At 37.5% G+C, this 144,179-nt stretch overlaps 6 protein-coding genes, 2 long non-coding RNA genes and 3 pseudogenes across 13 annotated transcripts; 6 read left to right on the top strand and 5 right to left on the bottom strand.

The window, feature by feature from the left end:
* Positions 1-5,937: 5,937 nt before the first annotated feature.
* LOC125187580 (uncharacterized) lies at positions 5,938-7,675 on the top strand. Its single transcript, XR_007170627.2, has 3 exons — positions 5,938-7,190; positions 7,293-7,368; positions 7,451-7,675. It is a non-coding gene; the product is annotated as an uncharacterized LOC125187580 (long non-coding RNA).
* An 8,102-nt stretch (positions 7,676-15,777) lies between these two features.
* LOC148926581 (uncharacterized) lies at positions 15,778-17,596 on the top strand. Its single transcript, XR_016130487.1, has 3 exons — positions 15,778-17,111; positions 17,214-17,289; positions 17,372-17,596. It is a non-coding gene; the product is annotated as an uncharacterized LOC148926581 (long non-coding RNA).
* Positions 17,597-50,654: 33,058 nt separating this feature from the next.
* On the top strand, positions 50,655-51,296 carry LOC148926580 (secreted RxLR effector protein 161 pseudogene; annotated as a pseudogene).
* Positions 51,297-68,289: 16,993 nt separating this feature from the next.
* Positions 68,290-71,172, bottom strand: LOC125187175 (protein NOI4-like). The gene is made up of 3 exons (XM_048083704.2): positions 71,021-71,172; positions 69,171-69,356; positions 68,290-68,612 (listed from the first exon to the last, which is right to left on the bottom strand). Exons 1-3 carry the CDS (start codon positions 71,024-71,026, stop codon positions 68,568-68,570), a joined length of 237 nt encoding a protein of 78 aa, XP_047939661.1. The 5' UTR covers positions 71,027-71,172; the 3' UTR covers positions 68,290-68,567.
* A 2,178-nt stretch (positions 71,173-73,350) lies between these two features.
* Positions 73,351-74,847, bottom strand: LOC148926579 (uncharacterized). The gene is made up of 4 exons (XM_089059178.1): positions 74,595-74,847; positions 74,373-74,518; positions 73,797-74,306; positions 73,351-73,683 (listed from the first exon to the last, which is right to left on the bottom strand). The coding sequence occupies exons 1-4, from the start codon at positions 74,845-74,847 to the stop codon at positions 73,351-73,353; spliced, it is 1,242 nt and encodes a 413-aa protein (XP_088915304.1).
* Positions 74,848-87,570: 12,723 nt separating this feature from the next.
* On the top strand, positions 87,571-93,430 carry LOC125186823 (NOL1/NOP2/sun family protein / antitermination NusB domain-containing protein). Of its 4 annotated transcripts, none has more exons than XM_089058127.1 (19): positions 87,572-87,835; positions 87,951-87,977; positions 88,055-88,099; positions 88,422-88,576; positions 88,666-88,779; positions 88,868-88,933; positions 89,337-89,420; positions 89,503-89,613; positions 89,925-90,016; positions 90,101-90,161; positions 90,571-90,630; positions 90,743-90,803; positions 91,144-91,251; positions 91,415-91,530; positions 91,611-91,682; positions 92,168-92,253; positions 92,620-92,716; positions 92,834-92,972; positions 93,050-93,430. In XM_089058127.1, exons 1-18 carry the CDS (start codon positions 87,652-87,654, stop codon positions 92,963-92,965), a joined length of 1,671 nt encoding a protein of 556 aa, XP_088914253.1. In that variant the 5' UTR covers positions 87,572-87,651; the 3' UTR covers positions 92,966-92,972; positions 93,050-93,430. The 4 variants fall into 4 exon arrangements, with proteins under 4 accessions (XP_088914254.1, XP_088914253.1, XP_047939232.1 ...); XM_048083274.2 differs by having other exon boundaries at positions 87,573-87,835; positions 89,503-89,589; XM_089058128.1 differs by lacking the exon at positions 89,337-89,420 and having other exon boundaries at positions 87,571-87,835.
* Positions 93,431-97,349: 3,919 nt separating this feature from the next.
* SRT1 (sirtuin 1) lies at positions 97,350-105,370 on the bottom strand. The gene is made up of 14 exons (XM_089057989.1): positions 105,172-105,370; positions 104,460-104,489; positions 104,290-104,382; positions 103,093-103,212; positions 102,203-102,303; positions 101,952-102,060; positions 101,426-101,505; positions 100,749-100,827; positions 100,434-100,487; positions 99,970-100,066; positions 99,435-99,517; positions 98,950-99,017; positions 98,568-98,673; positions 97,350-97,866 (listed from the first exon to the last, which is right to left on the bottom strand). Exons 1-14 carry the CDS (start codon positions 105,268-105,270, stop codon positions 97,567-97,569), a joined length of 1,419 nt encoding a protein of 472 aa, XP_088914115.1. The 5' UTR covers positions 105,271-105,370; the 3' UTR covers positions 97,350-97,566.
* A 5,111-nt stretch (positions 105,371-110,481) lies between these two features.
* LOC125189572 (protein FAR1-RELATED SEQUENCE 5-like) lies at positions 110,482-112,671 on the bottom strand. The gene has a single exon (XM_048086836.2). It carries the CDS (start codon positions 112,669-112,671, stop codon positions 110,482-110,484), a length of 2,190 nt encoding a protein of 729 aa, XP_047942793.2.
* A 1,428-nt stretch (positions 112,672-114,099) lies between these two features.
* Positions 114,100-119,953, top strand: LOC125191055 (ABC transporter C family member 3-like). The gene is made up of 10 exons (XM_048088517.2): positions 114,100-116,747; positions 116,890-116,976; positions 117,057-117,671; positions 117,806-117,967; positions 118,172-118,466; positions 118,574-118,788; positions 118,884-119,189; positions 119,264-119,327; positions 119,413-119,652; positions 119,743-119,953. The coding sequence occupies exons 1-10, from the start codon at positions 114,354-114,356 to the stop codon at positions 119,868-119,870; spliced, it is 4,506 nt and encodes a 1,501-aa protein (XP_047944474.1). The 5' UTR covers positions 114,100-114,353; the 3' UTR covers positions 119,871-119,953.
* Positions 119,954-120,424: 471 nt separating this feature from the next.
* Positions 120,425-132,576, bottom strand: LOC125191057 (dehydrogenase FPY6-like; annotated as a pseudogene). The gene is made up of 12 exons (XR_016130971.1): positions 131,793-132,576; positions 131,516-131,656; positions 130,699-130,747; positions 130,512-130,529; positions 129,963-130,064; positions 129,769-129,884; positions 129,452-129,502; positions 128,952-129,040; positions 128,776-128,836; positions 128,609-128,686; positions 127,012-127,122; positions 120,425-120,696 (listed from the first exon to the last, which is right to left on the bottom strand). The product of XR_016130971.1 is annotated as a dehydrogenase FPY6-like (transcript).
* Positions 132,577-135,602: 3,026 nt separating this feature from the next.
* On the top strand, positions 135,603-142,670 carry LOC125191056 (putative DUF21 domain-containing protein At3g13070, chloroplastic; annotated as a pseudogene). Its single transcript, XR_016130186.1, has 14 exons — positions 135,603-136,350; positions 136,963-137,060; positions 137,150-137,243; positions 137,871-137,948; positions 138,099-138,202; positions 138,606-138,687; positions 138,958-139,097; positions 139,168-139,246; positions 139,340-139,403; positions 139,958-140,049; positions 140,168-140,233; positions 140,577-140,693; positions 141,138-141,317; positions 141,712-142,670. The product of XR_016130186.1 is annotated as a putative DUF21 domain-containing protein At3g13070, chloroplastic (transcript).
* The last annotated feature ends 1,509 nt before the right edge of the window (positions 142,671-144,179 follow it).

The raw sequence follows: 144,179 nt of genomic DNA, 5'->3' as shown, positions 1-144,179 counted from the left end.
TTTTGTTTTTCTTTCTGTATCTTTTCCTATTTCTTCAACGTTTTTCCTCTCATATGCGCAAAATTCCTTGCAAAACCTATCAAAATTTCTCTCAGCACATCTGCCTCTTTACAAAATTAAAAAATTCTCTCTACCTCTCTTCCATGTTTCTTGTGGTGAGTTCTAAATATTTTATTGCAGTCCAAAGTACTAGTGCATTTGTCTTAGTTGTTGAGAAGAAATAATCCAAGAATGCTAATTTGAAATTAGACATTTTCCTAAACGAGTTGGGTGGCATCCTCAGCAGGCAAGAGTTTGCTTCCCCCTTTAGTGCGGGGGGAGGGTTGCACGTAGCTTATAATCTTCTTCATTGGATCCAGCTGGTCTCCTCTGGATTCCACAGAGTTTGCAGAATTCGTGCAGAAACTCATATGGGTACTCAATCTTCCGCCCATAAAAATGAGGCATCACAGCCAACACATTTGTCTTGATGTCGATCGCTAATTGCTCTGGGGTTATAACTGTTGGAAATAAATCAAAAAGATATGCAAAGATTAGGGAATTGATTTGTAATTGATTGTAATTATTCATTTCTTGATTTGCAGCTAGGGTAAATCTTACCATATGTAATTAACCATAAGCCTATTTAGGTGTGTAGTCCCCTTCACAATCAAACAAGTTGAATGAATATATGATCCCAAAATTCAACATGGCATCAGAGCTAAGGCTCAAAAAATATTCATCGTAGCCCGGAAATACCTTGTCTCGACAACAACCACCACTGAACCTGCAAGATATCAGGAGAAGAGGATATTAAACCAAACGATACCAAACTCAAAACAAGCAAGAATGTTACATTAGCATTCAAGCTTAATGGAAAAAATTACCCATTGTGGGCTCGGCTAATGTGCGTAGCCATCGAAAGCAGAAGGGCGTTGAGGCACATTGATGCACTTTTTATTAGCACTAAATAAACCTGCTATACAGAGTATATATAGTATAGCTAAAGGTCAGTACCGAATATCGAACACGGGAAAGGCAAATACAAAGTGTCTATCCTCTACTAGGACTCAATTACTATCTGGAAAAGCAAATAGGTTTTGAAAAACTTTTGAAAACTAGAAACAATAAAAAGCATACAACAACTAAATGGAAATAAAACACGGAGATAAGCGATAGAGATAAGGGAATCCCAGGGATGTGCGTTCACAGTTATGGTTATACAAATTCCAACTACAATACCGTAGCACAGTTTATACTTTGAAAGGACGAGTCACCTAGCTTATGCTCATGCGATACAAACGTTGATTACAAAATTAGGGTTGTCAATCCTAACACGTAACTCCAAAAAGCTCCTAAGACCCTTGAAAAGTCCTCACTCTCAATTAACAGTGTCGTTTTAAGGGAAGCTAACTGTAGCGTCTACTAAGTGAATCTAACTCGCTAGAACTCTGCCACAGTTATGAAGCAAGCTATATTAAATCATACACGATTGTGTCACTCAATCATGCAGCATCAGAACTACTTAGAGAACAAACAAAGTAATAACAAAACGGATATTAAATAGAAAAAGGAATTTGTATAACCAAAGTCGTTACTAAAACATCCCTAAAATCCTATGAGTTTAGTTACACATGATGAAATAAGCTAAACACATAGATTGAAGGGAAGACAATTTGAACATAAAACTAAGGCAAATAAAACCCGTAGGTTGAATCCTTGTCGTTCTTGATGTTCTTGAAATCCTTCTCCAACTCCTTGCACAATTGAAGTACTCTAGCTCTTGATCTCTATGAATTATTTTGCAAGTAGAAGCTCTCTCTTTTGATGAAGCTTGAGGTCTTATTTATAGGGGAAAGCCAATCCTTGTTGTAGAAGGAAAAGATCTCCAAAATATGGTAAATCTGGGAGCAAATCTAGGGCATCTCGGATTCGCCGCCTTTCTCCGGTGGGCCGCCGCACCTTGGCCGGCGGTCCGCCGCGTTGGACTCCAGAGAGTCTGTTCCCTCGGCGGCGGACCGCCGCACAACTTCCGGCGGTCGCCGGATGAGACTTCTCTTCCAAGCGTATTTTTTCGAGGCGGACCGCTGCATTGATCTGCTCGCCGGACACCGGCGGTCGCCGCACACATCCGCGGCGGTCGTCGGTCGCCGTCTGACTCCAGATTTCCAGACTTTGCGTTTTGGCTCCCTTTTTCAGGTCAATTATGCACGTTTCTCACAAAACACGTCAAAATACCAAAATAGACAAAATATGCAAATAATGGATGTGTAGAGTGACTTTGATATAAAAAACGGACCAAATAATGGCATTAAAATAGTGCAAAATTCGAGCGTATCACACATCACTGGAGTGTCAGCGCCACCACAACCATTAGTTAAGGAATATATCGAGGGGGTGAAACGGGAGGCCGCAGGGCTCAAGATTATGCCGTCGCGAACCCCGATTCAACAGGCGCTATGAACAATCCATCGTCGGGTGGGGTAGGGTCCGGCTTCGGAGCCTGAAACGCATGGTCTCCATCCCGGTCAGCGCTGCCACGCCATGTACAGCAACCACCGCACCCTGCTGCCGCCAACAACCGCCGCGAAGGAACCAATGCCCGAGGAAGGGGGACTGGCGATGAGACACCCCACGGCGGCGGTGACAGGCAAGGAGAGGAAGTAGGAGCCGCTGCATTCGCCGGACGAGTTGGAGGAAGAAACGGCGCTGCAATGGAGGGAGGTAATGGGCTAAGGTGTGTAAAACCCAGCCCAAACTCTAATTTGCTGCCTAGTTCTTCAATTTTTCAAAGAATGCAACATTTACCCCATGCCTCACATTCTACTCCCCATACTTTAAGTAATACGAATTCTGAACCCAATGTTTCTAGTAGTATGTTTGTCAGCCCCAATAGTTTTGATATTTTGCACAAGTTGCCTATTGCATGTACGGTACAACATAAGTCTAGTGAAAAGGATAGAGGGTGGATTTTTGACTGTGGGGCGACTGATACGATGACACATAATAAAAGTGTATTTATAAATTTTAGTGGGGCTATGAAAAGTCGGATACAGACTGCAGATGGAGAATTAACATCAGTGGAGGGTAGTGGAACTATTGAGATCTCACCAACTCAGAAACTATCTAATTGCCTCTACGTTCCAAAATTATCACATAAATTGATGTCAATTAGCCACGTGAAGAAGGAATTAAATTGTACACTATTAATGCATCCTAATTTCTGTGTATTACAGATATCAGGACAAGGAGGATAATTGGGCGTGGCACTGAGCGTCAAGGTCTCTACTATGTTGATGAGATGGCTCACCAAGGCAGTGCCGCGATGCTAGCTCACGAATCTGCGACTCGAGAAGCTTGGTTGTGGCATAGGCGATATGGTCACCCATCTCATGGTTATTTTAAGTTACTCTTTCCTCATTTTTCTCATCTTAAGGATATTGCTTGCGAATCTTGTGTTTTGGCGAAAAGCCATAGACAATCTTTTAAGTCTAATGAAACTCGTGTTAAGAGTCTTTTTTCTTTGGTGCATGCTAATGTTTGGGGCCCTGCACCCGTTATTGGTGATCATGGTTTTAAATATTTCTTACTTTTTGTGGATGAATGTTCAAGGATGACATGTCTTGTTTATGAAAAATAAATCCGAAGTTTATGAAAAACTTGTCTTGTTTTACAAATTAATCCAAACTCAATTTCAGACACAAATCAAGGTGCTTAGGTCTGACAATGGGAGGGAGTTTGTCAATCGAGAAATGTCAAATTTTTTCAAAGATAAAGGGTTAGTTCATCAAACCTCTTGTCCTTATACCCCCGAACAAAATGGAGTTGCTGATAGAAAAAATAGGATCATTCTAGAAATCACTCGTGCCTTATTTTTTGACTCAAAAGTCCCAAAATTTTTATGGCTTGAGGCAGTTGCTACATCGGTTTATTTGGTGAATCGGCTCCCTACAAAAATATTGAGTATGAAAACTCCGCTCCAACTTTTATCTTCTCTAGCCAAAGTACCTGAACCTCTTACACTACCACTTATGGTCTTTGGGTGTTCTGTGCATGTTCATGTTCCTAAACACGAAAAAATAAAATTTTCCGCTTGCGCTATAAAATGTGTTTTTTTGGGGTATGGAATCAACCAAAAGGGTTATCGGTGCTTTGATCCCTCATCTAGAAAGATAATAACTACTATGAGTGTGAATATTATTACACCAGCCTTAGTGGTCAGGGGAAGAGCAGAACTGTCGATAGGTCGAGTGGACCCCTAAGCTGGTTTATGCCACTACCAAGAAACTGTTGGGACTACCGCAGCGGAGGACACGGAAAACAAACAGGTCCTTAACGGATCTATTTAGGTGATTATGCATCCGACTCCAATTTCATGCAATAAACATAGATCTATAGATATAACATCAAAATAAACACATAATCATGCATATTCGATGTAGATTCGATTGATACCTCTTCTTGATCCATCATTGTCACGACCACAACTCCCTAGTGCTAGTGAGCGTAGCTATTTCGCGACTAAACAATTCTCAATAATCAAGGGACAACATAAAAAGGATGAAATCACTTAAATCAATAGTATCAAAGGCATATTGGTACATAGTCAAAACGTGTTCAGAGTATCAAGATTTAGTTCATAGCTTTCTAGCACATAACTCTAGATTTGCAGCGGAAGAGTCCAAGACAAAATAGCACGTATAAAGACATGCTACTTTGGGCTACCTAACTACTTATTTAAAATGCTTGTCCCAACACCTTCGCCTGCTCGTCCACGTTCAACCTGCACATTTGAAAATAACACGCAGGGCTGAGTATTTGATATACTCAGTGGGCACATTGCCAAAAATAGTTCTATCTTTAATTGTCAATGCCACAGTTGAGTGATCACGGGGTTTTACTTAAAAGACCCGAGTCACTAAAATACTTTTCCTTTAGTAAAGATTTGATTGCGCAATCACATAACATAGATATACCATATCTGAAACTGATGTGAACCGGGAATGTGGCCACATTCCACGACGGTCACTGGACCGGCCAACTCCTTTGTTAGCTCACGATCCCCTTATGTGTACACTAGTCCGAGTAGGGTTTGCGGCCCTACTGGGACCCGAATTCGATTTAACTTAAATTGGCATAGCCAAGCAGATAGGTAATCATAAAACAAAACATGGCATGACAACATACTTGAGCAAAGATTCACATTTTCATACTGAAATCACGTTTTGAAAGAATGCCCACCTCAAAAGCTAAAGCTCCTTCCGAAATTTCCTTAACTTGGTCTTAGATGACGTTCGAAGACGTCCCTTTAGGAAATAAAATGATACTTAATTAGATTTTTGAAATATCCATTAAGCTTAAACATGAATGCATCCTAAGTGCGTGACCGTTTTATTCCTTTTCCTTAATTCATGAGAAGTCCTTGAGCACTAAATAAATCTTGCGATTTAGTTTGGTGTGGAGGTCTACCAATTATTCGTTTAACGAAAGAGCGTTACCTCCTATATATTTTGTTCAAGCACTAAAATAGGCTCGAGGTCTATTCATCGTTTAGCGCATAAAATTCTGAAACGAAAAGTATTTATTCGTGCTCTTAAATTGAGGTCCGGAAATTTAACTTAGCTTCGTGGAAATATTTAGCGGACCAATAATTAATTAATCAACGACATAGGAGAGCCCATGATTTAATTAAATTCTTAGCCTATGCTTTTATTTTAGTTGGTGGCCCAACTCCATAATTAACTTCTAAAAACAAGGCAGCCCATTTCTAATATTTCCTAAGTCCATATTTATTTTTAATAGAGAGGCCCAACAAGTTTCTCATATCCATCGGTCTTCTTCTTCTATATTCATTTCTCAAAACAAAATTCCCCCAAATCAAAATCCTTAACTTCGGAAGAGAAAAAGCGGCGCCTCTCCCTCACGCCTCTCTTTTCTCCGGCGAAATCGTCGTTTCTCTGCATCGCCGGAGCATCACCGGTCCCGTCCTCTCTCTCCGTTTCACACAACTTTTCCAATTTTCCCTAATTTCACATTCTTAAATCCCTAATTTAGAAAACACAGCAACGACTTCTTCCCTCTTCTTATCTCGGCGATTCGCCGGCTTCGTCTCCTCCATCTCAACTCTCGGTCACCGCACTGATATCTTCTCTTTCGTGGTGGAGTCACGGCGGAGCGAATTCACCGGTGGGGCTGAGGCGTCGCCTCGAAGCTCGCGGTCTAGCGGCCTCGTCCCGCTGCGTCGATCGGTCAGCTGGTCCTCAAGGCGGAGCCGCCGTGCAGGGGTGCACGTGGCTGTCACGCCGCTTCGTTCTTTCCGTCGAGTTCTCCGGTGAGCAGCGACTCTGGCCCACTCTCGACGTCCCTTCGACGGCGTCAACGCCATCGCCATTTCACGCTGCTGCTCCGGCAGCGCCTCCTCCGTAATCGACTTTCCGGAGCTCCGTCGTTGCCGAACAGCCCTTCGGCCTAAGCTAAGTTCTAATTCTTTTATTCCAATCTATTTCTCCTCATTTACTCGTTCGATTCCGAGCTTATTTGGTGATGTTTTGATGGCTGGAAAGGGAAAATCTTATTTGTGTTCGTTGCTGGGGTATTTGCATTTGATAAACATATGTTCTTGTCCTAGATTTCTTTCATCTTTTAGCATATTATTAGTGAAAAGGCTTAGGCAGCAGCTTGTGAGATTTTAAGTTCTTGAAATTGTTTGTCCCGGTGGAGTCCCGCATAATAGCTACTGATTTTGGCCTTATGAGGCAGACTATGGTTTTCCTTACACTACTTGTTATGATTCTGGATTTAGTGTAGTTAACACTTGTGCTACTAAGTTCTTGAACTATTTTGTGATTGTTCTAAACATGATGCAAGATAAGGTGTTGGGGTGTTGAGGTGTTTACCTTGGTTTGGTGATTTCCTTTTTGCTTGTTGGCTGCCCTCCTTGCTGTTGTTGGAAGGAGATTCCTAAACCTTAAGCTCACAATAGCCTTTCTTGCTCCTTCTCACTCTCAACTTACCACTCTAATGCTAGAGAATTTCGAAATATGAGGAAAGAGTAGTGTTGTGGTATGTGGTGTGGCTTATATAGGCAGAGATGTGTACTCGTGTAGCCTTAATTGGGGCTGTTGTAATTCTTTGTTATTTTCCTGCATCAAATCTCCCTTTTCTTTGATTCTTGCAGTAGCTTTAACAGAATTTGGTGGTATACTAAGGAGGTAAGGACTATGCATTTATGTTATTTGTAGTACTGGTACTTGGCTGTTTACTTCATCTTGTTCTCATATGGCCACCTAGTGACCGGTACATAAACATTTCAGGTGCTGCCATATGGTGTGAAGGATTAAAGAATTTGACTTGCCCTCTTTGGTGAATTTTTGGTCTCCTATTATCAAAGTAGGGTTGTTTCTTTTCTCCTAATAGTAGCTCCTTAGTTTCCCTTGTTTCTTTGCAATTAACACTTGTTTTTATCTTGTAGGAGGAAGAAACAATTTTGGCTGCCACTTAGTTGCCTCGGAGAGTGGGCTCGCTGCCCTGGGCCCGGTGGCCGATCAGATACGGGCCGCGACTTTCGGCCCGGAAGAAGAGGCCCGATGCCATTTGTTCCATGCATATTTTATTTTTTTTAGTTGTTCATTTTATTGCCTATGTAACGCTATTCGAAAATTCATGATATTCTACAATGTAAATTTCCAATTTCTTAGTTCAATTGATTACTTAGCTTTTACTTGTAACTAAAAGTTTTTAAAAAAATTCACAACAAAAGCTCGAGTTTCATTAATTCTTCATGAACGGGGAACTTCACATCCTTAGTTCGATATTAAAATGGCGAGGGAAAAGAAAAGTAAGGGTGCGGGTATTACATTCTACCCTCCTTAACGAAAATTTCGTCCCGAAATTTTGCAGTTCTGGGTACTTTTCTTTCATCTTGTCTTCCAGTTCCTACGTAGCTTCCTCGTGACCATGGTGCTTCCATAGAACTTTCACTGTTACAATAGATTTGTTTCTCAATTCCTTGACCTTCCTATCCAAGATTGCCTCTGGCTTCTCTTCGTAGCTTAAGTCCGGATCCAAAATCATTTCCTCCTGGTGAACTATGTGGTTTGGGTCGAACACATATTTCCTCAATTGTGACACATGAAAAACGTTGTGCACATTCTCGAAACTCGGTGGAAGTGCCAATCTGTACGCCACAGGACCCACTTCTTCTAGAATTTCGTAGGGTCCGATGAATCGTGGTCTTAGCTTGCCCTTGATGCCGAATCTCGAAATTCCTTTAGACGGGGACACTTTCAGAAAAACTTTGTCTCCCGCCTTGAACTGCAGGTCGGTTCGGCGAGCATCTGCGTAAGACTTTTGTCTATCTTAAGCTTCCTTGATTCTTCCACGGATCTGTCGGACAATTTCTATCATCTCCTCTACAGAATCCAGTCCAAGCATCTTTCTCTCACTGACCTCGTCCCAATAGGGTGGTGATCTACATTTCTTTTCGTATGATGCTTCATATAGAACCATGTTTATGGTTGACTGATAACTGTTGTTGTAGGCAAACTCTATGAGCGGTAATGCTGGCTCCCAGCTTCCTCCACGGTCGAGCACTACGGATCTCAACATATCTTTCAGTGTCCGGATCGTCCTTTCAGACTGTCCATTCGTCTGCACATGGAACGCAGTACTGAAATTCTATCGGGGTGTCCAGGTCTTGCTGCAGGCTTATCCAAAATCTAGAAGTGAATTTTAAATCTCGGTCTGAAGTGATTGTCACTGGTATTCCATGTAAGCGTATGATCTCTTGTACCTAGATCTGAGCTAACTTGTCTAATCCGTAAGTGATACGAACTGGTACGAAGTGAGCGCTTTTGGTGAGGCGATCTATAATCACCCAAATAGAAGTATTTCCTCGTTGTGACTTTGGCAATTCTGTTACGAAGTCCATCGTGATGTGCTCCCATTTCCACTCGGGAATATCTAGGGGTTGCAGTTTCCATAGGGTCGTTGGTGTAGAGCCTTCACTTGTTGACATGCTAGGCATGTTTCTACTAACGACGCTATACTCCTCTTCATGCCATCCTACCAAAACTGTTTCTTCATATCTTGATACATTTTCGTACTTCCTGGGTGGGCAGTATAGGGTGTTTCGTGAGCTTCGCTCATGATCTCATTCCTGAGAGTCTCGTCATTGGGCACACATAATCTCCCTTCAAACGTGAGGGCGTTATCTGCTTCTTCGCGGTAACTCACCTCTTTTCCCGTCCTCACTTTAAGACGAATTTTCTCTAATGCTTCATCACTCCTTTGAGCCTCAACAATTCTGGTCCTTAAGTCTGGCTCAATCACTAGAGTGGCGATTCTACTTTCCACCGTCTCTGGTGCTCTTACTACCTCCAATCGCATCTTAGCGAATTCCCGTATAAGTTCCTCATTCTGTGTGAGGAAAGTGGCCACTTGGGGTGTGGTTTTCCTGCTCAAGGCATCTGCCACTACATTCGCTTTGCCTGGGTGGTAATTTATACCATAGTCATAATCCTTGACTAATTCGAGCCATCTACGTTGTCGCATATTCAAATCCTTCTGCTCGAAAAAGTACTTAAGGCTCTTGTGATCCGTGAAGATCTCACATCGAACTCCGTAGAGGTGATGTCTCCAAATCTTCAGGGCATGTACTACTGCTGCTAGTTCCAGATCATGAGTGGGGTAATTTAGCTCGTGTAGCCTGAGTTGGCGTGACGCGTATGCGATCACCTTGCCATTCTGCATCAGTACGCATCCAAGTCCGATCTTTGACGCATCGGTGTACACTACATAGCCTGCTTCTGGTGCTGGTACGGCTAGGACTAGTGCGGTGGTCAACTTTTCTTTTAATAGTTGGAAACTTGCTTCGCACTCCGGCGTCCAATTGACCTTAGCTCCTTTCTTGAGATGTTGAGTCAGTGGTCGAGCTATTTTTGAAAATCCTTCAATAAACCTCCGATAATAACCAGCCAAACCTAAGAAACTTCGAATCTCACTAGGTGTTGTTGGTGACTGCCAACGTTGTACTGCTTCCACTTTTGCAGGGTCCACTCGGATCCCTTCTGCCGTTACTATGTGCCCTAGGAAGTTCACCTCGTTGAGCCAAAACTCGCATTTCCCAAACTTAGCATAGAGTTTCTCGGCTCTCAACGTCTCTAAAGTGGTTCTCAGATGTTCTTCGTGTTCCTTCTCGTTCTTCGAGTAGATAAGTACATCATCTATAAAGACTAGCACGAACTTGTCCAAGTACGGGTGGAACACGCGGTTCATTAGGTCCATGAACACTGCCGGGGCATTTGTAAGCCCAAAAGGCATTACGGTGAACTCGTAATGGCCATATCTAGTGCAGAACGCCGTCTTGGGTACATCGTCATGTCGGACTTTCAGTTGGTGATAGCCTGATCTCAAGTCCATTTTCGAGAATACACCAGCCCCTCGAAGTTGGTCAAAAAGGTCATCAATCCTCGGTAGAGGATACTTGTTCTTGAGCGTCAGCTTGTTCAACTCTCGGTAGTCGATACACATTCTCAGTGTTCCTTCCTTCTTCTTCACGAAGAGCACTGGTGTGCCCCATGGTGACACATTGGGTCGGATGAAGCCTAGGTCTAGTAGTTCCTGTAACTGTATCTTGAGTTCTTCTAACTCTTTAGGCGCCATTCCGTATGGTGCCTTCGATACTGGGGCAGATCCTGGTTCGAGATCGATTGTGAATTCCAATTGCCTGTCTGGCGGCAATCCTGGTAGTGCGTCAGGAAAGACATCTGGAAATTCTCGTACCACTGCTACATCCTATATCTTTCGGTCCTCTTTCTGTTCTCCATTCAGATAGACGTGGTATGCAGGGCATCCTTTCCTTATCATAGTGGTCGCTTGTAGTGCAGAAATTATGGACTTTCGTCGCCTCATGGAGATTCCGTGAAAGATTGTGGGTTCCTTCCCTGGGTATTGCAGAGAGATCTGTCTTTCCTTACAAAGAATGGTAGCGTAGTTTTCGGCTAGCCAATCCATTCCCAATATGATGTCGACGCTCCACATCAACATCACATGCAAATTGTGAGCCACTAACTTAAGGTTTCCCATAGTGAATTCTACGTTTGAGCAAGTCCGTGTGATATCTATAAGGCCTCCTACGGGTGAGGACACCCTCATCTTATGTTCGATTGCATCAGTAGGTAGTTCTAAAGTATCCACGCAAGGTGCTGATATGAACGAGTGTGATGCACCAGTATCAAACAAAACGGCAATAGGTATGTTGAGGAGAGTTCCAGATTGCCCTGCTCCTGGTTCCCTGGCTCCGTCTTAGGCTGCCTCTGTCTCAGTGCAAAGCTCTGGCCTGAGTGGGAAGCCTCTGCCGTAACTGCCGCTGGTGTTGTGGAGCTTGGTGTAGGGGGGGGGCTGCATTTCCTCTTGGCTTAGCCTGAATTGCCCGCAGTTGCGGATGCTGCCCCTGATGGTCATATCTTCCTCTCGCCCCAGTATTCTTGTTCAAGCATCCCCTGGAAAAATGTGCTTCTGCCATGATTAAAGCACCTATATGTCCTAACTCTGTACTCCCCGTGGTGGTTTATTGACCAATTAGCACAGGGAGCGGCCTTAGGTCGGTACTCAACCCTCTTATTGAGATCGGTTTGTCTACCCCATTCTGCGGTGGTTTTGGGGCAAGCTATTGCTTCTTACTCTCATTTGGAGTTCGTTTTCCATTTTCTCGATCGTTCCTTCCTTTCGTTGATTTTATTTCGCCACACTTCGGACGATTTTCCTCTTGTCGAAGACATCCGTTCACTAAAATGTAATCTATGACAGTGCTCGTATTTTGACTAGATTTCGTTTCCTAACGATGATCTTGATCTCCATTTCTTGTGTCTCTCTTAGTTCACTTCGTTATTTGCCCGCCAATCACTGAATTGCTTAGTTAAATAAGTCTTGCGCGACGAAGAGTCATTAGGTCTATACGTATATAAGACTCATTTACAGTTCTCTTTTTGTGTCCTATTACCTGCGTAACTAGCGTAACATTCCATCCCTTAGTAGCTCGTTACAGGTGGCACACAGGTGCGAATAGTCAACTTTTCATGTTGTTATTTATACCGTCGCTTCTGGTTGGCGTATTGCTTCTGCATGTATGTCGGTCATCTGTATCTATACGAAATTTAGGTTATGCCTTCCATGAGAGTCTTGTATTAAGAACTCGACGATTTATCGATCAGTCTTAACTTGGATAGGATCTGAAATTGCGTAGAAGAAGCATGGTTGAAAATTTCTTTAATCAAGCTGCGACAATTTATTTTGAAGGCAAACACTGAGGTCAATTGAACTTATCATGACCAATCAAAGAACTACGTGGTTCGAATGGTCTTAGGTAAACCCATGAGATTGTGAACTCACTTCTGATGGAAGCTTGGAATAACATGAGATGGATCATGAAAATAGGATGAAGTTGAATTATCTCTCAATTTCAATAGTGGGCTACCATATAGGATATTTCAATTTTCGGCTCAAATTGAAAAGATCTGAACATTAAGGATGATGGTTTCAACATGTCAAAGCCCGAGTTTATCAGTCATGGAAGAGTTTAGAAATACAGGCAATTGCCACGAATCAATGTTTATCATGGTTTAACGACATCATAATGTGATATTATGGAATCAAGTCAATGGGTTCGCAAGTTTGGTTAGAGGCAACCAAGGTGAAAGAAACTTTTTGGAACGATCAAATAGGTCCAATACATCAAGGGATATGCAATACACTAGCCTTAACTTAGTGTTACAGAATAAATTACGAGCTAGAAACAATATGTGTGATGGAACTGAGCTAGAAAGAGTTCCATCCCTCAAAGAAAGATGCCACCACAAACATAGTTGCAAAATAGAGAGGTGAACAAAAGTCCCCACATAATATGCCATCATAAAAAAAATGTTTGAGCGGCATAAATCTTTTGGAGGTCAAGTAAGCAACTTAACAATGAAGGTTTATTACCTGAGTTAAAGAATTTAAGAGTTTTTGTTCTTATACATTGTAAGTCATAGAAGACAACAACCAATAAAGGTGTTTGAGAAAATAGGAGTAATCCGCTTTCGGGAACTGAAATTTAATCATCACTATTGTGGGATAGATGATAGTGTCGTATTACTTGCAAAAATGTGAGTCAATCAAAAGTCTTAAATAGATGGGAGGACATCATTTTCAAGGGGGTTCGGAGGATGTCCGAAGAGTGAGATTATTCTGAAGGTCATGATTGTAAGCAACTTTTAGAAATGAGAGGTATAAGGTTGGTGCTTACAAGTCATAGCATTACTCTTTATGAACGATGTCAAAGGACTACAGTCGAAAACTTGAAGTGAGTCACAACTTTCATAGAAAATAAGAATTGGGATGCGTTACTCGTAAAGATGAAAGTCAATCCAAAGTCTGATATAGACAACAAGCACTGCTGTTAAGGAGGTTCAGAATCCAAGTAATTACTGTTGATTAAAATCGTCCATTCCAACTTCGGAGATGGCACTCCCTTGTTCATCTTTCGAGAGTTGGAACATTATAAGATCGTCCTAGGAAATCCCAAGTTCCAAGTAGAGATTCATCACTTTATTACGACTAATAATTATAGTTGAGGATCAAATCTTTCATAGTTTTCTTAGCAAGTTCATAACGATCTTCTTTGCAAAAACTCAAAGCTCTCGCGTGTCCTTGACGTGTAATAGTGAGGCGTTCCTATGACGTGTCGCCACTGGTGACTCCAAATGAGAGATCGGAATATTTCGTTAGATCGCAGGTACGATCTATTATTTTTTTGCAGGGACACACCACTTAGCATATCTTCTTGTAGAAGATTTCAAATCGTATACCACTTCTATTATATTCTCCGTGTTCTTATCGTTCAGGGGAAACGATAGGAAATTGTAAGCATCAATCTAAGTTCGAGTTTGAACCAAAATTTTCGTTTGTCCTATCACTCAAGAAAGTGATGTTACAGTTATCCACTTACAACTATGTTCAAAGTGCTAGTGTAACATACCTCCTAGGCACTCTATGTTTGCATGCATTAGTCATGGTCTCACACTTTAAGATTTTGAGCATGCACAACATCATGACACGTTGGCATCTGATGCAAATAATCAAATTTTGCATAGCAAATTTAGTATCTATGTAAATGAAAGAGATACAATATTTCCCCTTGAAATTCGAAATAATTTTTGAAAATTCTTATAACTGAAACATTTTGGAAGAGGTACGACTTTACCTCATTGTTGCGGTTGAACGTGACGAGTCGAGGTGTTGGGTCCTTTAACTTTCCATTTAAGTCATGTTCTAGCCTAGTGCTATCATTCTAGACTAAGGCTTGAAAGAAGGTTCTTGGGTCCAGAGCGAAAGAACGGTGCTCTGATACCACTCTGTCACGACCACAACTCCCTAGTGCTAGTGAGCGTAGCTATTTCGCGACTAAACAATTCTCAATAATCAAGGGACAACATAAAAAGGATGAAATCACTTAAATCAATAGTATCAAAGGCATATGGGTACATAGTCAAAACGTGTTCAGAGTATCAAGATTTAGTTCATAGCTTTCTAGCACATAACTCTAGATTTGCAGCGGAAGAGTCCAAGACAAAATAGCACGTATGAAGACATGCTACTTTGGGCTACCTAACTACTTATTTAAAATGCTTGTCCCAACACCTTCGCCTGCTCGTCCACGTTCAACCTGCACATTTGAAAATAACACGCAGGGCTGAGTATTTGATATACTCAGTGGGCACATTGCCAAAAATAGTTCTATCTTTAATTGTCAATGCCACAGTTGAGTGATCACGGGGTTTTACTTAAAAGACCCGAGTCACTAAAATACTTTTCCTTTAGTAAAGATTTGATTGCGCAATCACATAACATAGATATACCATATCTGAAACTGATGTGAACCGGGAATGTGGCCACATTCCACGACGGTCACTGGACCGGCCAACTCCTTTGTTAGCTCACGATCCCCTTATGTGTACACTAGTCCGAGTAGGGTTTGCGGCCCTACTGGGACCCGAATTCGATTTAACTTAAATTGGCATAGCCAAGCAGATAGGTAATCATAAAACAAAACATGGCATGACAACATACTTGAGCAAAGATTCACATTTTCATACTGAAATCACGTTTTGAAAGAATGCCCACCTCAAAAGCTAAAGCTCCTTCCGAAATTTCCTTAACTTGGTCTTAGATGACGTTCGAAGACGTCCCTTTAGGAAATAAAATGATACTTAATTAGATTTTTGAAATATCCATTTAGCTTAAACATGAATGCATCCTAAGTGCGTGACCGTTTTATTCCTTTTCCTTAATTCATGAGAAGTCCTTGAGCACTAAATAAATCTTGCGATTTAGTTTGGTGTGGAGGTCTACCAATTATTCGTTTAACGAAAGAGCGTTACCTCCTATATATTTTGTTCAAGCACTAAAATAGGCTCGAGGTCTATTCATCGTTTAGCGCATAAAATTCTGAAACGAAAAGTATTTATTCGTGCTCTTAAATTGAGGTCCGAAAATTTAACTTAGCTTCGTGGAAATATTTAGCGGACCAATAATTAATTAATCAACGACATAGGAGAGCCCATGATTTAATTAAATTCTTAGCCTATGCTTTTATTTTAGTTGGTGGCCCAACTCCATAATTAACTTCTAAAAACAAGGCAGCCCATTTCTAATATTTCCTAAGTCCATATTTATTTTTAATAGAGAGGCCCAACAAGTTTCTCATATCCATCGGTCTTCTTCTTCTATATTCATTTCTCAAAACAAAATTCCCCCAAATCAAAATCCTTAACTTCGGAAGAGAAAAAGCGGCGCCTCTCCCTCACGCCTCTCTTTTCTCCGGCGAAATCGCCGTTTCTCTGCATCGCCGGAGCATCACCGGTCCCGTCCTCTCTCTCCGTTTCACACAACTTTTCCAATTTTCCCTAATTTCACATTCTTAAATCCCTAATTTAGAAAACACAGCAACGACTTCTTCCCTCTTCTTATCTCGGCGATTCGCCGGCTTCGTCTCCTCCATCTCAACTCTCGGTCACCGCACTGATATCTTCTCTTTCGTGGTGGAGTCACGGCGGAGCGAATTCACCGGTGGGGCTGAGGCGTCGCCTCGAAGCTCGCGGTCTAGCGGCCTCGTCCCGCTGCGTCGATCGGTCAGCTGGTCCTCAAGGCGGAGCCGCCGTGCAGGGGTGCACGTGGCTGTCACGCCGCTTCGTTCTTTCCGTCGAGTTCTCCGGTGAGCAGCGACTCTGGCCCACTCTCGACGTCCCTTCGACGGCGTCAACGCCATCGCCATTTCACGCTGCTGCTCCGGCAGCGCCTCCTCCGTAATCGACTTTCCGGAGCTCCGTCGTTGCCGAACAGCCCTTCGGCCTAAGCTAAGTTCTAATTCTTTTATTCCAATCTATTTCTCCTCATTTACTCGTTCGATTCCGAGCTTATTTGGTGATGTTTTGATGGCTGGAAAGGGAAAATCTTATTTGTGTTCGTTGCTGGGGTATTTGCATTTGATAAACATATGTTCTTGTCCTAGATTTCTTTCATCTTTTAGCATATTATTAGTGAAAAGGCTTAGGCAGCAGCTTGTGAGATTTTAAGTTCTTGAAATTGTTTGTCCCGGTGGAGTCCCGCATAATAGCTACTGATTTTGGCCTTATGAGGCAGACTATGGTTTTCCTTACACTACTTGTTATGATTCTGGATTTAGTGTAGTTAACACTTGTGCTACTAAGTTCTTGAACTATTTTGTGATTGTTCTAAACATGATGCAAGATAAGGTGTTGGGGTGTTGAGGTGTTTACCTTGGTTTGGTGATTTCCTTTTTGCTTGTTGGCTGCCCTCCTTGCTGTTGTTGGAAGGAGATTCCTAAACCTTAAGCTCACAATAGCCTTTCTTGCTCCTTCTCACTCTCAACTTACCACTCTAATGCTAGAGAATTTCGAAATATGAGGAAAGAGTAGTGTTGTGGTATGTGGTGTGGCTTATATAGGCAGAGATGTGTACTCGTGTAGCCTTAATTGGGGCTGTTGTAATTCTTTGTTATTTTCCTGCATCAAATCTCCCTTTTCTTTGATTCTTGCAGTAGCTTTAACAGAATTTGGTGGTATACTAAGGAGGTAAGGACTATGCATTTATGTTATTTGTAGTACTGGTACTTGGCTGTTTACTTCATCTTGTTCTCATATGGCCACCTAGTGACCGGTACATAAACATTTCAGGTGCTGCCATATGGTGTGAAGGATTAAAGAATTTGACTTGCCCTCTTTGGTGAATTTTTGGTCTCCTATTATCAAAGTAGGGTTGTTTCTTTTCTCCTAATAGTAGCTCCTTAGTTTCCCTTGTTTCTTTGCAATTAACACTTGTTTTTATCTTGTAGGAGGAAGAAACAATTTTGGCTGCCACTTAGTTGCCTCGGAGAGTGGGCTCGCTGCCCTGGGCCCGGTGGCCGATCAGATACGGGCCGCGACTTTCGGCCCGGAAGAAGAGGCCCGATGCCATTTGTTCCATGCATATTTTATTTTTTTTAGTTGTTCATTTTATTGCCTATGTAACGCTATTCGAAAATTCATGATATTCTACAATGTAAATTTCCAATTTCTTAGTTCAATTGATTACTTAGCTTTTACTTGTAACTAAAAGTTTTTAAAAAAATTCACAACAAAAGCTCGAGTTTCATTAATTCTTCATGAACGGGGAACTTCACATCCTTAGTTCGATATTAAAATGGCGAGGGAAAAGAAAAGTAAGGGTGCGGGTATTACAATCATAGGATCGAAGTTGCTAGGTGCACCACCCGGAGATCCTTGGTTTATCGACCGTGAATCTTCCAACCTATTCCCTTGTCCTTGGTTATTCATCCGTGTGGGCGGATCTTGAACAACCAAAATAGTCTTGATGAGATCTAGGAGGAACACTACACCAAACTATCTATCTCGATTCAATTCTATGGATTAGAATGAACAAGACAAGATCAAACCAAAAACCCTAGCTCCCTATTTCTTGGAGGCTCGAAAATCGAGCCAAATGAGGGAGAGAGAGGCCACGCTAGTGGCGGCTAGGGTTGGGGTTGAGAGGTGTGACTTGTGGTGTATGGTGTGCTAGGGTTTCCACATCTCATCACTATTTATAATGGATTTGTTGGGCTAGGATGGGGATCCATGGAATGACTTAAGTTTTGGGCTCACCCATTAGATAAATTACTAATTAAATCAAATGACCCATGATTTAATATATTATCAATGAAATATTATTTTGTTCCACTAAAGAATAATATTGCACTCCCACTTAAATCACCAAATTACAAATAATTTGGGTCCATTTTATTTTATAATATTTCCCGCGTTTAAGATTATCTTGATCCGTCAATTTAATTCTTTTGTCTGCTATGTGACTAGAATTAAATTAATTCTCCAAAGAGTTTTTCTAGTTTGAAACTTTATTTATTATTCGTGGAATAAATTCCAACTGCGCAGTTTTCTGAATAAAAAATTCCTTTTTCAAACACCTCTTGGGGATCACCCCTTAGGGATTTAATCATACCACACTGGGCACGCGAATTCTATGAAATAATATTCCAATACCTTCATGTTATTCAATTACTACCACCCAAGATATCATGAACTTGAGTTACGTACAAACTCTCACATATTGATAAGTCAAAGTGGCGTTTGATTGAATAAACAATATTGATATTAATATCATAGACTAGAAAATACTAAACTTTCTGAAATATATTCTTTCAGAAGATAGCAATAAAGAATACATTTCGCATTAGATCCTTTCAGTGCTTTACCAAACCGGTGTTACTAATCTCGTCTTAGGTAAGAGAGAATTATCACAAACACCGCAACCGTACCAATAGGTAGCCAAAGCCTATCTAGGTTGTGAATACGTTTTTCTTCTTACTAGATCTGGCCAAGTCCCCTACTGGAAAACTCATGAGGAGATTCATCGAATTTCCCTACTTGACCTTCTTAGTAAAAAGCCTTAGACTTGTTTATCATATTTCAATAATAAACCATTATATTAAATTATTTATTCTCATAATTAGGTAAACAAGTGGACGTGGCGTTTCTCGTATACATGCACAAGCTGACTGTACAAAGGCATGTATGCTCGAAGCATCTTTTAGTATACAAACCCCAACAGAAACTCTGCCGTGGAATCAACAGAGACAGTAAGTACTGCCGCCGAGCCTGTCTTGGCGGCAGCAGAGCCTACTCAATCGTCTTCGCCTTATAGTCCTCTTCCAGTGATATCTGAGGTAATTCCTGAAACCACCAGCATCAATAGTACAGTTATTCCTAATGACTCTGCCACAGAACCGGAGGAGAGTGCTGCGATTGACGGGGATACTGGGCAATGTATACTCCCAAATCGGATCACGAGGGGTATTCCACCAAAGAGATACAGTCCAGAGCGTGTCTCGAAGAGGAGTAGATATTCAGTGGCAAATCTGGCTAAAGCTAATTTGACAGAGATGGCGAGGGCATTCTCTGCTGCCCTATATGATGAAGAAGAGCTTCCCAGAACTGCCGAGGAAGCAATGAGAATTCCACATTGGAGGGAGGCGATGATTGTAGAGATGGAGGCACTAATGAAAAACAAGACATGGGAAGTATGTATGAGACCCGAGGGAAATAAGTCAGTTGAGGAAGAATCTTTTTACCGAGTTTGAAATGAAAGACTTGGGTCTCCTAAAGTATTTTCTGGGAATTGAAGTAATGCGGTCCAAGAAGGGGATATTTATAAGTCAGAGGAAGTATGTTTTGGATCTATTGGCGGAAACTGGAATGCTTGACTGTAAGCCTGCAGAGACCCCAATGGTGCAGAATCACAGCCTTCGATTGACAGAAGGAGCTGAACTAACACACCAGACTAGATACCAACAGCTTGTGGGTAAGCTTATCTACCTTTCTCATACTAGGCCAGACATTGCTTATGCCGTGGGGGTAGTTAGTCAATTCATGCATAAGCCTCAAGTCGATCACTGGGAAGCGGCCTTGAGAATTGTGCGGTATCTAAAGGGGACTCCCGGGCATGGAGTTTTGTTCAAGAATCATGGGAACTTGGAGGTGCATGAGTTCACTCATGCAGATTGGGCTGGAAATCCAAATGATCGGAAGTCAACTGCAGGATATTTCACCTTTGTGGGAGGAAATCTTGTAACTTGGCTGAGTAAGAAACAAAAGGTGGTAGCTCTGTCAAGTGCCGAAGCGGAGTTTCGTGGAATTAAGAGTGCATTGACTGAAATCCTCTGGCTGAAGAGGTTGATGACAGAACTTGGATTGATGTCTAAGGAGCCGTGCAGATTCTTTTGTGACAACAAGATGGCGATCAGTATATCTAAAAATCCAGTGCAACACGATCGAACAAAGAATGTTGAAGTAGACCGCCACCTCATCAAGGAAAACATAGAAGCAAAAGTGATAGATCTTCCACAGTTAACAGATATCCTCACTAAAGCAGTGGATTCAAGAAGTTTCCATGGAGTATTGAGCAAGTTAAAATGGGTGATCCCATTGTTTAACTTGAGGGGGTGTTGGAAATAAATCAAGAAGATATGCAAAGATTAGGGAATTGATTTGTAATTGATTGTAATTATTCTTTTCTTGATTTGCAGCTAGGGTAAATCTTACCATATGTAATTAACCTTAAGCCTATTTAGGCGTGTAGTCCCCTTCACAATCAAACAAGTTGAATGAATATATGATCCCAAAATTCAACAACAACTATGGCTTGGGATGGTTCCCCATTCAAGTGTGCATTCAATGATCCTATCTCAGGATTATGATCAAGTGCAGCAGCCATGGCGATTGCTTCTCCCTCCTCGGGATCTGAAAACAACAAGAGTTCACGCTTGATCGGTGAGATTTGACTCGATTTATTTTAAACACGAGAAATACCCGCAAGTGTACGGGGCTAATGTAGCAATAAACAAGTATGAGTATCGTATCCACGAAGACAAATTGTGCAGCTCAAGTACCACGAACCAATTTTGACTACTATCTAGAAAATCCGGGAGAGTTGGTTTTGATTTTTGAAAAACAAATGAACATAAACAAGACACAAGTATGCAACAAAAGACGAGTTTCAAATAATAGAACGAGATAGAGTCTTGGATCCAACTACAACGAACACGATGTGAACAACTCAACAACTTCGATTACCCAATTGAAGTCTCTAGGATTACTAGGAAAGCCGCTAGTCTAGGCTAAGCCCTCTCTCGAGTGCACTTAACCAGTTGATTAATTATTAATATTGAAGTCTCCTTCTAATACGTCACAATTAACTCCTTAAAACAAAGGGCTCAAGCCCTCACTCTAGAATTCCTTCTCTCGAATGCAAATTATCTAGGTGTTGTTCATTCTTTTAACAATCCTAATTGGGTATCTCTCGATTACTCAAACTAGGACAACAAACCCAATTGGTAGCTAAGCAATTGAATTGAAAAGGCACAAGAACGAAACAAAGAAATCACAAGAGCAAAGGTAATCAGAAGTCCTTGAATTAATCCAAAGCATTCATTGTAGTCTTCACCAAAACTCTACAAATGATTTAGCTACTCATATCCAAAGCAAATTCACAAGAGAAATCCATAGAAAGAGATTTGAACATAGTAAACTAATAAAGATACTCCCAAGGGTGAATTGAATGGGCAAATGGTCTTCGTCTTCAAACTTGTTGATGAATCGGACTCTTTGACGCTTCAATCTGCTCTCAAAAGGTGGAAACTGCTTCTGGGGCGTGTGGAATATGTCCTGGAGTCGAACCCTAGGTCATATTTATACCCGGGGCGAAAAATAGAAATTCAGCTGCAGACGAGCAACAAAACGCCCGACCGGGCGTTCTTCTTGAAGCGAGAAGTTGCGCAAAACGCCCGGCCCGGGCGTTTTCAGAGGGAAAAACGCCCGGGGACAGTGGATTCGCCCGGTCTGAGAGGCAAAACGCCCGGCCCGGGGACAGAGAATTCGCCCAGAGAATTTCAGAGGGAAAAACGCCCGGGGACAGAGAATTCGCCCGGCCTGGGTGGCAAAACGCCCGGCTAGTTGTGTGAAAACGCCCGGCTTGATCTTTTGGCTGTCATTTCGTCCGTTTCCACCTGTTTTGACTACAAAAACTCGACAAACTTATCAGAGCACTCTAACTAAGGGATCACGGATGAAAACTCAAGTAATGTGCTACAATATACTCAAGTAAGCACTGTAAACCATCCAAAACACTTGCTAAACTATGAGTTTATCAAGATTAGCTCTTCCTCACTGCCTGAACTCAAATCAACAGGGTTTGATGTAGTTAACCCTGATCTAATGGTGACAAGGTTATCACTTCTCTAGTTCACGTTAGACTCAGTATCCCTCCGAATAAGCGGGTTTTTCCAATGCCCAAACTTCGAGCTCCTGTTCATAAACTGAAAAAGAAAACATGAAAATAAATTAATCAAAAACTATGTACGTCAAAATATCTTAAACACGTGTAAATTAACGCCATCCATCCCTGGCAGTGACGCCATTTGAAAGCTATGAGATAACGAATGTGAGCGTGCTTAAAATAATATCGCAGACTGATCATGTAGACCGGGCTAAACCAATCCACATCCCTGCATGTGCATGGAAAATACGTGAAGCAGACTCTCTAAACCTATCTACGTTTCGTCGGACACGCAATCCGAGGCTATACTCAAGACCTTAACCCACAAGATACTAAAATTTAGCAAAGAGAAGTAAGGATCAAATCCCACAAGGATGGAGGTATAAAAACATGTGTCAGGGAGGACATTCTGGGAGGGTTGGCTACTGCCACGCAACTAAAGTGGGTTAAGAATTATCTACTTGACTGGAAAGATTGAACAGGGGATTCTACCTAGACTGATCAACTAGACTGAAAATGTAAGGAAGCATGATTAAACGACACAAGTATGAAATAGTGAACCGACATTCAAATCTGATCTAAAACAACTATAGCAAATGTAGCTAGTAGATCATACTGTAAACTTCCTAAAATGGGTGGGACAAAGAGAAAGAGTAAATGGGGACCGTCTAAGTGGGCAGAAAAAGCTGAAAAAGCAAAAAGCATAAAACAACCTTTGGATCTGATCTCCTAACCGATTCCCTACTTCATCTTCTCCAAGTAACCAAGCAAAACAGAGCATTTGATGAACAAACTTTAAGAAAGCAGAGCATGCTTCATATGAAATGTAAATGAGACTTTTAAGCTAGAAACTATTGGATCTACGCTAATTGTCTAACTAGACAGAATGAGCCATAATCATGCATTCAACACAAAATAAAACTAGATCTAAGAGATTCTAAACAACTAACAATTGTGTAAAGCATCCAATAAAACAGAAACGAAACTGAACATCACAAAATCCAACAAAAACTTCCAGAGTCTCAAAATAGAACAAGATCCAAACATCAAATGACAATATCCAAATCAAACAACAAAATAGCAAAGAGATTCTCAAGCTAGGATGTTCAAAACACTAAAAACACTTGAGAAGCAAACTAAAGCGATGCATAATAGAAATTAAACGATTGTATCTTCACTCCGTAGAGTGGTGGAATATCAACTGAATGGTTAAAACAGCAGGAACTAAGGTGTTCATCCCCTCGGAGCTAGGAGGCAAAGAGCATTTCTAGATTGTGGAGTATACTTGCAGCTGTGAGTGTGTGTGGAGAGGCTCTCTCCAAAAAGGGGCTCTCTTTATGCCTTCAATGTTGATTCCTTTATATAGGACGACTCCAAGCTCCAATCCCTAGGTATATCCTCCATGATTTGACATTTTTACCCTTACAGCAAAGGGTATTTTCTAATTCTATCCCCTCTCCCCTACTCCTTGCATTACCTGCTCCTTATGATACTCCTCTTGATTAATTGGGCGGCATTTTTGCATTTTCACTCCATTTTGCTTCATCTGCATCTGCTCGGCTAGTTTGCACTGTCTAACTGATCCAGTAGCCATCCTGCACACTTAAACTCAGGATTTGTGCATTATCTCCACCAAAAGCATGTAAAATCACCCAAAAGTCAACGCATGAAAAGTTGTAATTGCAATTTATTTTTTTACGTCATTTTTGATTTGGGATTTTGACTCTTTTCCTCCTCATATCATTAATTGAAAAAAGTTGTAGTGTAATTTAATTTTTTATGCTATTTTATTTTGAGATATTGGCTTTTTCATCCTCGTATCATTAATTGTAAATAATTTGTATATATAATTTAATTTTCATGCCCTTTTTTATCTTGGGGATTTTGGCTCTTTCTTCCACTTAATTGTACACCAATCTATGTATGAGTATGTGCGTTAGGGTGACACCAGTCTTAAAGTGACAACTTGACAACAACGTAGCATGCAATATGCGATTCATAGGTAAACAACTCGACATATAGTTCCAAGCAATCTGCGATACGAAATCATAGCACTATGCTGATACCATAATTAAAATGACAATCTAGGCAAGCAATTTGCTACATATAAGCAAGCAATCTGTGATACACAAGCAAGCAACTCGGCATATGGTTCCAAGCAATTTGCGATACAAAATTATAAATAACCAAGCAATCCGTGATACATAAGCAAACAAACCTTCCACGTGGCAGACTAAGATTGAATCTGCTCCTAAATCTAAGGATCCTCGTTGGTGGTTTGTTGTCATTTTAATACAATCCTGCGAGTATATCTTCACATTAGATAAGAACTAATTCATTTTACACAAAGAACTTAATGCATGTTGATTCATCTCTACTAAAGTATTATTTTTTTTCCAATGAAAATATGAAATCGCTAAGTGCAGACAAAAAAAATATGACACTTTGCCTATTATAAGAAAGGAAATATTAAGGAAGTGATAAATAAATAATTTATTAGTAGGGGTTTCAAATTACATGGAGAAAAAGAAATTAAATAAATTGGACTTAATTAGTCATTTTTACAATTTTGGAAATGAAAAGAAATTAAAATAGAATCAATTGAGATTAATTTATTTTGTTCAATTTCAGACAATCCTAAACTAATTAGTATTATATTAATTTAGAGTTACATATCTCGCATGTTGTAGATGATTAAAATACTATAAAGTATTAATTTATAAAAAAAGATAGGGTGATAATTATTCTGAAGTGATAAACTAATTTTTATGGATGTATCAAAATGGAAAAATTATATAATTTTTTGGAAATAGATGGAGTATTGATTTTATAAGATAGCTGTGACAACTATATATTGTATACTGACTACATGTTTTTTCGTTTTTTAAAAGAATCAATAATAATTTTTCATTTATCACTATGATGACTAAAATCTCCAATTTACTGGAAGGGGGAAAAAACATCTTAACAACTAGTATATAATAAGTTATTTAAATAAGTTTTACCATAAAGAAGGTTATTTTAACATTATATTATAGTTACACTTTTATCAAATAATAAAGATTGTTATGACAATAATTGTTCAACACCAACACATGACAAAATTATTTGACTTTAACGACAAATAATAAATGCAAATTGTGAATTAACAACAATGATCATTGTTACATACAATATTGTTCAAAAGCCAATTGACGATAAAGAATCGATGTAAGTCACAGTATATGTTATTACCAGTACTAAATTTCACATTTAATTTCAACGATAGAAGATGACAGATATAATTATTTTGCAACAAAAGAAAGACAACAAATATAATTGTAAATAACAAAAATAAGAGTTTTACCATAAAAATACAAGCTTAGTTTAATTTAAATCGTTATTATTATTTTACTGAGTAACGAATATAGCATAAGATTAGTACTTTATTTTTAACGATAAACTAACGTCAAAGGTCGTTGTCACATACAATGCAACAGTCGACATACGACAAAGAATGTTGTAAGCTACATAGTAAGTGTTTCACCATTAAAAAATGGCCTAGTATAAACACAAGTCATAATTAATTTCTCTCTCGCCAAATAATAAATTTAACATTAAATTTTAAAACCTAGGATAAAAAATGAGATCTCAACCTCTCTATGCAAAGAGAATCATTTGACTTTACTTATGAGAGAGTAAAGTCAAATGGAAGCAAAGTCAAATGGCCTAGTATAAATACAGGTCATAATTAACTTATCTCTCACCAAATAATAAATTTAACATTAAATTTCAAAACCTTGGATAAAAAATGAAATCTCTTCCTCTCTATGCAAAGAGAATCATTTTTGTGATGACTCAAACCCCCAATTTACTAGATGGGGGAAAAATATCTTACCAACTACTCCCTTCGTCCAACATTAGGAGTCCCGGTCATTTTTGTGCACTCGCTTTATAGATATTATAATAAATAGTAAAAGTGGAGAAATGGTAAAATAAGAGAGAGAATAATGTTAAGAAGACTCTTCTCAACATTATTCTCTCTCTTACTTTACCATTTCTCCACTTTAACTATTTATTATCATTTTTACAAAACGAGTGTGTAAAAGTGACCGGGACTTCTAATGGCGGATGGAGAGAGTATATAATAAGTTATTTGAATAAGTTTTACCATAAAAAAAAGGTTATTTTAACATTATATTATAGTTACACTTTTATCAAATAATAAAGATTGTTGTGACAATTATTGTTCGACACCAACTAACGACCAAAATATTTGAATTTAACGACAAATAATAAATGCAATTGTCAACTAACAACAACGATCATTGTTACGTATAATATTGTTCAACAACCAATAGACGATAAAGAATCGATGTAAGTCACAGAATTATTCTATTACCAGTAATAAATTTCACATTTAATTTCAACGACAGAAAGACGACAAATATAGTTATTGTGCAACGACAGAAAGACGACAAATATAGTTTTAAATTGCGAAAATAAGAGTTTTACCATAAAAATACAAGCTTTGTATAATTTAAATGAGTATTATTATTTTACTAAGTAATCAATATAACATAAGATTAGCGGTTACCGATAAACTAACATCAATGGTTGTTGTGACATACAATGCAACAGCCGACATACGACAAAGAATGTTGTAAGCTGCATAATAAGTGTTTCACCATTAAAAAATGGCCTAGTATAAACACAGATCATAATTAATTTTTGTCTCACCAAATAATAAATTTAACATTAAATTTCAAAACCTTGGATAAAAAATGAGATCTTTGACTCTCTATGCAAAGAGAATCATTTGACTTTACTTATGAGAGAGTAAAGTCAAATGGCCTAGTATAATCACATGATGCAGTTATAGAATACAAGACTTGGAGGCTAAGAAAAATATATTTTGAGTTTTATTTATTTCCTAGTTAGTAAAATTAGTAGATGGAAAAATATTAATTGTTTTTTACTTCTACAAATTAGGTTTTCATTTTTTCTTATTTTCCTTATAGTTATTTTTGCTTATTATCTCTTTAGTTATTTTCTTTCCATAAGTTATTTGATATTGAGTTTTTATACTCCGAAGTTCTCAATAAGTTTGAGTTCTTTATCTACCAGTTTAATCAATCTCATATGTTCCTGCCTCACCAAATAATAAATCTACCAGTTTATCTAACACAGGACATATCTAATTTCTCTCTCACCAAATAATAAATTTAACATTAAATTCAAAACCTTGGATAAAAATGAGATATCTACCTATCTATGCAAAGAAAATTATATGACTTTACTTATGAGAGAGTAAAGTCAAATGGCCATGTATAAACACATGTCATAATTAATTTCTCTCTCACCAAATAATAAATTTAACATTAAATTTCAAAACCTTGGATGAAAAAGGAGATCTCTACCTCTTTATGCAAAGAGAACTATTTGACTTTACTCATGAGAGAGTAAAGTCAAATGGCCTAGTATAAACAAAGGTTATAATTAATTTCTCTCTCACCAAATAATAAATTTAACATTAAATTTCAAAACCTTGGATAAAAAATGAGATCTCTACCTCTCTATGCAAAGAGAATCATTTGACTTTACATATTTGAGAGTAATGTCAAATGGCCTAGTATGTATACAGGTCATAATTAATTTCTCTCTCACCAAATAATAAATTTAACATTAAATTTCAAAACCTTGGATAAAAAATGAGATCTCTGCCTCTCCATGCAAAGAGAATCATTTGCCTTTACTTATGAGAGAGAATGATTTTTATCATACGAACATCCAAACCATGGTTTTGAGTAACAAATAAAATGAAAAGAAACAATAATTTTAATTTTAATTATGAGGCCCGCCGCGAAATCGTCACCCCCCTAAAATACCACAGTGCTGCCATGAAACCATCGGAAATCCAGCTGTGCAGCCTCGATTCTTTGAGAATCAACGCTTCCAATCCTTCAATGCAAACCGAACAGAAGAGAAACACAGGTAAAAAGCGCTTAACACATGTTACTTGCATGAAGAAATATTTTAATTTTGCCAAGATCGCAATGTGCTTTATACAGTTGATGTGCCTAATGCCCACTATATATATTGAGACAAGTGTGTACAATTTTGCTCAATGTCACGCCTGTTGAAAGGCATTTCATGTGGAAAGGCATTTATCATAGCCAAGTCAAGGCTTCATATAATCGTGTTCTGCATCTTCATTTATAAAGTTACAATTTGATTCTCATAAAAATTGAAATACCAATACATATGTGAGAGGAATCTTTTTGGAACAGGTTCACACTAATGAACTGACCACAATTTCTATGTCTTTTGCAGGCAATTTCTACATGGTTTGCAGAAGTTCGGCAATGGTGATTGGAAGAACATTTCGAAATTTAGTGCGAACTAGATCAAGTAGCCAAGTAGCAAGTCATGCTCAAAACTACTTCAGAAGGCTGAGTTCGACTAAAAAAGAGGGTAAACGGCTCAGTATTAGTTATATCACAATTCTGAAACCCAAGAAATTGTTAGCCTTCGAGAAGGAGACGACAAGCTTCATGCCCAAATGCTGCAAGGGAGATTCTTCGAGAATTGCTTCCTTGAAATCTCTCAAGAGCAGCAGCACACGCTGGTACCCAACTGCTGTCCGGATGCGCCATGTTAGCTTCAGGTAGTGCTTTCGGGAAGCGTGGGAGCCCTAAGAAAGCTTCGAGTACTGATGAAAACAAGCTGGGGGAAAGGTATCCCAGGAAAAAGAAAGCTCTTGCATGTAACGAGGGCCAATTGTTGCCCGGGTTACCTGAGAGAGTTCCAACAGACACGAGGAACCAATTGCTGCTTGGGGCAAAGAAAGCTCCATCTGATGCCGGGAGGCAGTACCCCCACGAAGCTCCAAAGGATATTGGGTACCAACTGCTGTCTGGATACCCTAATCAACATTGCGCCCCATCTGGTTCACTACCAATCACAGGCCACCCAACTCCCTCGTATGGGACGGTTGGGTATCGCACGCGATCAAGATCAGTCTTTGTTCCCTTATTTTCTGGATTGAAATGGTTGTGAGGAAGTTAATCAATTTTCCTTTTAGAAAAGCATACTTTTTATGAGATGGATTGTAATGGAAGCTCATTTTTCATGGCTAATGTCTGCAATTTTTTTTTCTTTTTTTTAATACATGTGTTTTGTAATTAATGTTAAATTTATTATTTGGTGAGAGAGAAATTAATTATGACGTGGGTTTATACTCAGAATATTTTTTTTATGGTGAAACTCTTATTATGTAGCTTATAACCTTCTTTGTCATATGTCAATTGTTGCACTGTAGCTGTCACGACAATCTTCGTCGCTAGTTTATTGTGAAATACAGACGGTTAATCTTATGCTATATTCATTATTTGGTAAAATAATAATACTGATTTAAATAAACTAAGCTCGTATTTTTATGGTAAAACTATTATTTATGTAATTGACAACTATATTTGTCGTCTATCTGTCGTTGGAAAACATTTCTATAATATTTTGAAAAGATCGTTGTTGTTTGTTGGCCGTTGAACAACATTGTATGTGATAATGATCTTTGTCGTTAGTGGTAATTGTATTTATTATTTTTCATTAAACGGCAACACTTTTTATCATTAGTTGGCGTTGAACGATTATTGTAACAACGATCTTTGGCGTGTCGCCAGTGTAACTTTGATATGATATTAAAATACTTTATGGTAGTATTCTCAATACTTTATAAATTAATAGTATTTTCAATCATCTATGTCACGCGAGACATTTATATCTAAATGATTATAAAAAGTAATTAGTTTATGAGTGTCTAAAATTGAAAACAGAAGTTGACTCGGTAAAAAATGAACACTAAAATAAGTAAAGCTCTATGATATTATAATTTTCTTGAAATTAAATAAAAATTACTTATTAAAACTTAATTCTAAAAAAATATATATAATTTAAAATTTCATATGCTACTCGATTCTTTAGATAATATATATAATTTCATTAAAGATAGTAATATTTTATTGTATTCTCATTATTTCCGCAAAATTTCCTATCTCACACTCATATAATTAATTACAAAAAGTTGTAACTGCAATTTAATTTTACCCTGCTATTTTTATTTTGGGATATCGGTTATTTTCTTCCTCATCATTAATTGCAATAAAGTTGTAAATGCAATTTAATTTTTTATGTTATTTTTATTTTGGAATTTTGGATCTTTTCGACCTCATATCATTAATTATATCATTAATTGAATAAAATTGTCACTGTAATTTAGTTTTTTCAGCTATTTTATTTTGATATATTGGCTTTTTCTTTCTCGTATTTTAATTGCATAAAAGTTGTAATTATAATTTAATTTTTCATGCCATTTTTATTTTGGGATTTTGCCTCTTTTCTTCCTCCTATCATAAATTGCAAAATGTTGTAACTTTAATTTTATTTTCCATGCTATTTTTATCTTGAGATTTTGGCTCTTTCTTCCACTTTATTGTACACCAATCTGTATATGAGTATATCTTCACATTAGATAAGAACTAAATAAAGAACTTAATTAAGGTTGATTCATCTATACAATTATTTTTTAGAATGAAAATATGAAATCGCTAATCGCAGACAAAAAGATTTATGACTCTTTGCCTATGGTAAGAAAGGAAATATTAAGTGATGAATGAATAATTTGTTCAGTAGGGGTTATAAATTAGATGTAGAAAAAGAAATTAAATAAATTGCACTTAATTTGTCATATTTACAATTTAGAAAATGAAAAGAAATTAAAATAGTATCAATTGCGCTTAATTTATTTTGTTCAATTTCAGACAATCCTAAACTAATTAGTTTTTATATTAATTTAGAGTTACATGTATCGCATGTTGTAGATTATTAAAATACCATAAAGTATTAATTTACAAATTAAGATAGTTGTGACAACTATTGTGAAGTGATAAACTAATTTTGATGGATAGAGCATAAATGGAAAAATTATGAGCGTTACATTATTAGTCGAGCTACATTATTTGACTACACAATCTACATTATTAGATGACACGTGGCATTAATCTAACGGTTACATCACAGGATCCAATGGCTGAGATTTGCTTTGATTTTTGACAGAATTTCACTTATGGACCTGATCACATCCCTATATATATATATATATATATATATATATATATATATATATATATATATATATATTTAAATGGATGGAGTATTAATTTTATTATATAACTGTGACAATTTTATATTGTGTACTGATTACATGTTTTTCGTTTTTTCAAAGAGAATCAATAATAATTTTCCATTTACCATTGTGATGACTCAAACTCCCGATTCACTAAATGGGGGAAAATGTCTTACCAACTAATATAATAAGTTATTTAAATAAGTTTTACCATAAAAAAAATAATTATTTTAACATTATATTTAGTTACACTTTTATCAAATAATAAAGATTGTTGTGACAATAATTGTTCGACACCAACCAACGAACAAAATATTTGACTTGAACGACAAATAATAAATGCAATTGTCAACTAACAACAACGATCATTGTTACGTATAATATTGTTAAGCAGCCAATAGACGATGAAGAATCGATGTAAGTTACAGAATTATTCCATTACCAGTAATAAATTTCACATTTAATTTCAGCGACAGAAAGACGACAAATATAATTATTGTGCAGCGACAGAAAGAAAACAAATATAATTGTAAATTGCGAAAATAAGAGTTCTACCATAAAAATACAAGCTTTGTTTAATTTAAATGAGTATTATTATATTACTCATAATGAATATGACATAAGATTAACAGTTTACCGATAAACTAACGTCAAAGGTTGTTGTGACATACAATAATACAACAGCCGACATACGACAAAGAATGTTGTAAGCTGCATTTAAAAAATGGTCTAGTATAAACACCGGTCATAATTAATTTTTCTCTCACCAAAAAATAAATTTAACATTAAATTTTAAAATCTTGGATAAAAAATGAGATCTCTGTCTCTCCATGCAAAGAGAATCGTTTGACTTTACTTATGAGAGAGTATAGTCAAATGGCTTAGTATAAACAGAAGGTCATAATTAATTTCTCTCTCACCAAATAATATATTTAACATTAATTTTCATAACCTTGGATAAAAAATGAGATCTCTACCTCTTTATGCAATGAGAATCATTTGACTTTACTTGGGAGAGAGTAAAGTCAAATGGCCTAGTATAAATACGGGTCATAATTAATTTCTCTCTCACCAAATAATAAATTTAACATTAAATTTCTAAACCTTGGATAAAAAATGAGATCTCCGCCTCTCTATGCAAAGAGAATCATTTTATTTTACTTATATAAACACATGTCATAATTAATATCCCTCTCACCAAATAATAAATTTAAAATTAAATTTCAAAACCTTGGATAAAAAATGAGTTCTCTACCTCTCTATGCAACGAGAATCATTTGACTTTACTTATGAGAGAGTAAAGTCAAATCATAATTAATTTCTCTTTCACCAAATAATAAATTTAACATTAAATTATAATCCTTGGATAAATATGAGATCTCTGCCTCTCCATGCAAACCTCTCCATGCAAAGAGAATCATTTGACTTTACTTATGAGAGAGAATGGTTTTTATCATAAGAACATCCAAACCATGGTTTTGAGTAACAAATAAAATGAAAAGAAACAATAATTTTTTTTTGCCTGACAAGTAAATTGATAAGAAACAATAATTTTTTTGCCTCATTTTGAATATTAATTCCAAAAAAGATTCTGAGGGTTGCAAATGCCTCTATAAATACAGTGTGAAACAACACATTTCACTCATCTCTTTCTTTCTCTCTCACAGTTCTCTTTGTTCAAGCAAATGGCATCTGAAAATGTATGCATCTCTCTCTCTCAGATTGTGTATTTTGGTATTTCATTTTTATGTGTGTTCTGATGTGTAATCTTAAGTCCTTTTAGAAAAATCAAAGCGGCTAAGGTCTCTTTTTGTGCTTAGAGATCTGAAAATCGAGCTTCTTTCCTAAAAAAGGGACTTGGAATTTGATGTGTTCCACTTTTTGTGTCTCATTTTCAATCCCAACTCTTAATTCTTTTATTTTATTGTTTTCTGTAAATTTTAATTGCTTGTGTGTAGAGTTTCACTAGAATTTGAATTTATTTAGCCATTTCAGCTATTAATTAATTGATATGAATAATTAATCTTGAGTTAGTATATAATATTATTATATAATATTATTTTTAATAAATTTGTATGAATGGTTATTTAGACCATTATAATACTCGATCCGTTCAATAGAAAAAGTCTATGTCTATTTTTGTCAACATTTTTCTTCTTCTCTTTTACTTTATCGTTTATGAGCTCAACCATTCACTACACAAATTTTCAATTACGCTTTCCCTTTCTTTCTTACTTTATTATTTGTATTTATTATTTATCATTAAACGGCAACACTTTTTATCATTAGTTGGCGTTGAACGATTATTGTAACAACGATCTTTGTCGCCAGTGTAACTTTGATATAATATTAAAATACTTTATGGTAGTATTCTCAATACTTTATAAATTAATAGTATTTTCAATCATCTATGGCACGCGAGACATTTATATCTAAATGATTATAAAAAGTAATTAGTTTATGAGTGTCTAAAATTAAAAACAGAAGTTGACTCGGTAAAAAATGAACACTAAAATAAGTAAAGCTCTATGATATTATAATTTTCTTGAAATTAAATAAAAATTACTTATTAAAACTTAATTCTAAAAAATATATATAATTTAAAATTTCATATGCTACACGATTCTTTAGATAATATATATTTTCATTAAAGATAGTAAGTTTCTATTGTATTGTCATTATTTCCGAAAAATTTCCTATCTCACACTCGTATAATTAATTACAAAAAGTTGTAACTGCAATTTAATTTTACCCTGCCATTTTTATTTTGGGATATCGGTTATTTTCTTCCTCATCATTAATTGCAATAAAGTTGTAAATGCAATTTAATTTTTTATGTTATTTTTATTTTGGAATTTTGGATCTTTTCGACCTCATATCATTAATTGAATAAAATTGTCATTGTAATTTAGTTTTTTCAGCTATTTTATTTTGATATATTGGCTTTTTCTTTCTCGTATCGTTAATTGGATAAGAGCACTTCCAATGGCACTCCCTTATTTCTCCCTTATTTCTCCCTAACTCCTGCCACATCAGCGCCACATCAGCATCACATTTTATCCCCAGTTTTTAGCCAACTGCTACATTGGTTTCTCCTTTATTTCTCCCTTATTTCTCCCTAACTCAACATTTCATTTTTACATCATTATTTTTTATATTATTTAATTTTCCCTACAAATGTATTTAATAAATAGACTAATAATGAACAATTCATCGTTGTATTAATCATTGGAAAATATAATACAACGAGAAAAAAAAAAACTACAAATAAAAACCGCAAATAAACAAAGATTTAAAAAAAAAAAAAAACTAAGACGGAGGGGCCGGAGGGGCGTCGGGCTCGAGGCTCATCTTAATCTGCAGGCCTTGGATGCATTTCCAGAGGGCCGCCTTTTCTTCAGGGGTCCCGCCGCCGGTGAAGTACAGCGTGTACATCTGCGTCAGATTGGCGACATTGTTCGAATAAGTGGCTTTTTCTAAGTCGATGTGGGGTTCCGAACCGACTTCCGACGTTGTGCCCTTCCCCTTCCGCCTCCCCTTCGCCTTCTTCGCTCCCTCCGGGCGCTCGTGCGGACCATCCCCACTCAAGTCGATGTGGGTCGCGCTCCCCTCGCTCTCCGAAACGCTAAGTCGCGAGCGCACCGATTTCCCGTGCAGCGCGGCGTGCATCCCCGTCCGGAATTTGGGGAGATCCTTCAGCTTATCGTAGATGTTCCAATACTTGAACCCCTTCGACAAGTACTTGCCACAATACCTCTGCATGGCCTCATCTCGGACCATATGCTCGTTCTGGCCACTGGGCATGTCCGTCAACAAGTTAGAATAACTACCGTTGAAGTGGCCGCAGTCCCTCATGAGGCGCTCCCAATGCCGACGGATCGCCTCGCTGCCATGGTCCTTCATTGAGGCAGTCTTGTGGCTCCTGTACTTCGCGGCAACCCGCTCCCAGAATATGATCTTAGTCTGGTAGTTGCTGCGCTCCGCGTTCTGTGACGTGTCCGCCCAGCAGGTGGCTATCAGCTCGGACTCTTGCAGAGTGTAAGTAGTCCTTACCCGCTTCGGCCTCTCATCGGAACCCGTATCAGTCGCAGGCGGCTCGGTGGGCGTTTCTTCCACCTCGAAGTCCTCCGCGCTCAGTGTCGCGGCCTGAGATTCTTGGTCGCCTGGGGTTGATCCGGGGGTATCGAACTGGGGCCGATACACATTGTCGGCTGGAGAGGGCATTCTGCCGGCATAGTTGAAGTACGGAGAAAGTCTCCGCGCCGGAGGAGTCTGCAAAGGAGACGGACCCGCGTATGGAAGTTGGCCGGGAGGAGAACCCATCGCCAACAACGAGTGCATCCACTGCTCGTTTGCTTCATCCATGTTGGGAATTTGTGAACTCGACTCTTTCCCCTTACCCTTACCCTTACCCGAGCGGGAATTTTTCTTCCAAAAGCTCATAATTTGATGAAGATTGAAGATTGGGAGAAGAGATTGAAAATGGAGAGAATGAAGATTGTGGGTGATGAATGGAGGAAGTGGAGGAAATATTTATAGGGGTGGGATGTAAAAATAGCCGTTGGGCCGAAAAAAAAAAAAATTTTAATATCGCCGATTTATCGCCGAGCGTCGCCCACAATGGCCGGCGATCGCTCGGCGATAATCCGGCGATAAAACGCCGGTTGGCGAAAAAACGGTAACATTATCGCCGAATTATCGCCGTTTTCACCACAACGGCCGGCGATAATCCGGCGATGTTCGGCGATTTATCGCCGGATTTTCGCCACCCCCATTGGGAGTGCTCTAAAAGTTGTAATTATAATTTAATTTTTCATGCCATTTTTATTTTGGGATTTTGCCTCTTTTCTTCCTCCTATCATAAATTGCAAAATGTTGTAACTTTAATTTTATTTTCCATGCTATTTTTATCTTGGGATTTTGGCTCTTTCTTCCACTTTATTGTACACCAATCTGTATATGAGTATATATTCACATTAGATAAGAACTAAATCTCTTTTACTTTTTTCCCTTCTCTCTTACTTTATCAATTCAATATTTAAACCTGTGCCATTCACAAAGTGCCCTATTTTTCCTAGACGGAGGGAGTATATCTCTTTGTAAATAGATGGAGCATTAATTTTATAAGATAGTTGTGACAACTTTATATTGTGTACTGAGTACATGTTTTTCGTTTTTTAAAGAGAATCAATAATAATTTTCCATTTACCATTGTGATGACACAAACCCCCAATTTCCTGGATGGGGGAAAAATATCTTACCAACTATTCCCTCCGTCCCAATGAAGATGACCCCTTTCTTGGGCGGCACGAGATTTTATGCAAATTTAATTTGTGTGTTGAGAGAAGAGAGTATAGTAAGAGAGAGAGAATAAAGTAGAGATAAAAGTATTTCCATTTTAAGTAATGGGTCATCTTAGTTGGGACAAACTAAAAAGGAAAATGGGTCATCTTCAATGCGACGGAAGGAGTATATAATAAGTTATTTAAATAAGTTTTACCATAAAAAAAAGGTTATTTTAACATTATATTGTAGTTACACTTTTATCAAATAATAAAGATTGTTGTGACAATAATTGTTCGACACCAACCAACGACAAATAATAAATGCAATTGTCAATTAACAACAACGATCATTGTTATGTATAACATTGTTCAACGGCCAATAGACGATAAAGAATCGATGTAAGTCACATAATTATTCTATTACTAGTAATAAATTTCACATTTAATTTCACGACAAAAAAGCAACAAATATAATTATTGTGCAACGACAAAAAGACGACGAATATAATTGTAAATTACGAAAATAAGAGTTTTACCATAAAAATACAAGCTTAGTTTAATTTAAATCAGTATTATTATTTTACTAAGTAATGAATGTAACATAAGATTTACTGTTTGTTTTTAACGATAAACTAATATCAAAGGTCATTGTGACATAGTACAATGCAACGGCCGACATACTGTAACAACCGAGTTTTCGAGCACTAGTTTTAGAGTATAAAAAAAAAATTGACAAAGGGATGACTGAAAGTAAAGTGCAAGAAATTTTAAATTGATGTGTTACAATAGTTAGAACAAGTAGAGAAAATATATCTACTTCACAAAAGAAAGTTTACTAGGGAGCTAAAAGAAGTAAAGAAACAAAAGTGAGGATTTGCAAGATCTTTTTGGAAGGTCCTCCACATCATCCTCGGTCACCACTCCATGAGATGTCAATTGGTAGCATCTAGGGACAGCTCCTCTACAATTAGATCCCTCAATATTTCTCCTAAACCTGCAAAAAGAGATGCAATTACCAAGAGTAGTATGTTTTGATCCAAACAAATAAAATGGAATAAGCTTTTAACATGATTATGGTAGTAGTCACAAGCAGCCAAGTGCTCTCCTCAAGATTTTCACCAAAATGGTATACAAAGCATAAACATCAAGCTCGAAAGATAGCAAGCTAGCAGCCGAAAATAGTAAGGCTTTGTCTCCAAGATTGTCCACAAAATGCCAAAACTCCTCTCCTATAAAAACAGCCCCTTCCCCACATCCTTCCACACACCATCTCGATCCCAAACTTCACCACAAAGTATGATGAGGCTAGCATGAGGAGCAAGGAGTAACAAGAAGCTTAGGATCAGCCACAATCATCAAGGATTCACCCAAGTCAAGGTAAAACTCTAGCACACCCTTTGCATCTTAGAACATCATGCTTAGAATCAAGAACTTAGAAAGAACAACATAACAGTGGCCTCAACAATTAAGAAATGCCCAAAGTATTCCATAAACTGCCTCTGAGACTTAATAACAGTAGCAGTTAAGTCCCAAAAATAATAAAAACAAGGAAACCAAGTTCAAGGGAAAAGGGCATGGGACATAGCTCAGCATACGGGGCTGTCCGATGAGGGTCGAGTGACGACGGAGCTCGGAGAGCCGCCGGAACAGCGGCGCTGCTGGAGCAGCAGCGCAAGGTAGGCGGCGCCGAGGGAAGATAGAGAGATGGGCGATGGTGTCGTTGCCTTCCGGGAAGAGAGCTCGACGAAGTGAGAGAGAAGGGGAGATAGGAGGTGATGACGGTACCGAGACGCCGTGGAGAACGAGGGAGGTAAATGGCGACGCTGGAGAGATAACCGGCGGCCTTGGACGCTAACCGGAGTGAGGATCGGCGGAGAGCGAAGGGAGTGAGAAAGAAGAGTGGAGGCGCTACTGCTTCACTCCCAATTAAGGGATCTCGATTGGATTTGGGCGACGGGGTAGTGCCGCCGTAGAGCCGGTAGGAGAATGACATCGGCGGTGGAGTCGCCGCCGTGGAGTGAGAAGGAGAAGGGAGGCACCCTGTTTTCAATTGGGTTTCATTTTTGGGGATTTCAGATTGTGATGAGAGGAAAATGGAGTTGTGCCTATTGGATGGAGTAGGTAGCATTATTTTGTTTTGGGCCAAGGATTTAATTTAAGTTGGGCCTGAGGAATTTAAGAGTAAGAGTAAGAGGGGCTGATAGATTACTTGATTTGGGCCTAGAGAAGAGAATAAATGGGAAGAGTATATTGGGCCGGACGAAATTAATTTACGAAGGAGTTTGGGCTGAAATTTATTTGGTCTTATGCTAGAATTCTAATTAAGTTCTTGGGCCAATGAGTAATTAGGGGCATGCATTCTAATTAAAAGTATAAGAATTTTCTTAAGTCTTGTTAGTAAGTTGTGTTGTTTTTAAAAAGGTTATCTCCGCGAGTTAAGGATGGAGTCAAGCTACATAATAAGTGTTTCCCCACTAAAAATGGCATAGTATAAACACAGGTCATAGTTAATTTCTCTCTCACCAAATAATAAATTTAACATTAAATTTTAAAACGTTGGATAAGAAAAAAGAGATCTCTGCCTCTCTATGCAATGAGAATCATTTGACTTTACTTATGAGAGGGGATGGTTTTTATCATACGAACATCCAAACCATGGTTTTGAGTCACAAGTAAAATGTTAAGAAACAATAAATTTTTTTCCGCCAGATTTTGAGTATTAGTTGCAAAAAAGATTCTGAGGGCTACAAATGCCTCTATAAATAAAGGGTGAAACAACACATTTCACTCATCTCCCTCTCTCACACAGTTCTCTTTTATCAAGCAAATGGCATCTGAAAATGTTGCATCTCTCTCTCAAATTGTGTATTTTGGGATTTCATTTTTATGTGTGTCATGATGTGTAATCCTAAGTCATTTTAGAAAAATCGAAGCGGTTAAGGTTTCTTTTTGTAAGCATAGAGATCTGAAAATCGAGCTTCTTTTCGAAAAAGGGACTTGGAATTTGACGTGTTCCACTTTTTGTGTCTCATTTTCAATCCCAACTCTTAATTTTTTGATTTTATTGTTTTCCGTAAATTTTAATTTCTTGTGTGTAGAGTTTCACTAGAAAATTTGAATATTTTTATCCTTTTCAGCTATTAATTAATAGATATGAATAATTAATCTTAAGTTAGTATATACTCCATTCGTCCGTGAATAGGAGTCCCGATTCACTTTTATTATAAATGGTAATACGGACCCTCCTTCCATTAACTCATTTCACTCACATTTCATTTAAAACTAATATAAAAAAATGGGACCTCTATTCCACTAACTTTTCTCCACCCATTTTTCATAACATTTCTTAGAACTCATGCCACCAACAAATGGGACTCCTATTGGTGGACGGATGGAGTATATTATTACTCCCTCCGTCCCAGATAATTTGACCCATTATTCCATTTTGGATCGTCCCACATAATTTGTCTCATTTCACTTTTACCATTTTTGATAGTGGACCACATATTCCACTAACTTATTCCTACTCACATTTATTATAAAACTAATACTTTTAAAGTAGGACCCACATACCACCAACTTTTTCAACTCACTTTCCATTAGATTTCTTAAAACTCGTGTTGGATCAAAATGTCCCAAATTATATGGGACGGAGGGAGTATTATATAAATTATTTTTAATAAATTTGTATGAATGGTTATTTAGACCATTAAAATACTGGATCTATCCCATAAAAAAAGTCTATGTCCATTTATGTCAACTTTTTTCTTCTTTTCTTTTACTTTATCATTTATAAGCTCAACCATCCACTACACAAATTTTCAATTAGTTTTTCCCTTTCTTTCTTACTCTACTAGTTACTCATTAAAATCCGTGTCAACCATAAATAATCTATTTTTATGGGATGGAGAGAGTAAGTATTTTGTAAAAACGATCCATGCGCCATTATAAATTTCAAGTCACATACCTATCTTTACAAATTACAATAATAATGTTTGTACTTGAAATGGCAAATTCAGATCTGGTTATTTAGTAATTATCACATAAACATTTTATTCAATTAAATTTCATCTTTTTGGAAATGTTTAGCTTCTATGTAAACAAAGTTGAATATATTTTTTCTATTACAGGAGGATGAAGATGTTGTAAGAAGGGCAAGAAATCTGAGGAAGGCCACAAGGGAGGAAGTGTTCTCGAACATCGACAATCGAAGCAACCTTACAATCACACAACGATCACAAGGCATTTGGCTAATCCAACTTCGCGAGCGTAATGAATCGCAGGAGATGGGGAAGGTAAGGATTTCATCTTATAATTATATCTCTATATACTAGTGTGAGATATTAATTAAAAAAGATTACACTCTCACCATATTTAATTACACTCTCAACAATGATTATAGCTATCCATAGTCAAGAGGGAGATCATGAAGCGAGCGAACTCAAAGTGCATTATACAGTTGATGTGGCTAATGTCCACTATATATACTGAGACAAGTGTGTACAATTTTGCTCTACGTCACGCCTGTTGAAAGACATTGCATGTTGAGAGGCATTTAACATAGCCAAGTCATTGCTTCATATAATCATGTTCTGCATCTTCATTTATAAAGTTACAATTTGATTCTGATAAAAATAGAAATACCAATACATATGTGAGAAGAATCTTTTTGGAACTGGTTCTCGCTAATGAACTGACCACAAATTCTCTCTCTGTTGCAGGCAATTTCTACATGGTTTGCAGAAGTTCAGTAAGGGTGATTGGAAGAACATTTCGAAATATAGTGTGCGAACTAGATCAAGTAGCAAGTCATGCTCAAAAGTACTTAAGAAGGCTGAGCTCGACTAAAAAAAGAGGGTAAACGGCTCAGTATTAGTGATATCACAATTCTGAAACCCAAGAAATTGTTAGCCTTCGAGAAGGAAACGATAAGCTTCATGCCCAAATGCTGCAAGGGAGAGTCTTCTAGGTACCGAAGAATTGCTTCCTGGAAATTGAGAGAGAGAGCAGCAGCCGCACACGCTGGAACCCAACTGCTGTCCGGATGCGCCATGTTAGCTTCAGGTAGTGCTTTCGGGAAGTGGGGGCCCTAAGAAAGCTTCGAGTACTGATGAAAACAAGCTGATGACGGGGAAAGGTATCCCAGGAAAAATAAAGCTCTTGCATGTAACGAGGGCCAATTGTTGCCCGGGACGAGGAACCAATTGCTGCTTGGGGCAAAGAAAGCTCCATCTGATGTCGGGAGGCAGTACTCCCACGAAGCTCCAAAGGATATCGGGTACCAACTGTAGATCAACTAGAACTAATTTTCCGCCTCGGAATCACTCCAAATGGGGTCCCACATAGTCTTCCCATGTGTGCCGTAAAAGATCTCATCGACGATAGGAGATAGCTGCACCTCGGGGATCACGTGCTCAACTATGGGCTTTGGGGGCTCGGGCATCGCCATGTAATAAGTAAGCCATGCCAGGCTACGCCCTGTACCCCCATGGATATGGTGTAATCAACATAATAAAATGGACCACTCGGCGGAAGGGGTGGAAGGTACTCGTACGCGGCCTCATATGGGGGAGGTGGAATCATAGGTGGTGACTCGAGTGGAGGTGGGGGAATAAACTTGGCCTCCTCTACCCTCGAGGTCTCGGTGTAAAGCCCTTTCTCGAGATCCTCCTCATCCTGTGGTCCCCTCCTTTATCATCGCCTTCCCCTTCCCAATATCCTCCGCGTGCTCTAACTCCTTGTCGGCGTCCATCTCGTAATCATCAGACTCCTCCTCCTCGGAGTCATAGCGGTCTCGATCCTCGGTGCGGACCCTCTTGGCCATCGATGATCGGGAGGACTTGCCCTCCTCTCACCCAGGAAGAGTCCAAAGAGGTAGATCCAACCGTTTGGTGGGTGGCTCCACCGTAGAAGCAGGTGCATGCGGTCTCTCAGGATGGTCCACCAATACATCAGACATCGCCTTCACGAACCCATGCATATCTCCATCCAACGCAACTGATGGTGGGTTGCATCTGAAAAATAGTTTGGCCGTAGCCTAGGCCCACTCTCTCCACTCCTTGGGCAGGGCGCCCACCAGTAGCACAATGCCGTCGTATCCTCTCACTCCGTAGGGATGAGCACGACGCCAACAAGACCAAAAACGTGCCACAAACTCAACTATGTCCTCTCCCACCATCCTTTGACATTCATATAACCTATCAATATGCCGACGCCTTGTCTCTATCGCTATGGTACTCTTACGAGGAGTATAAGCGGTATGAGCCATCTACAGAAAAAGAATATTGTCTCTCAATAACGCTCAAGAATATATAGAATATACTCCCTCCGTCCCCTATTAGGAGTCACTCTTTGACCGGGCACGGGTTTTAAGAAATGTAAAGAAAAGTTGGTTGAAAAAGTTAGTGGAATGTGGGACCCATTTTTTTATATTGGTTTTATAATAAAATGTGAGTGAATTGAGTTAGTGGAATGTGGGACCTACTTACTATTTATGGTAAAAATGAAGTGTGACTTTTAATTGGGAACGGACCGAAATGGAAAAGTGTGACTCTTAATGGGGGACGGAGGGAGTAAAGAAAAGAATGCAATATGTGATATTTGTGAAATAATGTATGAAAAGATGCGAAAAAATGTGTAAAGTGATAGAAAAGTTCTGTCATCATTTTCACCATCTATGGATAGATCGGTTCAATTTCATTATATGATTTAATTTTATGTCAAAAAATAAAGCATCTTAGTTTTGTCGAATTTTCATAACTAGAGCACATTGTGATATTTTATTTTTATTTTTATATTTTATATTATACAATAATTCATTTAATGTATAAATAGATTTTTATATTCGTTAGAGTTTAGTATACTGGAAAAGCATCTTTCGTATGCTTGTATATGTAATAACTCTTCTATCCATTTTTACCATTTAATGAGAAAGAATATTTTGTTACAATGTGTTTTGTTTATGTGTTACTTATGTATTTATGAGATGTTGAAATATGTTTTCTATTTAAATACATAGTTTAAGCAAAATGAGTCTAAGTCTTCTGCACAGTAGACGAGTTGTGAGCGGCGTTCACAGTAGGTAACTTGTCGGTTCTTGCAGTAAGAAAAATGTTTCACAACCTAGATAGACTTTGACTACCTATCGTGAAAGGTTGCGACGTCAGTCCGAAAATTTTCTTACCTAAGGAAATGAACGACGTCGGTGTGGTATAGCACTGAAAGGATCAAACAGTGAGATAAGTCTTTCTTGGCTATTTACTGAAAGACGAGGTCTCGGTGATTGTCATTTCTTAATCATTGTTGACATAACATTGAGCATACGATATTAATTGAAAACGACTTTGACTTATCAAATGGTGAGGGTATTTCGTTGCCCAAGAATCCTGATAGATTGGGTAGTGATCATTAATGTCTAAGTGGTGCTAGTATTGTTATTGCAATGAATCGTGTGCTGGGAGAGGCCAGTCTGATAATATCCTTAAGAGGTGTTTAGAAAAAAAGGTTTTATTATTCAGAAAACTGGCCAGTTGGAATTTATTCCATGAATAATAAATAATGTTTCCAAACTAGACCACTCTTGGAAAAAGAAATTAATTAATAAAAGTCAGATAGCAGAGTTGATATTAATTAATGGATATTTATATCTTTAACACGGGAAATGATTTAATTAAAGAGGAAGTCCCGGAATTGGACGGGCAGTCAATATTATATCTATAGTGGATGATAATAATATTTAAGTTTGGGCTTGAATTAAATTAGTTTTAATTTAATTAGTGAAAGCCTGAATTGTAGCCCAATCCAATCCTCCATAGATCCCTGGTCTGGCCCAAAATAATTAACTTAATATAAAAGGGAGAAGAAGATAAGACAGAATTAATTCTACCGATATTTTTAGTTCTCTGCAATCTGTGAAAGAAATATCGATTTCTAGGGTTCTTCTTCCTTAGAGATTTCTGTCTCCAATTCTTCTCCGGCGTTTGAGGATTTGACAAGCTTTGCCCACACAAAGGTCAATTCCAAGTTAAAGGGAACAGATCAGAAGATCCGTGGTAGAGATCGATTGAAGAAGGAGTTCGAATTCAATTGCTTGAATTCATACGGTAAATCGTTCAATTTAATTGCATATATATTCAGTATGATCTTAATTATATGCTTATGAACATGTTTCTAGTTTACAATCAGATAAAAGCATGTTTAGATGTAAATCTTTCAATCAAACTAAATAGATTTCCGCTGCAAAACCAACAATTGGTATCAGAGCCTGTTTTTAGGCTCTGATTGTTTGATTTACTACGTGCTTTGATTGTATGAATAGCATGTTTATAGTTTTCGATGCATGTTTTAGTGTTCAATTTTTTTTTATTTGTTGAATCTAGAACTTTCGAAAACAGTTCTTGATATATGCGTGTTTATTTGTTGCATTCAATTTTAATCGCGACAAGTTTTGATATATGCATCAAAACGTGCCTATCAAGTTAAAGGGGTTGCTGGCCGTTCAAGGCTGAGAGCAGCCCCATGTCACGACTCGATTAAGTGGGAGCTGTCGGTTGGAAGCCGAGGACAGCTCCGGATCACTCGCGATTAGTCGACGAGAAGGCGAGATCGATGGTTGCCGTAGAGCGTTGCTGGCTGAACTTCAGGCCGAGAGCAACGTCGGAAATTTCGGTAATCTGAAACTGACCGGCGATCAGTTTCGAGGCAACTGCTGGACGTGTTTTACACGACCGAGAGCGGTGCTACATCGGCGAGAATGACTCCCAGAAAATCTGCTACTTCGTGGTGGATCGGGGACGTCAAGTTTTCTCTGCTGAATCGCCGGAGTAGAAAGCTAGGGTTACTGCTGGCTGTTCCGGTCAGTGGGAGTAACGAGCTGCTCTTCCTCGACGTTATGTCGTGCAAAGAAATGTGCTGCTGGCCACGACGTCGTGACCGAGAGCAGTGCCGATTTTCTTTGAAATCGTTGAAACTGATTTAGTTTCGTGCTGCGTGAATTGTGGAAAGAGTCTTCTACAAATTTTGAATCTGATTACGTGGCTTGTGATGGTTTTGAATATGTGACTCCTTATTATATCATTATTTGATTAATATGTTTTCATGCATATTGTTACGAAACCGTGTCTCATGTGAACTAATGCATGCTTTGTTAATTTAGTATGCGTGCACTATGTTTTGGGACTGATCCTAATTTTTAGGAACCAACTACGTGATCTATGAGATATGTCTGTGCATAATATACTTGAGAACTCCATGCCTTGTAGCAGTAGGAAATTAGTTTTGGTATTTTTAGTTAGCATTGATTATATATTGTAATCTATCAAATGCTATGTAACTAAAATCAAAATTAATTTTTACATGAAATATCATTAAATTAATTTATTATGATTTAATGTAGGTTTGAACTTTAATCTATATCTTAGGGATTTTGATAGATGGTATTTATCTATCTAGATATATCCTAGATAGATTAGATTTAGTTGTTCAAATAAATCCTATTAAATCTAGGATTCCATTTTTATGGAATAAATAAATTGGAATTTAATGTAGATTATTTCTATAATGTATACTTATCATGATATAGTTAGGTTTGAATTATAATCCTTATCTATAAGATATTGATAAGTTTTATTTATCTAGAATATATCTTAAGATGATTTGGATAAGTATTTTTCAACTAAATCCTATTATATCTAGATTTTCTAAACCTAATGGAAAAAGATAAGTATTATAATTAATATTATTATTATTATTATTATTATTTAATAATAATCGATTAATATTAATTAAATAAAATATTTGATTAATTATTTATAATTAATTAATTATTAATTAATCAAATTATTTAATTATCTTAGTTTAATTTCATGGATTTAATAGAACTATCTATTAATTTGAAATTAATATAAGTGAACTTTCTGCCTAATTCACTTAAGTGATAATTAAAAGAAAAACCATATCTTAAAATAACTAAGCGATAATTACGATCTCTATCGTATATGGTCTCCAAAGAATTGGTCTATGTATGAAGCAGTTTCCAATATTAACGCGACTCACCTTAGTGGGAGCCTTAATCCTAAGAAACAGCAAGTTCATTGGTTAGACTTCTCAAAATTAAGTTCAATTTTATCTAGACGTGATTTCCAATATTATCGCGACCCACCATAGTGGGAGCTTTAATCCTAAGAAATTGCAAAGTTCAGAAGATTGAATTGATTTGTGAGATAACTGCAGAATTTTGTTTGTGGCGTGCGAACTTCCTTAGAAGGAGTATCAATACGGAAATGAAATTCTTGGTGTGAATATTCAATGGTACAAGCTTAGGCAATGTTTGGCGGCCATGCCACCTTAGTGGTCTCTGGACTATTCGTCGATGTTGTGACCAGAATTTTGTTAAATATGAATTTTTTACCTGACCTCCCTAGAGGCGTACTTAATTCTATTTGACTGTTGTGAGAATCTAAACGGTTTTAATGGTTTTTACTCTTTAGAATCTTACATAGTTTGTAACAATAAGCTATTCTTTTTCTCAGCTAAATCCAAACAAGATGTCGTTCAATCCTCTTTCCGCTATTCTTAAAGAACACAAACTCGAAGGTCATAACTATATTGCATGGAAACAAAACTTGGATATCGTTCTCACTGCCGAAGAGTACAAATATGTGCTCACTACTGAATGTCCACCCGTACCTGCTGCAAATGCTTCTGCAGCAGTGAAAGAAACATACAGGAAGTGGTGTAAAGCCAATGAGATGGCGAAGTGCTACATGTTGGCTTCTATGTCAACAGTACTTCAACATCAGCACCAAGGCATGAACACTGCTACTGAGATTTTGAACAATCTTAATAACCTTTTTGGTACTCAGAATCGAGCGGCTAAGTCTTTAGCCTTTCGGAGCATCATGACCAAGGTTATGAAGGAGGGCACACCTGTGAGGGACCATGTCCTCGAGATGATGAGCCACCTCAATCAAATTGAGGTTTTGGGAGGGACCATTGACCCCGAGTCCCAAGTAACTATAATCCTTCAGAGTTTGCCAGCTAGCTATCAGCAGTTCAAGCTCAATTTCGAGATGAACAAGAGGGCTTACACCCTAGCTGAACTGTTGACTGAGTTGCAGTCAGCGGAGGATCTTATGGTCCAGACAAAGGCTGCTATGATGAGTTCTAGGCCGTCTTCCTCAGGCTCTAAGCCAGGTAAGGGGAAGAAGAAAGCCCAGAATGTTGTAGCACCTAAGATAGCTAAGGGCAAAAAGAAACGGGTGAACACGAACAAGAAGCAAAGCGGCAAGTGCTTCAAATGCGGCGAAAAGGGGCATTGGAAGCCGGATTGTCCTAAAAAGGGCAATGGCTCAAGTATGCGCCAAGCTTTCGTCGTAGAATCATGTTTAGCAGTTGTATCTACTCAGCAATGGGTGGTTGATACTGGAGCTACTGATCATGTTTGCTTTGATCCTGATATTATGCAGGTAACAAGGCAGTTGAATGAAGCAGAGATCGAAATCCAGCTGGGCAATGCTACGAGAGTGGCAGCTGTTGCAGTGGGAGACGTTTATTTACGTTTTTCTAGTGATAGAATTTTAGTGTTAAACAATGTTTTGTTGATACCTTCGTTTAGAAGAAATTTAATTTCAGTTTCTAAACTTGTTTATGATGGATATTCGATTTCATTTGATGATTCATGTATTATCAAGAAATGTGGTTCTTATATCTGTCGTGGTATCATGGAAAACAACCTCTACACTATAATGTCTACACAGTATATGCAACATAAAACTGAATCTAACTCAACATCGAAAATTTCTCGAAAAAGAAAAGCTCCTTCTGTTTCAATGAACGACACGTACTTATGGCACCTTAGACTTGGTCATGCTAACCCTACTAGGATTCAAGCGTTGATAGACCAAGGTCTACTTAAGGATCTAGAAATAGAACCTTATACAACTTGTGAATCATGTTTGGAAGGCAAGATGACTAAGAGACCATTTAAGGTCAAGGGTAATAGGGCCAAGGAAGTACTTGAGCTCGTTCATTCTGATGTGTGTGGACCAATGACTACTCAAGCTAGAGGCGGCTTTCAGTATTTCATCACCTTCATTGATGACTACTCGAAAGTTGGATATGTCTATTTGATGCGTCACAAGTCAGAATCTTTTGAAAAGTTCAAAGAATTCAGGGCACTTGTGGAGACGCGACATGGTAAGACAATCAAGTCTCTACGGTCTGACCGTGGAGGCGAGTACCTCAGTAGTGAGTTCTTGGACTACTTATCAGAGGCGGGAATTGAATCCCAATTGACTGCGCCTGGAACACCCCAGCAGAACGGCGTAGCTGAACGAAGGAATAGAACCCTCTTAGAAATGGTTCGATCGATGATGAGTTATGCTAAGTTACCTATTTCGTTCTGGGGACACGCGTTGCTCGCAGCAAGCTATACCTTGAACAACTTACCATCCAAATCAGTACCTACAACACCACATGAGTTGTGGACTGGACGAAAATCTAGTCTAAGACATCTCAGAGTGTGGGGTTGTCCAGCACACGTGTTGGAGAAAGATCCAACAAAGTTGGAGTCTCGTACTGAGGTATGTTTGTTTGTAGGGTATCCCAGTGGAACGAAAGGCTATGAATTCTATAGTCTACGAGATAAGAAGGTATTTGTTAGCACAAATGCTAAGTTCTTAGAAGAAGACTATGTGATGAATCATAAGCCCAGCAGTGAAGTAGCTCTTGAGGAACTAAGAGATACTTCAGTTTCCACAAGCAAAGATCCAATAACACAAGTACAATCTATACCTGAGATATCAACTTCTGTACCACAAATTGTAGAGCCTCGTCGTAGTGGGAGGGTTCCTCGTGAACCAGAAAGGTACATTGGTTTGGGTGAGTCATCTGACTTAGACCCGGACGGCAATGTATTAGACCCATGGAACTTCAAAGAGGCGATGGCAGATTCAGATAGTCATTCCTGGAAAGAAGGAATGGATTCTGAACTACAATCAATGATAGACAAAGACGTTTATGATTTGTTAGTCCTACCTGAAGGTTGTACTGCCATTGGGAGCAAATGGATTTACAAACGTAAACGAGGACCTGACGGACGAGTTAAAGTCTTCAAAGCAAGACTAGTAGCTAAGGGTTATACCCAGAGAGAAGGTATCGATTACGATGAGACCTTTTCGCCAGTAGCTATGCTCAAGTCAATCCGAATTCTTTTGTCTATCGCAGCCTACATGGATTGGGAAGTATGGCAGATGGACGTCAAGACAGCTTTCCTAAATGGAAGTCTTGAGGAGACCATCTACATGGAACAACCCGAGGGATATGTAGTCAAGGGCAAAGAACACATGGTGTGGAAGCTTAAGAAGGCCATTTATGGCCTCAAGCAAGCATCTCGATCATGGAACATGTGTTTCGACCAAACTGTGAAGTCTTTTAGCTTTGAGCAGTGCCCAGATGAGAGCTGCGTGTACAAGAAAGTTGAAGGTAAGAATGTAGTGTTTATGGTACTCTACGTAGATGACATACTGTTGATTGGAAACAGTAAGAAAATGTTGTCAGACGTGAGAGATTGGCTATCAAGTCAATTTGAGATGAAAGATATGGGAGAAGCTGGACACATCCTAGGCATTAAAGTTCTAAGGAACCGCCAGAAAAGGATGTTGTGCCTATCTCAAGAATCTTACATTGATACGATAGTTAAGCGTTTTAGCATGCAAGATTCCAAGAAAGGTTTTCTACCTTTTAGCCATGGAATCACTCTGTCTCAGGATATGTGTCCCAAAACACCTATTGAGATAGAAGCTATGAGACGGATCCCTTATGCATCAGCGGTTGGGAGTCTCATGTATGCTATGTTATCCACAAGGCCCGATATTTGCTTTGCCGTTGGCATGGTAGCAAGGTATCAGTCTAACCCTGGTCAAGGACACTGGATTGCGGTAAAGAAAATACTCAAGTATCTGAGAAGAACTAAGGAGTATTCTCTAGTTTACCAGGCATCCGAGATGTATCCTTTAGGTTACACTGATTCGGACTTTCAATCTGATCGGGATTCGAGGAAATCAACCTCTGGATATGTGTTTACTTTAGGAGGTGGAGCCGTAATTTGGAAGAGTGTGAAGCAGAAATGCATCGCGGACTCTACCATGGAAGCTGAATATGTGGCAGCATCAGAAGCCGCAAAGGAAGCAGTATGGTTCAGAAACTTTCTTATTGATTTGAATGTGATTCCGAGTATGCCCAAGAGCATCACTGTTTATTGTGACAACTCTGGTGCTGTGGCAAACTCAAGGGAACCACGTGCCCACAAGGCAAGCAAACACATAGAGAGGAAATATCACATCATTCGTGATATAGTGCGGAGAGGAGACATTGAAGTGGTCAAGATCGCATCAGAAAACAACATGGCAGATCCATTCACAAAGGCACTTCCAGCCAGGACGTTTGAACGTCATGTGAAAGGATTAGGTGTTCGATTGACCTAGACCCGCTTTCAGTATAAGTGGGAGGATTTTGCAGTTTTGGTATACTCGAAAGCTGTTTTTGAGTATAAGTGGGAGATTGTTAGAGTTTAGTATACTGGAAAAGCATCTTTCGTATGCTTGTATATGTAATAACTCTTCTATCCATTTTTACCATTTAATGAGAAAGAATATTTTGTTACAATGTGTTTTGCTTATGGGTTACTTATGTATTTATGAGATGTTGAAATATGTTTTCTATTTAAATACATAGTTTAAGTAAAATGAGTCTAAGTCTTCTGCACAGTAGACGAGTTGTGAGCGGCGTTCACAGTAGGTAACTTGTCGGTTCTTGCAGTAAGAAATATGTTTCACAACCTAGATAGACTTTGACTACCTATCGTGAAAGGTTGCAACGTCAGTCTGAAAATTTTCTTACCTAAGGAAATGAACGACGTCGGTTTGGTATAGCACTGAAAGGATCAAACAGTGAGATAAGTCTTTCTTGGCTATTTACTGAAAGACGAGGTCTCGGTGATTGTCATTTCTTAATCATTGTTGACATAACATTGAGCATACGAGATTAATTGAAAATGACTTTGACTTATCAAATGGTGAGGGTATTTCGTTGCCCAAGAATCCTGATAGATTGGGTAGTGATCATTAATGTCTAAGTGGTGCTAGTATTGTTATTGCAATGAATCGTGTGCTGGGAGAGGCTAGTCTGATAATATCCTCAAGAGGTGTTTAGAAAAAGGTTTTATTATTCAGAAAACTGGCCAGTTGGAATTTATTCCATGAATAATAAATAATGTTTCTAAACTAGACAACTCTTGGAAAAAGAAATTAATTAATAAAAGTCAGATAGCAGACTTGATATTAATTAATGGATATTTATATCTTTAACACGAGAAATGATTTAATTAAAGAGGAAGTCCCGGAATTGGACGGGCAGTCAATATTATATCTATAGTGGATGATAATAATATTTAAGTTTGGGCTTGAATTAAATTAGTTTTAATTTAATTAGTGAAAGCCTGAATTGTGGCCCAATCCAATCCTCCATAGATCCCTGGTCTGGCCCAAAATAATTAACTTAATATAAAAGGGAGAAGAAGATAAGACAAAATTAATTCTACCGATATTTTTAGTTCTCTGCAATCTGTGAGAGAAATATCGATTTCTAGGGTTCTTCTTCCTTAGAGATTTCTGTCTCCAATTCTTCTCCAACTTTTGAGGATCTGACAAGCTTTGCCCACACAAAGGTCAATTCCAAGTTAAACGGAACAGATCAGAAGATCCGTGGTAGAGATCGATTGAAGAAGGAGTTCGAATTCAATTGCTTGAATTCATACGGTAAATCGTTCTATTTAATTGCATATATATTCAGTATGATCTTGATTATATGCTTATGAACATGTTTCTAGTTTACAATCAGATAAAAGCATGTTTAGATGTAAATCTTTCAATCAAACTAAATAGATTTCCGCTGCAAAACCAACAATATTGTAGTCAGATCCAAGATTTTATTCTTACTCAATCTTTCTCGTCTATCATATCCTTAAACCATCTTAACACTTTATATATTACATATAAAGGAATCTAACTATCTATCAATATATAAAAGGCGAGTTTTGAGCTTATTTTGAATATTTAAGAGTTATGAAAATAAATTTTAATATTTATAAATTTTAAATATGAATTTGAATATTTATAAATAACTCTCGTGAATATTTATTTAGATATTTTAAATGTGCACTTTGACTATTTAATAGCACTACAATGAGGAACCTGTAACAAATTTTTACATGGGATAAGTAGCATTTAACAAATTCTTTAGACCATTATACTATAATTCAAAATATAAATCACATATAATGCATCTAATACTAAATATTATACTCCCTCTATTCCAAGATATTTGATTGACTTCTTTTTTACACTCATTTTAAAAAAATTGCAATAAATATTTAGAGTGGATAAATAGTAACGTAAAAGCGAGAATAATGTAAAGAAGCATCTTATCTATACATTATTATCGCTTTTATGTTACTATTTATCCACTCTAACTATTTATTGCAATTTTTTCAATACGAGTGCAAAAAGAATTCAATCAAATATCTAGGAACGGAGGGAATAGTATATTCGTTGTTAAATATATGTATAGGTATGAATCTTACAATGACCATCTAAAGTTCTAAATGTGTATGACATGTTATATTAATATCTTCTATTCATCGTAATCGATTACAATTTATACATATATAAAAGGGCGAGTTTTGAAAATAATAAAAAAATTGTTTATAGATTTTTAAAGAAATTAGCAAAATGAAATATTTTAGATATTTAATGAGCATTTTGACTGATTCTTAAAGCACTACAATGAAAAATTACTAATCTTTAAATAGGATAATGGGCATTTAACAAATTTTGTAACCTCTATTTCTTAATTAATAATTTATGATGTTTTAATTTCATGATCTCTCATATCCCAATTTTGAACCAATAAAAGGCAAAGACATAGCGTTGTAGATGAATTACACACCAACAAAGCACTCTCCATTCACTCTCAAACTCTCAACATTTATTGTGGAGTACATTTTAGGACATTGTATTCTCGATTTTTGAAGCCCCTATCAAGTTCATCGGTGTCTAGCGGGTTTGAGATTTTTTACACGTTAGGAGGAAGTTGTTTCATCTTTGGGGATAATACGACAATCCAAGAGCACTAACCATGATGTAATTTGTCTTGCGGAAAGATAATTAATTTCTCGACTAGACTTTTAGTTTGGTTTATTTTATAATTTTTATTGTAATTTCCATTTGATTTATTGTGTTTTTTTCCATTTGATTGCAATAGTTAGAGCACCGCGTGTATATGGTTCGAGAATTTTATCCCAATATTTCTTACAATTCTTAGAGAGTGAAGAATTGTAACATCTTTAACTCGAAACTTGTAGTTCCTGATTCTCGAATATAGTTTTTTTGTTAAAAGTGTGATTCATTATTTTTAGTAGAGAGATATGGAGGATTGTTTTAAATATATTTTTCAAAAGTGTGATGTACTATCTTCGCTATCCAAATAATTGTGTTTTGGCTTGATTCCATTTTAAATATGTTTAATTTTATTCTTTAGGCGTAAAATAAATTGAGAAGTATATATATTTATTAAATTTTTATTATATAGTACTCCATCTGTCCCTTAAATATTGTCACAGTTTGACTGACACGGATTTTAAGAAATGTAATAGAAAGTGAGTTGAAAAAGTTGGTAGAATTTGGCTCCTACTTTTAAAGTATTAGTTTTATAATAGAATGTGAGTGAGAATAAGTTAGTGGAATGTGGGGTCCACTACCAAAAATGGTAAAAAGTGAAATGTGACAAATTTTGTGGGATGGATGGAAGTGGAAAAATATGACAAAATTTCAGGGACGACTGAGGGAGTAGTACATTTTTTTAAAAAATCTTATGTAGTTATATTGTTTCTCATTTTAATTAATCAATTAACAATTCAAAATTGTATGACAGAAAAATATTCAGTCATGTATCGCATGTAGGTTAATACTAGTATGAATAAAATACAACACAATGTTAGTGCACATACAAATAAATGTAATAATAAAATTTAGTTTCATGAACAATAAAATAGTAGTAAAAATGTTTTAAAAAATACACAAATTAGAACAAATATTTTTATTAATGCAACAACTATTTTTTATTAGCGCAAATGGCAAAACTAAGAGGAAATGAAAAAAAAATGTGATAATGAATCTTATCAGACAATATTGATGCATGTAGAAATAAGTTTAATAAAAAAATAAAGAAATTTTGTAGTTTTGTGCACGTCACCTACCGTTGTGCACAAAGCTGCACAGCAAAAGATCTTTTCCTTCCCACAAACCTTAGAGCATCTCCATCCGTGCTCTTAGCTAAGAGCATGGAAGTGGGCCCGAACCCACTTTTACTCCTTGTCCTTAGCTAAGAGCACAACACCCACATCCGTGCTCTTAGCTAAAGACAAGCTCAAGGGTCTCACCATTCTATTATTCAATTTAAATACTCCAATTATTAAAAACATTTCTACATTATAAAAATACATTAAAAAATAAAAATTACATAATTAAAATCCTAAAAAATAAAAATTACATAATTAAAATACTAAAAAATAAAAATACATAATTAAAATCCTAGAAAATAAAAATTACACACGTGGAAGACTAGTCCTCTAACCCCAATTGCCTCTTGAGACCCCGGATCATTTGCTCATGTGTTGCAAGTTGATCCGGAGTCATCTTAGACGTATCATTCAAATAGAGTTGACCCAAGAGGGTCCACAACGTGTTGTTCGGGGGTGGAGGACACAAAGGGAGCGAGGACGGATGGAGTCGAGGCGCGGCGACGGGTGGTCGTCGTCTTCTTCTTTCCTTGCGGCCGGCGGGAACTGCTCGGGCCAGCGTCGTGGCTACCCAAGTTAGCTCCGGCAGCCACATCATCGGAGGCGCCGTCGGATAGGGCTACCAACCTCGACCGTTTGGAGGAGCTAGAGGAGGATGCTGCTATGCCGCCCCTATACTTTGGATGTTGGTGCCCCCTCCTGCCAACAATCGAGGTACTTGAACGGTGTGAACTCCGTGCGTTGGTAGGTCGCCAAGGCGGCAGTGATGATGTCGAGCTCGCTCGTGCCGCTCCCCACCGACCGCTCTTCCTGGAGGTAAATCCCCTGGAACTTACTGATTGCCTCGTTGCATCTGAAGATGCAATTGCACACCATACTATCATTGCGATAGATGGTTTCCTCCGGTCGGGTTTCATTGTAAAGACGAGTGATGCGCTACCAATACATTTCCCCGTTCTGGTTCGTGCCAACTTCCGGATCTTCGGAGACTGCCAAGTAGGCTTTGAACATTGCCATCATCTCATCGGAGTACGGGGTGTGGGTGCCACGAACAGGAGGAGTAGGAGTAGGAACAGAAGTAGGAGTAGGAGTAGAGCTGCTGCTCCCTCCCGATCCGGGTTCGGGTGCCCACCCGAACCCGGAGGCGTTTAGGTCGTGCACCTGGTAAGGACGGTAGCCACCCGGAGCTTGCGAACCTTGGGTTTGAGGAGGGGCCGTAAATTATGTTTCCGGACTAGGGAATTCGCCGAAGTCGAACCAATCGTGGTTCCAACCACGATTGCCGGAGGGGTGATCGCCGGAGTCGGACATTGTGTAGTGTGGTGGGAATTTAGATGAGAGAGTATGAGGAAAAAAGATGAGAGAATGTAGATGATGATAGAATAGATGAGAATGTGTTTTTTTTGTGTTGAAGTGGGGGTATTTATAGATGAAAATGTGAATTTTGGGGGAAAAAATTGAAAAATAAATTAAAAGTGGGAAGAAAACGGATATATTTTTTTTGGGAAGTGGGAAAATATTTTTTTTTATTTAAAAATATTTTTTTCAATTAATTTCGTATTTTTAAAAAATAAATAAATAAATAAGCCAACGGCTATGCCGTTGGCGAATGAGGCGTCGCTACGTGTGCTGCTCAGCGGCACGGACGTGCTCTTTGCTAAGAGCAGCGCCGTGCCGCTGGCACGGACGGACGAGCATCATCGGCGTGCGGACGGCACCGTGCTCAGCGGCACGGACGGATGAGCACCGCAGCCTTCACCGCTGCGGATGCTCTTATTAAAAGAGCTTTGGGATAATATGAATGACATCTCCACATTAACAAACCTCGTTAAAAAACAAATAGGATAATGAGTATCTATAGATTACATTTACACTATCATGCTCACATTTATTTCAACAATTTCTACGCAAACAAAAATAAAAAAGAAGATGAAGATAGGAAAGAAGTTATAACTACACACATGAACATTATTAAAGAAAATGAAATATTGTAGACATTAGCCATGAAAATAGTAGAATATGATGGGACAAAGAGAGATCCAGATCATCCATAATTTTGGTGCTAGAACCGATATCATATTGGCCATCAGCAAGCACGTCAATATCTTACATTGTTGCACATGTTCTGTTCCCAATTGTCCCGTGTGAAGGAGTCAGGTGGCTGCTGAGTGAACCAGATGGGGGCCCAGTTGATTAGGGTATCTAGACAGCAGTTCGTATCCGATATCCTTTGGAGCTTCGTTATGGTACCCATACAGCAGTAATTTCTCGGCATCAGATGGAAGCTTTCTTTGCCCCAGCCCCCAAGCAACAATTGGTTCCTCGTGTCAGTTGGAACTCTCTCAGGGAACCCGGGCAGCAATTAGCCCTAGTTACATGTAAGTGCTTTATTTTAACAGTGCAGTTTTGTGCACAACACAGGATGACTCTACAGTAGGGGATCATTTCCTGAGGTGGAATAGTGTAGATGTAATGTATGGAAAACATTCATTATCCCATTAGTCTAATTAAGTTTTAATGAGGTTTGTTGAAATAAAGCATCTTTATCTTCATTTTCAACACAAATGGGATAATGTATTCCAATGTCATATTTTTCCTTCTGTTACAACTCTCTCGTTCCCTCTCTAAATGCCCTTTTCCTCTTTATCTTTTTTTATAAGTAAAATTTTAAGTTGGATGTGAACGAAATAATGTAAATGTTATGTGTTTTTAATTGTTATTTATTTTTGAAGAATAATTGCAATATAAGAGTCATTTAAGAGTACTTTCTGAGACATTATTTATTTAATTTATTGATATTGGAAGCTCGATCAGTTGTCCATGGTGATGATGTAGCGGATCAACTTGCCTCGGAGTAGAGATGTCAAATGGGCCGGGCCGACCCAGCCCAGCCCGGCCCAGGCCCGGCCCACCAGTGTAACGAAGCGGGCATGGGCTGGGCTCATTAGGTGAAATGGGCTCCAATTGGGCTGTTTAATAAACCCAGGACCGGCCCAGGCCCAGGACCGGCCCAGGCCCGACAGAAGCTAACTTATGTACTTGGTTTTATACTATAATATGTTTTTAATTCTTTCAATAGTCTTATTTATGCATAACATAAGTAAAATACAAATAACATATTCATATCTCCTAGTATTAATTTATTGTTATACACATGGTTATATTATGTTGTATATTTTGAAGATACGTTATTAATAACATTATGCAACAAATATTCAATCAATTTAACTATTACTTAACTTAAATTAAAACTTATACTAATAAATTTGATTTTCATAATTAAAGAGATTAGTTATTGACTTTTTTTTTCAAAAATAGAGGATTTGAAGATACGTTATTAATAACATTATGCAACAAATATTCAATCAATTTAACTATTACTTAACTTAAATTAAAACTTATACTAATAAATTTGATTTTCATAATTAAAGAGATTAGTTATTGACTTTTTTTTTCAAAAATAGAGGATCCTAGAATTGATTGTGCTATAATAATTTTGATTTGTATAATTGTAAAGATTGGTTGTTAATAATTTATCTCTACTAAATACAATCCATAAATATAGGAGTAATTGATTAGTTTTCCATATGTATGCAAAATGTAATATGTATATATAATATATTCCCTTACGTGTGTATAAATATATACTCCCTCCGTCCGCGAATAGGAGTCCCGGTTGGCCATTTTCATCCGTCCGCCATTAGGAGTCCCGGTTAGACATTTTATCTTGGGAGTATAAAAAATGACCCTACTTTTCCCTTAATTTAGAAGCTGCAATTAATTTTAATCCACTTTGATTGCAAATAATAATATAAATGGGTCCCACATTCCACTATCACACACTTAAATTATTACACTCAAACTTTTCTTAAAACACGCACCCAACTCAACTGGGACTCCTATTCGCTTACGGAGGGAGTATATATAGACTATGAAGTTTGGATATTTTTTTCATGCATATCCATTTTATTAATATATTATTAGATGCATGATTATTTTATATTTGTATGTTTTCAAAATAATTCTAAATTTTATTAATGATATTACTAAAAAATAATTAATAATTCAATTGCTCAACCTAAATCATTTGATTTCCATTATTACATTTAATTTGCATAATTATAGATATTAGTTAGTTAATTGATTTATCTCAGTTGAAAATAGCTCTATAATTAGTATACTATAATTCCTAATTTTGTGGGATTGTATAACATATGCGTGTATGTGTAATACACAAATCAATTATTACATATTCCTATATAAAACTCATGTCTACAAAATCTTACCTTATTTAGTGGTAATATATATCCAGATTAATTAATAGTTATAGCACAGTAAAAATTTTGAACTTGGCCCAGCACAGAACCGGCTCAGCCCGGCCCAGCCCGGCCCACATATCAACTGGGCCCGGGCCTGGGCCAGGCTGGGCTGATATTTCGCTGGGCATCACCGGGCCTGGGCCGGGCTGGGCCGGCCCGGCCCACTTGACACCTCTACCTCGGAGTATGTAGTCGAAGGCCTTGTTGATATGTGAGAAGGAAACATCTTACCAACTAACACGTGTTTCATCACTAACGTCTAAATTTTACTTTGTTCATATAAAGTTCAGCGACTACCGGAATATCCATCCGGGGCTTGTAATTGATAAAAATGTCCCTTTCATAGTTCTCTCATTCAGCAAATTCATAGGGTGTGTTTTGAACGCGCCGTCTTTGTTCAGAACTCCGACCAGTACGGCTACGTAGAGGGTGAAAAGTTTCTGAATTTGGGGTTCACTCAGTTGAAATGAACCCAAATTTTTTTTTAAGTGTGACACTGATACGATCATATCTCCTAATTATTTAGTATCTTTTATTTCATCATATCTTTTCAATATCTTTGTTTTCTTATTCAATAAGTTAGGGTAGAAGTCTAGTATTATAAATAGGAGAGCTTGTTATCATATTTAATCATCCAACAATGAATCAATGAATATATAATTTTGGCCAAATGCCTTGCGAAATGCTCTGAATCCATAGTTTCCTACGCTACCTGCTGACTGACAGAAGGTCTCCGCGCACAGCCGGAACGTATATCTGATCTGGAGTCGTTGCCCGGCGGGTTGGAACCCGCGCACAGCCGCCCAGATCCTTATCTCCGCCGACCCTCACACGCGTCGGATTATCTTTATCTTGTTATTGTCCGATTTAATGGATCGTTAGGGATTTAGGTCCTTAACAATTGGTGCTTTCATCTGTGTACTCATGAGACGATACAACAACAACAGTAGGCAAGGTTGGGGCGCAAACCGACCCACCTACTTTCCGAATAGCTCGTCGCGCCGTGATAACGTGATTGGCCATCGAGACAACTTCGGTCAGCAGACCGACGAGGGGGACCGTAAGGGTCGCCCAACGGAGGATGCAAACCACGATGATTCTGTGGGTTATAAATTGGATCGCTTGATGGATAGACTCGACAAATTGGATTCTTGGAGAGAAGATACAGACCGTAGGTTCAAAAATTTAGAACCAGAGTGGCCTTGCGGCAATGATCAACCGTATGACGACGCATATATAGATGATTTGGGGTTTGATGATCAACGTCAACGGAGAACAGGGGATAATTTTGGGGCGCGAGACAGCCCGCAGAGAGATCGATATCGTCGCGAAGGGAGAAATTGCAGAGGTTCATGTTGGGACCCACTAGGATATCAACAACATCGTCACCAAATAGGCGGGTATGATCAACAGTTTAATCGGCCAACCACGTGTTACGACCCACCATAGTCGCGACAACCCTCTTGTTGGGAACCACCGTCTCGTCGTGCATCGCGAGAATATTCGGATTATGATCAGCAACCACGTCCGCCTAGTCGTTGGGATCCGCTCGACTATCCCTGCCCGCAGACCTTGCAGCCTACGCAGTTTAACCGACCCTCACCGCACAGCTCCTTGCCCAGCCCAACTAGCTGCAGTAAGTGATTACAACAAGAAATTGCGTGTTTATAGATTGGAGCAAACAGCCCTTTTCGCCGAGTTGAATGCGGGGTTTGAGGAGAATAGTGATGACGAAAATCTAGTTGAGAATGTTCCCAACAACGCTGCTCACAATGGGGGCGCTAATCTTGATGTTGATGTTCCAATCAATGAGTCCCTGGAAGAGATCATCAAAACCGTCAATATGCCGCTGCAAGTGCTCATTGGGGTATATGATGAGAAGATTGGTGATCTTATTGTGCTAACACATCGAGAAGTGGCGTTGTTAGATGATGTAGAGAAGGACAATTCCACTGATGAAATGAAGATGATCGTCGCCGCACTCAATGACGTTCAAGTGTCATCCAAAACTGTTGTTGGAAATTGTTAGGGCAAGAAAGAAGATGGTGCTTACACCGGTTTGCTGATGCACTATTTTTTAGCACTAAATAAACCTGCAAGAAATGAAGATGATCGTCGCCGCACTCAATGACGTTCAAGTGTCATCCAAAAATGTTGTTGGAAATTGTTGGGGCAAGAAAGAAGATGGTGCTTACACTGGTTTGCTGATGCACTATTTTTTAGCACTAAATAAACCTACAAGTATACAGAGTATATATAGTATAGCTAAAGGTCAGTACCGGATATCGAACACGGGGAAGGCAAACACAGACTGTCTATCTTCTATTAAGACTCAATTACTATTTGGAGAAACAAGAGAATTTTGAAAACTTTTGAAAACTTAAAATATTTGAAAGCAAATAACAACTGATTGCAATTAAAACACGGAGATAAAATATAGAGATAAGGGAATTCCAGGGATGTGCGTTCACAGTTATGGTTATACAAATTCCAAACTACAATACCCTAGCACAATTATTACTTTAATAGGACGAGCCACCTAGCTTATGCTCATGCGATGCAAACGTTGATTACAAGATTAGGGTTGTCAAACTAAAACGTAACTCCAAAAACCTCATAAGACCCTTGAAAAGTCCCCACTCTCAATTAACAGTGTCGTTTTAAGGGAAGCTAACTGTAGCGTCTACTAAGTGGATCTAACTCGCTAGCACTCTCTCACAGTTATGAAGCAAGTTATATTAAATCATACAAGATTGTGTTACTCAATCATGTAGCATCAAGATTACTTATGGAAGAAACAAAGTAAAAACAAAACGAATATTAAATAGAAAACTTGAATTGTATAACCAAAATCGTTACTAACACATCCCTAGAATCCTATGAGTTTAGTTACACATAGTGAAATAAGTTAAACACATAGATTGAAGGGAAGACAATTTGAACATAAAACTAAAGCAAATAAAACATGTAGGTTGAATCCTTATCGTTCTTGATGTTCTTGAAATCCTTCTTCAACTCCTTGCGCAATTGAAGTACTCTAGCTCTTGATCTCTATGAATTATTTTGCAAAAAGAAGCTCTCTGTTTGATGAAGCTTGAGGTCCTATTTATAGGGGAAAGTCAATCCTCATTGTAGAAGGAAAAGATCTTCAAAATATGGTAAATCTTGGAGCAGATCTAGCGCTAATCGGGTTCGCCGCCTTTCTCCGGCGGGCCGCCACACCTTGGCAGGCGGTCGCCGCGTTGGAGTCCAGTCTCTGTTCCTTCGGCGGCGGTCCGCCGCATGACTTCCGGCGGTCGCAGGGCGAGACTCTTTTCCAAGTGTAAATTTCCGAGGCGGGCCGCTGCATATCTTTGGCCGCCAGGCGCCGGCGGTCGCCGTACAACTTCGCGGCGGTCGGCGGTCGCCGTCTGAACTCCAGAATTCCAGACTTTGCGTTCTTGACTCCCTTTTTCGGCTCAATTATGCACATTTCTCACAAAACACGTCAAAATACCAAAATAGATGAAATATGCAAATAATGGACGTGTAGAGTGACTTTGACATAAAAAATGGACCAAATAATGGCCTTAAAGCAGTGCAAAATCCGAGCATATCATTTGCCCATAATTGCTTGTGTTTATGTGGGTTTGAATGTTGGTGATGTTCCAATTATGAATCATCGATCAACATCGCTCGACACCGATGCAAGGTTGATCCCTCCGCGCAATGACACGCCATGTTTGAGCATTCTTGGAGGTGTGAACATGTTTTTCATTTTGGCACGGAATTCTGTCGGCCACATTAGTTCTCCTTGGTTGATTTTTTATGGGGGTGATCGAGGGATACATTCAGCTGTTCGGTGTGTGTTCGATCCAGGAGGAGACACATCGCCAAAGCTTTTGCTTTCGACTATCGTCGTTGGTTTGTGGTTTCCACCTTGAGGACAAGGCGGATTTTAACCATGGAAGAGTTGATACGATCATATCTCCTAATTATTTAGTATCTTTTATTTCACCATATATTTTCCATATCTTTGTTTTCTTATTCAATAAGTTAGGGTAGAAGTCTAGTATTATAAATAGGAGAGCTTGTTATCATATTTACTCATCCAACAATGAATCAATGAATATATTATTTTGGCCAAATGCCTTGCGAAATGCTTTGAATTCATAGTTTCCTACGGTACCTGCAGCCCGACGGAAGGTCTCCGCGCACAGCCGGAACGTATATCTGATCTGTAGTCGTTGACCGACGGGTTGGAACCCGCGCACAGCCGCCCAGATCCTTATCTCCGCCGACCCTCACGGGTGCCGGATTATCTTTATCTTGTTATTGTCCGATTTATCGGATCGTTAGGGATTTAGGTCCTTAACAGACACCCCCATTAGGCCGACACCTGATTGTACGCCTCATCAAGCCTCTACCAAAAAACATTCGCATTATGATTGTTTCCGATGATCAGATCCTCCGGAGTATTGATGTACACTTTAAAGATCATCATTTCCTCATGGAAGCATGAAACACGGGTGTCAAATCTGTTGTCAAAAAATTGAATTTTGCTCAACGACTGCATGGGGATGTGAGACATGCCTCCCATATCACGAAAGTAGATACCTTGGGGTACGACGGTTATGGCATCCAAGCAAGGACGGAACTAGAATTTTAAGAAAGCCGGTGTTAAATTTAAAAATAATATTAAAATATTTAATTTTATTTTTATTTATAATATTTTATAGTTTTTAGGAGAGGCTAAATTACGTAATTGTATTAGACGGATCATCATGACTTTAAACTATAAATAATAGTTTTATCATTAAAAAAAATATTATTTCACTGATATTTGAATCACTAGAATACTCTATATACTCTTCTAATATACTCCCTCCATCCACAAAAAATAGATCACTTTGTGTATGACACGAGTTTTAATGTAGAATTGGTAAAGTAAGAGAGAGGAGGAGAAAAAGTAGGTAAAGTAAGAGAGATAGGGAGAAAAAGTGAGTAAAGTATGAGAGGGGGAAGAAAAAGTGGGAAAAGTATGAGAGATAAACTTTCCATTTTAAGAGCATCTCCAATGGTCGGCTAGCGACCGGCTAGCCGATTCGCGGCGCTGGCCGATCGGCTAGCCGAACCATTAGAGGCGGCCAGCGCGAAATCGGCGAGCCGATCGGCGTGGGCTGGCCGATGCGCTAGCCGCCATTGTGGCGGCCCGATCGGCCAGCAATCGGCCAGCGCCGAATTTTGTTTTTTTTTTAATTCTTTTTTTTTAATTTTTTTTAATTCTTTTTAAAAAAAAAATTTATTCTTTTTTTTAATTTTTGAAAAACTATATAAACGCGATTATCTCTATCTCTAAATTTCTGTACAAGAGCAACATCTAGCGATGGACAACAACAACTAGCCCAATACAAAATTAAGACCTAAAACAGCGAGACCCCCGTTCGGCTAGCGGCAAACTATAACAGATTCAAGGTGGCTCGTGTGTGGAAGCCCGAATTTTTTTTTTTATTATGTTATTTTTATGATTTTTAGTTAATGTACTTTTTTTTATTTAAATAAAATTAATGAATTTTCCCGTATATGTCTCGTAAATTTAATTCCGTAAATGTAATATATTTTGAATTATTTTTATTGTGGCTGGCCTATGGCTGGCCTAAATCTGATGTGGCAGGTGGATTTTTTAGTATTGCTGACGTGGCATGGGAGAGAATGACTAGCCTATTGCTGGCCTATTGCTGGCCTATGTACCATTGCGGATGCTCTAAGAAAGTAATCTATTTTTTATGGACGTCCTAAAATAGCAAAAGTGATCTATTGTTTGTGGACGGAGGAAGTAGAACATAGGAGAGAGAGGATGTCTTTAAAAAGTACTACATAAATATTCATAATATTGAAAAAATAGAGAATATAAAAAAGATACCTAAAAAATTATCCAAAATAAGTATACATAAGTCTACAATATTAAGAAAAAGATCACAAAAATATTAAACTAAAAATGGTGCGTGGAAATTTGAAATATGATAGAATATTTAATATTGCATCTTCTTTATAATGTGAAGTTGTATAAATTAGATTCAATATACTCCCTCTGTCCCATTAAAAATACACCTTTTTCCTTTTTTGGTTGTCACATTAAAAATAAAATGTTTCATAAAATGGAAACAACTCTATCTCTACTTTTTCATCTCTCTTACTTTATTCTCTCTTCATTAACTCATAAAAAAACACTATATAAAATCTCATGCCGATTTTCAAATGTTGCATTTTAAGTGGGACGGAGAAAGTACTGATTAATTAGATACTTAGGAATTTGGGCTTCCATTCCATTCACTAAACACTAATGACCCAAGCCCAACATACCAAGCCCAACATACATATTGGCTTTTCAAACGAACAACTGCAGAGCGCGACAATGGCGGCTAGGGATTGTGCAGAGCGCGGCGATGGCGACCAGGGCGGGGATATTAGGTCCGGCACCGGCCAAGCCCCCGCTGGACCGGCGGCCTGGCCAGTGCTATCTCCGTCCCTGCATCCAAGATTCGGCAGAAATGAGATATTGGCTTTTATTGCAAGAATATGATATAAAAAAAAATGCAAGAGAAATTATTTTAGTTGAAAGAGACTTTCTCCAATGGGTATAGAAGTATACTCCCTCCGTCCCTCACTAAATGAGCCATTTTTTCGCCACGAGATTTAAGAAAAAGAGATTTATTAGTTAAGTGGAGGGGAATAAAGTTAGAGAAAATAAAGTAGAGAGAAAAAAATAAGAGAAGAATGTCAAAAAATAAAATGACTCACTTAACTTAGGACATCCCAAAACTGGATATTTATCACTTTGGGATATCCCAAAATCGGATATGCATTATTTAGCAAGGGACATATGGATTACTTGAATTGGTAAAAATTCACTAGGCAGTGGATATGTTGGAGTGGAGTATTTTAATTATAAGATCAATTTATACAATTGAAAATATGAAAACAGTCCTCACACCGCAACACCATTGGACAAGAGGCGAAGTGCGCGTGCTGGGACATCGCGCCACCCCATCCCATCCAATCCACCCCCTCCAATATGCCCCTGACAGCACTGGCGGATCTAGGGGGCGGTCGCTCCCTCCCGGCCGTTCGGAAAGTCTAAACTTTCCCTTGAATCGAGCCGAAAATAGCATATCCGCCCCCTCCGTGGAGTATAGAAATATATTTGTTTCCAAAAAAGTCTAATTAAATTTTGTAGTCCAATGGTTTGGATGTTAGATTTTTAACTAAGAGGTCTAGGGTTCAAGCTTCAACAAGAGCATATTTTTTACATTTTTATTTTATCAATACATATTTCTTTTTATTATCAAAATAATACCTTTAAATACTTTATGAAATCTAAACTTTTACTAATTTGAAAATATTATGTTGTTATATTTATTCTTTAGTTAAAATCATTTTTAATCATGTGTTAATCTTTTTTTTTTCCTAAAGTACTTATAATTTGTGATCCATGCATCTTAATTATTCTCTACGTAACAAAATAAACTTTTAAATATTTTTGAAATCTGAATATTTACTGCTCTACTTATATCACTTTGGTATATAATAACATTTATGATGATTTTGAATGTATATAATATTTACAATAATTTTATATTTTTTACATGAATAATACATATTTTCAAGCTAATGCATGTGTATACTTTATTAACGAAGTTAGTGCATATTAATATAATACTTATTATTTATTTTATTATTAAAAATAATATTAAATTAAATATTTAATATTTAAATATTAAATTCCGCCCCGCCATTTTCGGGGACTGGATCCACCACTGCCTGCCACTAATTCGTCCCCTCGTAACGCGATCTCAACCTTGCGTTGCGGATACTCAAAATACGGTTAGGACGAGCTTTTGGGGGTGGTATCTTTCGTGACACCCAAGGAGGCTGGCGATATGGTTTCGTGGCTAGCATTGGGAACTGCTCTGTTCTGATTACAGAGGTTTGGTGCTTATTCTAAGGGCTACAATTGGCCAATGAGAGGATATCACAAACTGGAGGTAGAGAGTGATAGTTTTGTTGATGTGTCAATGATTATGAGTCATTTTGATAGCTCAATCAACTTCGACCTGTAATACGAAAGGTGTGCGACATGCTCAAAGATTTTGATTATGATGTAATTCGACATGTGCACAAAGAAGATAATTTTGCTGCTGATTTTTTTTCGCATTTTGCTTATAATTTTCCCAGAGGATTCCATGTTCTAGAGGCTCCGTCGAGTTGTTTGAGTAATTGGTTGCTTCTTGATAGAATATGTGTTTTTTTACTTTTGTTAGTTTCTGCTTTCTTCCTCAGGCATAGCCCACTATGTTACCAAAAAAAAAGATCGAGCACTTGATAAGGTATCTATGTCTAGCCCATCCAAAAGAGCAAAACCATTTTCATATGTCACAGATATGCTACTCCGTGCCATTAATCGTCTCAATATGAAATGTTTGTCCATCGTGAATGATTCTCTTTTTTTTTTTTACTTCAGGTAATGGACTGCACATTCGACATATTTATCCCACTCACATTTTATTATAAAACTAATTTATAAGACTAAAATTCACCATCAACAAACTTTTTCTATCTCCTTTGAATTACTTTTTTTAAAACTCAAGGCAAGTCAAAATGAGTCTCTTATTGACGGATGGCGGCGGAGAAGGTAGTATCATTATGTGTATTTATTTATCTATAATTTTGAACACTATCCCAAAAGGCAGTCTGGCTTGTTAAAAATTAGAGTTCTGAGTTCACAATAATGCATCGAACAACGTTGAGAGAGACAAAGAGAGATGGGTGGCAAATGAATAAGCGTCGAGACTCGCAAATAATTTACACGTCAAAAATAGCAAAACTAACAAGCCTCTAATGGAAGATGATCCACAAGAACACACATAGCAGTATAGGGTTTAAAGAAGTTTGGGAAATGATTGGGCACAACACGAACACGAACACGAAAACGAACACGAACGCAGTTTTACAACACACGGAATAGAATGCACCTGCACATCCCATTCTCCCGCGTTCTTCATAAAATATGCTCTACATTTTTCTTCTACACATACACATGGTCAAGATTCTGCACTTGGGCTCTGCATGCAGCAAAACCATTTTTTCTGCAAACACCATGATTCACTATATAAGTTTGGATGGATGATGTGCATGAAACTTGTTCAACCGCTCGAAAACAACTACAGTACATAACACGTGAAAACCGTAACATAATCATAAGGAAAGTTACACTATTCAGAGATGCAGCTTAATTGAGTCGAAAGCAACTCTGCCTGCTACATCCACAAAATACATACTCCTCCGTCCCATAAAAATATGTGCAACTTCCATTTCCATCCGTCCCATAAAAATATGCGCATTTTCATTTATGGAAAGTTATCACAATTTATTAACCCTACACATCAAGGTATTTACAACTTATACCACCATCAAAACACTAATGATAACATGGGTCCCCCCACTATCCACTAACACTACTTTAATTACCCTTCTCCTCCTTTCTTTTACTTTACCAATTTTATCTTAATTCCCGTGCCATATCATATGCCCATATTTTTATAGGGCGGATGGAGTATATAGACAAGGGGATGGTACAAATCATGCTAGCTTCAATCATATGTCAAACAAATCAGCAAAACTAAATAAATCGAAGAACGACTTACACCCTTAGGTTTTATAGGTTCTGCTCCTCCATAATTTGTATTTGTATCCACCTTCGAAGGAGAATCTGGTTTCCCACCTGTCTTTTTCTCATCACGGGCCTTATTAAATATTACAGTAAACCCCTCAGCTGAAGTAGGATCATTAACATCCCAATCACCAAACTTCGGCAATGGGCGACCCTTCTCCTGGACAAGCAAAGGGAAAAGAAAACAGAAATAGTTAGAAATTAAATTGCTAAGATCTCAAGAACAATTAGTAACTTGGCAACTAATTTGATGCAGAATGTCAAGTACACAACAAAGTTGAAGAATGGAAATCAAGACCGGTACAATGATACTGCAATACAAGATCACTTAGAAGAGGGAAGATGTATGAGCATGTCAGAGTAAATTGATAAGCATTCATTCAAATAACTAAAAAATCAGTCAGTTTATGCACAAAATTAGCAATAATGCCCTGGAATGATAAGGTGAACTTTACAAGCAGCGGAAAGCTTCCCTTCTTGTTGTGATCCTACTACAATTCTGCTACTAACTTCAGAAGACAAAATTACTCAGAGATAAAAAGGGGTAAGCAACGCAACACATATGCAAACTGAACAGGATATCCCATTAGATAACGGTAAGCCAATCATTCACCCACAAGCACTTCCATCACTAAAAGGAGGGGAACAGAACACCCCTCCCCACCAATATACTAATTCTCCAATCCTATTTCACAACCATACACATGCCCCTTTTAATTCCCTTGAATTGCCAAGCACACGAAAAATGAAACTCTAAGCCTGAAAGAACTACTTGCCACCATCAGCAACGTCGTTCTAATGTGAATCACATCGAAAGACATGTGAGCAGACAGGGAGATACTTAATGATACATCATAAGCATATGTATGGCAAAGGATGATAATATGTGATCAATAACTCCAAATGAAACAACCAATTGCACTCGTACAGAAAAGGACATAAGAAACCACTATTAAGTACAACTGGTAGCAATATCACTGACCACATGCCTTTATTACACTATTGACCATTAAACGAATACGCAACTCAAATAAGCAGGTAGACTGGCTGATCAGAAAAAAATGAAGAAAAGTATGCAAATCCGAAAGTTGGGAGGAAAGAGCTGCTACTAAACAAAAATTCACATAATATAATACTCCTTTTATTCCATAGTAGTGGAGTCATTTTGCCATTTTGGTACGTAAATAGTAGTGGAGTCATTTTCCTTTTCAGTAAAATAATACATTTCTTCTCACTTACTTTACTCTTTCTTACTTTATTCTCTCTTCTTCTCTCTAACCTTTTCATTTCCTACTTTATTCTTCATTTACTTAACTCACTTAACACAATTTTTCTTAAACCCGAAAAAAAAATGCATCAACTACTACGGAATGGAGGGAGCATACGATAGTACTTAAAGAACGTTTAATTCTTTTAGTGCAAATGTTATAGGATTACGAAAACAGAATCTAGACAACTGAAATAGAATAATTATATCAAATTGAATCCACAAAATCCAATTTTGAATATGTTGTGGATAAGGTAAAAATTAATAGAGAAGAGTTCCTTAGATTAATAGGCACATCAAAATTCAACGATAGAAAAGCTAGCAACCAATCGCAACAGTTAAGAAGCAAAAATAAAACAAATAAACAATCGAATACGCCCAAGCCTGACTGAAACTGAAAGCATACCCAAAAGCAAGCCAAGCGATCGACAACAAAAATGAAAAGTTTGGCCGATGAAAATAACGGGGGAAAGGAGTAAGGACCATTATCGACTCAAATCCAATCAGTATAAGATCGAATAATGAATAACACCCATGTAAGAATTTGGATTGCATACCGACATGGCTCTTCAGCGAGAAATATCCAAAGCAGAAAAAATGGAGTTGAGCAGTGATTTTGTGAGAGAAAGAGAGATGGAATGAATGGGACAGAGATAGATGGGTTTAGTCGTCAATATAGACTACTATCAATATCAAACTAATTTCTAATTATAAGTGTACATTTAAATCATAGGGTATCAGGGTATGTATACATATGGAAAGATATACGACACACTTTATACGAGTACCACATCGACGCACATTTAATGTTGTTAATTTTATTTTATATATTTCCTCCGTCTCAACTAAGATAACATGTTTTTCCTTATAGTTTTCCTAACTAATACTCTCTCCATTCCATAGTAATAGAGGTGTTTTTTTATTTCCATCCGTTTTCATAATAATAGAGTCATTTCCCTTTTTAGTAAAAGTCAACACATTTTTCCACACCTACTTTACTCTCTCTTACTTTTTCCATCTTCATCTCTCTACCTTTTTTATTTTCCACTTTATTCTCTCTTTACTTAACTCACCTAACACAATTTTTCTTAATCTCCGTGTCGAAAAGTTTTGCCTCCATTACTATGGAACGGAGGGAGTATGATATATTTCTAATTTTAGTAATTTTCTCTCTCTAGATAATGCACTCAACCACTTTTTATAATCTTCAATTAAAGATTCAGCTCTCTTTCTATTTTTATTTAATTCTTATATCCACCCTTTCTTTCTCCATGAGTATAATCCTCTTTTGGTCCTTTACATATGGCCGATTTATTATTTTGGTCCAGAACATTCACTTTTCAAAAAGTAAGTCCGAAACAAATGAAAAACGATATCGTTTGCGTCCTTTTTTGACGGCACCGTTAATTCTCGACGGTCAACTGTCAATTAGCGAAAATTTGACTGGATTAGCTTATTTTAATTACTGTAGCTAATTTTATATATATATTTTTTTATTTTCGGCTTTTACATTTTTAAACCCTAAATTAAAATTAATGAAAATACTATAATAATAAACACAAAATCCAAAACTCATTTCATTAAAATTTCTCCCCCCCTTTTAAACCATAATTCTTTTTCTCCATCTCTGCAACAACCAAACACCTTCGAACATGGCCCGTTCAACGTGTAGCCGGAACTCTGTCTCCGTCGACCGCGACCGCGTCCGTGACTTCGGAGACTTTCGATTTAGCTACGTTTTCTGTTATTGTAAGAAGATGGCGGCACTTCGTATTGTCATCGGACAAGGCAAACCGTCGAGGGGGAAGCTTTACTTCACATGTGAGACGAAGGAATGCGGTTTCTTCAAGTGGTGTGAGCTGAATCGTGATGTCGAAATTACGAGCCAAATTGGACCAAATCGGGCCTCTTCTTCGTCATCCTCGGTCGGTGGTGCCGTTTTTGACGAGCTGGCTTTGAATTTGACCGAAATTATGAAAAATATCCTGAAATTAATCAATGTTTTGAGCTTTGTTGTTCTTTGTTTTGTTGTTGCTGCAACACTTATGTGTATATTCAAGTAATTTGATGTAGTATTTGTGAATCCTCTTTGAATGTTGAAGTAGATTTGAATTTGTTGTTGTGTTGCTCGTATTTGAATTCTGTAGTGATGTTCTAAATCGCCAGAAAGCCCTAATTGGAGAATCCTAAAGTATAAGTCAAAGTAGTCCTTCCTATAAATTTTTTACTTCCATTTGGTCCTGAACATTTAAGCACACCAAATTCAGAGTTACATGTACAAAATTTGTGAGTGATGTTGGTTTCATACGCATCAAACAACAGATCACAAAATAAGCTGTTTAAACCAGGTAATGTCATAAGCCATTTACACCTTGATACATGCTAAAAAACAACTACAGTTACTTGTTACATCCACAAAAAAATATTGTCATAAGGCAATGTATCAACCTTAACACCATCAACCCCCAAAAAACATCAAATCCACAAAACCATCAACACCTAATATTTATTGTATTTGTTACACAACACGACACAATTTTTAAAGTCAAACGCCAACATCAAACACCCTTCTCCTTGCTGGGTGGTTTCTTCTTCGCGGGAACAGAGGCAACAACATTTGAGGAGCCAGGTTCTTCAAACATATCCGCAACCGCACTTGAACAACTTGCCCTATTGTGGCCGGGTTGGTTGCACAATGTACAAGTCTATTGTTCTTGATCACGATTACGCCCCCTCCTAACCGTCGACCCTACAAATAGTTTAGAAAAGAAGTGTCATTGATTATTGTTTACATTTGAAAGAAAATAGTTCAAAAAAAAGTTATACCTTTCGATTTGCCCAGTTGAATGCCTTGGGGACATCTCCTTTTGTTGTGTCCTTTTTCACCTCAAAACCGACACTTGTACTCTGGCATCAGTCCTTTCCTCGACATTTTCTGGTGTCCATCCTCTCCATCTCGGACTGTGACAACTTGATGGGCTATCCTTGCTGCTTTTGCTTTGATCTTGCTTCTTGCATCTAGCTCTTCAGCCGTCTTTTGCCTTGCTCCCTTCGGACGCCCGGGCAATCGGGTAAGGTCTGGTGGAACGATATCGGGATGAGGAGTCCTTGGCCACATATCTGGTCCGTGTACCGGGTAGATGATGGGCGCATACACCAATTGCAACGTCTTCGTTGAGTAGCATTTAGCTACAAAGGAGTCCACATCCTCCCCAGTCATCTGATAGCAGCAATCGCATGTGGGCACGGTAACCCGGTCAACATCGAACGCCTACAGCTGCAACTCCGATCCCGTATATCCACCACGAACTGCTCATTGAATTTGGTGTTCACCTGATACACCCATTCACCAACCTCTCTCACCATACAATCTCCAACCTTTTCCTTTAGCTTCTCAAGCTTCTTCCTTATCTTGGGTCCGATGCAATCCTCCAACTTTGCAGCCATCTTCCATCGGGTGGTGAACCTGTCCATCAAATACATTCGGATGCATTCCAGCATGCCATACAAGGGCTTGTCCCGCGCAAACAATAGGACTTTGTTGTAACATTCTGAAATGTTGTTGACTAGAATGTCACAATGGGCCTCAAAACCAAAGAAAGCTCGACTCCAGCTCTCCTTGGCAGTGTGCACGGTAAGCCACGTGTGTGCAGCGGTGTTCAGCTGTTTCACCTCCTCCATCACCTTCTCGAAGGCGTATGCATTTGTTGAACGGGCTGCTTCCCAAATCTTGTCTTTTAGCGTTGGAGATGGGAACACCTTCTTGAAGTTGTTGTGCATATGCCACACACAGAAGCGGTGTTCGGCATTATGGCAGCAGCTTCGGACAACATTGATAAGGCCCTACCCATGACGAAGAAAGAAGATTAGCTAATAGTTAACTGACTAATTTACAATGTAATTGTGTACCTTTTGTCTATCGGGGATGAATGTCCACTTGCTCGAATCCTTGATGTCCAGATCCTTAACCAACAAACTTAAAAACCAACTCCAAGTATCCGTATTCTCAATGGCTACAACACCGTAAGCGACGAGAAAGTTCTGATCAATCGGGTCTAATCCAATGGCAGTGAGGATGGCAACCATCCCATCCTATCATACGCCTGCAATGCTGCTTGAAGGAAGTCTTACAAGCTTCATAAGCTATGTAGATTCCATTGAACTTGTCAGTTCCATCCGATAGGCGCCTAGTTGCTAGGACAACGGTACTCCCTGGATTTGTCCTCAAGATCTCTGCCCTATAATCATGCAGCCTCTTGTACTGCTGGATTGTATCGCCCTCGATCAGTTTCCTCGCACGTGCCATTGCACGCTTCGCCTTTCCCACCGAAATTGTTATCTTCAACTCCACATGCACCTTCTCCACAAATTGCCCAACTGTCATCCCAGGAAATAACCTCATATCTTCCTTGAATAGTCATGCCAAATACTTGGCATTAGCACAACCATGGTTGTAAGAAGCACCCACACACTTGTGTATATCACGCAGAGCTCCAATCTGCCAACATCCAAGTTCACTCCTATAATACAATGAAACCGTCCAAGGACAACCAGCTTTAACCTTCTTACTTCGCAGCAACCCCTTGCAGTAGGCAATACAACGAACATTGTCGTTCTTCTTGAGTCTCAACTTCTTACCCAAACTGGACACCTTGATGACGTATAAGGTCAGTAAAATCGGCCTTGGTATTGAACCGCAACCCCACTTCCAACCTTGGATCATTTCTATCCTTGGTAGGCTTATATCTTCGGCTCAGATTTTGCACGACATCACAGTCACCAACGCCCGCCAAGTCAGCCTCATCGGTGTCCGAACTAGGTGAATCACTCCGAAGAGTGTCACTTTCCCCACCATCATCTAAATCACCAAGGAATCTCATAGAATTAACAACATTCTTCCATCCCTCAACTTGAGAAGTCATTATGTTTACCTCTTCCTTATCACTCAAATCATAGTCGATGTCCACAAATGTAGGCTACCCCGCGTTGTCGTCATCAGAATCAGCCTTCTCTTTTTTCTTTCCTTTCTCATTGCAGGTCCCCTTTCCCTTTCTTTTTCCCTTCACAACATCCTTAACTTTCCCTTTTCCCTTTCCAGCCTTTTGTTTCCCCTTTCCCGAACCATTTCCCTTGCCTTTCACAGCCACAAGACTCTCTTCCTCAGATCCTTCCTCACTCTCCACCTCATAATCACTGGCTGAACTTTGTACTAACCAATCATCTCCAGCTCCCTCACCCTCACCAGCTCCCTCATCCTTACCATCATCAGGTCCCTCATTATCACCATCATCAGTTCCCTCATCATCACCATCACCAGACCCCCATCATCACAATCACCAGACTCGCCATCATCACCATTACCATACCCCTTAGCATTACCTTCCTCTTCGCTCTGATCATCTTCACTTGCGGTTAAACCATCTATACGCTCTGTAACTCTAACTGGACTTTTAATTTTCTCCTGTGTTAATTGACTAACAGGCTGTGAGCCCGTTAACAACTCAACAACACCCCCGGGGTGAATGACATATACATCAATCACCCCAGCCCTGACCCCTAACTCTGCCATTTCTATTGCAGACTTGTTGTCAAAAAGCTGCACCATTCCATCCTCGAAGTTCTTCCCAGGAATCCGATAGAAGTACTCTAACCCAGTCACATCCATCCCCAGCTTCTCCAGCACATCATCAACCTCGAGCTTCGACCATTTGTCTGGATCGCAGTTGTGGACATATTGAAGTTCAGCATTGACATAGTTCTTCCCAAACCCTTCCTCAAGGACACCATTGTAGTGCAATCTTGTAACGAAGGTCCCATCTGCATGTAAGATGATATCAGTCATCATAGCTAAACAATATAAGATGATATCAGTCATCATATTGGTCCCATATTTATGCTCTACATATCAGCTTAGTCCTACACATTTACAGACAAGAAAAATGGTCTCATGTCGTCTGGTTCCCCAACACCCAGTCCACATAACACCCTTTCACAAGTCAAAATTATATGTAGACAAATAAACCCTTTCCAGATAACACCAAACCCTAAAAATTCTCAAAATCATTGGCATATATTCAAATCATACCCAATGGGACCACTTAATAAAGACAACACCATATTAAATACACCAAAACCAATAAATGCAAACCCTAGTAAGCAAACATGCAATCAAACGATTTTCAAACAAATTTCAAACAACATTACCTTCTGAATGAAATTCAGGAACTGGATTTTCAGGCGGAGGAGAAGGAACTGGAATTTGAGGCGAACGAGGAGGTTCTGGAATTTGAGGCGAAGGTCTTCTCCGTTAAGAACGACGAAGTAGATGGAGCGGCGGTTTCTGGTGAAAATGACGGGGATATTGGGCCTTAATCTTCGTCCTCTCAAAGTCGGGGTCGCTTTCTGGAGAAGCTCGACGGTCACCGACTGAAGAAGTAGGGTTCATTTTCAGAGAAGAATGGACATCCACGTCGGAGCTAGGATTAGAACCCACAAATCCCGACGCAGCTGACGGTCCTTGTTCGGTGTCAGATTTTCGAGAATCGCTCGTTTCAGCCTTCTTCCTCTTCCTCGCATATGATTTTTTCACGTCGCTGAGACCTTCGGTGTAACGGTAGTTTGGGTACGGCGACTTCCAACTCATGGCAACCAACAATAATCGGTCGAAATCGGTCGGAATCAGGTGGCTTTGGTCGGAATCAAGCTTCTTGGTCAGAATGAAGAACTAGGGTTCTTCTTAGAGAGTAATGAGAGAGATGAAAGAAAAGAGAGAAAGTGTCGTTTTGAATTTACAGTTTGGATACTTAGTGAAAAATGTGTTTGATTATTCATATTCAAAAATATTTAAAAAATTGAATTATTAGCAAAATAATTAACATAAAATTAACCAACTAATAATCTCAGATTAAGTCTAATCCGGTCAAATTTTCACTAATTGACAGTTGACCGTCGAAAATTAACGGTGTCGTCAAAAAAGGACGCAAACGATATCGTTTTTCATTTGTTTCGGACTTACTTTTTGGAAAGTGAATGTTCTGGACCAAAATCATAAATCGGCCATATGTAAAGGACCAAAATAGTACTATACTCTTCTCCAATTAACCACATTAATCAATAATTTCTCAAATCTCGTGCCGGCTAAGAAAAGTGTCATCTTAGCCAGGACAAAGAAAGTGTTAAAAAATGTTAGTAAGAAATTAGTCAAAGTTCGATTTGTTATTTTATTTGAGGTTATAGAGAAAACATCAAATCGAACTTTGATTTTTATGAATTTTGTGAAATTGAAAATCTTAGGGCCTCCACAATGGGGCGGAGGATAGCCCGCCCTAAACCCCGCCCAATGCTCCGCCACAATCATCATTCTATCCTCCTACCATTCCACCTGCAATGGGGCGGACTAGAGCCCGCCCTATAGTTTTTGCTTCTATTTTGTATTTAATTTATCTTTGCAAATATATCAAGCAAAATAAATAAATAAATAAATAAATAAATAGCACCACAATTAAGGCAAATCCTACAATTACTTAATTAAAAAAAAAGTTAAGTTCAAACAAAAAAACAAGTGCACTACAGATAAGAGGCTAGTCTAAAGCATTCCCAACTTGCGGCGGAGGCACTCGATCATATCTTGGAGGTATGCGACTTGAGCTGGGTCGTCCGTCTGCCTGAGGGCGTTGTGCGTTTCCAACAACGTCATATAGTCGACAGAGGTCACCAACTCTGTGTAGGCATGTCCTGCAGCCGAAGTCAGGGCTGTGGTCGCGTTCGGGGTCGGGGCAAGCGGCGCGGCCTGTGAGGATGTCTCCTTCGCCTTGCCCTTGTCCTTGGCAGCCTTGATGCCAGCAGGACGCTGAGAGGACATTGGTGTGCCAGAACTCTCATCCTCGTATAATCACCGGCAAAGGTGTGCTTCGCCCTCTTCTCCGTCGACGCCGATTGGGGCAGCATACCTCCAACGAACTTCTGCTTCTCCTTCAAGAGGAGCCAACACTGGAAGTGCTTGAAATCGCCGTACAATGACATGTACAACGAACCGCTTTGTCGCGCACATCCGTCAAACTCTCGACGCTGCCCTGCTCCCTCAGGCACTTGTCGTACTCCGCCGCGAACAAATTGACCTGCTTTTTTATTTGTTCCCAGTACTTGTGGAGCGGCTCCCTTTGGCGCTTGTAGGCGGTCGGTGGCTTGGCCTCGTTGTATTTTTCAGCGATGCCTCCCAATACGCACATATCTTCTGGTTGTTGGCAAACACCGGATCCTCTGAAATATCAATCCAACACCTCGTCAAGACGATGGATTCTTCCGGCTGGTAGTTCGTCCTCCCGGGGGCGAACTCTTCATTCACCGCCGGAAGCGGCAACTTCTGGGCTCTTGCCTTGGTCCGCTTCTTCTTGGTGGCAGAGCCCGAGACGACGGCGGCGGCGGCGGCGACCGAGGAGAGGCCGCGGGGTGGGGCGGGTGTGCGGGTGGAAGAAGGCTCCATGTCTGACAGCCCGTACGAATCCATGCTGAAGACGGGATCGTACTTGGTGTTGGAGTCGAAGGGCCGGTATTCATCGGGTTCTGTACCCGGCCACCGTGCACCACCACCGAACATCGGACTATTCGGACTTGGGTAATCTCCGGGATTCATTTTGTTTGAAATAAAGAGTGTGGATGAGTGGATAGAGTGAAAAATGTGATGTATATATAGTGTGTGAAAATTGAAAAAAACAAAAATAAAAAAACAAAAACAAAAACGCGTTCTATCATCCGTCGCATCGTCCGCGTCGCCCACAGTAGGGCGGACGATACCGCGGAGGATGTGTATCGTCCGCGGATGATAGAAGGCATCGTCCGCGATGCAACAATGTCGGACGAAGGGGTGGAGGATGTATCGTCCGGGCTATCCTCCGCCCCATTGTGGATGGCCTTAATATTCCCTTCGTCCCGACCTAATTGAGACGTTTTTATTTTGGCATGGAAATTTAGGTAGTGGTGTTTAGTTATTTAAATTATTACTCCCTCCGTCCTAGATAATTTGACCCAGTATTCCATTTCGGGTTGTCCCACATAATTTGTCTCATTTCACTTTTACCATTTTTGGTAGTGGATCTCATATTCCACTAACTCATTTCTACTCACATTTTATTATAAAACTAATACTTTAAAAGTAGGACTCACATTCCACCAACTTTTTCAACTCACTTTCCATTTGATTTCTTAAAACTCGTGCTAGGTCAAAGTGTCCCAAATTATTTGGGACGAAGGGAGTAATAGTTAAGTAAGAGAGAAAAAAAAGTAAAAAAGATAAATAGAGAATAAAGTAAGAGTGAGAAAGAAAGAATAAACTAGGCGGGAAGATAAAGTAGGAGAGATGAGTGAGTTAGTTATTACTAAAAGAGGAAACTTCACACTTACGTTGGAACGTACCAAAAAGAAAACGTCTAGGTTGGGACGGAGAGAGTAACATTAAAATAAAACAAACAACGTAATTTATATGGTGATTTCATGCGGTTCGCGATAAATTATGATTAAATTATTGCGACTGAAAAATGAGACCCACATTAGAGTGAGAAATTTGTTATAAAAAATGCTGACTAATTTTAGTAAATGTACTAAATTACAAAAATCAGGATATTTTTGATGAAATAAGGATATTTTTGATGAATGAATGTAATATTATATTGATAAAAATCCGTACATAAATCATTTTACTTTAATTTCTTTATTTTATTAGGTCTTTATAGATTTTTTTTGGTTTAGCAAATTTTTGTAATTTTATATTCTACATATTATATTACGGTTCCGCTTTCTGATAGTCTTCACCAATCCTTCTTTCTTTGGGTTTGTGAGTCCTCTTTCTGATCATCTTCTCCAATCCTTCTTTCTTTGGGTTTGTGAGTGTGAACGGTAATATTTCTAGCAGAGGTTACCTCCTAGATTTCCTTGCGAAGTCCAATGCTGAATCAGAACCATCTGTGTTCTGATTCACAAGTCAGGGGAGATCTCGACGTTATCATGAGATTTTTTATGGTTATTTAATTTCAATTTTAAATATCGAAGAAATCAATTACTTTGTTCAATTCTGTGTGATAATCGATAACTACTTGTTATGTGTAGATAATATGTTCCATTAATATGTGATTTAATGGTACGTGGGTAATCGAGAGAGTATCCACATATTAGATTGCACTAATTGATAACACTACAATCAATATCCCTAAATGGTAAACTTAGGTCTGGGGGCTTTTAAAGAATCTTATAAATTGTTTCTAGTTGTATGTATATAATGTTTTACAAACCATTGCATGTAGTCTATGATTCTATGTTCTTGAGAGACTAAAGGTCATTTGTGGTACTGAACATATGTCAATTTTACGATTTTGGTCCAAAACATTATCTTTGAATTATTACATCCCGAACAAATGAAAACGGTCCGGATTTAGTCCATTTTGGATGGAGCCATCAAATTTTTAATGGTCAACAACAATTAAATTAGTTTTGGCTGGATTAGCAACTTTTAATTATGTCATTTAAATTATTTGGAGAAAAATATTGAGAAATGAAATTACAGTAGTGGTGGAGAAAAGCTGACGACGAGAACCTGCGTTCCAGCGTCGCAGATGATTGCCCCCCGCCAACAGCCTAACCTATTAACTATCAGAGCTGATAAGGATCCAAGTATTGTGGGGTCCTTTTCCCAAGGAAAACCCAAATTGATGTTTGATCTTACTTTTTTTTATGTAATTTTCAATTTCCCAAAGCAAACATAAGATATAAATAGTTCCAACAACAAATATCGAATCTAAGCTAAAACGATGGAAGATCAAGGAATGCAGAATATGGAAAGGAAGATAAATGTCATTGATGGAATAAGCAAAATGCAATCACACCATGCTAACAAGTATCCATAGCTAGACCTTCAAGGAATCCACAAGCCCCAAAGTATACTTTTACTTGATCCATGCTTGTGTTAGGATTGGTATACTGAAAAGCATATTTCGAGCATGTTGCATGGATAGAATTGCTTGTATACAATAAATTCTACAATCCATTTTTAACCCAAGGCGAGAAGAAGTAATTTTATCGCATTGGTGTTTGCTTGTGCATTTATAAGATGTTTCTCAAACATTTAAATGTATAAGAAGCAAACAAATCTAATTCTTTTGCATAATAGACTGGTCGTGAACGATGTTTACAGAAGGTGACGCAGTCGGTTCTTGTAGAAGAGAAAAAGAACTTCACAACCTAGATAGGCTTTGGCTACCTATCGTGAAAGGCTGAGTGTCAGTCTGTATGTTTCCTTACCTTAGGAAATAAACGACACTGGTGTGGTATAGCACTGAAGGATCTAACAGTTGAGACAAGTCTTTCTTGCTATTTACTGAAAGACGAGGAAATAATAAATTGAAGAGGTAAAGCCCAGATTACTCGTAATTTGGGATTGGACGGGCAGTTAATATTATTTTACTATAGTGGCTGATAATAATATTTTGTCACAGACTTCTATTAAATTGGGGCTCAATTTAATTAGTAAAAATCCAACAGGTTTGGCCCAAGTCAAACCTCCATGGATCCTTAATCTGGCCCATTATAACTCAATATAAAAGGAGATTATTAAGGAGATTAAGAATTAATTTTTTTATATATAATTTTCGTTCTCTTTAGGGGATGAACGGTTTTTATCAGTTCTCTCAAGATCTGGAATTCTATCTCATTTCTAATCAAGCTCTTTTCGATTCTGACAAGTTTTGCCCACCCAAAGGTCATAATATGAGTTCGGGATACATATAAGAAGATTTGTGGTTGAGTACAAAGATCATCTCATGGAGAATGCACAAGCAATCGTCAAATCTTCGGAGAATCTGTTTGGTAATCCTAAACCGTAGAATATCTGATACGCTCGGATTTTGCACTGTTTTAAGGCCCTTATTTGGTCTGTTTTTAATGTCTAAATCGCAATTCATGTCCGCATTTTACATATTTTATCCATTTTGGTATTTTGACATGTTTTGTGAGACTTGTGCATATTTGAGCTAAAAAGATAGGAAAAAGTCGAAGATGGAGTTAGCGTTCAAGATGCCCAGCGGCCCGCTGCGTGTGTCGCAGCGACCGCTACGTCAGAAGCGGTCCGCTCCGGAAGAAGATGTGCTAAAAATCTGAAGACGCCAAGCTACCGCTGGGGAGTGCGCAGCGACCGCTCGAGAAGGTCCCGAAGCCACTGGACTAATTTGCAGGGACCGCTACAACTCATGCAGCGACCGCTACACAAATGGGCAGAAGCTACGGGCAACGCACAGCAACCACTGGCCAAGGTGCAGCGGCCCGCTGCGAAAACGCGGCGCACGATTTGACCTAGATTTTCTCCAGATTTTACTAAAATTAGCCAACCTTTTCCTTATATCCATAGGATTCGAAATTCTACCTATATATACCCCCTCAAACCTCTTCATTCATACACACTTTCACCTTGCTTTTTGCTTCACAATTCTAGAGCATAATGTTTGAGAGATCTTCGTTGTGCAAGAGGTTGAAGATGGATTCAAGTGAAGATCAAGGCTACAGGATTCTACCTTTGGGTTTTACCACTTTAGTTCTTATTTTTACATTGTTTTCCCTTCAAACTATGTTTCTATATTATTCTATCATGTGTAACTAAATTCATAGGATTCTAGGGATGTGTTAGTAACTCTTTTTGGTTTATACAATTCCTTATTCTATTTAATATCTATTTTGTTTTTACTTCGTTTCTTCCTTAAGTTGTTCCGTAATACTGCATGCTTGAGTGACACATTCGATGTTGATTTGATATAACTTGCTAAAAAATCGTGAGAGGAGGTTGGCGAGTTAAATCCACTTAATAGACACTACAATTAGCTTCCCTTAAAACGGCACTGTTAATTGAGAGTGAGGATTTTTCAAAGGTCTTAGGAGCTTTTAGGAGTTACGAATCTAGGATTGACAACCCTAGTGTTAGTAATCTACGCTTGTACAGCATGGGCATAACTTGTGTGACTCGTTCTATCGAAGTATAAACTGTGATAGGGTATTGTAGTTGGAATTTGTATAACCATAATTGTGAACGCACATCCCCGAATTCTCTTATCTCATATATTTCATCTCTAGTCTTTGTTGCAATCTGCTATTTATTGCTTTCAGTTTGTTTGTTTTCAAAAGTTTTTCAAAACCCACTGTTTCTCCAAATAGTAAAAGAAGCTTAGTAGAAGGTAGTCAGTCGGTGATCTTATTCCCCATGTTCGACAACCCGGTACTGACCTTTAGCTATACTAGATCTACCATGTATACTTGCATGTATTTTTAGTGCTAATAAAAAGTGCATCAATATCATGAATTAGGGTTTTAATTCTTTAAGCATGATTTATGTGCGTTCTTGTATGCAATTGATTGTTTAACATGTAGTTAATTAATCTCATAATCGGTCAAATAGATCTGTAGATCTGATTTATTTGTTTATGCATGTCTTCCGCTGTGCAAGGGTCACCAAACCCCAACAGCTTGAACTAGCAATTGATGGAAATTCTATACTTGAACTACCAATTGATGGGAAAAGCAACCTAGAAAACCAGGAATTGGATACAAACCCTCAAGGGAAGAACAAAGCTCATAAGCTACAAATTCAATGTTCAACCAATGAATAAAATGAAAAAAATGCTATTTATAGTTTAGACTCAAAATTCAAGGAAATGACCCACAAAATCTAAGTCCGCGTGATTCGCCCGGTCGGGCAAATTGTAAGGCGGGAAATGCCCGGCCGCACGAACTTTCTGCCCAAATGTGTAAAAAACGTGGAAAACGCCCGCCCGGGCGTTTTCCATGTCTCATTTAGCCCGGCAGCGCGTTTTCTCTGGACTCTTCATCTCTTCTGCGCGGCTTTAGTAAATCGGCCATAACTCTCTCCACCGGACTCCAATTGAGACGTGTAAGATACTCAGAGCGTTTGGACATCATCTTAGTAGGCCAATCACTAATTGAAACTAGCTGTTGTTGTAAACTTTGACGCACGGCTTTCATGATCGTATCATCCTCCCCTTCTTGGGAAGGATTTTCCCTCAAATCCGAGCCTTCTCTATTCATCTTATCCTCGGGAGACACTCTCTAGCTTTATTAGATCCTCGGCGTGCCTTCTCTCTCATTCCCGGATCCCAATCAATCCATGGCTCACGTCGAAGTGAAGACTTTTGCCTTCTAGCACCTGTGGTCATATCAGGAGCACCCCTCTATCGTCGCCTTCCAGTGGAGCCACGCCCAAACGTGGGGCTCGAAATGGTTCTTCCTCTTCTTCCCACTTTTGTTAAAGCTTCGTCTCTTCTTGCTTCTACCGCCACCACTCTTGTAGCTGAGCCAGCAGAACGTAGTCTGGCGATAGCGATGCCGCCTCCTTTCTCTCTTCTCCTTCCATCTACGCCACCACCGTTCAGAAACCTCAAAATTGGAGACGAAAAAGAGATCGCGAAATTAAAAACCCTTCAAAATCTAAGTTTAATTACTCTTCTTTTCCTCTTCGGGTCCGAGAGCTTGTTTATGAGCAAGTTTGGTATGACCATATAGTATTACAGTGGGAACTTTTCATCGATTTTTCGCCCCGTCCCCCTCGACCTCCATGTTTCCGCCTCCCTCTGTGTCGCCCTCCACTCCCTTTCCATGGCGCTCCTCTCCGCCACTATCACTATAATCATAATATTAGTCCACAATAAACATCGTATATAGTTCACTGTAATCATAATAAACATCATTGTAAGTTGAATATGTTATTTCACTATAAGCATCATATACTTCGAAAAATGAAAGAAGTGAAAGTAAAATAAATCTATAGGTCTATAAGAAAAAAACATTAGATGAATCCTAGGTAGGTTGAAATCAGTGACATGACATCACAAATAGTTAAACTGGAATGCAATGAAATGAATCGACCGACGAACTTACAAGTTTGAATTGAAGCCATTATAATATCTGGAAAGAAGCGATGGCGGAAGTAAACGGAGAAGGAAGCAACGACAGAGTGAATGGATCGGAATTAGGCAAATGAAGAAGGCAACGGTGAACCCTAGTTTTTTTTGAACGAGCGACAATGAATGAACCCTAGATTTTCGACTAGGAGAATTGGCGGAAGAAGAAAGAGGAAGAGAAGAGAAGAGAAGAGAAGCGCGAGGAAGACAATTTGAAAATGAGAAGTTTTTCTAATTCTAATTCTAATTTTGTTTGTTAAATGACCATTGTACCCGCCATACCAAATCTCTCTTATTGTGAACTAATGTATGCTTTAATATCAAAAATCAAATGGCAGAATATTACTCCTTTCGTCCCGCACTGTTTCCTTTTTAGTCCGTCCCATAAGAATATGCACTTTCTAATTTAAGACTCTAATGAGGTAAAACTCATTTTCCACTAACAATATTTTAATTACTTTTTCTCTCTACATCTCTCTTATTATAGCAAACTTACATTAAAATCCGTGTAAAACCCAAAGTGCATATTCTTTGAGGACGGAGGGAGTAGTTGATTTCTTAATCTTGTGGCTGAAATTTGTCCAGTTATATAGTACACACTTAAAACTTGCACCATATCACTACTCCTATTGGTCCGTTATTCCGGGCCGAAAGTGAACACACCCTTAAGAGCATCTCTAACAAGAAGAGGTAAATGAAAGAGGTATATTATCTATTTGTCTTCTCATAAAGTGAAATATACCATTTCAAAAAATAACACATTCCAAAGGAAAAAGGTACTCCCTCTGTCCCATTAAAGATGACCCACTTTCCTTTTTAGTTTGTCCTAATCAAGATGACTCATTACTAAAATTAGAAATACTTTTATCTTTACTTTATTCCGGCTCTCCTACTTTCCTCTCTCCACTTAACACACAAAATAAAATTACATAAATTCTCGTGCCGCCCAAGGAATGGGTCATCTTCCTTGGGACGGAGGGAGTATATAGAAAGGTAAATCAATTAAAAAAATAGTACAAAATGCATTAAAAATATAAAGTATAATACCTTCTCACGTACCTTCTCCCTTGGAGAATGATTTATCATGAAAAGAAGACAAATATGATAGTTATAAGATTTTACATCTCCATTGATGGAGAGGTAAAGTAATACCTTCTCAAATACCTCTCCTCTTGGAAAATGATTTTTCATGTAAAAAAAATAAAAAAAATAAATATGATAGTTATATAAATTTACCTCTATATTTACTTCTCCTCTTGGAGATGCTCTAAGTACTTCCCCCCTATCACTAGGGGTGGGAATACGGGTATCCGTGGATACCCGACCCGAAAAAACCGGGTACCCAAACCCGAAATCCATCTAAATGTCTATCCAAAACCCGACCCGATATATTTCCAGGTACTCCAATACCCACCCCGGGTATCCATACCCGACGTATCGGGTAACCAAATACCCGACTCTTTACATTTGTTAATAACTAATAAAAAAAATCAAAATTTATATATTAATATAAATAGAGAAATATTTAAATTGACTAATATCTTTAATGTTGCATTTATTTTGTAGTATAAAACTATAAAAAGAGGTCACTTTTATTTGAAAGTATATTATTATATATTTATATTTATGGGGATTGGTTATGCAATATGTAACTAAAATAATAAAAGTTACACATTTAATTAAACTGTAGAAGCAACCAATAATATAATTCAAAAGTCAAAATAATAAACTAAAATATAAAAACCACACGAGTTGGTCATGCAATACGTAAAACTTGAGAATTTGGAGAAGCTGTGAGCTAGAGTAAGAGAGATTGACTTATTTATATAAGTTTAGAGAAAAATAACCTAGTAAGTTGTAATTATTAAATAAATTAGTCTAGCTCTTGAAGCTTAAAATGGCTAAACATACTTTAAAAAATGCTTTAAATAATAAATTGGATATTCGGGTAATATCCGATACCCATTCGGGTTATCCGATACCCGATTTATTTTAAATTTCAATACCCAATCCCGTATCCAATCCCATAAAATTGGATAGTGAATATCCAATACCCGGCGGATATCAGGTCGGATACGGGTAAACCCAATACCCAATATCCTTATTTCCACCCCTACCTATCACTACTCCTATTGGCCCGCTGTTCCGGGTCGAAGTAGAATAATGAAATACCGCATAGGAAAAAGAAGAGCTCAAATATTTTATGAACCGTCTTCATTTTTATCTCCCCATCGAGAAATATGGAGGTAGTGTGCTCTCGCGTATCATTCTTCCATGAGAGGAGCTATACGAGAATTGTGAGTGGAGTTGTGCCGAGGTTTGTTTGCTCTACTTGTGTAGCTGTGGTGCAGCACAACCATCGGAATACTTCCAGAGACAACTCTGCCACTACATCTTCGACTACTAGAACCAGAACAAGAACAGGTCATTTCATTTCGCAGCCTCGCTTCAATTTGAAATATTACTTTCAAGTCTTCAAGAATTATGTTATTGCCGCTTTCTTTGTCAGATTTAATCTCATCCTGTTTTTATGTTGCAGGTCGTCCACACACTTCAACTACTGGAGGTGTGCAATCTATCTCTCTCTCTCTCAAGATAATATTGATTTTTAATTGCGTGCTTCAAGTCATTCTAATGGTGCAGGCAATGCTGGGAAGCTGAATTTGGATATATCACCTCACAGAGCTGGTATGCTTCTACAGTTTTTATTTCAAAGATTGCTATGTTTGAGTCATTGTGGTCCTGAGTTGGATTTTGGTGGTCTTGATACAAGTATGTCATCCATGTGTAGAAATGAATGATTTTGCTTTAGGTTCTCTATGCGCTGTTTAGCTGTGAATGGGGTTTGGCCTTGATTGTGGATTCCCCAGTTACTACTTACTGCACTTTATCACCTTCCTTGATTGATTTTAAACTTGTCAATTGTACTTCTGCCTTCCACTAATCATTTGGAAATTATGCTAACTTGGTGAGAATGTTATAATCAGCCTTGTTTAACTTCCTTAAATAGTGTCTGCTGTGAGATTGATGCGGATTGAGCTTGGTGGTGCATTTGCTGACCTGTTGAATGAGCAAGGCAAGGGTTCAGGGGATAATGAGATGGGATATGTTGAGAGAACTCTTGGTTTCCGCACCCGTGATCTAGAAGATAGAGATCTTCGGCTGGTTATCCTTCTCACTTGTCACTTACGTTTGTGGTTCAAATTTTCAAATCAAATCAGAACTGGTTGGCAATCTAAAGATTGGGTTTTTAGGTTACAGAAATTGTTGGGGGTACCACCCGTTGGAAAAGATACCTTGATCATTTGATTCTTTCACTTTGTCATGATCAAAACGCCATCAAAAATATGGAACCTCTTCTACTTCAGGTAGGTAGACAGAAAGTTGTTGTTTATTTTTAGATGATGCAATACTACAGTTTTCCTGTGTGCTGTATGCTTACAAATGCTCTTTCAGATTCTTCGAATTGGTTTCTATGAGATCCTAAAGCTTGAAATGCCTCCATATGCAGTTGTTGATGAGGTATGAGGATGCATAAAATCCCTAGTACCTAGAGTTTTCTTGTTTGTGACAGTTATATGCCCAAAAATAACTATAATTAATTAATACTAATCCATAAGCATGGGTATGATAATTTTTGGGTTGCTGCATATAAGAAGTATAATGGGTAGCTGTGTGTGTTCTAAGTCTCAATTAAGTGGCATTTCAAATTTTCTTTTGATCATTTTATTTAGTGAATGGTTGTCCCAAAATCACTTTTCTCATTCCTTTTCCATTTACTTTTTCAGATGAAAGATGATATTCTAAATATACTTTTCCTTTTCTAACTCTATCTAATATAAATTTAAAAAATTCAAGTCATACACGTGATTGTTTTGGTTGCCTGAAACTCCATCTTTCTTATGCATGCTTCTCTTATTTATAGAATGTGAAGCTTGCAAAAGCTGCACTGAGAGTTGGTGCTGGTAATATGGTTAATGCACTATTAAGGAAGCTACTGATGCTTAAGGTCAACTTTCTGCTATTAAAATATATATTAGTGTGTTATTTATGATATTTTACTTACTTTTCTTTCTTTTGAATGTCTACAGGAGAAAAGCTTGCTCCCTGAACCAAAAGTAGACGGTGATGACAGGCAGCGAGCACGTGCTTTGGCCACAATTCATTCTCATCCTGTTGTGAGTTTGTCTTTCAGCTTTAAGGTTTACAGTGTCTTCATCATCATAACTCTTTCTTGAGTTAGCTTTTTCTCCTGCAACGGTGAAGACTACAATATTCTGTCTGTGTTCGACTTTGAGTCTCTTTGAATGGAATAACGAGTCATAATGACATTATACTTGTCAATGCTCAATAAAAAATTTTAAAGAATGCACGTTAAATGTACTGATTGATTCAAGATATGTACGTTTTAAAAAATTCGGGTTCCCATTGATATCAGTCTCTTCTAGGATTCTCCCATAACATGAAACTTGAAACCTTACTTGGACCCAACCTTCCTTTACATGTTCTCTAGTGGATGGTGAGACGATGGATCAATCAACTTGGTCTTGATGAAGCAGTCAAGTTTATGACATGGAATAATTCTGACCCTGGTTTCAGCATCAGGTTTCATATTTACCCCTTTTGAAAACCTTCTCATTTCAAAAGTGTGTCTCTTTCACTCACCATATGATATGATGACGAATTCAGAGCGAACACAGCTAAAGGCTTCACAAGGGCGGATCTCGTTGGAGAACTTGAAAAGTTGGAGGTTGGTACTTAATTTTCTCTCACGGACACATGATGTTCACAGGCTTAAACATGAACTAGTGTTGAAATGCTTATTAGCCTATATCGATAAAAAATAATATAGGCCAATCCATTGTTTACTAAGATAGATTGGAACTTTAAGATATCCTATGGCCCTATCGACAATTAATTGGTTGATTCATATCCTATTGAAAGGGGTGGGATTGGAGAAATCCTAGTGATGAATATGAAAATACTCAATAATATATATTATCAATTTTACTGATTTCTGAAAATTATTATAGTAGTTATTTTGTTGTTGTTGTCTTATCTTTATGGGTCTGAATTCCAAGTATCCCTTGCAAGAGATGGGAATCACATTAGTTTGTCAATGTTCAACTCACTTTTTTCCCCTTTCTCATCAACTTTAGGTTCCATATGAACTTTCTCAGCACTTGGAGGATTTCGTCCGCATCAGAACAGGCATGCAGGTAAGAATGTTATTGTATACAGTCGGAAAATAGATTGTCTGGCTCGTAATCTGTGGTCAAACTGTCAGAATTTCGTGTCAAGTTCTAATTCGTCCACATTTACTTCTTCCAGATCATCATACAAGCTGGATTACTGAAAAAGGGTTTCTGTTCAGTCCAGGATGAGAGTGCAGGTAATATTCAAGTCCTACAACTTCATTTGAAAACCAACAGATTACCAATGATGAACTTCCTCTTCCATATGAATCATCCCGTCTTTGTATACTTTCTCATTTCTTCCTGGCTGAATAAATTCTACGCCATACCAAAATTCGCTTCGTTCCCTTGCAAAATCTTCTTGTCTGCTGCCCATCCACATGGCACACATATTCTCTTGTTAATATAAAGCAACCTGATTGCAATGATCTCATTACTCCTGAGGATATCGTGCACAAGTATGGGACCATGCTATTCAATTATTTCCATATGCATAACCATGAGTTGCTCAACGCAAACTTTTGTCATAACTTGCAGGATTGGTGGTTAGAGTTGTGGATCCAAAACCTGGTGATAGCATTATCGACTGTTGTGCAGCTCCGGGTGGAAAGACTCTTTTCATGGCTTCGTGTCTGAATGGCCAAGGTACAATGCTGCAGAATGTAGCAACTGAGCCCTTGTGACGAACAATTCTTTGAGCAAAACTTACAATGATCATCTTGTTATTCCAAAATTTCATACAGTTCAATCATGGTAAAACTTCTCCGTATAACTTCCGCTAATGGTGCTCACTTGACATTGTTATCAGGTAGCATAAGCGCAGTTGATGTAAACAAAGGCCGATTGAGAATCCTCAAAGAGACTGCCAAGTTGCACGAATGTGATCAAGTTATCACTACCATCCATGCTGATCTTCGTGCACTTGTAAGTGAATTTCTTATTTAAATAAAATTATTTTCTGAGAGAATGTTATATCATTTTTATTTTTGTGTTCAAATTTTCAGGATGCTAATATCCTGAAAGGTGATAAAGTTCTGCTGGATGCTCCTTGTTCTGGATTGGGTGTACTATCTAAGGTATATTATGTTACAGATCAGTTCCTGCAGCGAACGGATCAGCTAATATTTTTTTTTTCGGTAGTTCCTTAACTAATAGAGCTAAGGGTAAGAAGCACATAGAAAAGGACGGAAGTTGAAGAATCTGTATCTTTCGGAAATCAGCAGAGAACAAGAACTAGATCGTCGGGCAAACACCTTCCCAGCCCAGAAATCTGCTACTAAACTCTTAAACTCGAAACCTCATGACCCTTATTTAGATAAAACTAGAAACTTAATTAACTAAAAATAGGACTTAATAAAATATCTACAAATATTTCTATTTCATCTCAGTTGAGTCGTATTGTTTTATTCAACTATGATAACCTTTCTCCCAAAATAAAATTTAGCATGTCCCTCTAGTACTGTTTAGTCACTTATTTGTCTCTCAGTTTCTTTCTTTTCCTAGTTTCATCTCTGCTTATTTTCTCAATGCATTACTTGGCTGTAATTTATTCGTTTTACAGAGAGCAGATTTGCGCTGGAATAGGAAACTGGAAGACATGGAAGAACTTATAAATTTGCAAGACACCCTTCTTGATTCAGCTTCTAAGTAAGTCTAGCAGCTGCTTGCATGCACTTCTTTAATTGGCTATGTTAGCATTGCAAATTAAAATTTGAATCTGGTACGACAACGGATTTCATGGATTTCCAGCAAAATAGATATGCTCGGTCCATTTCTGCAAAGATAAATGGCAGTCCAGTGAACTATTGGCGTAGTACATGCATGCTAAATGTGCAGCCACCTACATTCTCGTCTCTATTTTTCCTCATTGGGAGCACTGGGCATCTGACATTCAGAAATTATCCAAACCAACTTTTTTATTTGTACAAATAATGTCCAAACTTCACTTCCTATGTGATTTCAAGAATTCTATCTTCTTGTACCATTTTATGATAATTTGCTTTGCATCTACAGTTTGGTAAAGCCTGGTGGAGTACTAATATACAGCACCTGTTCAGTCGATCCTGATGAGAACGAAGAAAGAATTGCTGCTTTTCTTCTGAGACATCCGGTAAGTACCTGAAGAAGTTACTTAGCTCTTTACATCGGGAACAGTAGTATGTACCATTCAAGGATATACTTTTACCATGCTAAGCGAAACAGAGAACCAACGTTCTTGTGTTTGCAGGAATTTTCTGTAGATTCGGTAGACAAATACGTGTCCCCCCCGTTTGTCAGTGAAGGTGGATTCTACAGCTCCAGCCCTGTCAAACACTCGCTCGATGGAGCCTTTGCAGCTCGTCTTATAAGATCTACCTGACTTACCAGTGAGTGGAGTTATGCTACGTAGCTGCCGGTTCCTTTTAATAATCAGTTATCAATTTACACACTTTTTGCAATGCAGTTTTACACAATTATTCGAGCACAAGTCATCCCGCAATGTAATTGCTCTTGGAGTAAATTTAAAAGCTCAAGATCTGATGTGTCCTTGCTAAGCAAATTTAGCTTAGAGAAATCGGAAAGGGGTTGGAAGAGAACGCACCAAACTGCCTACTTGCGGAGAAAGGAAGAGCTTAAACGGTAAATCTAAACTCCTTCGGGCATGATTATTCGACATGACAGTGGAAGGCTTTGGAGTGCAGAAGATGGTAAAAATTGGATCTTTGAGCCTTGGCTCAAATATACAGACAGTAATCAATTTTGAATTTAATATTCAGTGTTGGATACACATTTTCCAGCTTGTATTCCATGTCCAGTCAATAAAAGTGTATCATATTTTACAGCATTTGAATTCATATCTTCAAGAAAACAGTATAATCAATCTCAAGGAATCAGAAGCATAAATTGAAATCGAAACTCCCATATATTAAACCAGGAATCTGAAATAAGCTCTCTATCATTGAAGTTGAACAAAAGGTGTAATGATTTGACCTGTTTTTACCTTTTCAAATTTTTCTGATAAACTCTTTTATATAGTATGCATTGGATTACATTAAATTTTAAATTAAGGCAAAATCTGAAATAACGAGGATGGATAGTAAAATTAATAGTACTCTCTCTGTCCCATACTAATAGAGTCATTTTGTCATTTTTGTTCATTCAATAGAGTCATTTCCCTTTTTAGTAAAAGTCGACACATTTTTCCACATCTACTTATTCTCTCTTATTTTTTTTTCTCTTCATCTCTCTACCTTTTTCATTTTTCACTTTATTCTTTCTTTACTTAACTCACCTAACACAATTTTTCTTAATCTTTGTGCTGAAAAGAAACGTCTCCATTACTATGGAACGGAGGGAGTAGTTACTTAGAGTTGATTTCATAAATGGATATTAAACTATGATGGTGGTATAAAATTTGTTACTAAAGTTTAATTTGTTCAAATTAATATTTCCTATGTCCCATAATAAACACCACACTTGTCTAATGACATGAAATTTTAGGAATATTATTGTGTGTTAAGTGGAGGGAGAAAAATAGGTCTATACATGGATGCGGGTTTTAATGAGAAATCGGTAACTAAATTAAAATGGAAAAGGAGAAAAAGTGAGTAAATTATAAGAGAAAAGAGAAAATGTGGGTAAAGTATGATTGAGAAACTTTTCATTTTTGGAAATAAGACTATTTCATGGACACTAAAAAAATTGAGACTGTTTTTCAGGGATGAATGGAGTAGTTATTTTTTATGTTTTCGAATAAAAATATCCTCGGCGAATAGAGTAGTCATTTCCCGCTTTCATTGTGCTGTTAAATTTTCCATCATCGCTCCATCGTCTTCCTCCAAGACATGATGCAACCAGTCCACCGTCTCCGCAAAAGTGCTAATCTCTGCAGCCTTACAAAGCTGCTCAATTTGATTCCATTCAAACTATACTCTTCTTCTACTAATGGCTTTCGAACGAATGAAGGGTGTAGTCTATAGTTGTCAACATCATGGCCATACCTGGATTATGCTCTTCTTCTAATAATTGTTTTTCAAAAATGGTAAAATTTTGATATAGCGTGTTTTAGCATTTGAATTGTAGAAGATCATGCTTTTGCATTGGACAGTCCGATTATCGGATTGTACATGAAAACCACTTGGGAGATTGTTGTATTTCCTCATGCATAAGTTGTGTCCACATTGTTTATCCCCATATATTTTTACATGACTGAAGGTGAAGTTTTGGTTCCCTCAATACAGCATCCTGTGTGTTTTGGGATTCAACTAACTTCTCGTTATTGATAACATGCACCATTTTTTGTCATTGTTTCCAACATAGCAAGATTCAACCTGCATAAACTTTGGCATAAAGATAGCCCAATTAGAAACTGATGAAAGAATAATAGTAATTAATATTCTAAATATGGGAAGTTTTAAATCGTATAGAATTGTGTTCTGTATTGAATTATTGAAAGAATAATGAGGAACAGAGATTCATCTTTTGTATAGATGAATCGATGATTACAAAAGAAAAGAATATACACCAAATATAGTACTCCCTCCATCCCTAGCTAAGCGAGATGCTCTTTTTTGCACTTGTTTGGAACAATAATACTACATTCGTCCACAAAAAAACTAATTTTAAAATTTTGGGTTGTCCATCAAAATTAGATCAATTCTAAATATGGAAAGTTTTAACAAATACCAACCATACACATCATTCTAAATGTGAATTCCACAGTCCAGTAAGCTCTCTTACTTAACCAATTTGCGAATTAAAACTTGTGTTATTATAACTTTGTCTATTTTTTATGGACGGAGAGAGTATACAACTTCGTCTGATTCTAAGTGGAACATTTCTTTTCCGGCACGAAAATTTATGTAGTGTTATTTTGTGAGTTAACCAAAGAATAAAGTAAGAGAAAAAAAATAGAGAGACTGATGTTTCAATTTTAAGAAATGTGTCATTTAAAGTGGGATATCCAGAAACGATATGTGTCACTTAGAATGGGATGGAAGGAGTAGTTAAAGTATAGAGAAAGTAAAGTAAGAGAGAGAAGTGCATTATTCTCTCTTTTACTTTATTTTCCCTCGACATCACCTATTAAATACTTTGTATTATTTTTTCAAAATGAATGAAAAAAAAGAATGCATTGCTTAGCAAGGGACAAGGGAGTATATGAACCAAAGGTAAGTAATAAATATTCTGTCCCAGGGAATGAGATTTACTTCCTTTTCTAACACTCCCATCAAGAGTAGCTTGGTTTTCGATAATTAAATTCCCTAGTAGGGTTGAATTTGGGTCGAATTTGAATAGGGTTGAATTATTTGGATCCATTGTCTTACTTTTGTTGTATGAAAAAAAAAATAATAATAATAATAGGAAGAAAAATGAATGAATTGAGAGAACGTGAGAATGGGAAAATAAAATTAGAAAGTGTAGTTAGAAAACGGTAAAAGGAAAACAAAGATGGCCCCAACTATCAACTTATTAAAAAGTAGAAGTGGGTCGTTTTGGTGGAGATTGGTGATCAACCAGTCGCAATAAACAATAATAAGGGGCTTCTTGGTATGATGGAATAGAATGGTGTAATGGAATGTGATTCCTACTTCCATTCTATTCATTTGTTTGGTGTGATGAAATGAATGGGTGAATGGATAAAAATGCAAAAAAAATCCAAGGAAATTGACATTTCATTCCAACCTCCATTCCATTCCACCCTCATTTCATTCCATCATACCAAGCATGCCCTACGTAATTCACATTTATATTAATCTTTCGTGCATCAAACATAAATTTTCAGACCAATATAGATAGAGGGAATATAGAAACAGAGTAATAATATGTTACATACCTTATGTGAGCATCACTCTCGTTTGATACATGTTTAATATTGTTCATTTCGATTTATATATTTAGTTTGATTTCATTAAAAAATGTTACTCCCACCGTCCAAAAGAAGATGACACACTTGGAAGATGACACAAGATTTTAGGAGATGTTTTCTGTGTTAAGTGGTGAGAGAAAATATAATTTTATAATTGATGTGAGAAGAAACTTTTTCCAAAAGAGAAATGTAACATCTTTCGTGGGACAAACTAAAAAGGAAAGTGTGACATCTACTACTATAGCACGGAGGGAGTATTAAAATTTTGATTTCACATTAGAATCAAACTAAATATATATATCAAAACGAACAATACTAAACATGCGTCAAACGAGAGTGATGCTCACATAAGAAGCTCACATAAGGTATGTAGCATATCATTCCTAGGGATGGGTCGATACGATATATCGTATCGAAAACGTTGTATCGTGTATCGTATCGAAAATATCGATATGAAAAAATTTCATATCGTTATCGTATCGAAAGTTTCGATATATCGAATTTCGATATATCGAACTTTCGATATAAAAAAATTTCATATCGTTATCGTATCGATATTTCGATATATCGTACCGAAATTCGATATATCGTTAAATATCGATATATATCGAAAATTTCGATATATATCGATATATATCGAAAATAAAATATCGATATATATCGAAAATATCGATATATCAAAAAATTTCGATATATATCGTATTTTCGATATATATCGATATATCGCGATATAAGAAAATTCATATCGTTATCGTATCGAAAACTTACGATACGATATCGTATCGTATAGAAAATTACGATATATCGAAAATTCGATAATTTTTCGATATTTTTCAATACGATACGAGCGATATATCATTTTTTCGGTATTTTTCCCCATCCCTAATCATTCCTATGTAGAAACATATTGATAAAATCACAAAGTTAGAAACAATATCTATATTTTCAAGTTTCCTATAATTAAGGTGGACTGAGAGTGCCATCTACCAAAAAAACAAAGTACTCCTCAGATCCCAACCCCATCAACTTCAATATCTGTAGCAATGTAGGGAGATCAAATCCCCATACCATATTCTACTCAATATTTACACAGCTAAATCACACCCCCCAACTTACCTTCTATGCCTACTCGTGCGCTTCCGCCCCTTTGTTCGCTTCCAACAAATCCCGCTGTCTATCAAACCTTCGTTTCTCCTCTTAAGCAAGCCGTTACTCAGAGAAGACGCCTCCAAAGAATCCCCGTATTCTATAATGTTTGTAATAATTGCATGGACGATGACCTCACTTTTGGGAACTAATATGCCCCTCCTCTCCACCACTGCTGTTTGGCCGCAGCATGCCTCTCTCACTGCTCGCTCTTTTAGCTTCTCGATGATAGAATCCTTTTCTTCCTTAAGAGAGTCAGTTGGAATCTGAAGATAACGTGCTATTAAATACCGTGTAATGCAAGTCAACAATATGAGGTTGATTTCTAGGCATTATCTGCGCACAGAAAGTATATTTCCACCAACTCCCTAACCCGACCCTCTGCAACGAATATCATGAACGAGACTCTGTGAAGTTGCATACTTCATGCATGAATTGGCTTATACTATTTATCAAGTGACATCCCCAAATTCTCCTCGTGAAATATCTGGTTACTAAGAATCCATATTTGCAGAATCCCCAAATCTCTCACTGCTATGAGACAGGTCTTACTATAACTTTATCTCGTGTATGTAAAGCATTAACAAATTGATAGCTATCCCAAGAAAAATAAAAATATCTCCATCCGTCCCTGTAAAGTATGAACATTTTGTTCGGCACGGGTTTTAATGTATAATTGGTAAAGTAAGAGAGAGATAAAGGGTAGTGTAAGTAGTGTTAGTGGAGAGTGGGCTCTACATCATTAATAGTGTAGTGTAATGGTATAAGTTTAAAATGATGTGCAGGGGTAATGTGTTAGGGGTAATGTGTTGTTTAACTATTCCAAAATAAGAAAGTTCATTCTTTTCAGGGACATACTAATAAGGAAATAGTTCGAGAGGGAGTAATAAAGGTATTATTTGGGATTACAGAAGGAACAGATGATAATGCTAAAAATTAAAACCCTTGAAGGAAAGTTTATTTTCACCTCAAAATCAACAGGTATTTTGAGATCTGCATGTGTACACTTGCAACCAGTACTGAACTGCAAAGTCAAGAAAACATCCAAATGTTTTGTACTCCTAGCTGTCCTCCTGATAAGCAATGGACAATAGTTTTTGGTCCAGAAAAACAAATATACACGTTAGGTCATACTTCGATAAGCACAAGGCATTCAGACCAATGAGCACTCCGAGAGTTTAGGTATGAAAAATGAGAATTTTTCGTGTTAGGAAAAAGACCTTCCAGAAAGTACTCCACAGTGGAGAAAAGAATATGAGACATTTTACAGCAAATATAACCCCGGCCTCATTCTATGTGGACTTGGATAATTCTAAGACATAGCTACAATAGAAATGAAGTATATATACCTTTTGAGATGAAGAGGTTGATCATATAAAACAGCTGCCTTCATGCTTAGACTTTCAGTGAAGGAAACCTAGTGTCCGATTACAACAGAAAGTAAAGACCCCAAAGTAAACCAGAAATGCAAGTTAATCCGCAAAAGGTCCCAAATGGTTAATCTAACTGGCAACGTATTCCAGATCCATTGATATATATAATTTATTATATAACCAACCACAGCTATCAACGTCTCCAAGTATGTGCTCAAATATTAACACCCAGCAGCTAAACAAAGAACTCAATAACAACTACTACTATCAGGTAACTAAGTACCAGCACTGGAACTGCTTATTGTTCCCACAGAAAAAAGCAAGAAACTTAATGTGACTTGTTTCCTTTTCTAATCAAGAAGCAAATTAGTTAGTGATGAGTTCTCCTGCCTTTCATTTACTAATAGAAACTCAGTATGGGCATGTATAATTTGTCAAATCAGTAAAGTTCATCAATTTACCTCTACTGATTTGATAAAAGGCAATGGTGCTTGCTTCCCATGCACACTGGCTATCCTGAGGGTCCAGTTCACATACTTTTTATCTGAGAAAAAAGTAAACAACTATCAAAAGCAAAATTACATAAAATAGTTGCAAGCATTTTCTGAGTGAACTTTTACATAAAAATAGAAGTATGACATCTGGCATAAACCAGATAAAACTACTTATAAATGGTCTTTTGGCCTGCAGTGTCATAACATGAGATGCTTGGAGTGCTGGGATAATCCATTGGGGATAATCATCAGTTAATGAAAATGTAAGAAGAAAAAAAGTTCCAATTCCACAAGTTGGAGATATACAGGTAGAAGTTTTATGGGGAATTGGGGATATAGAATAAGGTATAAACTTTAGGACCCTATGCAATGAAAAGTGAGATGAAAGTCTTTGAAGAATATTTAGGATTACACATTAGAAACAGTAAGTCAAAATTCAGATGAAGAAAATATTAACAAAAAAGAAGGCAAATTGATGAATCATTTTGAGATAAAACAATACCTAGACTTAAGGCCTGGGTTATAATAATCTGGAAAAGATCAATCCTAATAAATGGAGGGATACGCATATTTAGCATGCCCATAACTCCTGTCATCACCTGAAAAAAGGTAATTTTGGCCATTATCACAACACAGAGTTAAGAAATCATAACATTTATGCAACAAAATTATAGTCATTCCCGCCAAAAAGCTATATCACTGTCAATGTAGATGGTGACGATTGGGTCAAAGAAGAACTGTGAAAGGGTGCAGTTTTATAAGCCGAAACATGGCGCAAGTGAAGAATGGTTTCAGGTGAAAGAAAAAAATGAGATCAAACAACTTGGCTGAGTGCCCAGCCTTATTATTTTCATTTATATTCAGTACCTTCATTTACTTAATTTAATATAACCCAAAGATTCTTAAGATTTTATCTTGGATGAATAAAAATAATAAACAAATGAAGTTTGTGTCATTAAAAGTCACCTCGTCAACACGTCCGTGTATCACCAAACTCGCTTTCTTGTCCTTGGGAGTTTTCTGAAAATTAAAAAGCATATCTTAATCCAAGTGCCAAAATAACAGCCATTTCATCTTTCTTTCTTTCTTTTTAGTTGGGGGATGGGGGGTTGAATTTTTACCCAGATCTCTCACCCTCGCAAATGAGGAGGAACACCACTAAGCTACAAGCCCTAGGATAGAGCAATTTCATCTTGCTTGTGTGTTACATATGAAAGTTTAGAGACACTTCAGATATCACATGCCATTCAGCTGGGATTCAGAATTGTTGACACCCTTTACCTGGAGATTCACAATTACGATCTTCCCACCACCCTTAAGGCATTTTAGGGGCAAATTGCATGCAGGAGTAATTTGCAAACTGCAGAGTGTAATATCAGTTAAAAAGAGTAAAATCAAGATAGCTTCAGGTGAAATGAGTTGCAGATGGTGGCATGACAAGATCCGCAAACCTCACAAGTAACAACTTGCGTTTAAGGTTTAGGGCTTAGGGTGAAGCAATAAGACCATTGTTGACAGCCAGGATTTTAAATGCTGACGAAAAGCTACATTTTTCTAATGCAAGATGAGTCATCCTGAGGATAGTAGAATTTTAAGATAAGAACATCTCGTGCATTTCTGAAGATCTCGATTCTTGTAATTTCATGATATTAAGTTCCGTTTTCAGGCTTCAGCAAAAGACATAGCTCTACCTAAACGGCTAAACCAACTTACTTTTTTAGTACAAACAGGAGTTATATGCCAGTTTGCATTTTAATAACCAAAGCTTCCTTCGGCTATGACCAAGCTTAACTAGTGCCTAGAGGAAAATCATTTTGTATGATAATAGCATTCCCCAGGTTTATAATTTTTGCAAAGGAGCAGATCTATTAAGCCTTTAAAGAACATAAAAAATGCTGAGTTCTCAAAGTGAAAGAGATGGATATCGCTGCACAAGTAGATATAATTTCATTAAATACCTGGTTCCTAAACATAATACAAGATCAGCCATTTTGCAATGTTTTGCTGCAGGATCCATCTCCTTAGGCGGCAGAGCATCCTTTCAGATAAAATGAACATTAGCTCTATGGCTTTGAAATATGATGAGTGAAGCCAGCTTTTCACCAGGTCCAATCCAAAATCACAAAGCAGATAATAGTACCAAAACTTTAGATCATTGTTCACACTTCATAGTGCATGCAATTAAATCTAATGTTCAAAAGGTAATAATTTTATGATCTTTGTAGTTCATCCTATCGAAGAGCTAATAGGAGACTATTTCATCAACTACTACAAATTCATTACTCATAGATCTGCAATGAGATTACAAAATGACGCGTGTGTGCATGATATCGTGGAGTTTAACTTTTTCTCAGACCCAAAGGTAAACAAGGTATGATGAACTCACTGAACCTTTCAAGTTACACCACAGACGAGGAGAATCAAAACATCTATTAATACTTATTGACAAGCTCAAATTTAAGGGTTCCCCAAAGAAAATTATACCTCCCAGTCCAGAACAGTATCCCTCAGTTTTGCACCACAACCTGCTTTGGAGCATCGGCGAGTCGTCTCCTTCAACCCAATAGTCTCAATTTCAAAGTCCCTGACATATCTACAAGGGAATTAACCATTATAAGCAAGCGAGTCCAAGCTCCAAAGATAACATTCTATGTGCAATGGATAAAACGACAAGTACAAATTGAATTAAAAACTTACTATTAATTTTAATTGAAAATCATATTAAAAATACATACTCAGCTCCACATGATGGGCATTGTTCCATGAAGGAGTCTCCATGTAATTCAGAAAGTTTTTCCCTGGGTATTCCAGAACGAAGATGGAGGCCATCAACATTCTAGCATATCAGACAAGTCGCCACAAAATCAGAGTTAAAACCGCCAAATCAAGAACAACAATGTAACTTTAGATGTCAAGCGTAAAATATACTTCATATGATGCATTTCAAGTGGAAATCATATAATTGCAGAAAAACAAAAGTGGAAAAGCTAAAGAAGAAAAATAAATTCAAGACGTCCGTCTGATCCTTCTTTAATACTCCCTCTGTCCCTGAAAATTTGTCACCTATTTCCTTTTTTTTCCGTTCCTAAAAATTTGTCACCTTTCACTTTTACCATTTTTGGTAGTGGACCCCATATTCCACTAACTCATTCCCACTCACATTGTATTTCAAAACTAATACTCCCTCTGTCCCCCAAATTTTGTCACCATTTGACCCCGCACGGGTTTTAAGAAATGTAATAGAAAGTGAGTTGAAAAAGTTAGTGGCATGTGGGTCCTACTTTTATATATTAGTTTTAAAATAAAATGTGAGTGGGAATGAGTTAGTGGAATGTAGGGTCCACTACCAAAAATGGTAAAAGTGAAAAGTGATAAATTTTAGGGACGGACGAAAAAGGAAATAGGTGACAAATTTTCAGGGACGGAGGGAGTATATAAAAGTAGGACTCACATGCCACCAACTTTTTCAACCCACTTTCTATTACATTTCTTAAAACCAGTGCCGGATCAAATGGTGCCAAATTTTAAGGGGCGGAGGGAGTATTAGAAGAGTGTAGAAAATAGATAGAACCGATTACCTCCAATTATGTTCAGTTTAACATTATCATGGAGGCATAAGGCATACCTGGCTAATCAGGAACTTCAGGATACCAGCCTTCTCAAATTCAACTAGTGCCATATGGGTTGTGCTTGGTGTTGCTCGATGGAAAGGTAAAGATGCTTCTGGCAAGGCTTTGCCTTGGCGCTGCGAATCAGTGTGATAATAACTTAGGAAAAATAACAGGGGCAGGGGCGGGGGTCTTCTAAAGTTTCAAGCAATAATAACTTTACAAACATCTGTACCAATAAAAAGAAACCAAACTACAGTGGCTATGAAGGTAGAAATGGTAACCTTAGAAGTTAGCGCACTCATACCTATAATTAAGATAGATAAGTGCTACATGACATATTCTAATATTAAAAAGCATTGGAGTTAAAAAAAGGTTTAAAATGAAGGATTTAGAAAATTGAGAAAATAATTATCTTGGAGAGCCATGTAGGATTGCGAAAGAGTGTGAGCTCTCCAATATGTATTGGAATAGATAATTAATTAACAGAGAGAAAATTAGATACTAAATTATTTTTCCCGTTCCAGAACTGTATGTGAGATTTTCACCTCAGAAACCAAACTAAAGCGGCTAGGCTATGCTATGAATGATAACATGTTGCACTAACAACCATGTGATTCTATGAAAAGAGGCGACGATCAAGATCCACCAACCATAATTTGCTTACTAAAACATAACCATGGTTCTCTTTCTTCCTCAAAGGTTGCATAAAGCTAAAGTCATGAGGTATAAAAGCACAAGGTATTATTGTGACTGATTCAAGATCCACCAACCATAATTTGCTTACTAAATGCTAACTATCGTTCCCTTTCTTCCTCAAGGGATGCATAAAGCTAAAGTCTTTAGCCATGAGGTTTAAAAGCACAAGGTATTATTTTGACTGAAATCACTTTTTCCATGTCAAATGCCAGGTGGTGCTGTATTCAAATTATTGCTCTCCCATGACAAGATCAAGAAATGCATTATCAAGCAACTAAAATGAAAATTTAACTCATGATCAAGAGACACAAATTCAATAAATGTCCATTAAATTATTCCAGTAGAAAAGTCATTATTAATTTTTTTATTAAAGAAATGAATTTTAATTGGACAGCACTATGATCACATTCAAACAAATAGAATGTTTCTAGGATGCAATGTTTGCCTGTTTGGTGGAGCCTATTAAAATCATGTCAAAATGTTCTTAAAGAATGGAATGCTGAGCCACCCAGTACCTGAAGAGTCCAGATGCCCTTGGGGCCACGAAAGTCAGGTATACCACAAGAAGTGGATATCCCTGCCCCAGTGAATACCACCATGTGCTTGCTCTGCATGAACATATAAGGCTCTTCAGTTTAATTGAGACAACCGAACTCGATGAATATATACCATCGCCAGGTCAGACCTTTTGAATCATCCCAGCGAGTCGTTCAACCTGAAGTGAAGACATTAAGTTGCAGTCAAACATTCATCAGACTATTTTTCGAATGATGCTGTAACCTACAAGTACAACCCCTTTTAACACATAAGCTAACAATCACTCCAAAGGGAAAATCTGATGCTAAGATTTATAAGGGTTCAAGAGTAACTTCATCTTGGTTTGCTTGGTTTTGGTACACAATGGATAAAGGTTGTCATTTAATTCAATCACTTCCTCTGCAAACAAATCCATCAGTTTGATCATATCTATACTATGAATCCCCCAATAACCAGCCTTAATTTCGATTGACAAATACCTACAATCACTTCATATGATTTCAAAATTCCAAAAATGGGAAAATCGGGTTCCATTAGATCATTTCTCAAGAGTCGAGGAAAAATAAATGCTTCAACATAACAATGAATAATGCTGTTCACCAGAAAGCATTTTTCACGGAAGAACCAAACAAATTAGTTTAGGGCATCACTAAACCCTCCTATGATAGAATGACAATAATTTGAGAGGAAAGATACCTAAACAGCTAATTGAAGTAATACCAAACAGAGATAGAATGATCATCGAAGCACAACTAAGAAAGAAGAAAGAATTCATCAACAAGCACTGAAAATGCATCACAGTAGGAACAATGTAGCCAAAACACAAAGTAGAACAATGAGACCCCCAAAAAAATCTTTACTTTTTCCTGGAAAACGTGAGATGGGTCGAAAAATTCCGCCATTCCAACGTTGCCCACATCTTCTATGAAGGAAAGCTTCTCGGCATACCCCAGAGACATTTTGGGTTTTTCCCTTTTCTTTTTGGTCTCTGGGAACTTGTTTATTAAATTATTTTTATGGGTATTTGATGTGTGAGAGAGTCGATCGAATTAAAATGGTTGAATTGGATTTTGCGCACAATATATAACGTCTAATAGATTCTTCTCCTATGTAAATATATTCGAATTGGCAGGGCCATATTCTGGATCAAAAGTTCAAGTTCCCCTTTAGACCACTTTGTTATTTATGGACTAATGTTAGCTCAATAGCACCCGTGCTGCACCTACGTAAGGATCACCTAAACCATCTCCTCATGCATCTCCTAAAAACTATAAAAACTAGAGAGTTCATACTTTCTAAAAACATAGTACAGTATTTAATTCGACAACTAAAAATATAAAATTAAATAAATTTAAATTTAAAATAACATAGATACATATATTGATTAGGACAGTTTTGGGTCTTAACTTATAACAGAATAATCAGACTTCAGTCACAATAAATTGAAGAAGAAATTTATTAGCATGTACTTCCGTTGTTCGTCAATTCTAAATTGAGTTTGGTACAAATTTTAAGAAATATAAAGGAAAGTGTGTGACAAAAAATAGTGGAATGTGAGACTTATTTTTATTTTTGCAAAAGGTTGAAACCTAAACCCCAAAGGCCCCCACATCCCAGCCCAACAATATTGTGAAGGGTGTTCAATCAGCATACGCAATGGCCCATTAAGGGGGAGTGTGTAACTCATTGTCCTGCCAGAAGTCTACTTTCAAGGCCTCATACTTGTGCCTGAAAGGTGTTGCAATCACACGGCAGTAGTGGGAATTGATCATTGGTCATTCTTGCAAATATGCCCCTTCAGAACCAATTGCACTGCCCTAGTTTTGTAATAGAATGTGAGAGGAATGAGTTAGTGGAAAGTGGAATGTACTTATCATTTATAGTAAAAGTAAATCGGGACTTCTAATGGCGGATGGACTAAGATGATAAACTGAAACTTCTAACGGCGGAACAAGGGGTAGATTACAATAATGTTGTAATACAGAGTATAATATGTTGTAAATGAAATTATTTGTTATAGTTAATACTCCATTAATGAGGATGCAAGGCTAAAGACCAAATGTCTCCTCCCTCTGTACTAGATAGGTTGTCTCATTTTTTAATTTCGATCGGTCCTATATAATTTGTCACATTTTACTTTTTGTCATTTTTGGTAGTGGACCACATATTCCACTAACTCATTCCTATTCACATTTTATTATAAATTACTATATATAAGTAGGATCTACATTACACTAACTTTTTCAACTCATTTTTCATTATATTTCTTAAACCACGTGCCAGGTCAAAATGAGACAAACTATCTGAGACGGACGGAGTATTTGATATTGAAGATATACTCCCATCGTCTATAGATGACACACTTAGAGAATGACACAAGATTTTAGGAGACGTTGTTTTATGTGTTAAGTGGAGAGAGAAAATAATACTATATTTTTATTAATTTAAAAAAAAAATTTTTATAAAAAAAAAATATATATATAATATTTTTTATAGGATAAACTAAAAAAAAAAAAAATATTACATGTGGGACTAAGGAAGTAATACGGGAATGGATCCCGTATTGAGGCTAAATCACAAAATTAAAATACTTTGCTTAATACACAACAATTTAGGAACAAAACGCAGCTTTCTCATCATCCTTTTTCATTCTCTTTTTTTAATATTTTCATCCTTCTCTTTCTTTCTCTTTATCCAATATATCGATTGATTCTTGGTTTTATATTAAAATATTGAAAAACAGTCTTCCCTCCATTCAAAGAAAAAATAGATCATATTTGCCATTTTTAATTGTCCATAAAATATAGACCAAATTTAAAAGGATCACACAATTAAACACTACTAATAATATGGATCTCATATTCCACTAACCCTATTTTTGTCTTACTCTTTTTCCTTCTCTTTTACGTCACCAATTTCACATTAAAATTCGTGTCATTCTTAATGGCTTAATGCGATCTACTTTTTATGGAGGGAATATAAAATGAGTCCATATAAAGTACTCTCCATTATCATTCATGAAATAAAATATTTATAAGTTATTTCAAAACGGAGAACTACAATAAAAGTTAAATTTTTTTAAAAAAATCATTAATTAACCGAAAGAAAAAAAAATTAAAAATAACATATTTTTGAGCTAAATATTTTATTAAAGAATGATAACAGTAATTTATTCATTATTTAAAAATACAAAATAAGAATAAAAATATTAAAGAAAGAGAATGAAAGAGGAGGCTCTGCGTTTTGATCCCAAATTGTTGTCCGCCCATGTGGGTGCCACGGAGGAGGAGAGAGTAGACCTACCCACGGTTTATCGAACCGGCAGTTAAAACCGAAACCGTGAGAATTTCTCGAACTGAAACCGTCGATTTTTAAACCGTGGTTCGGTTCAGGTTCAAAAATTTTCGAACCGAAACCATGCCGGAACCGCGAAAAACCGCTGGAAAACCGTGAAACCAAGCCGGAACTGCAAAAAACCGGCGGTTCGAAACTGTGAAAAACCGCCGAAAAAACCGTCGGTTTGGAACCGAAACCGAAACCGGCGGTGTTGGAACCGGAACCGGAACCGCGAAGCACCCTTGCGGTTCGGTTCCAGTTCAACAATTTCCAAAACCGGAACCGGCGGTTCTGAACCGTAACCGTCGGTTCCTGAACCGTGGGCACCTCTAGGAGAGAGCGCCGTACCCGGCGGTGGCCTATTATGAGGCGTCGGCGCCGCCGCGGCTGTGAAACCATGTTTTTTTATTTTATTTTATTTTTTATTTTCTTAATTTATTTTGTGATGACTAGGCGGAAGTGTTTTTGGGGCTGTGATGACGTGGCATAAGTGTTTTTTGAGATGTGGCGGGGCTGTTCCGCCTTATTGTGGAGACTCTAGCGTAGCATTTTGTGTCGTGATTTAAACTATAGTAGGTGATCCACCACCCCCTACTAAATAAAAGTACACATTTTATCGACCAAATATATCTTACAGGTATATCATTATTGCAATGTGTATCAGATGCAGTAGTATCCAGGGTACGGTTGCCCCTCTCCGATGACCAGTTACCATGGATCCAAACGTATATTTTCCCTAGTCGCCCCCTTCGTTTGTTTCTAATTTTGCTTCGAGGACGAAGCATAGTAGCAATTCCGTCCTCTCCATTTTTTATCTTGGATCCGTCACTAATCAGACGTGTTTAAAAGAAACATGTTTTATATCATTTTGTTACTAACTTTTATGGAACATGCAATAGTTGGAGATATAAATTTTCTAACTACGTAAAGTTAAAATATATTTTATTTTAGGCAAAATACATTCTTAGGTCCTTATACTTTAGTTAAAATGTTTATTAGGTCCTTGTACAATTTTTTCGTTTTAATAGGTCCTTATACTTATGACAATTTTTTTATCGGGTCCTCGTACAATTTTTCGTTTTAGTAGGTCCTTATACTTTTATCATAACTTTCATTAGGTCCTTGTACAATCTTTTATTTAATAGACTTTTTTACATTTATCTTGGATAATAATCTAAATTTAATTAAACTGAATGAACTTTTTAATATTTCATTATTTAACTTAGCATAGTCTATAAAGATAATATCATCTTGTTATCCAATAATCTCAATAAGTTGCAGAGAATAATAAAAAGATTAATTGTGATTATTGAAGATTAAAATCGAAGTTTTTTTTAGAATAACTATCCGAATTTTCAATTGATTATTTATATTTATATTGAAAGATACGTTTTTCTGAATATTTATAATCATAAGATAAGCTAAATAATAAAATTAAAAGGTTCATTAAATTTAATTAAATATAAATTATTATATAAGATAAAAGTAAAAGAATATCTTAAAATAAAAAATTGTATAAGGACCTAATAAAAGTTATAATCAAAGTATAAGGACCTACTAAAACGAAAAAATTATGCGAGGATGTGATGAAATTTATGAGAAAGGTATAAGGACCTATTAAAACGAAAAAATTGTACGAAGACCTAATAAACATTTTGATTAAAGTATAAGGGCCTAAGAATGTATTTTGCCTTTATTTTATTCAAAAGTCTATCTAAAATGCAATATCAAAATCTTGTCACTAAAATAATGATTTAAACCATTAATTCTCGTGTTATCCCTATTTTTATTCGGAGCGGATCAGCTCATTCATATGCTACATCTTTTAATACTACACTAATCAAATAATGACATGTGGATATTTTTTAAATTAATTAAATAAAAGACTAAAAATTTAATTATCATCATACATTTTCTCATACACCAATAGTTTGCTGCCATGTATACAAAGAAAATAAACAGTAGAGAAATAGATGCTCCAGCTCCAAAGTAGGATGCTTAATAGAACAGACCAATGCCGAGACTTCAACATTTGGAATTTGTATCTCTTTCAACCATGTCAAAGTTTGAAACTTTTTCTTTCATTTCTTATTAGTCGTTGAACATCTTACTTTTCGTTTATTATGTAATCCTCCTCTGAGCTGTCAATAAGTGAAGTGAGCAGTAAATTAATATAAAGAAACTACATCTAACAATTGTAAGTTTAAAAAAAATTAGCAAGTCTTACACTAAATAAAGGTTCACTTATCTCCAACTCAGGGAAAGAAATACAATATCCCACTGTCACTTTGATCTGAAAAATACTCATATGAAATATATAACATATTGGCAATATGCCTTTATCATATCAATACTGCATTACTTTCTTTCACCTTTGCTAAAAACCACATAATGTCAAAAGCTCTCCACTATAAATTGGATGAACGAAACAATCAATTAATGAAGATCATTCTTTTAAATAAATTTTAACTTATATCTAAGAAGCTCTCATATGTATCAATTATCATATTCCAATCCAATACAAATTTTATCTAATACTGCCTCATAAAAAGTTACGAATTACATTGAATATTTCGACGGAATTTTCTATCCTTAAATATATTTTTCCTTTCATATGCATCTAACTTAGAGAATTAGAAGGAAGAAAATCACATGATACCAATAGGTTCAAAATAAGTCAAGAAATCAAGTAAAAAAATACATAGTTGTAAACGTAAATTAATCGGAGCTAACCTTACGTGCAGACAAAAAAAAGTTTAAGAAAAAAGAAAAAAAGGATAAAGCTGTGGAGAGTAGAGACAGTATCTTCGGATAACATAGTCCACGCCATTAAATTATGATGTACTTGGAGGATCAAGAGCAGTGTACGTCAAGTTCCAATACTCATCATTAATGAGTGTAGTCGTCCCATCAGATTCCTGTGTAGAAGAAGCATGTTCTAAACCACTCTTTGTTGCTTTTGGTTTCCGTTTTTTTCTAATAGCCTGTTCCAAAGCATTCTTTGGTCTCTTACTTGATTGGTATGTAACCCTTCCTTTAGGTTTCAAGCCTCTAATTTGACTTTCATTGGCATTACCATCAGCTGCAACAGTTACAACATCTCCAACCTTATTTGCCTCAACTGTCACATTATTTGCCTTCCCTACCATTCCATCAATGTCGTTTCCCATTTTCAGAAGACAATCACTAGCATAAGTATAACCATCTTCACTCTCAACTGCTTTTGCTGCCAACTGCATGAATGAGTTACATAACTCTTTATATTGTTGCTTCTTTCTTGATTTTTCATCAACAATAACCCCTTCATCGCAACCTCTTGGTGTACCATTCTTAGCATGTTTGGTCCACCGCTTTAAAATATATTCATCAGGTATGCGATCGATATTCATAAATGTTAAGACTTTTAAACTATGTGAGCATAAAATACCTGAGAATTCAAACTTTCTACAACTGCAAGAAATAGAACCTCCAATAGAATCATATGTGACTGTATGCTCATTAGTTCGATGAAATGGCCTGACCTTATATATTCTTGAACTTCCAAGCTCATTCTCACTCTCGATCTTGCTTTCAAATGCCTTTCTCAACTCTTCGCTAAACAATGCAAACATCTTATGTGTATATAAGGCAGCGGCATGCTTTAATATTTCCAATGGAAATGTCATAACAGGAGAACTTTGAGCATTTTTGAAATCTTCTGTTGATTCCTTCTCACGACGATCATCTATCAACCTTTGAAAATGATGGAACACCTCAACAATATTGTTTTTGTAACTTACATAATGCTTCACAACAGCATTCATGCACTCACTCCGTTGAGTTGTGATGATATCTGCACAAAAAGTATTTCTTCCATAAACCAATGCCCATTTTTCCCTTAGAGAAAACAATCTTGCCAACCACTGATTATCTTTCAAGTCGTATTTCTCTAACATTTTGTTCCATGCATCAAGGAATTCTGACTCTTCTTCATAGTCGTATATACAACGACTAAAATCAGCTGCAAATGTGTTCTTGAAACTCGAAAAAACACTCGAGAGATGAATGGCTGCATTCTGAAAAATATGCCAAACACATAGGCGATGATAAGTTGATGGCCACTTGGAAGCTAAAGCAGCGCTCATTGCTTGATCTTGATCTGTTAAGATGGTTTTTGGTCTCTTTCCCATCATGGCATCTTCAAATGCAGCAAACAACCATTCAAAGGTTTCAATCGTTTCATCATACAATAAAGCTGCACCAAACACATTTGTTTGTTTATGATGATTAACGCCGACGAACAAGGCGATTGGTCTGCCATCTCGATGTTTTCTGTATGTAGTATCAAAGCAAACGACATCACCAAAATGACCAAAAACTTGTATCATCCTACCATCTGTCCAAAATATCAAATCTTCCACGTCCAATTGTATTGCATAGTAAAAGTGTGGATCTTCACTACTCATCCTTTGTAAATATTGTAAAACACCTCCACTATCGCCTTGCTTGATCTCCAAAGTCCTCTTTGTTCTCAAATAATTCTTCAAATCAATATGAGTAAAACCAAGATGTTGAATTCCGCCAACTTCTTTTGCCATTACATCTATAATTTTCTTTGGAGGCAATCCACAACTTTGAGCCACATCAACTTGAGTTTGTTGAACATTAGACATTTGTCTAAAACATCTAAACTGGTAAGACTTTTCCGGATCACACAATTCATGATTGTGCTCTTCAATGAACTTCACAATGCGGAACTTTCCTCCATATCTACAGTTAATTTTCATCATAGCCTTACACCCACACCTAATTTCAGGACGAGGATTTTTAACACCTCGATTGTTTGTTGTTCTAAATCCTTCTCTGCAACAACAAAAACTAGTGTCCAATATATTGCCAGTAACTGGATCTTTATGAGCAGCCATTTTGCGAGTTTCAAAACCGGTTGCCTTAGCATATTTCATGTAAGCGGCATATGCTTCAACTTCTGTTTCGAATTCCATCCCTATCTTAGGAATAATGTCATCTGATATGATTTCATTCATGACTACAAATTATATGAGTAAAAAGAAAATTAGATATCAAATACATACATGCTCTTAATTTTTTTCATCTACTTTCAAATCAAATAACAAATTGACAACAATAAAACTTATCTCTTCTCATACACTACGTGATCATTTAATCTATTCTCAACATATAATCTCCTTTAAATTAAGTATATATATATATATATATATATATATATATATATATATATATATATATATATCCTATATGCATGGAACTTAATTGAAACAAATTCAAAGCACTCATTCAATAAAAAAATGGATAACAATTATTATAACAAATGGAATCAAGTTCAAATTAAATGAATTACTTACGCTTTTGACTTGAATAAATGAAAACTTGAAGATCTTCTTTATTTGAACTTGAGAATAAAATTGCAGACTCTTGTTCGGCGCTAAGCTTTTACGTTTCTGATTTTTAATGACAATTGAATAAATGAAAGCTCTAGGGTTGATTTTAGGTTTAAGTTTTGCATTTCCTTTTTTAAAGAATACCTACATGGCAGCAAACTATTGGTGTATGAGAAAATGTATGATGATAATTAAATTTTTAGTCTTTTATTTAATTAATTTAAAAAATATCTAAATGTCATTATTTGATTAGTGTAGTATTAAAAGATGTAGCATAATTTTTTCGTTTTAATAGGTCCTTATACCTTTCTCATAAATTTCATCACATCCTCGCATAATTTCAACGACTAATAAGAAATGAAAGAAAAAGTTTCAAACTTTGACATGGTTGAAAGAAATACAAATTCCAAATGTTGAAGTCTCGGCATTGGTCTGTTCTATTAAGCATCCTACTTTGGAGCTGGAGCATCTATTTCTCTACTGTTTATTTTCTTTGTATACATGGCAGCAAACTATTGGTGTATGAGAAAATGTATGATGATAATTAAATTTTTAGTCTTTTATTTAATTAATTAAAAAAATATCCACATGTCATTATTTGATTAGTGTAGTATTAAAAGATGTAGCATATGAATGAGCTGATCCGCTCCGATTTTTATGGGAGGGAAATAGTACAATATTAAACAACAAAGAACTAAAAAAATTTGAAGGAAATACTTGTTTTGAGTAGTAAAAATTTAAGGGAAGGCTGTACAGTATAAAGGAAAGTGATTGTTATTTCCAGAGCTGATTTTCCATATATATGGATTATGGACAAATTTTTACACAGTGATTCGTAAAAATCAATTTTCATGAAAAGTGGTTGTATGTAGACGTATTTCCACACTGATTCGAAAGTCAATCTTCTTCCTCGGTTAGACTTAGGCATATCAAAATGCAGAATTAGATTATGATGGTTGCGTCTTCATAAATCAATTATTAAATGGGGAGCGTATTATTTATTCTGATAGAATAAAAAACATATATACCCTAAAATATTGAAGGATTTATAACCGCGTCGTCCTCCGCTAAACTAATATCTCCGGCGCTTGTCCACCACGTTTCCCCAGCCCAAACAAATCATGCTTTTTGACTTTAATTAGAATCCGAATTTTTCTCTCTTTTTTACTTTTAGTATGGGGAAAGAAAAGAAAACGAGAATGGATTCTTGTGATATTTTCTTGATATAAAACACCGGTATAAAAGCTGCGATACCAACTAACTTTTTTTTCATCATTACCACTTTCACACTTACTCAACCAGACATAATGGAATTCCTTCAGACAGCAAATTCATCCTCCTTCACCACGGGTATGTCTGATTCTCTACTTCTTTCCATTGGTGAGAAACTAGGAGGTGCCGGTGGTCTTGATTTTCTGTTGAACCCAATTTTATTGCGCTTCTTGACGCTTTCTTTGCACTTGATTTTGTTGTTTATTGTCATCATCTCGTGGCTTCGCAAGAAATTTTGGACCAACGGCGATGAAAACCATGGTAGATATTATAGTAATACTCTCCAATACTACAAAACAACCCTTTTTTCCTCTTTAGGCCTTTCATTATTTAATCTCGTTTTATGCCTTTTGAGCCTCTTCTATTGGTATAGAAATAGTTGGAGTGATGAAAAGATTCTAACTTTATCGGAATTGGGCGTCAAAACAGTTTCTTGGCTCTCTTTATATCTTTTCCTGCATATATATTTCTCGAATTTGAAAGAAACCAAGTATCCCCTCGTTCTGAGGCTTTGGTGGGGGCTATTCTTCTGTGTTTCTTGCTATTGCTTAGTGAGTGACGTTTTTTATTTCGAAAAGGCGAAATATTTGTCTACTCTGTTTTGGGCCTCTGATGTTGTTTCAACCCTTATGAGTTTAGTGTTTTGTTTCACTGGATTTTGGGGTGGGAAAATGGCTGGGGAGAGTATCCTTGAAGCACCCCTTTTAAATGGTAGTGCTACACCAGCTAAAGGGGATGAGACTGTGACCCCTTATGACAATGCTGGTTTCTATAGTCTCTTTACTTTCTCGTGGATGAGGCCTCTGATCGCACTAGGGTACGAGAAAACCTTGGATCTTGAGGATGTTCCTCAGCTTTCCGGCTTGGATAATGCTGGAGGGGCATTACCAGTTTTGAATGATATGCTGGAGTCTTATAGTCGAGGAAGTAGCCGAGTCACTACGGCCATGCTAGCCAAGGGATTGCTCTTTACTGCATGGAGAGAAGTTGTGCTATCAGCTGTTTGTGCGCTGATATACACGTTGGCTTCTTATGTTGGTCCGTACCTCATTGATGTGTTTGTCCAATACTTGAATGGAAGTAGGCATTTCGCAAATGAGGGATATATATTGGTTTCTGCGTTCACCATTGCAAAGATGTTTGAGTGCTTTGCACAGAGACATTGGTTTTTTAAGGTTCAACAGGCTAGTTATAGGGCGAGGGCAGCATTAGTTGCCAAAATATATAATAAGGGGTTGACGCTTTCGTGTCAATCAAAGAAAGAGCATACAACGGGGGAAATTATTAATTTCATGGCAGTTGACACTGAGAGGATAGGTGACTTTGGTTGGTATATGCATGATCCGTGGATGGTGGTTCTGCAAGTCGTCTTAGCATTACTAATATTGTATAAAGATCTTGGGCTTGCTTCAATAGCAGCACTTGCTGCTACTATTTTGGTCATGTTAGCAAATATTCCACTTGGAAAATTGCAGGAGAAATTTCAGGACGAGTTGATGAAATCCAAAGATAAAAGGATGAAGGCGACTTCAGAAGTCTTGAGGAACATGAGAATCCTTAAACTTCAGGCATGGGAGTTGAAGTTTCTCTCTAGGATTCAGGATCTTAGGGGAGTAGAAACCCGATGGTTGGGAAGATATCTTTATACGACAGCCTTCACCACATTTGTGTTTTGGGGTGCTCCTACATTTGTGTCTGTGGTAACTTTTGGTGCTTGTATGCTCATGGGAATCCCACTTGAATCGGGAAAAATACTATCAGCATTGGCAACCTTTCGGATTCTTCAAGAGCCAATTTACAATCTGCCTGATACAATAGCCATGATTGTTCAGACCAAAGTTTCGTTGGATCGAATTGCGTCTTTCCTTTCTCTTGACGATCTGCCACCAGATGTAGTACAGAAGATTCCGGTTAGTAGTTCTGATATTACTGTTGAGGTAATAAATGGAAAATTTTCCTGGGATGTATCATCACCTAGTCCCACGCTGAGAGAGATTAATTTTAGAGTTTCACGTGGCATGAAGGTTGCAGTTTGCGGCATGGTTGGCTCTGGCAAGTCAAGCTTACTTTCTAGTATTTTGGGGGAAATACCAAAAATATCTGGGGTTGTTAGTCTATCAGGAACGAAAGCCTATGTTGCTCAGTCAGCTTGGATTCAGAGTGGAAAGATAGAAGAAAATATACTGTTTGGTAAGGAAATGGATAGACAATGGTATAACAGAGTACTCGAAGCATGTTCACTGAATAAAGACCTAGAGATTCTCGCTTTTGGGGATCAAACTGTTATTGGTGAGAGAGGAATCAACATGAGTGGTGGACAGAAGCAGAGGATACAGATTGCGCGAGCTCTTTACCAAGATGCTGACGTTTATTTATTTGATGATCCGTTCAGTGCTGTGGATGCACATACAGGCACTCATCTTTTCAATGTAAGCACAACATGTTCTTCATTTATATTGTTATACTATATGTTTATGAAACCTTTTCTACGATGATAGTTGTTGATCCTCCTTATTATACTCATGCCTCTTGTTTATAGGTCCAACTAACATGATTTATATGTAATGCCAGGAATGCATTATGCGGCTTCTGGATTCCAAAACCGTTATATATGTTACTCATCAAGTGGAGTTTTTGCCTGCTGCTGATCTTATTCTGGTGAGTGATTCATCTCTAAATTGATGCATTTTTCTTACATACTATAATCGAGTGATATATGCCTAGTCTTTAATCATCAGGTTATGAAAGACGGACAAATTAAACAAGCAGGCAGATACAACGACATTCTCTGGTCAGGAAGTGACTTCATGGAACTTGTCGGTGCACACGAGGAGGCTTTATCAGCTCTTGATTCCATTAGTATGGATAAAACAGCGGGAAGTAGCGGTAAAAATGCTAAGCCTGTTTTACAGGAATCTCAAAATCATGAAAATGATGACAATAATGATGAAACAAAGGCTCAGCTTGTTCAAGAAGAAGAAAGGGTGAAAGGAAGTGTAGGGCTGTCAGTTTACTGGAACTATATTACAACAGCCTATGGAGGACTCCTAGCACCGATTGCTTTGCTATCTCAGGTTGCCTTTCAGGTGCTTCAAATTGGAAGCAATTATTGGATGGCTTGGGCAACTCCTGTTTCCAAGGATGAAGCACCTCAAGTTGGAGGCTCTACCCTTATCCTTGTCTATGTTGCATTGTCGATTGGAAGTGCTTTTTGCATTTTGGGGAGGGCTTTATCTGTTGTGACCATTAGCTACAAAACTGCAAACATACTCTTTAACAAGATGCATCTCTGCATATTCCGTGCTCCCATGTCTTTCTTTGATTCCACTCCAAGTGGGCGAATTCTCAATAGAGTATGTGATGATTCTCTTTTATTTTCTTTTCTTTTTCTCATATATGGTTCACTTTCATTAACACCGTGACTAATTCTCATTGAAGTCAAGCTGCTTAAAGAGTAACTTTTGATAAAAGCTATGTTCTTTCGCAGGCATCCACGGACCAAAGTACTGTTGATTTGAACATGGGTATCATTTCGCTCTTTTGTTTTGCTGTGATTCAGCTTCTCGGAATAGTTGCAGTCATGTCACAAGTTGCTTGGCAGGTCTTCATCATTTTCGTTCCAGTAATTGCAATTTGCATATTGTTACAGGTAAACTCTTTTTATACTGTATATTTTAATATACGGGCGCAGTAGTTTGATTTTCCTATACTTTTATGGCAACATGCTTTGTTCCAGGCATTTCCGACTTCAAGTTATGTTGCTTATCATGTGCATATATGATTCAATGATTACTTAATTCAGTACAATCGCATACGATTCAATGGTTAGTTAATTTAATACTTTCCTTTCCAGAGATATTACATAGCTGCTGCCCGAGAACTTGCCCGGCTATGTGGAGTGAGCAAAGCTCCAGTTATACAACACTTTTCGGAGACACTATCAGGATCAATCACCATTAGGAGTTTTGATCAAGAACCCAGATTCCGAGAGATTAGCTTAAGACTAATAGATGGATATTCACGACCTAAGTTTAATACAGCTGGTGCCATGGAGTGGCTATGCCTGCGTCTGGATGTGTTGTCTCTCATGACGTTTACCTGTGCACTGATTTTCCTGATTACTCTTCCTGAAGGAACTATTGATCCAAGTGAGTGGTGTGCAATTATATCGTGTCTTAAACCTTTAACAAGCATAATATTTTGAAACCTTTTTATACAGATAAATAGTTTCTTCTATTCTAAATGTGCAATGCAGGTATTGCTGGTTTAGCGGTGACGTATGGCCTTAATTTAAATATGTATCAATCCTGGGTTGTTTGGAATCTTTGCTTTATGGAGAACAGAATCATATCAGTCGAAAGAATACTTCAGTATACTTCACTTTCAAGTGAACCTCCTCTTGTTATAGAGTCGAACAGGCCAGCGAGTTGCTGGCCTACCCAAGGAGAAGTCAATATCCAAGACCTTCAGGTGATCTTTTCGGTAAATTTGAGTATCGTTGAAGATAATAATACTTTAGTTATTTGTGCTGACCTTGAGATTTTCTTTAAAAAATTCTATTTTAGGTTCGATACGGTCCTCACATGCCATTTGTGCTGCGAGGTCTAACATGTACTTTCTTTGGTGGGAAGAGGACTGGTATAGTAGGAAGGACAGGAAGTGGCAAATCGACTCTTATTCAGACACTCTTTCGAATTGTAGAACCCACAGTGGGGCAGATTGTGATTGATGGTATCAATATCTCAGATATTGGACTGCATGATTTACGATCTAAGTTGAGCATAATCCCACAGGATCCAACAATGTTTGAGGGAACTGTTCGGACTAACCTTGACCCCCTTGAAGAGTATACAGACGAGCAGATATGGGAGGTGCGTTTTAGTTCAAGAAGAACTCAAAATATTCTCCCCTGATGATTAAATGTCTTGTTTTTCTTTTTATTTAGGCTCTTGATAAGTGCCAGCTTGGTGACGAGGTTAGGAAAAAAGCAGAGAAGCTCGATTTTGCAGGTTAATCTCGTCCACTGATCGTTCTTCTTAGTAGCTAGCAGTAGGTTATTCGACTAGTTGATGAGTTTAAATATTGTGTAAGCAGTGACTGAGAATGGAGAGAATTGGAGCGTGGGCCAAAGGCAGCTGGTTTGCCTTGGGCGCGTGCTTCTGAAGAAAAGCAAGGTCCTTGTGCTCGATGAAGCAACAGCATCAGTCGACACAGCAACGGATAATCTGATTCAACAGACCCTGAGGAACCATTTTTGTGACTCGACAGTTATAACGATTGCACATAGGATAACATCCGTACTGGACAGCGACATGGTTGTGCTTCTAGACAACGGTATGGCAGTCGTAATAATATATATTTCGAAATTAGTGGTGTGTGATCGATTTTTGATTTCGAGCTGGGCTGTGTTTGTGTGTGGTGCAGGATTACTTAAGGAATATGATATGCCGGAGAAGTTGTTGGAGGACAAGTCGTCTCTGTTTGCAAAGCTGGTGGCGGAATACAGCATGAGATCAAGTTCTACTAGTGTTGAACATCTTTCAAACGACTAAAACAATATTCTTTAGTAGTAGTATCAATGATGATGAAACCTTTAGATAATTCATAAAAGGATAAATTCAAGCTTTTTGTTTCATTCAAGTCTTCAATGTTGATGACGTAAACACTAATATGAATTTTAACAAAAGGCTTGAATTTATCCTTTCGTTACAATTGGTTCATTGACATGAGTAAAAATTGTCGACGAACAATTGAGTTGCCTTCTGGATACATGCAAAATTGTCGAGATCGGCTTCTTGACATGAGGCAAAGTTGTCAACTAAAAAATGGACTCATCGTCATGAGTCAAATTGTATGGCTTAACGTGTTGGCATGAACGAGTCAAAATTGTCAGAAAAAAAAAAAAAACTAAATGGCTCATTAACAAGAGCATTATGTATCAATCAACAATTGAAAAACTCTTGAATATAAAAATTTAAAAACTCTTGAATATAAGTCCTACCTCATTATTTGAAAAATATAAACATTTAAAACGGCACGAGTTTTAATGCACAATTAATAAAGTAAGAAAGAAAATAAACAAAATGAATAAAGTAAGAAAGAAGAAGAGAAAAGTAGTGTCAGTGGATTGTGGGATTCACGTACAAAAATAAAAACATTCTAAAATTTTTATTTTTAAGAGACGGCCCAAAATAGAAATAGTTTCTATTTTAAAAGACGATCTAAAATGGAAATAAATATAATATACGAACGAGAACAACAAAAAATAAGGGATATAACACTTCTCCAAACTTGGCTTGCAATCTGTAATACACATGGGTGAGTCGGGTGGGTTTCACCGCAATCATCTCAATCTCAACCACTCATATGCTCCTGCATCTAAAACATAAAACAAAACTACATAAAACACTCAGATTGAAATTGATAGAACTACAAAAAAGTTCTCTAGACAATAAAGTCCTAATGTTTGTAGTCCTAGACAATTTTATTAGCACACATAAAACACTCAATTAAAGTCTCGGTTCAATATTATTAAAATTGGTAAAGAGGTCTCACGTTCCATTAACTCTTTCCATTTACATATCATTTAAAACCTATATATATAAGTGAGACTTATATTCCACTATCTGTTTTCCATCCATTTTTCTTAACATTTCTTAATATCCGTGCAAGAAAGAGATGAGACTCTTATTTGCAGATGAAAGGAATATATATTAATGGGTATATAGTCAATGGACAATTTTGCCCACAACTTAGAAAGTACTCCCTCCACCCGCCATTATGAGTCCCATTTATGGGCGACACGGGTTTTAAAAAATATTAAGAAAAATGAGTGAAAAAAAAGTTAATGGAATAGGGGTTCCACTTGTATATATTAGTTTTAAATTAAATGTGAGTAAGATGAGTTAGTGGAAGGTGAGATCTAATTACTATTTATGGTAAAAGTGAACTGGGTTATGAGTTAATTCTCATTTAATCTCCTTTCTAATATTCTTTTATATAGAGTTATGATGGGCCAGATTAGAGATCCATGGAGGTTGGACTTGAGCCAAATCTATTTGACTTTTACTAATTAAACTGAGCCCCAATTTAATTCAAATCCAAACAGAATATTATTATCATCCACTATAGTATAATAATATTGATTGTCCGTCCAATACCAAATTACGAGTAATCTAGGTTTTACCTTTTTAATTTATTATTTCCATTAATTAATTTAAGTATGCTATTTGACTTTAATTAATTAATATCTTTTTCCAAAAGTTGTCTAATTCAAGATCTTTATTTATTATTTTGGAATAAATTCCAACCGGCCGGGTTTCTGAATAATAAAACATTTATTTGAACACTTCTTGAGGATATTATCAAACTGGACTCACCCAGCATAGGGGTGTGCATTCGGATTTTGGTTCGGTTTTTCGCCCAAACCGAACCGAACCCGAAAAACTGAATTTAGGCTAAAATTGAAACCGAACCAAACCGAAAAACCGAAAAACTGAAAACCGAACTTAAAAAACCGAACCAAACCGAAAAAATCAAAATTTCAAAACAAACCGAAAAACCGAAAAAATAGTATATTTTAATATATCTAATTTACTTTATTTTATATATACTAATAGAATATAAATATATATAATATAAAATTAATATAATATATATAATATTTATTATATAAAAATATATTAGAAGAATATATATTATATATATGATATAATATACTAAATTAATAAGATAAAAATATATAATAATATATTTAAAATATAATTCGGTTTTTCGGTTTTTTTTTCCGCCCAAATCGAACCGAACCGAAAAACCAAAATTTTTGTATTTTTAAAACCGAACCGAACCGAAAAACCGAAAAAACCGAACCGAATTTCAAAATTTCGGTTTGGTTCGGTTCGGATATTCGGTTTTTGGTTATTTTGCTCACCCCTAACCCAGCACACGATTTATTGCAATAACAATACTAGCACCTCTAGACATTGATCACCACTACCCAAGATATCACGATTCTTAGATTGCGAAAAATCCGCACCATTTATTAAATCAAAGTAGTGCATAATCAATATCGTATGCTCAATGTTATGTCAACAATGATTAAGAAATAACAATCACCGAGACCTCGTCTTTCAGTAAATAGCAAGAAGACTTATCTCAATTGTTAGATCCTTTAGTGCTATACCACACCAGTGTCGTTTATTTCCTAAGGTAAGGAAACATGCAGACTGACATACAACCTTTCACGATAGGTAGCCAAAGTCTATATAGGTTGTGAAATTCTATTTCTCATCTACAAAGGACCAACTGCGTCACCTTCAGTGAACGTTATTCACGACCAGTCTACTATGCAGAAGAATTAGACTTGTTTTCTTCTTATACATTTAAATATTTGAAAAATATCTTATAAATGTATAAATAAACACCAATGCGATAAAATTACTTCTTCTCCCCTCGGGTTAAAAGTGGATTGTAGAGTTTATTGTATACAAGCAATGCTATCCGTACAACATGCTCGAAATATGCTTTTCAGCATACCAATCCTAAAAATCTCTCACTTATACTTAAAATCATGCTTTTGAGTATACCCACTGCCAAAACTCTCCCACTTATACACTAAGCAGGTCTCCGACCATGATACATCGAACTACCATACTTTTCACCTCATGTGTAAAACATGTTGCCATATAGGCATTTTGTGAAAAAATTTGCTAGGTTGTTCTCTGATGATATCTTGGTAACCACAATGTCTCGCTGCGCACTTAATCCTTAATTAATTTCATACTTCCTCTCAATGTGATTGCTTAGCTTCATCAGCTCGTGTTTCCCTCGAGTTAGACATATGGCTAGAGTAATAATAACAAAATATAATACTCATAGGCATACTTGACAAGACGAGGTTTTATATTAGGGGCGGCGACTCTTGTGTGTGTGCGTGTCAACTGGCTAGGAGGGTACCTAGACCTAGCTGTGTCGTTGGGTCTGTGCCTAAAACCTCTTGTCAACAAAAATATCTCAACCCACTTCTACTGGCTAGTATAGTGGAGTAAGGGTCGATCCCACAGAGATATTTTGGAAGGGTTGGTTTGCTACCACGCTTTATGGAGTTCAGATTAAAACTAGGCGTGAAATGAAATGAAACCTCTATCTAAAGTTGGAAACTTGAACTTGCAACTGAAAACAGAACTCATGCCTAAACTGACCAGTAGGTGAGAATGAGACCTATACCCCTCATGACCAGTAGGTCAGGGTGGGCTCTAAAAGCTGCATGCTAAAAGAAATTAATATGCGTGCGTAAACTAGGGTGTGAGTGTGCATGTTAGAAGCTACTAGATGAAACTTACTAAAAATGGCTAGACAAAAGGTAAAGGGAATCAAAGGACATGTTGGCTGACTGACTACTGGGTTTGCAGAAAAGCTGTAAAAGTGCAAGTATAACAGCAAAAAGCAACAAAAGCAACACAAGTGGTCCCATTCTTTGATTGTGACATTTCTTCTTCACCAAGCTAAACTAACAAGATTCAACAAACTCCATTGATGAATGCTCAAGCTCAAAAATTCGTAAATGCAATATTTAACTTGAAATCGAGAACGAAAGCAAGAAAAACTGAGATTTACGCATACTGGTCAACAGGACAGGGTGACAGAAACAAGCAGAAACGAATTCCATGCATTTTTTAGAAGCTTAACCATATTAAAACTTGTAAACACTTAAGAAAATACTAGATCTAACTAAGCTAGACAAATTCAAGCACTTATAAACAACAGAAATCAACATAAAACTATCAGATCTAACTAACTAGAGAGATTTAAAGCAATAACAAAGCTGAAACTCAAATAAAACCATAAAAACTTAACTTCATTCAAACATTCAAACCAAAAGATGCTTCAAACAGATTAACTACTGAAATCCGAGACAAATGCAAGTAAAACAAGTACTTAAACTAAGAAAGCATTAAAAGAAAGCATGCAAATGGCTGATGGCTTCTTCTGAAACTGGAACTGGACTATGGCGGCTGGAATGAATCAGGCATGATGACTCCCCGCCGGCTGGTGGCCGGAATTTTCATGGCAGGCTGCTGGATTTAGAGAGTGGAACTTAGAGCTAATGGAGCTATTCTCCCACAAAGTGTTCTCAAAGTGATGATAAAAGTGATAAGTCAAAAGTCATTCCTCCTTATGTTCAGCTCCTATTTATAGGGTGGCTTGCCCTAATTTCTAGGGCTGCCTCTTCATGCGAAATGATAATTTTGCCCCTCTTTAGTAGGTGATTGTTCCAAGCAAGTCCTTCCTTCTCGTATCCAGTTCCGTAGCATCCATCCTGCCAGTTTGCACCTTTTCTGCTCATATTGACCAGTTGCACACTCTTTTGCTGCTTTTTCACGCCAATTCCTTCTGATCCTTTCCTCCTAATTTAGTACCTCAACCTGCACACTTTAGCAACTATTTTGCAGATATTATCCAATAAAGCACGTTATACTGACCAATAACCAAGGCTTAGAACGAGACTCATCAATACTCGGAATTACGGTTAAAGCTATTAGGAAGTAACTGAGATGAATAACTACCTTAGTAGTTTCCAATGAATCCACACTTGTAATTTTCATGATAGAGTCTATGATTTGATCACACTCCTTCATGTCTCAGTATTCAACTCCTAAAGTGAACACATAGTCAGAGGATGACTCGATCACCGATCATTTGAGTCGGAGTAACCTAAAACACATTACATGGATGTCTAGTAAACTTAACCATACCGTTTAGTCTTCTTCATGTACTATAGTATATTATTTACCCAATCCAATGTCCTTAGCCATGGTTAAAATGATATCAAGCTTCTATGCTAACGACAAAGCTAATATCTAACTTAATACACATCATAGCATACATGAGACTTCCAATTACAGAACTTGTTCATTCCTCTTGATCTCATTAAGTGTTGTACAACACTTGACTAGAGACAAGATAATTCCATCTAGAGAAGTAAAATCTTTTCTTGAAATTTTCAATACTAAAGTGTCTAAGTATTGTGTAGATGTAAGATTCTTTAAGAAAACTTAACATTCTTTTTCTAGCAATCTAAAAACTTAGATGCTTAGAATATAACTAGTTTATCTTAAAACCATCATCCTTAAACTGGGTAGATGACCAGTTTCCTACGCTAGATAACCCTCTAAGTTATTTATCGACTTTGATAGATGTCATCATCGTAGAGTACCAAGAATACCATATATAGTGCACTTTCAACGTTCTTATACTTGTAGCTTTGTTAAGGGCACGAGTCAAATTCAAAAGATTTGACAACGTGGATGAAACGCATGTTCTATGATTTAGATGCTTTCCTAAGACCATAAATGATCTACATAAGAGCATCCACAATGGCGGCTAGCGCACCGGATAGCCAATTCGCGTCGCTAGCCGGTTGGCTAGCCGAACCATTGGAACCGGCCAGCGGCATTTCAGCGAAAAAATAGGCGAGCGCACGCCGATTTCCAGGCGCTGGCCGCCATTGTGGCGTGCCGATCGACGAGCGATCGGCCAACGCAATTTTTTATTTTTTATTTTTGAAAATTTTTGAAACACTATATATACGCGATTTTAGTTTCATTTTCATTTGCACCACTTGTTTTAACGAGTTTTCTCTCTCTCTAAATTTCTGTACAAGAGCAACATCGAGCGATGAGTAACGCGGGTGGCAGCAGTGGTGGTAGTGGTGGGGATGCTGAGGAGTACGAACGGCGGACGAACGAGGCTATGGAGGCCTACATGAACCGCGAGATAGAGCGATACATGCAAAGGGTCGAACAGCCGGCGGTACCTCGCCCTCGACCCGTTGTCCACCGCCGAACAGTGATTGATCGGGATCACGTAGATGCACATCAGCGGCTATATGACGACTACTTTGCTCCGGAGCCGCGGTTTAACGCAAACATGTTCAGGCGGCGTTTTAGAATGTGCAGGGAGTTGTTTATGCATATCATTGACGCTTTGGAGCGTCGATATATGTGTTTCCGCTTCAGGCACGATGCGGCTGGCAGACCCGGCCATACCCCTATTTAAAAGTGCACGGCGGTAATCAGGCAGTTGGCCTACGGAGGCGCGACAGACATGTTGGATGAGTACCTCCACATCGTGAGACGACTGCTCTAGAATGTCTGAAGTTTTTCTGTCAGGGCGTGATTACAATTTTCCGTGATCAGTACCTTCGAAGCCCTACTCCCAAGATTGTCAGGATCTGATGCAGATGCACGGGGAGCAGCATGGGTTCCCCGGGATGTTAGGCAGCATAGATTGTATGCATTGGGAGTGGAAGAACTGTCCAACTGCCTGGAAGGGGGCCTACACGACCGACTACAAGGGAAAGAATCCCACGATAATCCTCGAGGCCGTAGCTGATTACTGACTGTGGATCGGCATGCGTATTTTGGGGTAGCCGGGTCGAACAACGACCTCAACGTCCTCAATTCGTCGCTCCTCTTCAACGAGCAGTGTCAGGGCATCGGTCCGGCCATCTCATTTGCGGCCAACGGCAACTGGCATGATATGGGCTACCACTTGGCGGATTACCAAGCCATCAGAAACGAATTCATTACATCTAATACACTCCAATTCTAACACAAATTACACAATCTGAAGATGTAAACAAGAGCAAGAAAAATGAACAGTAGCTAGTACCATCACTTCATATGGCAATACCTTTAGATTTGCCAGTGAAATATCTGAAAAGAAAGTTTTCAGCTCCTCAGTCACGCCACTGAATGGGTAAAACCAGCTTTTTACTTGCGCATCAGCCGTATAAAGGAGAACCTATGATGATATCAAGATCCATAAAATATAAGTTTGCAGAATTTCTGAGATATGATTATTGGAAAGTAAGAAGAATAGTTTGCATTGTTTTGATGATGAAAATAGAGAAAGATTAGATGATAAGACACTCTTTCTTAAGTTTCCTATCCTAATTAGGCTGGTTGTAGTAGGTAGTATGAGTATCGATGCAATCTGATTACATTCTGATTCTATTTTTTCTTTATATAACAGTAATAGTTAAAGACAAGAATACAATACACTAAGGGGCCGTTTGGTAGCTATGTTACGACTAGATAAGGGAGTAATCTGAGTTTATTTGTGCGTTTGGTAGTTATGTTACCTATCTAAATAGTCCGTGTCTAGTATCCGGCCCACACAAAGCCCACATGTTTCAACCATATATGTAAACCACAATTTTGCTGTGTTACATATCAAGATGCCTAGTTAATTTTAGTAAAATACAATTTTTACCCATCAATTTTTCTAACCTTAAAAAAAATATAAACGTGCCTCCATATTTTTCCTCTTCTCAAAATCTCTATTGTCTCTCTTTTTCATTCTCTCAATCTTCCAATCTGACAACGAAATTCGACGATTCCGTTCATGTATCTTTTCCGGCGACTTATCAAAAGGTTAAATTTTTTGCAATTATTCTTCAAGATTTATCTGAGCAGGAGTAAAAATCTAAACTTTGGAATTGGGGAGAAGTAGATCGATGCCAACATAGAGAGAGACGGACTTCCGACGCGTGCGGCGAAGCAACGGGACCGCACTGTGACGAAGACGACGGCCAGAGGCGATGGGTTCTGAGCGAGATGGTAGGCGGCGCGAACCGAGGTGTTACGGCGATGTGTTCTAGCAGCGGCGCAGATTCGCCGGAAAAAAGAGGGATATTGGGAGAGAGAGAGAGAGCGATTCAGAGAGAGGGAGACGGGAGAGATTGAGGAAGATGGTGATTTTATTATATTGGAAATTTGGAGAAGTATAGTAGAGAGAGTTGAGGAAGATGGTGACTGTAGAGAGAGAGAGAGTATTAGGAATTTGTAGAAGAGAGATGCGTAGCAATTAACAGGAGAGAGAGAGAGTTGTAGAAGAGAGATGATTTTATTATATTGGAAATTTGGAGAAGTATATTGAGAATTTGCTTATATTGAGGAGAGAGAGAGCAATTATTGTTCAAGGGTACTTTAATTATTAACTTAAATTAGTGAGGTTAATTTTGACCATCATAATTTTATTCTTAGTTGTAACTTATTGTACTAAACACTTAAATAGAATAATTCATAATTATCTTAAGCTATCAAACATCCAATTAAGATAAATAAACTAATTGAAACTATGATAACTATCACAAATTATATATGTCTAGTCGAAACATGACATAGCTACTAAACGAGGCCTAATTCTCTAAAATCTAGTTGTTATCTAAAAATAGCTTGACTTAAAGTAGTCTATTAAGCCAGAAAGGACTAAAAAGTTTATTTACCTTGTATCCATCCTTCCCATCTTTGCTACCTAGCTCAACTTGTAATGTTCCTTTCAAGCCCACAATTCGCCATATCACCTGAGCCAAATTGTGGAGAGTGTTTAACCCTCAAACTATTAATATCACACAGAGAACTTCTAATGACACAGAGGGTCTGTAATTTATACCTTTGGAGATCTAGATGAAACTACAATCACAAAAACTCCAGAACTACCATTCTCCAGTTGACTACATGGACAATGGAATAATAAACATAAGCAATGTGCAAATGCTAAAAATTTCAAATACGACAAAACTAAAAAAAAAAGTTAGATGAATGCAGTGCACAGCATTAAAATCTTACATCGTTGAAGAGACATGATCTGGACCAGGCAGAGTTGAATCAACATGAGATGTTACGGCTGAAACTGAAGTTACCTCACATCCAACAAGCTTTTGATTTGCAAGAGATTATCGTAGCCAAAAAGCAGATAAACTGGTGTCAATAGAACACGTAGTACAACATAGCAGCTATTGATAGTCAAAGGTGTGGAGCAACTTTTTTTATGATATTATAATTTTAGTGCATGTGATATATGCTACAAGAGTATATGTTTTTTACATGAAACATAGGCTTGTTAAGCTCCAGTGGATTGGGCAACCCGGAAGTGCTTTCTCATCAGCAGATATACTTACATTTTTGTGCAGTTAGTTTCTTATTTTTCTTTCAGCCAGAAAGACTGAACATTAGAATACTTATATCGAATTCATAACTTCAGATATAAAGTGTATAAATAAAGCAAAGATAAAATATTATCAAGTTTAAAAAGAAAAGAAGGATTAACTTAGCCCATGTTAACTCACCATTCGTAAGCTAGAAATGAAATGGACACCCATATCTAGAATGAAGCCTCCCTGCCAAAACAGGAAACATTCTTAGTCCAAAGAAATGAGAGTTTGATTCAAGTGGTCTAGTTCACATGGTAATACAAAAGAGAGGAAAATATGACTGCAAATACAGTTTTGACTTTACAAGAAGGATGCGACTGAAGTATTGCACCCAAATATAGATAAAAGAAGATTGATTTATATGCAGAGGCTACCTATCATTTCAGCAAGTTTTCCATAAAGTAGTTAAATTGGTTGGCTAATGGCTATGCAGTTAAAAGTGTAAAACTTACGTTAAACCCACGTCTCCAAGAACTTGAATAGTATGGATTTGAGTTGGTCATTGATCCTTCAATAACGACATGGATATTAATAATGTCTCCAATTTCAGCCATCAGTTTTTTGCCCTGTAAAAGCATGCAGTCGTTTCATACACCATCTGGATAATGACAGTCAAAAAGCGAGTAGGCATAAGTGTGAGGTATCTCCACAAAGGCAGGTTCAAACTGATAGTTTTCAGCAACTGCCCAGATCGGGGCTGGGTTGATAGAGGCATAGCTCGATATTGCTCTTTCAAGCTCAGTAACAGCTTCATTAGCAAAGCAATAATTAGATAAATCAAAATTACTCTGCAATGGTAATACTGTTTGTAATATCATATACCACTGTCAACACGAAGGCATAGATTGAAAATGCCATAACCAATGTGCAAATTTGTGAGCTGCAGTTGCAGCCTTAAGGTTTTGAGTAATTAATAAAGGGAGAAAAATAGACAGTCAAACAAAGCAATTATCATGAATTACAGATCATTCACGTTCAAATGGTCAATTTAAGGTGCATGTTTCGATTCTTTATAACATAAGAACTGGAACATATAACGACTTTTCCCAGTCTATGCTTTTTTTTTGTCAAGGATAAGATATTGGAATCCTATTAGCACATAAGTCGACTGAAACAATCCAGTAAAACCACATGTGGCTACATCACAATCAAAAGCATGGATCCTGTAAAACTGAAGAAAAAGGATCACACTTACAAGCTGCAGCAGGTTTCTCTTCAGAACAGAAATTGCATGGAAGCACACCAGACATGCAAGAAAAGATACCGTCAGTAATTCCGTACGAGCAATTAGACATATATCTAGATCCGGTGACCAATAAAATCACTGTAGAAACTTATGGACAAGTCTTAAGATGGACTTGTACGCATTTAACAGCCATCACCTTGAAGGACATGTTTTCCAGCCTTTAGCAACCTCAGTGACATATCCACCTGAACAGAATATTTCTCTTGTTAAAAGCACATTAAAGTCAGGATCTAAAATCTGTTGCATAAATATTATAAACTGAACTTGATATGAAACTTTTGTATTGAAAGTGTTTACATAAAGAGAGGAAACAATCGTTAATTGGTTCATTGTTCATCCACCACTTTTACAAGACTGATAGACACAATAAAGGAGTATCTTGGTATGTTAGACAAGCTCATCAACCATTAGATATGTAGTAACGTAACACCTCAAGTATCAAGTTAAAGAAGCAAGCCAAAGGGAGGACTCACAGCAATTTAGAAAAAAATTAATTGCTTGTTCAATACTACTATCACTACGGAACATTATATACAGCCTAATAATGGTACTGGGCATGACAATGGCCTTAAACTTTATCATGTAATCTCCATTACAACTATTAACTATACATTATAACTTGAACCTATTCGGTGTAACTACTAATGAAACAAAAAGAATTCACCCTAGGCGCAAGCTTAGTAGATGATGCATATGTTACTTCCCCAAAAACCATGCCACTAGCTTCAAATGTCATCTGCCGACTCTTTTCACGGAACTAACCGAAGAAGAACTTCCTGAGTGCTAGCAACAAAGCAGAATTTAGTAGTATATATTTCAAGAGTCATATCATCCAGATATATCTAATCAGCAGAATTCCCATTCACAGACTTAAGAGTATGATCTAGTTGTGTTGCACACACATGCGCAAAAACACACAGAGAGAGAGAGAGAGAGAGAGAGAGAATAATTGCCTGAATCTGGCCGGCAAGCACGACGGCGACACCAATTATGGAAGCATCTTGAATGATTTCATCAAGTCCAGAGTCTCCCCACTTACACTCCACGTCAGGAAAAAACTTTTTAGCAATCTCCACAGCACTTGCAGCTGACTCCTAAACAAATGAATTGACAAGTTACACTTTTATTTGATTGAGAATTTTGTAATCATAAAAATCAAATAAGGAAGCAGAAACAATTTATAATCTCTGCTCATCAAAACGGAAAATGCAGAGCAGTTGATATTTTTGCCTGAGTGCGACTCCAAATGGGTCCAAGAGCAAACAAGTTGGAGATTTCAGCTAAACGGGGAATATAAGTAGTTCGAACGAAGATGCCAGCTGCCCAGCTCCAAGAATGGCTATACGTGGTGGATGCTGCAGCTGCGACGCCATTGATACTGATACTGATGCTGATGGAGTGGTGAGCAGCATGGGATACTGCTTTGGGTCTACACTATTCTACTTTGAAATCTAATTAAATTACACTTTCAAATAAAAACGTGAGCAGCCATGGGACAGTACTTTCCCAATTGCGTGGTGAGAAATTCTCTGAATTTGGATCCAAATCAAGAAAAAACTATCAGAATTTGTTCAGCCTATCTAACATTTATAAATTCATTTTTTATCCAGAATCGAATATTCCTAATCTGTGTTATTTGGATCCAAATCAAGAAAAAACTATCAGAATTTGTTCAGCCTATCTAACATTTATAAATTCATTTTTTATCCAGAATCGAATATTCCTAATCTGTGTTATTTGGATCCAAATCAAGAAAAAACTATCAGAATTTGTTCAGCCTATCTAACATTTATAAATTCATTTTTTATCCAGAATCGAATATCCCTAATCTGTGTTATTTTTTATTTGAAAAAACTGTTAGTATATTATTACTTTGGAAATTTTGTTTCAAGATGAGCACATCTCACAGCAAGTACCGATTGTGATCCTATAAAGAAGGAGGGAAATGTCTTAATGCAATTGCTCATTAAAATTATTAAGCTAATCAATATGAATGAGTGGAAGCGGAGGCGGCGAGTGAGGGGTAGAATTTCGATTGTATATTTGGAGTTGAGAATTTCGATTGAGTTTTGGAATGGAGCACAGAACTCTCGGTTTTGAGTGGAGCAGATTTTCATTTGAATTTTGAGAACATAGATCAAAACGCGAGGGGTAGTTTGGTCAATTTATAATAATTAGGCGAGAAATAATAACAATAAAGAAGAGAGAAAATATGAATAAATTAAAAATCCTTGTTATGAAAAATTCGCACGCCATGAACTCATATTCTTGAAGGTCAGCGAATTTAATCCTTAATTTCAAAAGGTAAGTTAATTGAGACTCATATTCCGAAATCTCTCAGTTAGGATAGTATTAGTGGATAGTGTAACCTCATTATTGATAACATAATAATACCAAGAAAGGAAATTATATTTGGACATTTCTAATTGTTTGATATTAGAGCATCCACAATGGCGGCGAGCGGACCGGTTAGCCGATTCCCGGCGCTGGCCGGTCCGCTCGCTGAACCAATGCGACCGGCTAGCGCCAAATCGGCGAGTGCACGCCGGTTTCCGAGTGATGGCCCATGCGCTCGCCGATCGATTGGCCGCCATTGCAGGCGGGCGATCGACGAGCGATTGGCCAGCACTTTTTTTTTTTATTTTAAATTTTCGAAACACTATATATATACGCTATTTTCACGTCATTTTCATTCGCACCACTTGTTTTAACGAGTTTTCTCTCTCTCTCTTTAATTTCTGTACAAGAGCATCAACGCGAAATGAGTAACGCGGGTGGTAGTAGTGGTGGTAGTGGTGGGGATGCTGAGGAGTACGAACGACAAATGAACGAAGCATTGGAGGCCTATACGTACGGTGAGATGAACCGGCTGATACAAAGGGCCTTGCAGCCGGCGGTACCTCGACCCGTTGTCCACCGCCGAGCAGTGATTGATCGGGATCACATAGCTGCACATCAGCGGCTATATGACGACTACTTCGCAGAGCAGCCGCGGTTTGGGGCCAACCTGTTCATGCGGCGTTTTAGGATGCGCAAGGAGTTGTTTATGCGTATCGGTGACGCTTTGGAGCGTCAATATATGTGCTTCCGCTTCAGGCACGATGCGGCTGGCAGACACGGCCACACCCCTATTCAAAAGTGCACTACGGCAATCAGGCAGTTGGTCTACGGAGGCGCGGCAGACATGTGGGACGAGTACCTCCACATCGGTGAGACGACTGCCCTGAAGTGTCTGAAGTATTTCTGTGAGGGCGTCGTTAAAATATTCAAGGACTAGTATCTTCGAAGCCCTACCCCGACGGACTGTCAAGATCTGATGCAGATACACGAGGAGAAGCATGAGTTGCCGGGGATGTTAGGCAGCATAGATTGTATGCATTGGGAGTGGAAGAACTGTCCCGCTGCCTAGAAGGGGTTCTACACCACCGGCTACAAGGGGAAGAATCCCACGATGATCCTCGAGGCCGTAGCTGATTATCGGCTATGGATTTGGCATGCGTATTTTGGGGTAGCCGGGTCGAACAACCTCAACGTCCTCAACTCGTCACCCCTTTTCAACGAGCAGTGCCAGGGCGTCGGTCCGACCATTAGTTTTTTCGCCAACGGCAACCGGCATGATATGGGCTACTACTCGGCGGATGGGATATACCCTAGGTGGCCCGTCTTTGTGAAGACGATCAGATGCGCAAATGGGGACAGGAAGGCCTACTTCGCGGAACAACAGGAGTCGGCGCGCAAGGACGTGGAGCACGCATTTGGTGTGCTCCAGGCTCGATGGGCGGCAGTAAAGGGTCCAACGCGTTTGTGGCATGTCGATTGCATTGCTTCTATAATGTACGCCTGTATTATCATGTACAACATAATAGTCGAAGATGAAGGTGTACAACTGACTAGTTGGGCCAATGACGATGAAGCCAGTCCAAGCCACGGCGTGGCCACCCCCAACGTACGAAGGGGGGTACCTCACGATGAAATCGGCCGCCTCCAGGCACATGCCGACATGTGCCAAGTGGATGCTCATATTCAACTACAAAATGATTTAATTGAAGAGTTGTGGGCGCGGAGGACTGCACAGCGATAGTTTTTTTTGTTTTATGTATTTTTTTTATTATGTATTTTTTTTTAATTAATGTACTTTTTTTATTTTAATGAAATTAATGAATTTTCCCGTATATGTGTCGTAAATTTAATTCTGTATTTTGTGTTTAATTCCGTATATTTAGTTGTTTTTTAATTTTGATTGTTGTGGATAGCCTATTGCTTGTCCAATTACTTGTTCTGATGATGTGGCAGGAAGAATTTTAGTGCTGATGATGTGACATGAGGAGTTTGTGGTTAGCCTATGGCTAGCCTAAACCCATTGTGGATGCTTTAAGCTTCCAAATCACGTGTTTTTTGCCCTTCATTATATAACCATTAAGATGTTCCATGCAGATGATCTCCACAAAACTTCTACTAAAGAGTCTTGACAATTATAATACATACATCCTAATTTGTATAAGCTACAATAGACAATATGATACAAATCGTCTTAGGCTAATGACATGCGAGAATATCATTCTGTCTGAGTATAACCCTTAGCCATTATTCTAGCCTTTTAAGATTCATGTTTACACTTGCAGATCCACTAGCTTCCACTGGATGAAATAGTCTATGAGTAGTAGCGCAAATCTTGCAAACATTTTTGTCTATTTAAGATTGTTATTCAGAATCTATCATCTTATGAAGAATGCTTATCTGATGAGTCAATGCGTTCTTGTAGTTACAGGGATTAGGTTCAAGTTGATCTAAGATTGAGACTAAAGACTCTCTTAGGCGCATGAACTTATTATGTTCGTAAAGAACGTTCCCACTACGACATGACTCTTACAATCTTAAGTACAAACATTGATTTACTTAGTGTATTTATTCTCATTATCTTGAGAATTATTATGTTGCTAAGATTGCAGTACTTCTCAAATCTTCATCAAAATCTAGTACTATTTTGTTTAAACAAATACCTTTAGTTCTAAATAATTTAGAACTCATACCATTTTTATCAATGGGATAACTTTAAAATATGGAGTATTCCGCATTGCAAGTTCGCTGGAAACCTTTCCTTGGATTCCAACGTAAAGAGGCACACCAGACGTAGCTCGAGCTACGAGCCACGATGAGGATGAGCTTCGCATTCAACCCCTTCAGACACTCCCTATTTTCTTCTCTCTCACTCAATGCTCATCATCTTCATTTAATCTCTGTCTGCTTATTCCTGATTTGATTCATTATGATCATACACATGGCTGCAGCCGCCGCCGCGTCTGAAACCATTTCGTTCAATCAATCCGCTTTCATCACTCCCTCCTTCATCATCCGTCCGCGTTCATTATTCCACAAATTATCCGCAGAGAAGCTTGCCTGCTGCTCCTGCTCTAGCTCTAATGAAAGGAGCCCCCTTCCTTTGATTTCTGTTCAAATTAGCTCTCCTGCGAATACCAACACCCCAGCATCGAATCCGAGGGCAATCGATTTTGATGAGCTTTTGGTGAGGAGAGGGTTGGCTGCGGCCGCAATTACTGCGGTTGTAGTATTAGGTTGTCGGAGAGCGTTGGCTGCGGAGGGTGTTGTTGTGGCTTTGGGATATGGAGTTTGGGAACGTAGTTTGTCGTCGATAAGGAGTTCATGGCCTAAGGTTTTACAGATTTTGATGGTTTTCAAGTAGCAGGGATTGATTCTGGCGGCGCTGTTGGGCCTCTCAGCATTTTTCTCCATGGCTGAGACCTCCATTACTACACTTTGGCCATGGAAGGTAATAAGGTTTTACAATTGGATATTTCTAATTAGGATAGAAATGTATCTGAGCTATAGGAATGTACCTATGCAATTGGCTAGTGCTAAATGTATGGAAAATTGGAAATGGAAATATATTTTCTGTAGAAAGCTAGCTGATTATTGAGTCTATTATGATTATGGTTAAGCTAGAGTGAAGATGGTTTCTTTGTCCCACTCAAAATTTTAACTGCCCTTAGTCGCCATATTTTGGTTTCCTTAGTTCCTTGGCACAAGAGGTTTATACTCCCTCCGTCCCACAATAGGAGTCCTATTTGGTTTGGGCACTGAGTTTTAAGAAATGTAAATAAAATTGGGTTGAATAAGTCCACGGGATGTGGATCCTACTTATATATATTAGTTTTATAATAAAATGTGAGTTGAATAAGTTGGTGAAATGTGGGCCTACATACCATTTATGGTAAAAGTGAAATAGGACTCTTATTGTGGGACGCAGGGATTATTTTCATTCAAACATACTTAAATTATCATACTTATTGCAACGTCTCAAGGATTGGTCTAATTTAAAGTTGTCTTCCTGATGAGCTTTGTTGTTATTATAGATATTTATTGTTATTTATACTAATTGCAGGTACGGGAATTGGCTGAGAAAGAGTCGGAGAATGGTGTATTCAAAATGCTACGGAATGATGTTACTCGATTCCTGACGACAATCCTCATTGGCACCACGTACTACTCTTCTTGTTAAATTGACTTGCAGCTGTTTTCTTCTTTTTTATTCGAACTTGTTTTCTTATTGTAGATGTTTTATGTGGTAGAGTGGTCAATATTGGTGCTACAGCACTAGTAACTGAGGCTGCAACTGCAATATTTGGTGAAGCTGGTGTCAGTGCAGCTACTGGGGTGATGACGGTATGTTTGTTTTCTTTTTAACTTATGCAGTAGCAATTACTCAATTTTGTATAGGAACTGGGTTTCTCTGCTTTCAGAGACATTTCAATTTTTCTCTTTGCGTGATGATGTATACTTCTGGAAGATGCAATTTTATTTTATATTGGATGTTAGGGCAATATGGACTATGGATTTAATAATTCATACTTATATGTGTGAACCATATGTCCATATATACCCTTTTCTGAGCGCTAAATTTTATTCTAATGCTTTGTTATAGTTTTTTACGAAATCCTGGTTATCTTTTGTTCTGCATAGAATGAGGTGAAAAGATTGTTATAAGTCGGAGGAATCACGACATTTAGTATCTATATATTGAAATAATTGGCTAATCAGTTATTAAAGCCTGGTGATGATGTTCAAGTTCCTTCCAGCGACTTGCATCTTTTTGTTTTATTATTGAAATCAATGAAATGTCACAAATTCGATTATCGTTCTTCCAGAAGTCTTCTGCAAGAAAACTAGGACAATTTTTTGTGCCATTTAATCCATTTATTTGTCTAATGATCAAAGCTTTTACTGCAGCTCCTTTATACCTGTTGTTTTTATACAAAATGTGTGATACCCGTAATTTGCTAATCTTTTCAGGTTGCTATCCTCCTCCTCACAGAAATTACTCCAAAAAGCATTGCTGTTCACAATGCCACTGAGGTAGCTAGGATTGTGGTGAGTTTTAACCTGTTGAGGCTGCAAGTATGATGTTTCTAACTTGCTATATGGTCAACCTTATGGAATAACATAAATAAAATAGTCCAAGGGCAAGATGCACCTTTTTCACTTTTGATGTTCATGTTCTACTCTTTATGCTGCCATTAGGTAAGGCCAGTGGCATGGCTGTCCCTCGTATTGTATCCAGTGGGAAGAGTTGTGACGTATCTCTCAATGGGAATGCTAAAATTGCTAGGCTTAAAAGGAAAAAGGTCTGTTTTCTTTACCTAGTATATTTGCATTACATTTTCTGAACATCTTTACATGTGTGGGCTAACTCTAAGATGTTTGATAATATCATCGATCCCATCTGTTGAACTCATGAGAAAATTATGTGGTGCGAAGATGTAAATACTAGTAGTCTAGTAGTTATTCTAGAATATGATCAGCACTCGTATATTAACAATTACTTTATTTGAGACGTAGGAGTACTTTGAGTACTTCATTACAATTAAATGCCTTCTCTCAATTCTATGAAGCATATTTACCATGTTCTTTAGTATGTCATCTCGGTTTTGTATGCATCATTACTTTTCATGCTGAGTTTTCTGTGCATTTCTGTGTCTACTTTGTGCAATGGAGTTAACTTTGACATGTTTTGTTGTGATCTCTTAGCGAACCATATGTAACTGAAGATGAACTAAAATTGATGCTACGTGGAGCAGAATTAAGTGGCGCAATTGAGGAAGAAGAACAGGTAAATTGAGGTCACTAGCATATGTGCTACTTTCTAGGTTGGTGTAACTTGCATGTTCTACATTATTTTCTTCTCTCATTATTTAAGAACATGGAAGATTCAACTAAAAGGTTTTAACCATGTAAATTGCTACAACCTGTCTTATCATTATCTTATTTGCATGACAATTCTTTCTCTGATCACAGATGGATGTGCATACTTTTCCATGTAATTCATAATGTGGAAGAATGTGATTTTTTTATCTTATTGAATATGATTGGACTTTCACAGGATATGATTGAAAATGTGTTGGAAATAAAAGATACCCATGTGAGGGAGGTGATGACGCCTCTCGTTGATGTTGTTGCCATCGATGCTGGTGCGACACTTGTAGATTTCCACAAGCAATGGGTAGATCATCACTATTCTAGGTGTGAGTCCCTTTTTCTGTCAGTTAGATATGCTGTAGTTGGTCTATAAGTATGCACAATTTGCTTGTAGGGTGCCTGTCTTTGAGGAGCGAATTGACAACATTGCTGGTATTGCCTATGCAATGGATCTCCTTGATTGCATACAGAAGGTAAAATAAGTTTTTATTTATCCATATTTCCTTAGTTTTGTTCTTTCATATTTCTAATTGTATAGAAAACTCTTATTCTGTTCGGGTTCGAAGGGGGAACTGCTAGAAACTTCTAAAGTCGGAGTTATGGCCCACAAACCTGCATACTTTGTTCCTGGTAAATTACACTACTTATAATTGATATTAGCTCCTCAAAATATGACGTTTGATTTCCTCCCCGAATAGATGTAAGGAGGAATGCTTTAGGCGATTATATGGTGGAAAATAAATATCCCGATGCTCCTTTGGTCTTCTTGTCGCTCCATTCTTACATGTGGTGATCTTCAAAGCTGTATTTTTTTTTGTGAGATAGCAGATATAAGATGATATGGTGTTGTTATATCCTGCCATATGAACTATTGGATTAATGCTTAATATTTGATTTAATCTCAACATTTATTGCTAAAGGATGAGACATTGAAGCACTTTGTTAGCTGTGATAGTGCTTTTCAATTCATGTTTATTTAATCCCTTTGGGCTTCTTGTCACTCAATATCCTGCCACGTATATGAACTATTGGATTAATGCTTAAAGATTTGATTTAATCTGTACATTTATTTCTAAAGGATGAGACATTGAAGCTCTTTGTTGGCTGTGATTGTGCTTTTCAAATTATGTTTATTTAATCCCTTCTGTATAAGTACATATATATGAACGCATTATATGTTGCAGATTCAATGTCTGTGTGGAATCTTCTTAGAGAGTTCCGCATCAGGAAGGTGCACATGGCTGTTGTTCTAAATGAATATGGTGGAACTGTTGGTGTGAGTATTTCTTCCTTTCTCAGGTTTTAAAAGCCTAATCCTTTTAATAAATTGTGGCATTGATGTATGCCCTAAATAAGTTTGGGCTTCTGCCTTTTTTTATTTCTTGCCGTAACAGATAGTGACCCATGAAGACGTAGTTGAAGAAATTGTTGGTGAGATTTTTGATGAAAATGACTCAAAGGTAATTCTGTTTGATAACAATGGGAGTTGAAGGATTTCTGGTGACTCTTATTTCTTCTTGACTGTTTTCCATTTCCCTTTATGAATAGTCTTCTTGATAAAAAGTTTTGTCATGGTCTAGAAATATTGTAATTTGATTGTTGATCAAAATGTGAATTCCTTGCACACGGTGGTTAAACTGATGACTGAGAACAATTATAGATGGAGCCATTCAAATGTATTGTTATTGCTCATCCAGGACTATATTCGCTTGCATTTTAAGATCTCATTCCATTATATAAGTTACATTCTAACTAGCATTAGTTTCCCTTAAAAAATTTTATTTGTGTTATTTGCTATGACAGGAGGAAATCCAGAAAAAGACTGGCTATGTTGTCATGCGTGCTGAAGGCATATATGATGTGGATGCCAATACATCAATAGATCAGCTCTCTGAAGATCTTAACATTAAAATGCCAGAGGTACTCTAAATTTGCTCATGTTTTCTTTAATTTCACAGTGCTTTCTGATTTAATGATAATCACAGCACGCTAATATTATCTCGAAACTTTAATTATGATGCATACTCTTATTCCTGTTAGTATTTATGTTATGAAAACTTGAGGTTCAAATGTGACCGCCATGGGATTGGTCCAATTGGAGGTAATTTAGAAATCTTCTTTTTGAAGGTTTATGAGTTATGACTAATAGCAGCTTGCATACAATTAACATACATGTTTGAAGAATGGTTAGTAGTAGCAGTTTGCATATAATAATTAGTTATTAAATGTTCGAGAGACATTGTTAGCACATCTTCTTTCTAAGATGGGAAACAGTTGAGTAATACTTGGATATTTGCAAATCCAGAACTCTGTAAAGTTGCAATTCAGTGTCATTCTTGTTGACATTGTTTCCCTCTGGTGCAGGGTCATCAATATGAAACAGTTTCAGGTTTTGTCTGTGAGGCATTCGGATATATCCCGAGAACAGGTGAGATGATAAAAGTAGTCCTTGAGAGAGAAAATCAAGAGGACCATGTTAACTATGATGAGCCTGAATCCGACCGGCAAGAAGAAAATGAGAAAACTCAAATATTTAAGCTTGAGGTTTGTTTAATTTTTCTCTTTGACTTACCATTCTTCAGTCCTTTTCCATTTACTCCCCATTTTATATTATACTAGTAAGCTGTAAAAGTTAGACCAGGGGAATGGTGTCCAACTTATAAAAGTAATATGCCCAACCTACATGTTTTCAAGTAGCATACTTGTTGTGATCTATGAAGAGGCTAGGTGTACCTATCTAATTCACCCTTTTAAGGAAATTAGTGTTAACAAATGTAACTCTCTGCATTGTGCATTATCTGAAAGCATAAATATTACTGAAACTGGAAGCTACCCTAGAAATCAACTTTTCTTAATGACTCGAGAATATATTTATTTAATTCTTGAATTAGTGTGGCGTTTCGTTAATTACTAGTGAAAGATCATATGGTTGGTGCAGATACTAGCAGGTAATGCTAGAAAAGTAAGTGCTGTTCGTTTTGAACGAATAAACAGTGAAGAGGTGTCAGTAGAGAACAGAGGGGTAACTCGTTTAATACCCAAATTTTGGAGGAGAAGATCTACTATGAGTGATGATGAATCAGATAGGAAAGGTGAACATGAGGTCCCAGGTCATGATATGTCAAATGATTGTGTAGTGACGGTACAGGGTTACAATGCTAATCAAGTAAGTAAAAAGTAGTAGTTGTCTTCATGGAAAAAAAACGGGAGATAACAGGCCATTAGTTGCAGTCCTTATTCTTTCCACCAACAGGGACAAGTGGAGAGAAGTTTTGAATTATTATTAGTCCAGTTTTAGTGTATGGTTTTAATCACAGCTCAACTATTAAAAGCCAAGGAAGTGCTTGAATATGGATTGTCACATTTGGATTCCAGAAGAATGAAGGGTTCCATGTTTGTGGGAGTTATGTTGGATAAACGGATAGCTCCTATACCAGAGAAACAGACGGCCCTTTACCTCTTGAGTAGCTATATGGTCATGAGTTATATTCAGGGATTTTCCGTGGTTGTATATCCAAGAAATGCAATAATTTTTCCCTCTCCTAAATGTCATTAGTGCAGCTGATGTAGGTTCGATACAGGTTCATGGTTTGGTAATTCTGCGAGAATCTTTGTTTAAATTATTTGGGAAATTGAAGGTGAAAAGTTTGTTCGCAGTCTCTCAATCTCTCAACCATGAAATTGAAGGTGAAAAGTTTGTTCCCAGTCTCTCAATCTCTCAACCATTCGTGACTGATGTGGGATAAATAGGAACGGCCCAAGGCCTAGATGTGTCGTAATTATTTTTTCTGAACGAATTGGCGGAATGTAGTGGTTACAGCGTGTCTGCCTTGTAACCCTGGTTTTGAATATGGAGAGAACTTTCATTCGTAAATGACTACTCAAGGTTTACTTGAAGATTGATTGTATAGTGAAGGGCTTCCTGTGCTATGTGATGATATTTTAATAACATGTAATGTGAAGTACTGAGAGCATCTCAAAGGTAAATGGATAGGTAAAGTTGGAGAACTACTATATTTACTTTACTTTATTAAATTAATTTTTTCTATCCACTTTTCTTAATATTTATCAAAACACGTGCCGGAAAAAAATGAGATTCTTAATGACGGACGGAGATAGTATATAAAATTTCATATATGGAGCAACAAAGATCCAATAATTCTGAAGCAAACTTCATGTTGAAACATGTCAATTTTCGGACAAGTAATAAAATCTAAATATTGTCCTTTTTTTTGTATTTTGAAGTTAAGGCCAATTATACAACTTTCATAGAGTTATTTTTATATTTTCTACTAAAGGAAAGCATATTTTTATAAATAACCAAATGTTTGGGTCATAGCTAAAGTATCAAAATGCTACTCTTCCCGTCTCTGAAAATTTGTCACATTTTTTCATTTTCATCCGTCGCACAAAATTTGTCACATTTTACTTTTTTACCATTTTTGGTAGTGGACCCAATATTCCACTAACTCATTTTCATTCACATTTTATTATAAAACTAATATATAAAAGTAGGACCCACATTCCACTATCTTTTTCAACTTACTTTCCATTACATTTCTTAAAATCCGTGTCCGATCAAAATGCGACAAAATTTAGGGAAGGAGGGAATATATTCTTACACATTTGTTGCTTATGATGTGCAAATTGTGCATTTAATATTTTTTCCTTTCATCAAAGAAGGCAAATTTGCTTTCCCAACATTTATTTGTTTTAAAAAAAGTCTTCTAACTCATGCATGAACTTATTTGCCAGTTATGCCTACAAACTTGAAGTAAAGAAAAAGACGAAAGTTCACCACGCAATATTTGGTGAAAAGAGTCAGGAAAATTGCCTGAATTACAAATTTGATTCCCAACAAATACTTAAAATTTTCAGTTACAACTCGAAAAATATAAAAAAGAGAAAAAACTAAAATAAAAAAGAAACTATTTTCAAAATAAAAACTGAATAAAAATTAAAAAAAATTCGGTATAAAAGTTGGATCAATCCTCACAACGTATTTAAATTCAAATATAAACCAAATGAAAAAATTAGAAAATACTTTATTTTGAAAATCATAGGCGATAATAGGAAACAAATTAATGTTTTAAAATATTTGTTAACATATAATCACAGGTTTGTGTTAAAATGACAACACCTCTTAAAGTGATACTGTGACACCATGTATCCAGCAATATTATAAACGCTACACAACAATAGTATAGACGCTAGACAACAATCTATAGATTGTTGTCTAGCGTATTGGATATTGCTGGCCAAGAAAAAATTGTTGTAAATTGCTGTCTATTGTATTGGATATTACTGTCTAGTGTATTGGATATTGCTGGCTGAGAAAATTTACTCTTGAGCATTTTTTATGATTGCCACATGACAACTGATTATTCGTCCACGTGTACAAATGAT

Source organism: Salvia hispanica, chromosome 5 (genome assembly GCF_029641045.1).
Source record: "Salvia hispanica isolate PSC_SH4W2 chromosome 5, Shi_PSC_v1, whole genome shotgun sequence".
NCBI lineage: Eukaryota > Viridiplantae > Streptophyta > Magnoliopsida > Lamiales > Lamiaceae > Salvia > Salvia hispanica.
Note: the sequence above shows the minus strand (reverse complement) of the source record. Positions and strands in the feature narration are given on the sequence as shown.

What these genes read in the sequence shown, in the direction of transcription:
- LOC125191055 (XM_048088517.2), top strand. Translation starts at nt 114,354, where the DNA reads ATGGAATTCCTTCAGACAGCAAATTCATCCTCCTTCACCACGGGTATG. An exon ending in CTGCTGCTGATCTTATTCTG is followed by an intron (nt 116,977 to 117,056) that starts GTGAGTGATTCA and finishes TTTAATCATCAG; the next exon opens with GTTATGAAAGACGGACAAAT. An exon ending in CAGACGAGCAGATATGGGAG is followed by an intron (nt 119,190 to 119,263) that starts GTGCGTTTTAGT and finishes CTTTTTATTTAG; the next exon opens with GCTCTTGATAAGTGCCAGCT.
- LOC125189572 (XM_048086836.2), bottom strand. Translation starts at nt 112,671, where the DNA reads ATGAATGAAATCATATCAGATGACATTATTCCTAAGATAGGGATGGAA.
- LOC125187175 (XM_048083704.2), bottom strand. An exon ending in AACCTATAAAACCTAAGGGT is followed by an intron (nt 68,613 to 69,170) that starts GTAAGTCGTTCT and finishes TGGTGTTTGCAG; the next exon opens with AAAAAATGGTTTTGCTGCAT.
- LOC125186823 (XM_089058127.1), top strand. Translation starts at nt 87,652, where the DNA reads ATGGAGGTAGTGTGCTCTCGCGTATCATTCTTCCATGAGAGGAGCTAT. An exon ending in TAGAACCAGAACAAGAACAG is followed by an intron (nt 87,836 to 87,950) that starts GTCATTTCATTT and finishes TTTATGTTGCAG; the next exon opens with GTCGTCCACACACTTCAACT. An exon ending in AGTCCAGGATGAGAGTGCAG is followed by an intron (nt 90,804 to 91,143) that starts GTAATATTCAAG and finishes CATAACTTGCAG; the next exon opens with GATTGGTGGTTAGAGTTGTG.
- LOC148926579 (XM_089059178.1), bottom strand. Translation starts at nt 74,847, where the DNA reads ATGACAGTTGGGCAATTTGTGGAGAAGGTGCATGTGGAGTTGAAGATA. An exon ending in CTACATAGCTTATGAAGCTT is followed by an intron (nt 74,519 to 74,594) that starts GTAAGACTTCCT and finishes CCATTGGATTAG; the next exon opens with ACCCGATTGATCAGAACTTT. An exon ending in TCATCCCCGATAGACAAAAG is followed by an intron (nt 74,307 to 74,372) that starts GTACACAATTAC and finishes CGTCATGGGTAG; the next exon opens with GGCCTTATCAATGTTGTCCG.
- SRT1 (XM_089057989.1), bottom strand. Translation starts at nt 105,270, where the DNA reads ATGTCTCTGGGGTATGCCGAGAAGCTTTCCTTCATAGAAGATGTGGGC. An exon ending in TACACGGACGTGTTGACGAG is followed by an intron (nt 100,067 to 100,433) that starts GTGACTTTTAAT and finishes ACCTTTTTTCAG; the next exon opens with GTGATGACAGGAGTTATGGG. An exon ending in AAATACCTGTTGATTTTGAG is followed by an intron (nt 97,867 to 98,567) that starts GTGAAAATAAAC and finishes CGTTATCTTCAG; the next exon opens with ATTCCAACTGACTCTCTTAA.